Source organism: Oncorhynchus mykiss, chromosome 15 (genome assembly GCF_057628025.1).
Source record: "Oncorhynchus mykiss isolate SJ-2025 chromosome 15, ASM5762802v1, whole genome shotgun sequence".
Lineage (NCBI taxonomy): Eukaryota > Metazoa > Chordata > Actinopteri > Salmoniformes > Salmonidae > Oncorhynchus > Oncorhynchus mykiss.
The window spans coordinates 37,789,047-37,933,225 of record NC_143036.1 but is presented as its reverse complement, the minus strand read 5'-3'; positions in this window follow the sequence as shown (position 1 = coordinate 37,933,225).

The following is a 144,179-nucleotide window of genomic DNA, read 5'->3' as shown; positions in this document are numbered from 1 at the left end:
CTGCAGGAGGGACTGGTGCACTTCACAAAATAGATGACATCATGAGGTAGGAAAATGATGTGGATATATTGAAGCAACACCTCAAGACATCAGTTAAAGCTTGGTTGCAAATGAGTCTTCCAAATGGACAATGACACCAAGCATACTTTCAAAGTTGTGGCAAAATGGCTTAAGGACAACAAAGTGAAGGTATTAGAGTGGCCATCACAAAGTCGTGACCTCAATCCTATCGAAAATTTGTGGGCAGAACTGAAAAGCGTGTGCGAGCAAGGAGGCCTATAAAACTGACTCAGTTACCCCAGGTCTGTCAGGGGGAATGGGCCAAAATTCACCCAACTTATTGTGGGAAGCTTGTGGAAGGCTACCCAAAATGTTTGAAGTTAAACAATTTAAAGGCAATGCTACCAAATACTAATGGAGTGTATGTAAACTTCTGACCCACTGGGAATGTGACAAAATAAATAAAAGCTGAAACAAATCATCCTCATCCTACTATTATTCTGACATTTCACATTCTAAAAATAAAGTGGTGATCCTAACTGACCTGTGACAGGGAATTGTTACTAGGATTAAATGTCAGGAATTGTGAAAAACTGAGTTTAACTGAGTTAAATGTATTTGGCTAAGGTGTATGTAAACTTCTGACTTCAACTGTAGATCTTCTGCATAGATTATGTTAGACCTGGGCCCTGACACTAAATATCAGTAATACAAAATGAATGGTGTTCCAAAAAAGGTCCAGTTGCCAGGACCACAAATCCAAATTCCATCTAGACACCATTACTATTTTGCACACACAAAACTGTACATCCCTTGGTCTAAACACCAGCGCCACAGGCTGCTGTGAACGATCTGAGAGAGAAGACAAGAGGGGACTTCTATTCCATCAAAAGGAACATAAAATTATACATAACAATTAGGATCTGGCTAAAAGAAATTGAATCATTTATTGAACCCATTGCCCTTTATGGTTGTGAGGTCGGGGGTCTGCTCACCAACCTAGAATGTACAAAATGGGACAAACACCAAACTGAGACACTGCATGCAAAATTCTGCAAAAACTATCCTCCATTTACAATGTAAAACACCAAATAATGCAAGCAGAGCACAATTTAGGCCGATACCTACTAATGATCAAAATCCAGAAAAAAAGTTCAATATCAACCCTTTAAAGGAAGCGATTCCCAAACTTCCCATAACAAAGCCATCACATACAGAGAGATGAGCCTGGAGAAGAGTCCCCTAAAGCAAGCTGGTCCTAGGGCTCTGTTCACAAACACAAACAGACCCAACAGAGCCCCAGGACAGAAACCTAATTAGACCCAACCAAATAATGAGAAAACAAAAAGATAATTGTTTGACACATTAGAAACAAAGTTATTTTGCCCCAAACAGAGAGTACACAGTGGCAGAATACCTGACCAGTGTGACTGACCCAAACTTAAGGAAAGCTTTAACTATGTACAGACTCAGTGAGCATAGCCTTGCTATTATTGAAAGAGGCCGCCGTAGGCAGACCTGTCTCTCAAAAGAAGACAGGCTATGTGCACAGTGGCCACAAAATGAGTTTGAAACTGAGCTGCACTTCCTAAACCCCTGCCAAATGTATGACCATATCAGAGACACATTTCATTCAGATTACAGTCCCACAAAGAATTTGAAAACAAATAACATTTTGGCAAACTCCCAATCTATTGGGTGAAATACCACAGTGTGCCATCACAGCAGCAAGATGTGTGACCTGTTGCCAGTAAAAAAGGGCAACCAGTGAAGAACAAACACCATTGTAAATACATCCCATATTTATGTTTATTTATTTACAACTGTAAATATCCATAATATGATATTTGACATTTCTCAATTCCTTTGGAACTTTTGTGAGTGTAATGTTTACTGTTCATTTTTACAGTGTTTTCACTTTTATTTATTATCCATTTCACTTACTTTGGCAATGTAAACATACAGGTACATATCCAATGCCAATAAATCCCTTAGAATTGAATTGAATGACAGAAAGAGAGAGAGAGAAAGACAAGGCCTGGGTGAGAGAGAGTAATCTGGGATATGAATTGCATGGAAGGTAACTAAAATCAATAATTAGCTTAATTGTGTTAGTCTAATATGTGGGAGCCATCCAAACTCACATCAGGCAGCCATGCTGCTACACCTTACGGGCTCATTAGCCCACGTTAAATCACACATCCCCACCCACCCACCCACCCATCCATCCACCCACCCACCCACAAACATTCCACACACACACACACAAACAAAACGGTTAATTGATTTCTGAATTAATAATCAAGCTGAAATTAATCTGGAGCTTCCATCACAGTTACCTGATCACAGATGAACTAGACATGGTATATAATTCTGATACCAGGCAGTTAAATTGATTTAAGCTACAATAAATAGCAGGCTTTAACTGTCACGCCCTGACCTTAGATATCTCTGTTTTCTATATATTTTGGTTAGGTCAGGGTGTGACTAGGGTGGGTACTCTAGTGTTGTATGTCTAGGGTTTTGTATGTCTAGGGTTTTGTATGTCTAGGGTTGTTGTAGGTCTAGGGGGTTTTGTATTTCTATGTTGGCCTGATATGGTTCCCAATCAGAGACAGCTGTTTATCATTGTCTCTGATTGGGGATCATATTTAGGCAGCCCGGTTTCCCACTTTCTGGTGTGGGATCTGTTAGCACTAGTTTGTATAGCTTCACGGTTTGTTTTTGTTGGTTTATTCGGTGTTCATTCCGTTAATAAAAAGAATGTACGCATACCACGCTGCGCCTTGGTCCGATCCTTATAACGACCGTGACATTAACGAACAAAACAACACCCAAATATGGGCCTTGGTCAAAAGTTGTGCACCAGATAGGAAATAGGGTGCCGTTTGGGATACAACCACAGTTAGGGGGAACAGAACCAAGCAGACAAACAGTTGCTGCAATAACAGCCATTAGAGTTTAGATGGGTCTTGGTAAAGAGGATACTGTATGATACTGTATGCTGCTGACTCTACCAATCCACAGTGGAACATTCTAACCTCCAACCCCTCCAGGGGAGAGCAACTATCTGTCACACCCAGATAGAGCTGAAGAATGTCAGCAGGCCAGCATCAAACACCCCCCTCCACTCCTCTCCTCTCTCTTCCTCCCTTCCTCCCTTTCCTCCATCTACCCAGAATAACACGGTCCAGACTGCCTAGACGTGTCAGTAACACAGTCTATTAGGTCTCTAGTAGTGCCTGGTTGTGTTGTGTAATATACTGTGTTGTTTATTTATCTTGTATTTTTGGACTGGATAGATTCCCCAGACTCCTCCCACCTTACCCCTGAGTCTACCCCATAAAATCCCACTACACATACACTTTCGGTCAAAGGTTTTAGACACCTACTCAATCAAGGGTTTTCCTTTATTTTTACTATTTTCTGCATTGTAGAATAATAGTGAAGACATCAAAACTATGAAATAACACAAAAAAGTATGAAATAAATATGAATATATTTTATATTTGAGATTCTTTAAATTAGCCACCACTATTTGAAGAATCTGGAATATAAAATATATTCTGATTTGTTAAACACTTTTTTGGTTACTACATGATTCCATATGTGTTATTTCATTATTCTATAATGTAGAAAAGAGTCAAAAAATAGAAAAAAATGAGTAGGTGTTCTAAAACTTGACTGGTAGTGTACCTGTCTTCCTCCCGTCTCCTCCCCCCTCACCTCAACCCCTTCTCCCCCACACATCCCTCCCTATTTCCCCCCTCATCCTCCACCCATCCCTTCGTGAACTCGATTCCCAGTATCTGAAGGAGGAAGATCACAATCTTCAGAAATATCTCCAGAATCCCACGAACAAGATAAACAACTCCTGTTTTTATGATTCTCCAAAAGTATCTGCAGAACAATAACCCCCGAGAGTTGATTGACGCCCCAGTGAGTAACAATAATCATCTCCATTAAAATGCATCAGTTTAAGCTAGAGGTATCAATCCAAAGCATCCACCGATGTTGCACTATCAGAGCTAAAGCAGTGTTGTCAGACCATGAGACATCCTGAAAAATCGGTCTCCTCACAAAACAGTTCAACCTACAAACTATTCTCCTGAACACGATGGTGGTCTCTGATCTGTCCTATGACCCACACAAGTATCAGGGGACTTGTCGGAAAGTAGCCGGTACCGGTTTAAATTTTTTTATGGAAGTATAGTGCATTCAGGAAGTTTTCAGACCCCTTGACTTTTTCCCACAATTGTTACATTACAGCCTTATTCTAAAATGTATTAAATATGTTTTTTTTTCCCTCAACAATCTACACTCAATACTCTATAATTACAAAACAAAAACAGGTTTTTAGACATTTTTGCAAATGTATTAAAATGTCAAAACTGAAATATCACATTTACATGAGTATTCAGACCCTTTAAACAGTACTTTGTTGAAGCACCTTTGGCAGCGATTACAGCCTAGAGTTGTATTGGGTATGACACTACAGGCTTGGCACGTGTATTTGAGGAGTTTCTCCCATTCTTCTCTCCAGATCCTCTCAAGCTCTGTCAGGTTGAATGGGGAGCGTTGTGCACAGCTATTTTCAGGTCTCTCCAGAGATGGTCGATTGGGTTCAAGGCAAGGACATTCGGAGACTTGTCCTGAAGCCACTACTGCATTGTCTTGGCTGTGCACTTAGGGTCGTTGTTCTGTTGTAAGGTGAATCTTTGCCCCAGTCTGAGGTCTTGAGATCTCTGGAGCAGGTTTTCATCAAGAATCTCTCTGTACTTTGCTCCGTTCATCTTTCCCTTGATCCTGACTAGTCTCCCAGTCCCTGCTGCTGAAAAACATCTCCACGGCATGATGCTGCCACTATAATGCTTCACCGTAGGCAGTGGCGGATTTAGGTACAGGCGACATGGGCAGACATCCAGGGCGGCATCTTGCCGGGGGCAGGCACCAAAAAAACAGAATGGTGATATTTGCGTGATCAGTTTTCAATCGCTCATTTGACATCACGTCAATGATATCACGTCTCCGTGTGGGACTGTGGGTCAGTTAACCTTGTCTGAGTGGGCGCCCTGATTCTAGTTTGTGAGCTAGGCAGACTACTGCCTGGGAAGGTCTCCCACTCAGAAGTATGAGATGGGGAAGGGTGGTACTTTGTACAGTACTAATGCAATTAGTAAAATCAGTCACACTATGAAATTTTACCAAATAAAACACAATTCATTTATAATACTGTGAATATATAGTTTCACAGACATTGTTGCATTTTTTTCTGGTTTGTGTGAAATTGTTAAGAATAATATTAAACCAGTCTGCACACCACCAAGGTGAATTGGTTTAGTCTTGAATCTTTTTTTTATTTATATTTTTTATTTCACCTATATTTAACCAGGTAGGCTAGTTGAGAACAAGTTCTCATTTACAGCTGCGACCTGGATAAAGCAAAGCAGTGTGACACAAACAACAACACAAGGAATAAACAAGTGTACAGTCAATAACACAATATAAAAAAAGAAAGTCTATATACAGTGTGTGCAAATGGCGTGAGGAGGTAAGGCAATAAATAGGCCATAGTAGCAAGTAATTACAATTTAGCAATTTAACACTGGAGTGATAGATGTGCAGATGGTGTGCAAGTGGAAATACTGGTGTGCAAAAGCCAAAAAAAGTAAATATAAACAATATGGGGATGAGGTAGGTAGATTGGATGGGTTATTTACAGATGGGCTATATACAGCTGCAGCGATCAGTTAGCTGCTTGGATAGCTGATGTTTAAAGATAGTGAGGGAAATATAATTCTCTAGCTTCAGCGATTTTTGCAATTCGTTCCAGTCATTGGCAGCAAGGAAACTGGAAGGAATTGCGGCCGAAAGAGGTGTTGGCTTTGGGGATGACCAGTGAGATATACCTGCTGCGCGTGTTGTTATCGTGACCAGTGAGCTGAGATAAGGCTGAGGTTTACCTAGCAAAGACTTATAGATGACCTGAAACCAGTGGGTCTGGTCACGAATATGTTGCGAGGGCCAGCCGATTAGAGCATACAGGTCGCAGTTGCATACAGTTGTCCCCATATTCTATGTCAGAACCGTCCAGAGTAGTGATGCTTGATCGGGTGTGTGGGTGTGGGCAGCGAATGGTTGAATAGCATGCATTTAGTTTTACTAGCGTTTAAGAGCAGTTTGAGGCCGCGCAAGGAGTGTTGTATGGCATTGAAGCTCGTTTGGAGGTTTGTTAACACAGTCTCCAAAAAGGGGCCAGATGTTTACAGAATGGTGTCGTCTGCGTAGAGGTGGATCAGGGAATCATCAGCAGCAAGAGCGACATCGTTGACATATACAGAGAAAAGAGTAGGCCCGAGAATTGAACCCTGTGGAACCCCAATAGAGACTGCCAAAGGTCCTGACAACAGGCCCTCCAATTTGACACACTGAACTCTGTCTGAGAAGTAGTTGGTGAACCAGGTGAGGCAGTCATTTGAGGAACCAAGGCTGTTGAGTCTGCCGATAAGAATACGGTGAATTACAGAGTCGAAAGCCTTGGCCAGGTCGATGAAGATGGCTGCACAGTACTGTCTTTTATCGATGGCAGTTATGATATGATTTAATACCCTAAGCGTGGCTGAGCTCGTGACCAGCTCGGAAACCAGATTGCATAGCAGAGAAGGTATGGTGTGATTCGAAATGGTCAGTGATCTGTTTATTAACTTTGAAAGAATTTAGAAAGGCAGGGCAGGATGGATATAGGTCTATAACAGTTTGGGTCTAGATTGTCACCCCCTTTGAAGAGGGGGATGACCGCGGCAGTTTTCCAATCTTTAGGGATCTCGGACGATACGAAAGAGAGTTTGAACAGACTGGTAAAAGGGGTTGCAACAATGGCGGCGGATCATTTTAGAAAGAGAGGGTCCAGATTGTCTAGCCCAGCTGATTTGTATGGGTCCAGGTTTTGCAGCTCTTTCAGAACATCCCCAACACTCTTGGTTGACAGTGTTGGGGGATGGGTAATGCATTGGTGCCAAATCAACACAAATTTGTTTCCATTTGTCTTTGTTACTTCTTTTTGATATTTATGAGTCTTATTTTGGTATATATTTTTATATTTATACAGTTTTACATTTTATGGTTTTTATTTGTGTTGTTCCAAATGTCTGGAAAAAAAATACAGTTAGCGCAGAATTCTGCTTTTTTTGGGGGGCTTTTGGCAAATCCCAAGCGGGTTATCTTGTGCCTTTTACTGAGGAGTAGCTTCCATCATGATCGGTGGAGTGCTGCAGATCAGTGGAGTGCTGCAGAGATGGATGTCTTTCTGGAAGGTTCTCCCATCTCCACAGATGAACTCTGGAGCTCTGTCAGTGTGACCATCGAGATCTTCCCCGATTGCTCTGTTTGGCAGGGCGGCCAGCTCTAGGAAGAGTCTAGGGGGTCCAAACCTCTTGGTGGTCCAAACCTTTAAGAATGATGGAGACCACTGTGTTCTTGCGGACCTTCAATGCTGCAGAAATGTTTTGGTACCTTTTCCTAGATCTGTGCCTCGACACAATCCTGTCTCAGCGCTCTACGGCGCTCTAATTCCTTCAACCTCATGGCTTTGTTTTTGTTCTGACATGCACTGTCCGAACAATTGAATTTACCACAGGTGGGCTCTAATCAAATTGTAGAAACATATCATGGCTGATCAATGGAAACAGGATGCAGCTGAGCTCAACTTTGAGTCTAATAGCAAAGGGTCTGAATACTTATGTAAATAAGGTATTTCTGTTTTTTGTTTTTATAAATTTGCTACAATTTTGAAAAAGTTGTTTTTGCTTTGTCATTATGGGATATTGTGTGTAGATTGATGAAGGAATTAAAGAATATCAGTTTTAGAAGAAAAAAAAAGAAAAACGTTTCCTATCTCCTAGATATAGAACTAACAACTTCATAAAAATAGTTTCTTATGATTTATTTGTTTGCTCTTGTATACAGTACTAATGGACACAGGTGTTGTCTACTATCTCCACACAGTTATTGAAAATAGCCTTTGGATAACGTCCAAGTCCAAGACTAAAAATATTTCCTATCCATGCTGTCCTGCAACTTTAGGGCCCTCGTCAAAAGAAGTGCACCAAAAGAGTGCCATTTGGGACGCATCCTCTCCTTTGTATGAACGTCCATTACAAAAGAGCGGCTGTCTACTTTCTTTCTGACACCCCACTTTAGACAGGATGGAGCGGACACCTTTCTAAACCTTCCTATTAAGCCCTTCCTTTCAGGCTCTAACTGTCAGGCCTTGGAGAATGAACAGAGGGGAATTGAGATGCATAAGGAGCGAGCAAGAAAGAGAGAGAGAGAGAGACCGAGAGAAGGAGGCGGGGATTGTTAAATCAGATTAGAGATAGGGGTGTAGAATAGAGGTTACAGGGGTCTACATGGGTGTGTGTAGGAGGTGAGGAGGTCACAGGGGACTCAGGGAGAAATGAAGAGGAAAGCTCCTTCACTTCTTTGGTTTACCCTTTGCCCTTTAATGAGGACTGCTGACACTGGGGAGGAGGTGATGTGACACATTTGGCAGCATGGCAAATTGACCTGGGATTCTGATGGATGACTGACAGCTCCTCAGGGTTCTAGACTCTCCCTTCTCTCCTGTTCTAAATGGTGAGAGGGGAAGCAGATAACAAGAAAATAAAAGAAAGTGCTAAAGCAGGCCTGGAATCGGAATCGCGAGAAATTTAGTGAAAAGCCAATTAGAAGTAAGTTTCAAATGTTAAAATGTTTCTGTGTGTATGCATATCCTTATGTGTAGCATGTCATTATGTGAGGAGAGTTAATATGATAGTTGTTTTACTAAATGCAAGTGTGTGTAAAATAAAATAAGTATTTAATGTTACAGGTTATTAAATATTGTTCTGGCATCTGTTGGGTCTTAGTCCATGTTCATAACAGTGAAAGTAGATTTTCTTGTTCTAATGTAACACAGTTTCCCAACCCTGGTTCTCGAGTGCCCCCAACAGTATACATTTTCATTGTAGCCCTGAGCAAACACTCCTCATTTAACTCATTGAGAGCTTGATGATTAGTTGACAGGTTGAATCAGGTGTGCTTGTCTAGGGTTACAATAAACATGTGTACTGTTGGGGGTACTCAAGGATCAGGGTTAGGAAACACTGACATAATATCAATGTGTATCATTAGTAGTAGCTCCTGCCCTGTGTTGTGTGAATATCTTTCACTCTCTGCTGCCAAATCAAAGTGATTCCAATGAAGACCATTTGGCAAGTTGCTTTTCATTTTTAGCAAAGAGGCTGTGTTTTATCAACTGTGACATTGACACTAGGGCAAAAACAGACCTCACAACAAATCATAATCAAATCAAATGTTATTTGTCACATTCGCCGAATTCAACAGGTTCAGATCTTACAGTGAAATGCTTACTTACAAGCCCAGAGAGAGCTTAGAGCGAGTGACAGAGAGAGGCACTGCCCTGAAGCCATGCTAAGAAAACATCTGACATTGGAATGGTATTGTTAAAACGTGCAGAATTTGGTATGAAAATATGAAGGTTTTCTGTGGAAGTGGAGACTTAAAGCCCCAGAATGAGATGGTGGGTGGTGGCAGTAATGAGGTCTCGCTCTCTCTCTCTTTACCCCCCCCCCCTTCTCTCTGTCTCTCTCCCTCGCTCTATCAAGAGTTAGACAGGTCTGTCTGATACATGTGTAAATACAGACAACCTCTCCTGCCAGTCACTTCAAAGACCTTCAGAGAAATTGAGGAGATTGGTGAGAGTTTCTAGACAGAGGCTGTGAATCAGGAGATTACCCTATTATACATCACACTGACTGTGCAGTACAGACAGCAGCTTGGAGCTGGGAATGGAGAGGTTTCAGATCTGTTATACTAATAAATTGTAAGAAAGTTCCCAGCCATGACAGCAAAAACCTTCCACCTTAAAAAGTCAGCAGGTATAATGCTTTATAACTTATCACAAGCATGTATAAGCCATTTATAATTATTTATATGATGCGTTTTCCAAAAATGTGATGTCCAAACACAATAAACCTAAAGGCCATCCAACTTGAACTCACAATAATGCAATTCAAACCTCATAATTATGTCCCACCGTGGAAGAATCTGCTGGCGCTGAATTATGAATTACACAGGCTTTATCATAGGCCATTTCTCTACACTATATACATGGACAAACATTATTCCCCTCCATTCACTAACGGCTGACTAGTGGGTATTAACCGATAGATATCTGGAGAGTTGCAATCCAGGGTGGGAAGGAAAGGTGGGTTTTCATACAGTGTTTCCCTCTCTCTGGTTATTTTAAGTAAAAATAATGGCTACGGGTGATGTTTAAAAAGGCTCTTGTGGGGAGAGGGGTGAGTTATGGGAGAGGTGGGTGAGGAGGAGGAGGAGGCGGGTGAGTTACGGAGCGTGTCGGGGATCGAAGCACCCTCTCCGCTACGGCCTGGAGAGAAAGATGGATGATGGAATAGGCCTTTACAACTCCTGCTCACCGGGGAGGTAAAGGGGAGGCCTTCACTTCTACTGCCTCAACCCCAGAGAGGAGGACTGTTCCCTAGGCTGGCTAGTTGGGACTTTATAAAAAATATATAATAATACCTTATTTACATAAGTATTCAGGCCCTTTGCTATGAGACTCGAAATTAAGCTCAGCTGCATCCTGTTAGCATTGATCATCATTGAGATGTTTCTACAACTTGGAGTCCACCTGTGGTAAATTCAACTGATTGGACATGATTTGGAAAGGCACACACCTGTCTATATAAGGTTCCAGAGTTGACAGTGCATATCAACCACGTTTTTTGTCCTCGTTTCTTTGTGGCATCATCATGCTGTGGGGATGTTTTTCAGTGGCACTTCCTTTTCCTCCTCATTTTCTCCATCTCCTCTGCATAAGCTGATTACAGAAGACCATTTTCTCCCCCAGCCCTTGTCTGCCTGCCTGCCTGCTTGAACACAAGCTGAGACAGAGACGGATATAGAGGCAGAGACAGAGGCAGAGGCAGAGGCAGCGACAAGGCCCAAACTTCTTCCTCCATGAATATTAAGTGCAGGGATTTGTGTGGGGTTTTAAATTGGAAATCACAAGTTTGACTAATCAGCTTTGGAGCTTTTCATTTAGCAGGGTTGTGTGGCGGAGGGACAAATGGAGGGAGGGAGGATGGAGGAAGGAGGTTGCTGTGCGTGTGGCACAGAGCTTTTCACTAGCTCTCCCCTCATTTCCACTTGGTGCTGGAGTGCTTATTCACTGCCTACATAGGGCTTGAATAACAGGTTCCCAAAAAGACCCCAAAATAGCCACGAGGCCATTATAACAGAGAGAAGACACAAAAGCTACCGCATTCATTATGTAGCCATTCAGGGCCGTAAAGTGCATTTCTTTCTTTTTTCTTTCTCTCTCTCTCTCTGAACTTGAATCAGTGCTTTATTGAGAACCCTCGTTAAGGTTTGTTCAGGATCTTTGGCCTTGGTTTGCATGAGGGAGGGAGGGAGGGAGGGAGGGAGGGAGGGAGGGAGGGAGGGAGGGAGGGAGGGAGGGAGGGAGGGAGGGAGGGAGGGAGGGAGGGAGAAAGGGAGAGATAGATTACTGTTCATTTCTACATTGTGCAGGGACCTATGATAAATTCTTAATCTATCCATCGATACCAGACACACACAGCATGAGCTCATGGATCAGGAGACCTTTGTAGACATGCTCCCTGGTGAAATAGACTGTGACACATCAAGACCTTGATTCTTTCTCAAGCCCTGACTCATGATGCCTCTGTGGTGGTGGTGAAACAAAGCACCGTCCGGATGAACTGTGAACACAGAGATATTGAGGAGACTTATGAATATAACAATGAAGAAAGAGACATGAACCTTTGTTGTCTTACTCTTCTTCTTCCTCCTCCTCTTCCTCCACTGTCTTACTTAGCATATTCTCACATCATCCCATATATTAATTCACTGTTTGACCAAACCAAGTTAGGCCTAGTGGACAGAGAATGTGGGTGAAATGCTAATGATGTTAAAGCTAAACCAAAAGCTACAGTAATCAAGCATTGAGAGAGATAATAACATTTTGCTCTTTTTTATGTGTATAATGGAAATGTGTTTCTTACATATCCCAACTCCCACTGAGACACCCGCAGGAAGTGGGGCCATGGCCAGGGTCACCATTTTACAACACCCCTTGAGCAATTAGGGTTAAGTGCCTTGCTCAAGGGCACAGCGACAGATTTTTCACCTTGTCTCTCTCTCTCTAACCTCGAGGCTACCTGCCACCCCAGAGAGAGTGAGAGAGAGAGAGAGAGTTAGAAAGAGAGCACTCATTACTGCCACTACCCATCATATCACTCTATTTCTAAATCTGGGGCTTTAAGTCTCCTCTTCTACAGAAAGCAGTCAAATGTTCATACCCAATTTCGCACGTTTTAACAATACCATTCCAATGTGAGATATTTTCTTAGCATTACTTCAGCACCGTGCCTCTCTCTCGTTCTCTTTCTGTCTGTTGTGAGGTCTGTCTTTGCTTCACTGTCAACGTCACAGATAACAAAACACAGCCTCTCTCTGCTAAGAATAAAGTCTCTGCTTTGCCAAATGGTCTCCAATGGAAACACTTTGATTTGGCAGCAGGAAGAGAAGGCCCACACCCGACTACTGAGCAGTCAATTCAATTCAGTCGGCTTTCACAAAGCTCTCCCTCCCATCCAATTGTCTTGCATTATTAATGTATTGCTTTCTGCCTGCAGTGTGTGGGGTATGTGAAGTCCTACAACAACATTGTCACTAGCGTAAAAACCTTTTCAAAATACTGGTTTTATCACCTCACGTTCCCATCAACACTAAAAAGGAACACACACAAACGCACACACACAATACCCACACTTCCTGGAACAGGTCATAAAAGCAATGTGGGTTTTAATTGATACCCTGAGTAACACTAAAACATGGCCAATAACCCATGAAGATGAACCACGGTGGCCATAATGATGGGGCAAAGTGTGATTTTTTTTATGTTTAATCAGGATAACGTGGAAAAGTGGTTCCATGGTGTCTCTCTTTCAGGGACACTTACAGCCCATTAACAGCTTCTCTGCTCACCTGGACGCAGAGCAGTTCAGCTAACGGATAGGAGAGGGGCAGGAAGGGAGGTGCCCACACACTTCCTCAGAATAAGCTGTCACACACTAATGAGAGAGAGAGAGAATTTGCTGGAAATGGGATGGAGGGAGAGACGGAGAGACGGAGGGAAGGAATACCACAGATCTGCATGGGTTTGGTCCAATCATCTAACACCATAGGCAAACTGTCAGCACGCGTGCGCCATCGTGTGTAAATTGGTTGTGTCCCTCCACCGTAAACGTGATCACCACATGCAGGTTGAAATATCAAAACAAACTTTATTATATTAATTTGGGGACAGGTCGAAAAGCATTAAACATTTATGGCAATTTTGCAGCTAGCTTGCAGTTGCTAGCTAATGTGTCCTATTTAACTAGCTTGCTGTTTATAGTTAATTTGTCCTGGGATATAAACACTGAGTTTGTCACGGTCTTCCTCCTCTTCATCTGAAGAGGAGAGGCGAGAAGGATCAGAGGACCAAAATGCGGCGTGGTATGTGTTCATGTTGAATGTTTAATTAAAGAAAGAACTGAACACTGGATACAAAACAATAAACAAATAAAGACTGTGCTGACACAAGCAACTAACATACAGAATCACCCACCACCACAGGACCAAGCGGCGTGGTAAACAGCAGCTGCGGCAAAAGCAGCAGCAGGAGAAGGAACAGCAACATCGAGGTCAGGATTTCGGGACATGGGAGCAGAATCTGGACTACACAACTTGGGAGGAGATAGACAGGTGGGCGGTCAACCCAGGGAGAGTGCCGGAGCCCGCCTGGGATTCGATGGAGCAGTGCAAGGAAGGTTACAGGAGAATGAGGTTGGCGAAGCCAGCACGGCAGTGCGACCGGTACGAGAGGCAGCCCCAAATGTTTTTTTGGGGGGGGGGCAGACGAGGTGTGGTACTAAGCCAGGTAGCAGACCTGAGCTCACTCCTCGTGCTTATTATAAGCAGCGCATTACTGGTCAGGCACCGTGTTATGCGGTTAAGCGCACGGTGTCGCCAGTGCGTGCCCATAGCCCGGTGCGCTATAGGGCAGCCCCCCGAAAGTGCCATGCGAGTGTGGGCATCGAGCCAGGGCGTATGGTGCCTGCTCAGCGGGTCTGGTCGCCGGTACACAGTTTTGGTCCAGGGTATCCTGCGCCGGCTCTGCATGCTGTGTCTCCGGGGCGCTGGGAGGGTGCAGTGCGTCCTCTGCCTGCGCTCCGCTCGTGCCGGGCAAATGTGGGAGTGGAGCCTAAGGGAGAGGTGTGTGTAGTCAGCACTAGATCTCCCGTGCTTACCCACAGCCCGGTTCAACCTGTGCCTGCACTCTGGAGGGTCCGGGCTAGAGTAGTTGTCCAGCCTGGGGAAGTGGTGCCAAGGTTGCGCACCAGAGCTCCAGTGCTCCCCCACAGCCCGGTCCTTCAGGTGCCTCCTAAAACCAAGCCTCCTGAAGGTCCCCCCAGCCTGGTGGTTCCTGTGGCAGCCCCACGCACCAGGCTGTCTCTCTGTCTCCTCCCTGCAGGTGGTCCCGCCTGTCCGGCGCTGCTGCCGGAGTCTCCCGCCTGTCCGGCGCTGCTGCCGGAGTCTCCCGCCTGTCCGGCTCTGCTGCCGGAGTCTCCCGCCTGTCCGGCGCTGCTTCCGGAGCCTCCTGCCTGTCCGGCGCTGCTGCCGGAGCCTGCCGCCTGTCCGGCGCTGCTGCCGGAGCCTCCCGCCTGTCCGGCGCTGCTGCCGGAGTCTCCCGCCTGTCTGCCTCTCAGCCCAGAGGCGCCAGAGCCCCTGCCCCTCTGTCCCGAGCTGCCCCCCCTCTGTCCAGAGCTTCTGCCCCTCTGTCCAGAGCTTCTGCCCCTCTGTCCAGAGCTTCTGCCCCTCTGTCCAGAGCTTCTGCCCCTCTGTCCAGAGCTTCTGCCCCTCTGTCCAGTGGGGTCATTGAGAGGGGTGGCCATGGTTAGAAAGCCACGGAGGCGGACAATAAGGCGGACTAAGACAATGGTGATGTGGTGTCCGCGTCCCGCGCCAGAGCCGCCACCGCGGACAGACGCCCACCCAGACCCTCCCCTATAGGTTAAGGTTTTGCGGCCGGAGTCCGCACCTTTGGGGGGGGGGGGGGGGGGGTACTGTCACGTTCTGACCTTAATTTCCTTTGTTTTGTCATTATTTAGTATGGTCAGGGCGTGAGTTGGGTGGGCAGTCTATGTTTGTTTTTCTATGATTTGGGTATTTCTGTGTTTCGGCCTAGTATGGTTCTCAATCAGAGGCAGGTGTCATTAGTTGTCTCTGATTGAGAATCATACTTAGGTAGCCTGGGTGTCACTGTGTGTTTGTGGGTGATTGTTCCTGTCTCTGTGTTTTGCACCAGATAGGGCTGTTTTGGGTTTTCACATTTCTTGTTTTTGTTAGTTTGTTAATGTGAAGTGATTTATTAAAACATGATTCAAAATAACCAAGCTGCACTTTGGTCCGCCTCTCCGTCAATGGAAGAAATCCCTTACAGAGTTGTTATTTTACCTGAAATGCACAAGGTCCTGTACTCCGACAATTAATCCACACATAAAATGGTCAACCAAATCGTTTTTAGTCATCTCTCCTCCTTCTAGGCTTTTTCTTCTTTGGACTTTATATGGCGATTGGCATCTAACTTTCATAGCTACCATAACGACTGACCGAACTCAGTTCATCTTTCAATCACACACGTGGGTATAACCAATGAGGAGATGGCAAGTGGGTATCTGCTTCTATAAACCAATGAGGAGATGGGAGAGGCAAAACTTGCACTTGCACCATGTTCAGCATCACAAATAGAACTGACTTCTATTTTAGCACTAGGCAACGCAGACGTTCGTTGGCGCGCGTGAGCAGTGTGGGTGCAATGATTGAATGTATGTTTACATTTACACACTTATTTTGACCAGGGACTATAGGGCCATTTGGAATACATCCTAGATGTCTGCAGCAAAGCAGAAAGACAGCTTATGACATCATTCTGCCATTACAGACAGTCAATAAGGGAGGGGCTGTCATTATTCTGTCACTAGCTTAGCGCTAACATGGTTTTCACAGGCCAATCCAATGTCATTAAGGCTAGCTGCTGTTCTCTGGGTTTTATTAGTTGTATTAGCTCTCTCTGGTGAGATAGACCATTCCCCAGGTCTAGGCTCAAGTTGCCTGAAAACCACTTATCCTGTCTCTACTAAGACTCCATAGAGAGGCTGTTAATGATCTATCCAGGCCCATGAGAAGGACTGTGAAGGGGGAAGATGACCATTCTTTTCCTTTCTTGTCCCACAGACCTGTCTGCTCTGCTTAATGTACCTGACAGGACAGGAGAAGGTGTGCACAGAGGAAATGACAACCATTCACTGGCAATATAGAATATAGTCATGTATAGTAATACACATACCAGTGGAGGCTCCTCAGAGGAGGAAGGGGAGGACCATCCTCCTCAGTGAATTTCATAAACATTTAAATTGTAAAACATTTTAGATAAAACTACTAAATATATTCACGTCAGCAAATAATTGATTAAAACACATTGTTCAGAAATGAAGGTCTACAGTAGACAACACTGCAGGGTAGCACAGAGGAAAGCTAGCTTCCGTCCTCCTCTTGGTGCATTGACTTCAATACAAAACCTAGGAGGCTCTTGGTTCTCACCCCCTTCCATAGACTTACACAGTAATTATGATAACTTCCAGAGGAGGTCTTCCAACCTATCAGAGCTCTTGTAGCATGAACTGACATGTTGTCCACCCAGTCAAGGGATCAGAGAATGAATCTAGTACTAAAAACATGTGCTACAGCTAGATAGCACTGCACTGCATAAAATGTGGTGAGTAGTTGAGAGAGAGAGAGAGAGAGAGAGAGTTGAACAGTTTTCAACAAATTAATTTCTTCAAAAGAGATTGTCATTTTTTTCAGTTTCACTTGCAAACGCACCTGCCTAGTTTTGATACTCAAACACCCGGCTTATTTTCTATATTGACTAGGACACTACTTTAGCTAATATGGTGACAACGATGTAGGCTGTGTGTAGCAATTATGACTTGGTTTGTCTTGGAAATGTTTTTCACCTAGTCACATACAGTTGATTACCGTTCATTAAAGTCCACAAACAGAGGGTGTAGGTGAGAGGAGGAGAATGCATAGAGGCGATAAGGAATACAAAACGTGGCTGCTATGAAAGTGAACTGTGTATTCATTCTGCTGATTCTGTTGAAAGATGTTGCTTAAATGAAACAGGGATAAAAGTACCTGAATTTGTCAAATATAAACTTTAATTTGAAACTGTTGTACTAATGATTACATCCTAGATAAGCTAGATGCAGGCGAGGCAGTATTGAATCTGTCCATGTGTCACTGTCTGTCATCTCAAATGTTTCTCTCGACCTGTGTGCACCTTCGTTGTAAACCTTTATTCATAGGCTAGGTTGTAGCAACCTCATGACGGGTATAGGGAAAATTAGAGTATAATGTAGTAGCCTAAATATGAATGACAGTCATCCAACATGCTGTAATAGAAATGAGGTGATGCTCATGAGAAGGAAAATCTTCCCCCCTCATCATAAACAGCACTGACCGCCACTGACACACACACACACATCTTCACAAATACTCACACCCAAATACACACACATGCATGCACACACACACAAATCAGTGGACATTTTCACTCTCTCTTTCTGCAAGAAATGATCTCCGATATGTGAACAAGGCTTAAGACAAAGTGAATGTGTCACTCCTCACTCCTGTGGATTTCAAATTATTCACCCATTCAGCTCCCAGTAATTACAATAGCTCTTCAAGCGATCTGATTTGCTGTTAGCTAGGAGCTTGTTCTAGACAGGGGATTGTAATGACAATAGCAGGAATGACAAAGGAATATGGATACTGCTCTGTAAATAGAGGAACTAATGCCATTATTATGACTGAGTGCACGGCATGCACGGGCTGGCTTTTTGGCTAGGAATGTGGGTAAGGTACATTCAATTATGTTACTGTACACAATGACTGGCTTTAGATTAGAATAAACTAAACCTCATCCGGCTTACACTGCCAAAGACTTACAAATACTGTTCTACACGCAAACACTGACAGCTATAGCACCAAATACTAATTTCCAGTGTTGGGGAAGTGATAATTATGGATTGTCTGATGCCAAAAAAGAAAGGAAATGATTACCTACTTCACCCATATTTTCTTTTTGCCAATTTTGTTTTGGTGTAGTTTCAGTACTTAGCTAGACCGCTACATGGCATGAACGTAATTAACTACTGAAAACACAACCAAGATTTTAATTTAGTCCAACTTACACCAAGCTACTGTGAAATGTAGTTAAATTAAAATTTCAACTACATATAGTTCACTACTCCCCAAATGTTGTAAAAATGTTAAAAGCACAGTCGGTAGGCACATCTACTGTGGATAAGACTGGATAAAAGCCACAGCCCACAGAAAGGCCAAAAAACAATGCCTTCCCTGGCCACAATACTCCCACTAGCAAACATTCAGACTAGTGGTGCATCGGTTGCCTCATAACCCGCAGTCCCTGCGATTATATCCCCTGGTCTGGCGAGTTTCAGGTCATGAAATATTGTGTAGATGAGTGGCGGGCAGGTTGAATATAGAGAAAACAATACCTTAAAAAATACATAAATGTACAATTCTTGTGCAATCTGGCACTTAATGCTTAACCATGTCTGGTGAGTATGCAGGCCATGGAAGAACTAGGACAATTTCAGCTTCCAGGAATTGTGTACAGATCCTTGTGACATGCGGCCATGCATTATCATGCTGAAACATGAGGTGATGGCAGTGGCTGAACGGCATAATGGGTATCAGTATCTCTTAACAGAATCTCTGCATTCAAATTGCCATCGATAAAATGAAATTGTGTTTGTTGTCCATAGGTAATGTATGCCAATACCATAATCTGTGATGAGCACACTTTTCCAGTGTGCCAATGGCCAACCATTGGCACACTGGTTACGATGCCAAACTGCAGTCAGGTCGAGACCCCGATGAGGACGACGAGCACGCAGATGAACTTCCCTGAGACGGTTTTTGACGGTTTGTGCAGAAATTCTTTGAGTGTGCAAACCCACAGTTTCATCAGCTGTCTGGGTGTATGGTCTCAGACGATCCCTCAGGTGAATAAGCCGTATGTGGAGGTCCTGGGCTGGCATGGTCTGCGGGTTTGAGGCCGGATGGACATCCTGTCAAATTCTATAATACAATGTTGGAGGTGGATTATGGTAGAGAAATTAACATTACATTCTCTGGAAATAGCTCTGGTGGACATTCCTGCAGTAAGCATGCTAATTGTTCACTCAAAACATGAGCCATCTATTTGGCATTGTGTTGTGTGCCAAATCTGCACATTTTAGAGAGGCTTTTTGGTCCTCAGGACAAGGTGCACCTGTGTAATGATCATGCTGTTTAATCAGGTTCTTGGCAAAGGAGAAATTCTCACTAACAGGGATGTAAATAAATGTGCGCACAAAAGTTGAGAGAAATAAGCTTTTTGTGCATATGAAACATGGGACCAACACTTCATGTTGCGTTCATATTTTTGTTCAGTGTATTAAGTCCTGTAGAATTAAGCATTTTTTGCAGTAAATGATTCCTCCACAAAAGAAGGAGATGACACAGAAAACATTAGTGATGTCACGTTGTATAATGATTGGAGACAGGCGCAGGAATACGTAATAGAGGGTTTAATTACTCCACCCAAAAATAACACATCATGGAAAAGGCACGGGGACGAAGCCCAAAACAAACATGTATATAAAATTCACAGGGATGTAACCCAAACAAAAGAGAGAGGTTAAAACCTCTAATAATTAAATGGGACGAAACCCAAAATAACACGTGCATAATACGCGTAGCATGAAAGCCAAAATAACAAAGCACAAGACCAACGGACATGGGAACAATAGCCGACAAGGGGGAATGGGAACCAGGTGTGCATAATGAGACAAGACAGACCAGGGATGGTGGTAATGAATCAGTTCAGTGACGCCTAGAAAGCCGGTGACGTAGACCTGCGGTGAGGTTGAATGGAATGAGCAGCAGTACCAGATCCATGACAAATGATGTCATTTTGACAGTATTCTGGTGAGTAAAGGTTTGTTTAGTCTTCTAGTTTAACATATAATGACAGAAGAGAAGCTGCATGTAATCTAATGATAGACAAGTTGACTAACAAATAACCTACTAAATGTTTTCTAGAAATTACAAGCAGAAACATGTCATGCCCTGATCTGTTTCACCTGTCTTTGTGATTGTCTCCACCCACCTCCAGACTCGTTTTCCCCATTAGTCCCTGGGTATTTATTCCGGTGTTCCCTGTTTGTCTGTTGCCAGTTAAAGTCTTATCAAATCAGTGTTTTTCCGTGCGCCTGCTTCTTCTTCTCTGCTTTGCTAGTCCTCCAAGTTTTGACTCTTGCCTGCCTTGACTCTGAACCCGCCTGCCTGACCAAACTGCATGCCCTGACCTCAAGCCTGCCCGCCCCTCTGTACCTCCTGGACTCTGACCTTGTCATAATCTTATGCCTGTCCACGACCATTCATTTGCCTGCCCCTTGGATTATAATAAATATCAGAGACTCTAACCATCTGCCTCCCGTGTATGCATCTGGGTCTCGCATTGTACCCTTATAAAACATAAGGCTAAATAACATCAGGCTAAATAAATCTTTCACCCCCGTCCCGCCAAAAAATAGTCCGTCTCTGACTGTAGCCTACAGCGCATTTTCTATATTGTACTATATCAGAGCGGCGGCAATTTCCAAATTATATATCAGATATCAAAGTTGCAGTAACTCACCAGCATTACAACCAGGAATACTTCTTTCCTGAATTGGATCCTTTGTTCGTATCCCCGAGGGCAATTGAACTTATCCCAGAGGCTGCTTCAAGTTCAAGGTGGTGGAGTGGACTTCTAGTCCGACTAAGGAGGCGGGCACTTCATCCACCACTTCTGAGTATATTACTTGCTAATGTTCAGTCTCTGGACAATGAAGTGGACGAGCTCAGGGTGAGGATCTCCTTCCAAAGAGACATCAGGAACTGTAATATACTCTGTATCATGGCTCTCTCGGGATATCCTGTCCCCATCCATACAGCCAGCTGAGGTTTCAGTTCATTGCACAGACAGGAATAAAGAACTCTCTGTGAAGAAGAAAGGTGGGTTAAAAGCTTATGATTAACTACTCAAGGTATGATTGTGATAACATACAGAATCTCAAGTCCTTTTCATCTGACATAGAATACCTCAAAATCAAATGCCGACCATTTTACCTCCCGATACCACAACAGCCCTCAAGGAAATACACTAGACTTTATGCAAACTGGAAACCACATATCCTGAGGCCACATTTATTGTAGCTGGAGATTTTAACAAAGCAAATATGAGGAAAAATTACCAAAGTTCGATCAACACATTGACTGTAATACTCGTTTAGGGAAAACACTAGATCACTGCTACTCACCTTTTCGAGATGCCTAAAAGACCCTCCCCCACCCTCCCTTTGGCAAATCAGATCACGACTCCATTTTGCTCCTCCCTTCCTATAAGCAGAAATTCAAACAGGAAGTACCAATGCTAAAATTTATTCAACACTGGTCTGACCAATCGGAATCAATGGGGTACTGGTGTACTGCATTAGGATCGAATAGCCCTCAAAATATGCAACTTTTCAGGGAAGTTAGGAACAAATATTCACAGGCAGTTAGGAAAACAAAGGCTAGCTTTTTCTTAAAGGGTTAGACACTCTAGACCAAAACTGCTACAGACCTACTGTATATCTATCCTACCCTGCCTTTCTAAGGTCTTCTAAGCCAAGTTAATAAACAGATCACCGACCATTTCGAATCCCACCGTACCTTCTCCGCTATGCAATCTGGTTTCCGAGCTGGTTACGGGTGCACCTCAGACACTCTGAAGGTCCTAAACGATATCATAACCGCCATCGATAAGAGAAAATCCTGTGCAGCTGTATTCATCGACCTGGCCAAGGTTTTCGACTCTGTCAACCACCGCATTCTTATCGGCAGACTCAACTGCCTTGGTTTCTCAAATGACTGCCTCACCTGGTTCACCAACTACTTCTCAGACAGAGTTCAGTGTGTCAAATTGGAGGGCCTGTTGTCCGGACCTTGGCAGTCTCTATGGGAGTGCCACAGGGTTCAATCCTCGGCTGACTCTTTTCTCTGTATACATCAATGATGTCACTCTTGCTGCTGGTGATTGTCTGATCCACCTCTACGCAGATGACACCATTCTGTATACATCTGGCCCTTCTTTGGACACTGTGTTAAAACCTGTTATGGCAAGGAGAGGGGAACTCCACCCCCCCCCCCCCCATTCAGCTGAAAAGGTGGCTCAGGGAATTCAAAAATATTCTTTCGAAATATTTAACTTCACACATTAACAAGTCCAATACCTCAAATGAAAGATAAACATCTTGTTCATCTATCCATCATGTCCGATTTTTTACATGTTTTACAGCGAAAACACCACATATATTTATGTTAGACCACCACCAAATCAAAGGGAAAACGCAGCCATTTTTTCCAGCCAAAGATAGAGTCACAAAAGCAGGATTAGAGGTAAAATGAATCACTAACCTTTTGAAAATCTTCATTAGATGGCACTCATATGACATGTTACACAATACCTTTATGTTTTGTTCGATAATATGCATATTTATATCCACAAATCTCTGTTTACATTGACGCCATGTTCAGAACTGCCTCCAAAATATCCGGAGGAATTATAGAAAGCTACGCCAGATAACAGAAATACTCATCATAAACTTCTGACTTAGAATACATGTACAACTACAAACTGGTTAAACTGTAAATTCTCCTTCCAGACTCACATTAGGCATCTCCAATCCAAAATTAAATCTATAATTGGCTTCCTATTTCGCAACAAAGTATCCTTCACTCATGCTGCCAAACATCCCTCGTTAAACTGACTATGCTACGTATCCTTGACATGGTGATGTCATTTACAAAATAGCCTCCAAAACTCTACTCAGCAAATTGGATGCAGTCTATCACAGTGCAGTTTTGTCACCACATCAGTTTTGTCGCCAAAACACCCATATACTACACACCACTGCAACCTGTATGCTCTCGTTGGCTGGCCCTCGCTTCATATTTGTCGCCAAACCCACTGGCTCCAGGTCCTCTACAAGTCGTTGCTAGGTTAGGCCCCACCTTATCTCAGCTCACTGGTCACTATAGCAGCACCCACCCGTAGCACGCACTCCAGCAGGTATATTTCACTGGTCACCCCCAAAGCCAATTCCTCAATCGGCCGCCTTTCCTTCCAGTTCTCTGCTGCCAATGACTGGAACGAACTGCAAAAATCACTGAAGCTGGAGACTCATATCTCCCTCACTAGCTTTAAGGACATTCTGTCAGAGCAGCTCACAGTTCACTGCAACTTTACATAGCTTATCTGTAAATATCATTATACCCATACTGTTATTTATTTAGCTCATTTGCACCCCAGTATCTCTACTTGCACACTTATCTTCTGCACATCTATTTCTCAAGTGTAATTGCTATATTGTATTATTTCGCCACTATGTCCTATTTATTGCCTTACCTCCATTGTCCTACCTCTTTTGCACACATTGTATATAGACTTTTTCTATTTTATTATTGACTGTATGTTTGCTTATTCCATGTGTAACTCTTGTTGTTTTCGTCGCACTGCTTTGCTTTATCTTGGCCAAGTTGCAGTTGTAAATGAGAACTTGTTCTCAACTAGCCTACCTGGTGAAATATGCTTCAAAATTGTTTTAATCACGTGGACTGGGATATGTTCCGGGTAGCCTCTGAGAATAACATTGACGCATACACAGACGTGGTGACTGAGTTTATCAGGAAGTTTATAGGAGATGTTGTTCCAACATTGACTGTTGAAACTTACCCAAACCAGAAACCATGGATAGATGGCAGCATTTGGGCAATACCAGAAGTCTGAACCATCGCATTTAACCATGGCAAGGTGACTGGGAATATGGCCGAATACAAACAGTGTAGTTCAAATCAAATCAAATCAAATTGTATTTGTCACATGCACATGGTTAGCAGATGTTAATGCGAGTGTAGCGAAATGCTTGTGCTTCTAGTTCCGACAATGCAGTAATAACCAACAAGTAATCTAACTAACAATTCCAAAACTACTGTCTTGTACACAGTGTAAGGGGATAAAGAATATGTACATAAGGATATATGAATGAGTGATGGTACAGAGCAGCATAGGCAAGATACAGTAGATGGTATCGAGTACAGTATATACATATGAGATGAGTGTGTAAACAAAGTGGCATAGTTAAAGTGGCTAGTGATACATGTATTACATAAGGATACAGTCGATGATATAGAGTACAGTATCTACGTATGCATTTGAGATGAATAATGTAGGGTAAGTAACATTATATAAGGTAGCATTGTTTAAAGTGGCTAGTGATATATTTACATCATTTCCCATCAATTCCCATTATTAAAGTGGCTGGAGTTGAGTCAGTGTCAGTGTGTTGGCAGCAGCCACTCAATGTTAGTGGTGGCTGTTTAACATATGGCCTTGAGATAGAAGCTGTTTTTCAGTCTCTCGGTCCCAGCTTTGATGCACCTGTACTGACCTCGCCTTCTGGATGATAGCGGGGTGAACAGGCAGTGGCTCGGGTGGTTGATGTCCTTGATGATCTTTATGGCCTTCCTGTGACATCGGGGTGTGTAGGTGGACTGGAGGGCAGGTAGTTTGCCCCCGGTGATGCGTTGTGCAGACCTCAATACCCTCTGGAGAGCCTTACGGTTGAGGGCGGAGCTGTTGCCGGAGCAGTTGCCGTACCAGGCGGTGATACAGCCCGCCAGGATGCTCTCGATTGTGCATCTGTAGAAGTTTGTGAGTGCTTTTGGTGACAAGCTGAATTTCTTCAGCCTCCTGAGGTTGAAGAGGCGCTGCTGCGCCTTCTTCACAATGCTGTCTGTGTGAGTGGACCAATTCAGTTGTCTGTGATGTGTATGCCGAGGAACTTAAAACTTGCTACCCTCTCCACTACTGTTCCATCGATGTGGATAGGGGGGTGTTCCCTCTGCTGTTTCCTGAAGTCCACAATCATCTCCTTAGTTTTGTTGACGTTGAGTGTGAGGTTATTTTCCTGACACCACACTCTGAGGGCCCTCACCTCCTCCCTGTAGGCCGTCTCATCGTTGTTGGTAATCAAGCCTACCACTGTTGTGTCGTCCGCAAACTTGATGATTGAGTTGGAGGCTTGCGTGGCCACGCAGTCGTGGGTGAACAGGGAGTACAGGAGAGGGCTCAGAACGCACCCTTGTGGGGCCCCAGTGTTGAGGATCAGCGGGGAGGAGATGTTGTTGCCTACCCTCACCCCCTGGGGGCGGCCCGTCAGGAAGTCCAGTACCCAGTTGCACAGGGCGGGGTCGAGACCCAGGGTCTCGAGCTTGATGACGAGCTTGGAGGGTACTATGGTGTTGAATGCCGAGCTGTAGTCAATGAACAGCATTCTCAGCATTCTTCTTGTCCAGATGGGTTAGGGCAGTGTGCAGTGTGGTTGAGATTGCATCGTCTGTGGACCTATTTGGGTGGTAAGCAAATTGGAGTGGGTCTAGGGTGTCAGGTAGGGTGGAGGTGATATGGTCCTTGACTAGTCTCTCAAAGCACTTCATGATGACGGAAGTGAGTGCTACGGGGCGGTAGTCGTTTAGCTCAGTTACCTTAGCTTTCTTGGGAACAGGAACAATGGTGGCCCTCTTGAAGCATGACTGGTATAGGGATTGATTGAATATGTCCGTAAACACACTGGCCAGCTGGTCTGCGCATGCTCTGAGGGCGCGGCTGGGGATGCCGTCTGGTCCTGCAGCCTTGCGAGGGTTAACACGTTTAAATGTCTTACTCACCTCGGCTGCAGTGAAGGAGAGACCGCATGTTTTCGTTGCAGGCCGTGTCAGTGGCACTGTATTGTCCTCAAAGCGGGCAAAAAAGTTATTTAGTCTGCCTGGGAGCAGGACATCCTGGTCCGTGACTGGGCTGGATTTCTTCCTGTAGTCCGTGATTGACTTTAGACCCTGCCACATGCCTCTCGTGTCTGAGCCGTTGAATTGAGATTCTACTTTGTCTCTGTACTGACACTTAGCTTGTTTGATAGCCTTGCGGAGGGAATAGCTGCACTGTTTGTATTCGGTCATGTTACCAGACACCTTGCCCTGATTAAAAGCAGTGGTTCGCGCTTTCAGTCTCACGCGAATGCTGCCATCAATCCACGGTTTCTGGTTAGGGAATGTTTTAATCGTTGCTATGGGAACGACATCTTCAACGCACGTTCTAATGAACTCGCACACCGAATCAGCGTATTCGTCAATGTTGTTGTCTGACGCAATACGAAACATGTCCCAGTCCACGTGATGGAAGCAGTCTTGGAGTGTGGAGTCAGCTTGGTCGGACCAGCGTTGGACAGACCTTAGCGTGGGAGCCTCTTGTTTTAGTTTCTGTCTGTAGGCAGGGATCAACAAAATGTAGTCGTGGTCAGCTTTTCCGAAAGCGGGGCGGGGCAGGGCCTTATATGTGTCGCGGAAGTTAGAGTAACAATGATCCAAGGTCTTTCCACCCCTGGTTGCGCAATCGATATGCTGATAACATTTAGGGAGTCTTGTTTTCAGATTAGCCTTGTTAAAATCCCCAGCTACAATGAATGCAGCCTCCGGATAAATGGTTTCCAGTTTGCAAAGAGTCAAATAAAGTTCATTCAGAGCCATCGATGTGTCTGCTTGGGGGGGGATATATACGGCTGTGATTATAATCGAAGAGAATTCTCTTGGTAGATAATGCGGTCGACATTTGATTGTGAGGAATTCTAAATCAGGTGAACAGAAAGATTTGAGTTCCTGTATGTTTCTTTCATCACACCATGTCACGTTAGCCATAAGGCATACGCCCCCGCCCCTCTTCTTACCAGAAAGATGTTTGTTTCTGGCTGCGCGATGCGTGGAGAAACCCGTTGGCTGCACCGCCTCGGATAGCGTCTCTCCAGTGAGCCACATTTCCGTGAAGCAAAGAACGTTACAGTCTCTGATGTCCCTCTGGAATGCTACCCTTGCACGGATTTCATCAACCTTGTTGTCAAGAGACTGGACATTGGCAAGAAGAATGCTAGGGAGTGGTACACGGTGTGCCCGTCTCCGGAGTCTGACCAGAAGACCGCCTCGTTTCCCTCTTTTTCGGAGTCGTTTTTTTGGGTCGTTGCATGGGATCCGCTCCGTTGTCCTGTTTGTAAGGCAGAACACAGGATCCGCGTCGCGAAAAACATATTCTTGGTCGTACTGATGGTGAGTTGACGCTGATCTTATATTCAGTAGTTCTTCTCGGCTGTATGTAATGAAACCTAAGATGACCTAGGGTACTAATGTAAGAAATAACACGTAAAAAAACAAAAAACTGCTTAGTTTCCTAGGAACGCGAAGCGAGGCGGCCATCTCTGTCGGCGCCGGAAGTCACTCCGTAACGCAATCAAACAACCAAACCGTTGTTTGTACAGAGTCAAATCATGGATTACAAATGGAAAATCAGCCATGTCACGGACACTGACGTCTTGCTCCCAGACACCTTCTTTGCCCGCTTTGAGGAAAACCCAGTGCCACCGACGCAGCCTGCTCCCAAGGACTGCAGACTCTCGTTCTCCATGGCCGATGTGAGTTAGACATTTAAGCATGTTAACCCTCGCAATGCTGCCTGCCCAGAAAACATCCCTAGCTGCTTCCTCAGAGCATGTGCAGATCAGCCAGCTGGAGTGTTTGCGGACATATTCAATCTCTCCCTATCCCAGTCTCTTGTCCTCAATTGCTTCAAGATGTCCACCATTGTTCCTGTACCCAAGAAAGCAAAGCTAACTGAACTAAATGACTATCACCCAGTAGCACTCACTTCTGTCATCATGAAGTGCTTTGAGAGGCTAGTGAATAATTATTTCAACTCCACCGTACCTGACACCCTAGACCCACTTTAAAACCTGTTGATCCTACTTGAGACGCAGACGTGCAAATGCGCTACGCTAAATGCTAAATGTACTCGTTAACCTCTTACTCCCACCCGACACGCAGACGTCCCATCTAGCCACCTGGAAATGCAAATGCGCTACGCTTAAAACTCAAACGTTCATTAAAACACACATGCAGGGTATTGAATTAAAGCTACACTCGTTGTGAATCTAGCCAACAAGTTAGATTTTTAAAACGCTTTTCGGCGAAAGCATGAGAAGCTATTATCTGATGGCATGCAACACCCCGAAATACCTGAAGGCGACGTAAACAAAAGAATTAGCGTAGCCGGCGCTACACAAATAGCAGAAATAAAATATAAAACATTCATTACCTTTGACGAGCTTCTTTGTTGGCACTCCTATATGCCCCATAAACATCACTATTGGGTCTTTTTTTTCGATTAAATCGGTCCATATATACCCAAAATATCCATCTATGGAAACTGTGTGATTCAGAAAAAAACACTGTTTCAAAACGCAGCGTCATTTTTTTAAATTAAAAAAGTTGACGATAAACTTTCACAAAACACTTCAAAATACTTTTGTAATCCAACTTTAGGTATTAGTAAACGTTAATAATCTATCAAATTGATCACGGGTCGATGTGTATTCAATAGCTCCACGTCTTCAAATCATGTTCGGGAAATCTCTCTTCCAAAACTTCCTGTCGGAGACCGGACGGAATGGAATCTCTCTCCTTTGTTTGACCAAGAAATAACTCCCAGGAAATTGACAAGACTGGCGACATGGTGTGGAAGTTGTAGGAATTGCAATCTCAGCCCCATTTAATTTGGTGTCCCTTAATCATATGCATATACTATATTCCTGGCATGAGTAGCAGGACGCTGAAATGTTGTGTGATTTTTAACAGAATGTTCGAAAAAGTAGGGTCCATTATGTTACTTTTAGATTTGAGTATTGTTGTGAATTGTTAGATACTACTGCACTGTTAGAGCTAGGAACACACGCATTTCGCTACACGCGCAATATCATACGCTAAGTATGTGACAAATAATATTTGATTTGATTTGATTAGCGAGTTAGGGTCGGGTGCGGGCCTCAGATGTTCACTTTATCACATAGTCGGGCGGTTGCGTAAGGGTTATAAGCTATTGTGGGCGTGTGCGGTACAAAAAACAGGACACTAGATATTACAGCAGGATTGTACTAGTTAGTCTCTTTTGCTACTACAGAGTGTGTTGGTATTTGTGTGGGATTAGACTTGTTGTTTTTGGGGTTGGAGGGGAGCTATCAGAAAAGAGAGAGAGAGAGAGAGAGTCATCTGAGGGAGTCATCTGATCTATGACGTGTTGTGTGATGTGCCCTCTGTTACCCTCCCCGCCTCCTCGATCACCTGCTTTTCAATCGCGTTTATCATCCAGTATATTTCTGGCCGCTCTGTGTAGGAGTAGACAATATCTAAAATGAAACTGTGGATGCTACGTTTGCAGTTGAACCCATGATTAGGTTATGAAATTGGCTTATCCATCATGTGAGAAGTGTCTTTGATAATATACTGGTCCCAGGAATATAGTTAGCAATCACAAAATTGGAAGGAATCTCCTCTCCGCAGTGACCCAGAAACCATAAACTGAAAATATTAAATCAAATCAGTTTACCCAGAAAGAGGTTTCCTGGATGACAATCTAGTTAGTGTGTATAGTATGTGATATGTGTGTGTGGTAGTGTCAATGAACTAATCTAGCATTGAAAACAGAGCGACACACTGCATTGATGTCTGCAGAGACAAATTATAAAGTCAAACATTCTGAATTCAAAACAAAAACAAAACAAAACATTGGTGACCCTTTACTTGAAGGGAGACTACATAAGAACTTTCATAAGGCATACATTTCTTTTCACCATCTCCTCATTACCAGCACACAATACTCCAGAAGTGCTGCATGGGATTAACTCTCTATTTTCTGCAGCTGATTGCTGAGAATGAACTGCCCTCGGGGTGCACAAATCTCAACTAGGCCCTACCTCGCCAACCCCACCCCCTTGATCTTCCAGGGGGCATCGTTCATTTGCTCCTAAATGAGAACATTCCTTTCATGTTACTGTTGAAAATTCAATAGGTGTAGCCTAGCCTATTTCCGAGGCATATGGCATCTATTTGAAGTACACTGATAAAAAAGGCCTACATACAGTACTATGTATTATAATCGGCCTGATACATTTAACAGCAAAACACACTGGTTGTGCCCCAAATGGCACCCTATTCTCTTTATAATGCACAACTTTGGTCCAGAGGCGCATAGTGCACTATACAGCATAGAGGGAATAGGGTGGGAAACCGGTAAACGTTGAAGTCTTGTTCCTTTCGGGCTGTTTGCTTTCTTAAATTAATGTAATGGTACAAACAGAAGGATAAATTGCCTTTCAGCTCTCCATTTTATCATACATATCTCACAGGGCCTCCACTTCTCTCCAAAGCAAGGGGAAGAAATGACACAGACATGGAAGATAATTAATTCACTTGCTTTGCCTCAAATATATAAGTTGCTATCTGTGCACAAGCCAGGCGACAAGGCTGATGTACATTTGCAGCATTAGAGGCCGTGGTGCTATCACCGGAGCTCAGATAGAGTAGGGGGGGAGAAAAGGGCATGTGTATGCACGTCACGTATGTTTATGTCTGTGTGTCCGTGTGCATGATGTGTTTGTGGGTTCATGGATTTTCTGTATGTAGCAAATGTGCGTGTACAGTACCTCTGCCTATTTCTACCACTATTAATGTGAGCGTTGACGCTGCTGAGGGGAGAACTGCTCATAATAATGTCTGGAATTGAGTGAATGGAATTGTATCGGATGTGTTCGATACCATTCCATTTATTCCATTCCAGCCATTACTATGAGCCCGTTCTCCCCAATTAAGGTGCCATCGGCCGCCTGTGGTGTGCGTGTATCTGAAATGGAGTGAAAAACACCTTTCTACATTATGTTACTGTCAGACTATAATGGCTCAGAGCAAAACTGGGGGAGATTGCTTCTTTTATTCATCCATTTATAATGACAGTCTCTGCCAACAACATTGACTTACTGTACGTCGAACTGGAGCACAACCTCTCTGTCCCTCCTATTTTATACATTGCATTGTTACACATTGCATGCTTTACTGTGAAGAATGAAGCTCCCAACGTTTTGTGTGACACTAGTTACCCAGTCTCTTAGGGACACACACGCAGGAGTAATGACAAACATTACCAGATGTCAGAGACAAACAAAAAACTAACAAAACCCCTCCGCAGAAAGTAAATGCAAAAAGCCCCTCCACTTTACAACTTGTATTACTTGGCAGATGTCGAAAGGAAGAGAGAGAAAGTGTCTGTCCCAAATGACACTCTATTCCCTACACAGTGCACTACTTTGACTAGAGCCCTATAAGCCTTTGTCAAAAGTATTACATTCTATATGTGCCATTTGGAACGGAGACAAAATTAACTGGATGTTATACAAACTGAAAGCATCTTGGAACAATAGGATGCATTTAACCTCTACAGGATCGATTTCACGCGATTAGCATGAGGTTGTAAGTAACAAGACAATTTTCCAGGACATAGACATCTGACATTGGCAGAAAGCTTACATTTGTGTTAATCTAACTGCACTGTCCAATTTACAGTAGCTATTACAGTGAAATAATACCATCCTATTGTTTGAGGAGAGTGCACAGTTATGAACTTGAAAAGTTATGTCATGTGTGCTCCCTCTCTGTCCTCTGGGTCATCAGGCTACTCGTCTGTCACCATCGTTATGCGCATCAGCGCATTATGACAGTCAACTGGACTCCATCTCCTCCTTGATTACCTGCCCTATATATGTCACTCCCTTTGGTTCCTTCTCCAGGCGTCATTGTTTTCTGTTTCCGTTTTCATGTCTGTGCGTTGTTCGTGTTTCTTGTTTTGTATTATGTTGTGTTTATTGATTAAATCACTCACTCCCTGAACTTGCTTCCCGACTCTCAGCGCACATCGTTACAAGTTATTAATAAACCAATTAGGCACATTTTGGCAGTCTCGATACAAACATTTTAACAGAAATACAATGTTTCATTGGCTCAGTCTAAAACTTTGCACGTACACTGCTTCTATCTAGTGGACAAAATCGAAATATCTAAATTGCAACTGGGCAGGAATAATACAATATAATGATTAACAAAAAACAAGGAAGATAGTCATATATGTAAGACATTTAGGAAGCATTGAAAGGGGGCCAGCAAACTGTGGCAATATATCCTCCAAACACTGGCTTCAAGAGTATTATCACTTTTATACAACGGGTTACCAACATATTCAAATAATAATTGATATATTTTCATAGAATTTAAAAAAAATAAATTTATTCATACTATTTCATCCTTCCACAAGATAGGGTCCCGACACAAACCTAGGGTTGCTACCCAAGCCTGCTGGTCGTTGTTCTATCGGTTTGGTTGCCAGAGACGCAACCCCGTCGTTCAGTCTTCTTTTTCTGTATCTATGGACGCGACCCAGTCGTTCCTTCTAAATGTTCCATTGCTGGCTGGAAACGTTCTCATCCCTTGTTTGCTAGCTAGCCAACTACGGCTCATGTACAGTCAAGTCAAACAGTACAGCCCGAATAACAACAGTAGCTGCATTTGCATTTTTTTAAGAGGTTTTCTAGTGACATTTGTTTGGACACATCCATAACAATTAGCTAATGTGGCACAGAATGTGGCATAGAAAATGTGCTCTCTTGTCGGGACACTGTTGTTCAGAGGAACTAGCCAACAACACATCTAACACAATCACTTCAAACTCAAGCTGGAACTGCAAACTAGCTGCACTATGTTTCATTTTACCTTTCTTCAATTTACATTTCTTTGTATATATCCTTAAAAATGATGCCAGCTGATTCTTGAATTCGACTGGCTGAGAAACGTTGCCTGCCTGTCTGTCTCGTTCCAACTCTCGACACGCTCGCTACTATGGGACAGCTGAAGATCGAATTTGAATATTGAAACAATGTTGCAAATGTCAAGACAGACAGACAAGGTTTATGCAAATCTCTGCAGTTGAAAACTAAATGTCAGTCTAAAAGAAATGTGAGATAATGTCTGCTTTTTATAGTGGATATCAAGTTTATAAATTGCCTGGCTGGGCTGATGAGACAGTGGATTGCACAGTCAGATGGAACAGAGTAAATAGGCATTTTACGTCATAGATTTAGCCGGTGGTAACTTGTGGAATCGACACCTGCTGGAAAGCGCTTTTAATCAATCCACATTCAGGATTAGAACCACCCGTTGTATAATTGTATAGTGGACAATAATAACGATGATGATGATTAAGATGATAAGGACTGGATGAGGAGGAGGAAGAGGAAGGAGCCCTGCATTAGAATCCTTGGCTCCACACATCATGGGGGCCTGACATTAAGGAGGATGACAAAGGAAGAGTCCATGTGGACTGATGAAGAAGAGGGTGAGGAAGTGGAAGAGAGCCCTGGTGTCTGGTGTGAGACAAGCATTAGCTGCCAGCCTGTAGCTCTGCACAGCAGGGGGCCTGACATTAATGAGAATGATGACGAAGATGACGAAGAAGGAGCCCAAGTGTCTCTGGTGTCAGACTTGCATTAGCAGCTCTGCACCACAGGGGGCGTGACATTAACACTGCCGGACAAATGTGAAAGAGCCCTGTCTGAGGTGTGACGAGTGTCTCTCACAGGAGATTAACATTTTAGAGTCCCCGCTTCCGTCCCGCCCGCCTCACAACCCCAACGCTCCAGAATCCCACTGGAAAAACAAAAACGTTTCTCCAATGGATAAAAAGCTTTGACCTTTTATCAGCTGCAGGAAATGCATTAGCCGCCTCATAATCCAATTTATAGCACCATGCAAAGGATGGGTCTGCATGGCAGATTGAGAGGGAAAGGAGCAGAGAAAAACACCTTGGTGAAGTAAGTGTTTCTGCCTCTGCAAGTGATGCTCTGTGGCCTCTCTCTCTCTCTCTCTCTCTCTCTCTCGCTGTGCTTTCTCTGTGCATGTCTCGCTGAAGCTGCAGACGTCTTCAAAAGCTTTCTACCACGAAAGCCCACCACATATCACTTTACACTAGCCCTGTCTCTCTCTTCCTCTCCTCCTCTCTTCATTTCTCACCCCGTCTTTAAAGGGCTTAGAAACTGTGGCTCGTAATAGGAGCCACAGTCAATCAAATCAGTGCGTTGAAAACTTTAGTCTGACAGCATTGTCAAAAAACCTGTCATTTACCCAGGCCCACTAACATGCGTATATTATAAGCCTCATGTCTGACTCAGCCTTGCTTTACTGTTAAACTGACCTTCCAATCCGGGCACAATTAAGACCATAGTCCTTTTAAAGATAAGGGATAGAGTTTACACACACACATACACACAAATACTGTCTTTAAACATTTGGAACCATATAATTTCCTGATCTCAGGCCATCTAAAACAAATAGTAGAGTACTTATGGGTCTTGGACGGGAGGCCTGAAACGCTGCGTTGTGGTTCACACTGACAAACTCTTGTTGTGTGTCTGCCAAGCTACCCTGTCCAACGCTCCCCAAACTACAGAGTAATTGGTATTATTTTGAGAGTGAGAGTGGGGAGACATCTGGTGATTATCATATGACCTCTGCTGCAGTGTGGATATACAACAGAACAGTGTTACTATGAGTAAGGAGAATATAACTAGTTCAGTATTAGGGGTGCAACAGTATGTCATTGCGCTCTCTATCCAGCATGCTAAATGATTATCAAATGAAAATACTTAATATGGCACTGACCAGATATGCAGAGAAATATGACCTAATTTCACTCTCTCCAGGTTTAGAGAGTCTCTTTCCAAGACTTTACCAGAAATGTATGTGTTTGCTTCGTAGACCATGCATTATCAAGGCATCCAGTTCAGACGAAAAAGAGCAAACAGCTGGATAAATATCCTCTGCATGCATCTGTGTTTGAGTGTGTGCTTTCATGTGCACATGCATGCATGTCTATCAGAACATCCGGTGATAATTCACTATATATACAAAAGTAAGTGGACACCCCTTCAAATTAGTGGCTATTTCAGCTACACCCGTCGCTGACAGGTGTATAAAATCGAGCACACAGTCATGCAATCTCTATAGACAGACAATGTGAGGACAATGGCCTGTACTGAAGAGCTCAGTGACTTTCAAAGTGGCGTTGTCAAGTATGCCACCTTTCCATCAAGAGAATACATCAAATGTCTACCCTGCTAGGGCTGCCCGGGTCAACTGTAAGTGCTGTTATTGTGAAGTGGAAACGTCTAGGAGCAACAACGGCTCAGCCGCGAAGTGGTAGGACACACAACCTTACAGAACGCGACGTCGAGTGCTGATGCGCGTGGCACGTAAAAATCATCTGTCCTTGGTTGAAACACTCACTACCGAGTTCCAAACTGCGTGTTCAATGTCAAGCGTCGGCTGGAGTGTTGTAAAGCTCTCCACCATTGGACTCTGGAGCAGTGCAAACTCGTTCTCTGGAGTGATGAATCAGGCTTCACCATCTGGCAGTCTGAGGGACGAATCTGTTTATCAAGGTTCGGGCTAGGCCACTTAATTCCAGTGAAAGGAAATCTTAACGCTGCATCATACATTGACATTCTAGATGATTCTGTGCTTCCAAATTTGTGGAACAGTTTGGGGAAAGGCCCTTTCCTGTTTCAGCATGACAATGCCCCCGTGCACAAAGCGAGGTCCATGCAGAAATGGTTTGTCCAGATCAGTGTGGAAGAACTTGACTGGCCTGCACAGAGCCATGACCTCAACCCCATCGAACACCTTTGGGATGAATTGGAACGCCGACTGCAAGCCAGGCCTATTCGCCCAACATCAGTGCCTGACCTCACTAATGCTTTTGTGACTGAATGGAAACAAGTCCCCGCAGCAATGTTCCAACATCTAGTGGAAAGCATTCCCAGAACAATGGAGGCTGTTATAACAGGGACCAACTCCAATATTAATGCCAATGATTTTTTTTATGAGATGTTCGACTAGCAGGTGTCCACATACTTTTGTAGTGTAGTGTATCTATTTTTTGTTGAATATCAAAGCTTTTTATTTATTCATGCCCTCAACGTTAAATCTGCAACACGGTGTCTCTTTGATCTAAGCGTAACACTTTATATTAAGGTCCCTTAATAAACCACATTTTTCATCCAGTATGTCTCTGCATGGTATCCATGTCTCTGCACAAATGGTATCCATGAGTTCATCTGACTCAAGTAGGTAAAGGGCTTCATTACTTATACCTAAGTAGATGATTAACGTAGACTGTAGCACTATTTATACTTTATAAACGTTCGTAAATGACTTGTTACTCCCCAAAAGCTGGCCACTTTAGTAAATAGTAAATGATGCTAAGATGTCTAAAGATAGGGAGGCGGGGAATACGTATGATAGGCACTGTATATATTATATATGATTCTGACAAGACATGACTTCACACCAATGTCCCTAGTTGAGGTCCTTGGTTGCGGTCGAAGCTAACTTAGCTGTCCTGTTGTAACTTTACTGGTAGCTGGCGTGTACATAGCTACTGTAGCCACTGTAACATGTTGTGGCTAGCAATGTTACAGGGATAGCTACACGTATCTAAACTTGCCAGGATGGGACAGGCTAGATGATGCTAAAGCTACCCATTGGAATGGGCTGCATTGGCATAAACTAGCCTAGCATGCTGACGAAAAGGCAGTTTAATGAAAAATGAGCAGTGTTTCAATCTTCTCGATTTCACAGCTGGGTAATGGGATAGTTAGGAGTACAGCAACACCAACTATACCTGAATTGAGGGAGTGAAAACATATTGGCATAGGACCGTTCCATCTTGAACTTTTGGCTAACTAAGCACAGTAACATAATAAAACTTAAAATATGATATTCTGTTTTTTTAAATACATTTTCTTCATATCATAATGTTTCTTAAGACCTGACTAAATGAAAAAAATATATATTAATTTGACTGTTAAAATGTACACGTGCACGTGTATTCGTCGAGGACCGGCTATTCTAGTGTTGAATGGAAATATTCCACATACAGTATGCTTTTGGTTTAAGTGCAAGTTGTAATTCATCAGGCCTTTGTTAATTAATGGCTGCAGTTATGAAGCTTGTGAAATATTTAACTGAAATTCAATCAAGTATTTATATATACCATTGGCAGATGATGTTTAACATATGCTACAGCAATTGTGTCATTTAGGTCATGTACACAGTCATACAGTACGTGGTATAGAAAAGTACAATCTTAGGTTAGTACATGGGGAGCTTTATCTCTGCAGATGATGTGTCTATCTGCTCAAAATCAATGGTGGTATCCGTAACTTGTTATTATGTCTCCAGAAAAAAATAGATTCAAATAAAGGTCCTAGTTATCAAATTACTATAGGCAGAATTAGGTGGTTTAGCTAAGGTCAAAACTACCCCAAGGGAAAATGACCACAACAGAAGTGTGCAACTGTGTCCAAACTAAAGTTAAATGCCTAGTCGCCCTTGTTATTCATTCTGAAATGTGACTGACAGCACAGAAGCAGTTCCTCTCCCTGGACAAACTGTATCCACTTCCTGACATGTGACCTTCAAACAGGATCAGTTCAGTCTCCCTGGTATGTCTTCAAAGGCGTCAATATTACCTTGGTTAAATTCTGCGAGGCAAAACTCAGCAGAGGGGAATGTTTTTCTAACCTGTATTGGAAATTGCAACTCAAAACTTATTTCAAACTATTTTTCCCACTTTGTATTAAAATATAACAGTGAAATCCATTTTGAATTTGTATTTGTGTCTATGAAAGTTCCATTGACTTTAATTTGGAAATGGAAATGACTGTTTATGTTTGTTTTGGCAAGGAAAATAATGGCCATATTCAATCTGAATGGATTTCAAGCTGCATTGCTGGAGTCTATTAAAACCTGATCCTTTGAGCTGAGTAAAAATGAAAAAATATTATTAATCTGGCAGGCACCCAGACAAATATTACAGACATTTCACTGAGGATGGCAAAGACAAGCTATGCAAAAAACAAAAACTCCACGTTTAAAACTTTTTAGGGCTAGGCATCGACAACTTCCAGTAATATTGGAGGGCTCTCAATTCAAATAAATAATCATAAAAATTATGGTTATTAAACATTAGGTACATACAAGTGTCTTATATCGGTTAAAAGCTTAAAGTTTTGTTCATCTAACTGCACTGTCTGATTTACAATAGGCTTTACAGCAAAAGTGTGCCATGCAATTGTTTGAGCACGGCACTACACATCAAAATATTTTTCAACCAGCACAAGCTTCATAAAATCACAAATAGTGATTAAATATTGACTTACTTTTTGAAAATCTTCCTCTGATTTGCAATCCAAAGGGTCCCAGCTACAACATACATGGTCGTTTTGTTAGATAAAATCCTTCTTTATATACCAAAACATTAGTTTAGATGGCGCCATCGATTTGAGTAATTCACTCGTTCAACATGCAGCGAAAGGAATCCAAATGCTACCTCTAAACATGTTAAAATAAGTCAAAATATATTACACTATAATATTTCATACGGAAAGAAGTATGTTCAGTAGAAAAGCAAACTAAGCAGGTGCGTGCGCACAGACTGATTTCCAACTCTGACTCCCAGTAACAAAACATAAAAATCTTCCTCATTTGGGAAGAAACAAAGACTTTTGACATCTGTGGAAGCTATAGGTATTGCAATCTGGGAGCTGGAATTGCATATGACCCATAGCTTTCCATTGTAAGAGCATGGGCTCTCCAAAATATTTTTTTTTTTCCAGTTGGTTTACTTTGGATTTTCTCCTACCATGTCAATTGTGTTATAGTCTCATACAATATTTTAACATTTCTACAAACCTCAAAGTGTTTTCTATCCAATGGTACCAATTATATGCATATCCTGGCTTCTGGGCCTGAGTAACAGGCAGTTTACTTTGGGTATGTCAGTCCTATGGGAAGTGGTGGAAAATAGACCCTAGCCTGAAGAAGTGGTATTTATTTTGACTTAATTATTTAGCAATAATTCCAACTCAGACACCCAGTCTCCATAAATAATGTATGTTTCAGATTGATTCTCATCATAATAAAATAAGTCTATATGCAGGTGGTTTTCCTTATTAAACATAACCCTGTGAAACAAGAGGCCCCAAATAAGAGGTCAACTTAATAAGAAAGTCTCAGTCTTAACTCCAGAGAAATCTACCGTCTTGCTAGCAAATACCTGTGCTAATGTATTCATGCTCTTATCCAAGACACACACACACACACACACACACACAGTACTTCCAAGCAGCGAAGTTAAGATTTGGAAAAAGTCTGAGTAATAACAAGCAGCCATTTAGCTAATGTACTGGAGAAAATTATTTTCAGAATCGTATATGAGCGCGAGAGAGAGAGAGAGCGAGAGAGAGAGAGAGAGGTAATCATGCATCTGCTCACACTTACTTCGCTCACGTGGAAAGAATTTTACAAACTCTTGTTTTGTCTGACTGAGAATTTGCAATAAGCTAAAACATTTCTATAAATAGATCTAATTGTCTGTAGGGAGAAGGGATTGGGATAATCACCAGGAGAAACTCAAGCAGTCTGGAAATTACACATCATCACAGGAAGATGAGACAATATTCAGCAATGGCAGTTTGATCCAAAAATGTCATATTGTATTGTCAAAGCCAACGCCTTTCAGTGAATACCATCATCAAGAAACAAGAAACAAGTATCAGTGACCATGTCTTAACAATTTATTGAGACAAAAAAACAATAACTATGAGGTTCATACATGAACTGATGAGTCCAAATGTGAGATTTTTGGTTCTAACTGCCGTGTCTGTGTGAGACACAGAGTAGGTGAACGTATGATCTCTGCATGCGTGCTTCCCACCATGAAGCATGGAGGAGGAGGTGTGATGACACTGTCTGTGATTTATTTAGAATTCAAGGCACACTTAACCAGCATTCTGCAGCGATATGCCATCCCATCTGGTATGCTCTTAGTGGGACTATAACTTGTTTTTCAACAGGACAATGACCCAAAACATCTCTAGGCAGTGTAAGGGCTATTTGACCAAGAAGGAGAGTGATGGAGTGCTGCATCAGATGACATGGCCTCCACAATCACGCAACCTTACCTAATTGAGATGGTTTGGGATGAGTTGGACCACAGAGTAAAGGAAAAGCAGCCAACAAGTGCTCAGCATATGTGGGAACTCCTTCAACTGTTGGAAAAGCATTCCAGGTGAGCTTGTTGAGAGAATTCTAAGAGCTGTCATCAAGGAAAATGGTGGCTACTTTGAAGAATCAAAAATTGATTCGATTTGTTTAACCCTTTTTTGGTAACAACATGATTCCATATGTGTTATTTCATAGTTTTGAAGTCTTCACTATTATTGAACAATGTAAAAATAGTACAAATAAAGTTAAACCCTTGAATGAGTAGGTGTGTCCAAACTTATGACTGGTACTGTATATAAACCACTCCCCTCTGAAAACACGCCTTCTCCGATGATGGTTACGTGGCAGTACTTATTTAAATTAGGTAAGAGAATATCATGCTACCCACCCTATCGCTTTATTAATCCCGCCTCCTGAATCCAAGTGTTTGACATGGGGGACGGGACCAGTACGTTTATGATCAAACTTCACCAATGTAGAAGCAACAGTAATTTTTCATACTTTTGTCATCAAATTTTCATCTGGTTTCATCCAAATATCATCCAATTTCATGAAAAACATGATTTTGAAAACCTTAAATGAACCGCTATTCGTTTGGGGTGGAGATTTTTTTTTAAGTGTGGCGAAGGTGTCTCTACAGATACGCCATATTCTGATCTTGACTTATCTTCCCTCATAATTTCACAACCTTTACCTGCAATGAAATGATGAACAAGGTCAAGCAACCTGACGGTTTCAAGGGGAACAACATCTACATTTTAGAACTTTTGTTCCCTTGCTTTGCCATGAAGTACTTAATGACAAATTTGTGACAAATATTTTTCTTCCTTCCTTTTCTTGTTTTGGGAAACTAAAGCAATTCCCATCATAAGCTCATGAGGAACTGGAACAATTAGGAACTGAAACCGTATTTTTGCCAAACAAAAACATCTGAACATTGGGTGTTTTAACAGATCATCGGCAATGTATTAGTAATACTATTCTGTGTCCCAAATAGCACCCTATTTCCTATATAGTGCAAAACAACAAAAATCAACAGTCCAACATGTGTTTTTTGTTAGTTTATTTGCCTTTTTTGAAATGATTTTTAAACTTATTTTGTACACAATGTTACCGATCCGTCTCTTATGACTGCAAATAACTCCTGGACATTAGGACTGCGATTACTCACCACGGACTGACAGAATCCTTTTTTTCCTTTAACGAGTCTGACGAGCCCAATGCGAACTATATACTGCTTTCTCGGGAACAGGCCCATTGTAGAATAAAATCGATGACCAACGCGCATGAATAAACTACCTAAGGGGATATTCAAAACTGTAATATCTAATTCTTCACAGAGTCGTGGTTGAACGATGAAACTATCGACATACAGCTGGCTGGTGGTACGCTATACAGGCAGGATAGAACAGCAGCATCTGGTAAGACAAGGGACTATGTGTTTTTGTAAATAACAGCTGGTGCATGATATCTAAGGAAGTCTTGAGCTATTGCTCGCCTGAGGTAGAGTATCTGATAAGCTGTAGACCACACCATCTACCTAGAGAGTTTCCATCTGTATTTTTTGTAGCTGTTTTACATACCACCACAGTCAGAGGCTGGCACTAAGGCAGCATTGAATGAGCTGTATTCCGCCATAAGCAAACAAGAAAACGCTCACCCAGAAGTGGTGCTCCGAGTTGTCGGGGACTTTAATGCAGGGAAACTTAAATCCGTTTTACTAAATTTCTATCAGCATGTTAAATGTGTACCCAGAGGGGAAAAAATACTCAGGACCACCTTTACTCCACACACAGCGACGCATAAAAATCTCTCCCTCGCCCTCTATTTGGAAAATCTGACCATAATTCTATCCTCCTGATTCTTGCTTACAATCAAACATGTAATCGGGAACCATCAGTGACTAGATCAATAAAAAAGTGGTCAGATGAAGCAGATGCTAAGCTACTGCACTGTTTTGCTAGCACAGACTGGAATATGTTCCAGGATTCCTCCGATGGCATTAAGGAGTACGGCACATCAGTCACTGGCCTCATCAATAAGTGCATCGATGACATTGTCCCCAAAGTGGCCGTACGCATGCACATACATACCCCTACCAGGAGCCATGGATTACAGGCAACATCTGCACTAAACTAAAGTCTAGAGCAGCCACTTTCAAGGAGCGGGACTCTAACCTAGAAGCTTATAAGAAATCCAGCTATGCCCTCCAACGAACCATCAAACCATCAATATACAGTGCCTTGCGAAAGTATTCGGCCCCCTTGAACTTTGCGACCTTTTGCCACATTTCAGGCTTCAAACATAAAGATATAAAACTGTATTTTTTTGTGAAGAATCAACAACAAGTGGGACACAATCACGAAGTGGAACGACATTTATTGGATATTTCAAACTTTTTTAACAAATCAAAAACTGAAAAATTGGTCATGCAAAATTATTCAGCCCCCTTAAGTTAATATTTTGTAGCGCCACCTTTTGCTGCGATTACAGCTGTAAGTCGCTTGGGGTATTTCTCTATCAGTTTTGCACATCGAGAGATTGACATTTTTTCCCATTCCTGTCAGGGCCCGGTTATGAACCCGGGTCTCCGGAGTGAGAAACAGTCACTTAACCTACTGAGCCACGAATAGTCGGCAGAACCCAGAAGATGAGGCAGACACAGCAGTACTTGAGACGGTGTATTTAATGAAGTAAAAAGAGAAGTCCTTCAGGAAAACATGTAACTCCACAACCTCAAAAGGAATTCCACAAGAACAAAGGTAATCCTCCAAGACAAAAAAGGTAAATCCACAAGGTGGTAGGAATAGCATAAAAAGCCTCAAAAGATACTCAAAAATAAATAAACAAGAACAAAAACAGAATTCCACAAGAGAGTCCACCGGGATCAACAAGAGTTCACAGAATACTAGGGCTGGGTGCTAACATACAAACACAGAGCAAAGAACTAAGGAAAACTAAGGGTTTAAATACAATCAGGGGAAACGAGGCACAGGTGCAAATAATAATGGGGATCAAGGGAAAACAAAAGGTCAAAAAGCACAATGGGGGCATCTAGTGACCAAAAACCGGAACAACCCTGGCCAAATCCTGACAGAATCCCCCCCCTAGGAACGGCTCCTGACGTTCCTACCAGCTCTCTCGGGGTGGAGGGCCCTGAACCGACGAATGAGGTCAGGGTCCAGTATGTCTTTGGCAGGAACCCAGGAGCGCTCCTCGGGACCGTAGCCTTCCCAGTCCACCAGATACTGCCAGGACCGCTGCACCTGGCGGGAATCCAGTATCCGATGGACGGTATAAGCCGGCTGGCCTCCAATGACACGAGGCGGAGGGGGAGGTCTGTCTGCCGGGACAAGGGGAGAAAAAACAACAGGTTTTAATAAGGAAATGTGAAACGTGGGATTAATCTTAAGGGATCTGGGTAAGTGTAGGCGATAAGAAACTGGGTTAACTCTCCTGGCAACCTTAAAGGGACCGATGTATTTTTGGGACAGCTTGTGAGACTCCACCCGTAGTGGTAAGTCTCTTGTGGAGAGCCAGACTCTCTGGCCGGGGCGCAGGGTAGGCCCGGGACGGCGACGTCTGTTGGCTTGTTGTTGGTACCTCTGTGAGGAACGCATAAGATTAAGACGGGTCTTCCTCCACATAAGCCGACAGCGTCTGACGAACTTCAAGGCTGAAGGCACTCTGACTTCTGCCTCCTGGTCCGGGAACAATGGAGGGGCATAGCCAAACTGACACTCGTGCGGGGACATACCAGTGGAGGAGGAGCGCAAGGTGTTGTGCGCGTATTCGGCCCAAACAATGAAGGACGACCATGTGGACGGGTTGTTACGAGTCATACATCGGGGGGTGGTTTCCAGCTCTTGATTCATCCTCTCTGTTTGACCATTGGACTCCGGATGGTACCCTGAAGATAGACTGGCAGAAGCCCCCATGAGTTGGCAGAAGGCCTTCCAAAACCTTGAGGCGAACTGGGGACCTCTGTCAGAAACCATATCTTGAGGAATGCCGAAGACTCGGAACACATGATTAATTACCAACTCAGCAGTTTCCTTGGCAGAAGGTAACTTAGTCAGAGGGACGAACCTGGCCGCCTTAGAAAACCTGTCGATTATGACTAGGATAGTAGTATTGCCATGGGATGGAGGAAGGCCAGTAATAAAGTCCAACGAGATATGGGACCAGGGTCTGTGGGGAACAGGTAAAGGGTGAAGGAGTCCTTGAGGGCGGAGGTGAGAAGATTTGCCCTGGCAGCACACAGGGCAGGCATTGACGAAAGTGGCAACGTCTTCTCTTATGGTAGGCCACCAGAACTTACGCTGGATGAACTCCAAGGTGCGACCTACGCCCGGATGACAGGTGAGGCGAGAGGAGTGCCCACACAGAAGGACCTGAGTCCTCACTGCCTTGGGGACAAACAACCGATTGGCAGGGCCTCTCGGGTCCGGTTCGATAGCTTGAGCTCGTCTCACGGTATCCTCGACTTGCCACGAGATCGGAGCCACGATCTTAGCAGCAGGAAGGACAGGCATGTCCGTGTCATCTCGAATGGCAGGAGCGTAGACTCGGGACAGGGCATCCGGTTTGAGATTCTTCGACCCGGGCCGATAGGTGAGGATAAACTGGAATCGATTGAAGAAAAGAGACCATCTAGCTTGTCTAGAGTTCAACCGCTTCGCCTGCTGGATATACTCCAGATTTTTGTGGTCCGTGAGCACTTGAAACGGGTGAGAAGCCCCCTCGAGCCAGTGTCTCCATTCCTTCAATGCCATCTTAACCGCTAGGAGTTCACGATCCCCCACATCGTAGTTCCTCTCAGCCGGGGTAAGCCGGTGTGAGAAGAAAGCGCACGGATGAAGCTTCTTGTCTTCACCACTCTGAGACAGGACAGCTCCAACACCAACCTCTGAGGCGTCTACCTCCACCACAAACGGTTCATCCGTAGTCGGTAGTATCAGGATGGGAGCAGAGAGGACGCGCTGCTTGAGTCCTTGGAAGGCCGTCTCAGCTTCTCTTCCCCACAAAAACCTTGCATTGCCACCCTTGGTTAAAGCTGAGAGAGGGGCTGCCACCAAGCTGAAGTTCTTGATGAACTTGCAGTAAAAGTTTGTGAAGCCCAGGAAACGCTGAACTTCCTTAACAGATTTGGGGGTGGGCCAATTCGCTACCGCCCCTACCTTCCTGGGGTCCATTTGGACTCGACCGGGTTCCACTACAAATCCCAGGAATTGTACTCGGGATGGATGGAATTCACATTTTTCCGGCTTAACGTACAGATGGCTGTCTAGGAGGCGTTTGAGTACTTGTCTGACATGCTTTGTGTGTTCTTGAAGAGAGCTCGAAAAGATGAGGATGTCATCCAAGTAAACGAACACAAATATGTTAAGCATATCCCTAAGCACATCGTTTATGAGCGCTTGGAACACCGCTGGGGCGTTGGTCAGGCCGAAGGGCATCACCAAGTATTCATAGTGACCAGTAGGCGTGTTGAAAGCGGTCTTCCACTCGTCACCAGGTCTGATCCGCACAAGATGGTATGCGTTCCGCAGGTCAAGCTTAGTGAAAACAACTGCTTCCTGGAGCAGCTCGAAGGCTGTGGCCATAAGGGGTAGCGGGTAACGGTTACGAACGGTTATGGCATTGAGTCCCCGGTAGTCGATGCAAGGACGTAAGCCACCGTCTTTCTTGGCCACAAAGAAAAACCCTGCTCCCGCCGGGGAGGTGGATGGACGCATGAGGCCTGCTTCCAGAGCGTCCTTGATGTAGGTATCCATAGCAGCTCGTTCGGGTGGAGATAGGGAAAAGATCCGACCCCTGGGGGGGCAAGTGCCCGGAAACAGTTCGATGGGGCAATCATAAGGTCTATGGGGTGGTAGCATGGTGGCCCTCTGTTTGCTAAATACCAGTTTGAGGTCATGGTAACACTCGGGAACTCGGGTCAGGTCGATGGATTCTAAAGACTCGGGAGTAGAACTCGGGGAATTCGAGAAAATACAAGTAGCTTGGCACGTAGGACCCCACTGCTTGATAGTGCCCACAGACCAGTCGATGTGAGGGTTATGGCTGTGAAGCCAGGGGTATCCAAGGACGAGAGGGAACTCGGAACAGGAGATCAAATGAAAGTTCATCAATTCCTGGTGTTGTGAAACTGAAAGTCGCAAGGAGGTAGTGACATGAGTGACAAGTCCAGATCCCAAAGGGCTTCCATCCAATGTAGTAACCCTCATGGGGTCACTTAGAGGTTCAGAGGGAACGCCATTCTCCTTCGCCCAGACACCATCCATGAAGTTACCTGCGGCTCCAGAGTCTACCAAGGCTTGAAGGTGAAGCTTGTGGTTGTCCCAGGAAAGGGTGACTGGAATGAGCAGACGGGAGTTGGACGGATGGGAGGAGGTTATGTTTCCCGTTACAGTTCCCCCCGGTCTGTACGGGACAGAGCGTTTCCCTGGAGCCCGGGACACGTGGAACAGAAATGGCCCGGTTTGCCACAATATAGACAGCGTCGCTCCCTCATCCGGCGGTCTCTCTCAGCCTGGGAGATACGTCCAAACTGCAAGGGTTCCGGTGGAGCCAGCGAGGATAAAGGTGGGGACTCGGAGCTGGGACTGATAGGGGCTAGAGGTCTACGGTTGAGTTCTCTCTCTCTCAGACGCTGGTCAATGCGTGAGGCCAACTTGATCAGGGACTCGAGATTGTCCGGTGGTTCTCGAGTGGCCAGTTCATCTTGGATAGTGTCGGAAAGGCCTTTCAGAAAGCACACCGTGAGCGCCTCGTTGTTCCAGCCACTCGCTGCTGCTACCGTGCGAAACTGGATGGCATAGTCCGTCACGCTGCGCCGACCTTGGTGTAGAGTCAGGAGCTGTTTGGTTGAGTCAGGACCACTGCTTGGGCCTTGAAACACTCGTTTGAATTCCTCAGCAAAGGCAGAGTAGCTGGCACAGCAGGAATTATGGGCATCCCACACAGCAGTAGCCCAGGCCAGGGCTTTTTCCGACAGCAGGGTGATGATATATGCGATCTTAGACCGGTCGGTGGGGAACGACGAGGGTTGCAGCTCGAAGGAGAGAGAACATTGGGTGAGAAACCCTTTACAAGCACTTGGATCACCTGAGAACCGTTGGGGAGGTGGAAGACGAGGTTCAGCCAGGGGATTAACTGCCATGGGTACGTGAATCTGAGGTACTGGGACGGGAACTGTTGCCGGGGTAAGTCGATCAGATATCTGCTTTATGGAAGTCAGCATCTCCGACAGAAGATGAGAATGTCTAGCCATTAAGGCCTCTTGCTGAACCAGGGCGGCTTCGTGGCGTTGGACAGTCTCCTGGTGGTGGGACAGCATGGCAACAAGGTCCTGGGAACTGGCTGCCTCTGGGTTCATTTTTGGCTCTGTGTTTCTGTCAGGGCCCGGTTACGAACCCGGGTCTCCGGAGTGAGAAACAGTCACTTAACCTACTGAGCCACGAATAGTCGGCAGAACCCAGAAGATGAGGCAGACACAGCAGTACTTGAGACGGTGTATTTAATGAAGTAAAAAGAGAAGTCCTTCAGGAAAACATGTAACTCCACAACCTCAAAAGGAATTCCACAAGAACAAAGGTAATCCTCCAAGACAAAAAAGGTAAATCCACAAGGTGGTAGGAATAGCATAAAAAGCCTCAAAAGATACTCAAAAATAAATAAACAAGAACAAAAACAGAATTCCACAAGAGAGTCCACCGGGATCAACAAGAGTTCACAGAATACTAGGGCTGGGTGCTAACATACAAACACAGAGCAAAGAACTGAGGAAAACTGAGGGTTTAAATACAATCAGGGGAAACGAGGCACAGGTGCAAATAATAATGGGGATCAAGGGAAAACAAAAGGTCAAAAAGCACAATGGGGGCATCTAGTGACCAAAAACCGGAACAACCCTGGCCAAATCCTGACAATTCCTCCTTGCAAAACAGCTCAAGCTCAGTGAGGTTGGATGGAGAGCATTTGTGAACAGCAGTTTTCAGTTCTTACCACAGATTCTCGATTGGATTCAGGTCTGGACTTTGACTTGGCCATTCTAACACCTGGATATGTTTATTTTTGAACCATTCCATTGTAGATTTTGCTTTATGTTTTGGATCATTGTCTTGTTGGAAGACAAATCTCCGTCCCAGTCTCAGGTCTTTTGCAGACTCCAGAATGGTCCTGTATTTGGCTCCATCCATCTTCCCATCAATTTTAACCATCTTCCCTGTCCCTGCTGAAGAAAAGCAGGCCCAAACCATGATGCTGCCACCACCATGTTTGACAATGGAGATGGTGTGTTCAGGGTGATGAGCTGTGTTGCTTTTACGCCAAACATAACGTTTTGCATTGTTGCCAAAAAGTTCCATTTTGGTTTCATCTGACCAGAGCACCTTCTTCCACATGTTTGGTGTGTCTCCCAGGTGGCTTGTGGCAAACTTTAAACAACACTTTCTATGGATATCTTTAAGAAATGGCTTTCTTCTTGCCACTCTTCCATAAAGGCCAGATTTGTGCAATATACGACTGATTGTTGTCCTATGGACAGAGTCTCCCACCTCAGCTGTAGATCTCTGCAGTTCATCCAGAGTGATCATGGGCCTCTTGGCTGCATCTCTGATCAGTCTTCTCCTTGTATGAGCTGAAAGTTTAGAGGGATGGCCAGGTCTTGGTAGATGTGTGGTCTGATACTCTTTCCATTTCAATATTATCGCTTGCACAGTGCTCCTTGGGATGTTTAAAGCTTGGGAAATCTTTTTGTATCCAAATCCGGCTTTAAACTTCTTCACAACAGTATCTCGGACCTGCCTGGTGTGTTTTTGTTCTTCATTATGCTCTCTGCGCTTTTAACGGACCTCTGAGACTATCACAGTGCAGGTGCATTTATACGGAGACTTGATTACACACAGGTGGATTGTATTTATCATCAGTCATTTAGGTCAACATTGGATCATTCAGAGATCCTCACTGAACTTCTGGAGAGAGTTTGCTGCACTGAAAGTAAAGGGGCTGAATAATTTTGCACGCCCAATTTTTCAGTTTTTGATTTGTTAAAAAAGTTTGAAATATCCAATAAATGTCGTTCCACTTCATGATTGTGTCCCACTTGTTGTTGATTCTTCACAAAAAAATACAGTTTTATATCTTTATGTTTGAAGCCTGAAATGTGGCAAAAGGTCGCAAAGTTCAAGGGGGCCGAATACTTTCGCAAGGCACTGTAGGTCTAAGATCGAATCGTACTACACCGGCTCTGACGCTCGTTGGATGTGACAGGGCTTGCAAACCATTACAGACTACAAAGGGAAGACCAGCCGAGAGCTGCCCAGTGACACGAGCCTACCAGACGAGGTAAACTACTTCATAATCACTTTGAGGCAAATAATACTGGAACATGCATGAGAGCACCAGCTATTCCCGAAGACTGTGCGATCACACTCTGCAGCCGATGTGAAGAAGACCTTTTAAACAGGTCAACATTCACAAGGCCGCAGGGCCAGATGGATTACCAGGACATGTACTGCGAGCATGCTCTGACAAATTGGCAGGTGTCTTCACTGACATGTTTAACCTCTCCCTTTCTGAGTCTGTAATACCAACATGTTTCAAGCAGACCACCATAGTGCCTGTGCCCAAGAACACTAATGTAACCTGCCTAAATGTCTACCGACCCGTAGCACTCACATCTGTAGCCATGAAGTGCTATGAAAGGCTGATCATGGCTCACATCAGCACCATTATCCCAGAAACCCTAGACCCACTCAATTTGCATACCGCCCAAACAGATCCACAGAATGCAATCTCTATTGCACTCCACACTGCCCTTTTCCACCTAGACAAAAGTAACACCTACGTGAGAATGCTATTCATTGACTACAGCTCAGAGTTCCACACCATAGTGCCCTCAAAGCTCATCAATAAGCTAAGGACCCTGGGATTAAACACCTCCCTCTGCAACTGGATCCTGAACTTCCTCACGGGCCGCCTCCAGGTGGTAAGAGTAGGTAACAACACATCCGCCATACTGACCCTCAACACAGGGTCCCTTCAAGGGTGCGTGCTCAGTCCCCTCCTTCACTCACTGTTCACTCATGACTGCACGGCCAGGCACGACTCCAACACCATCATTAAGTTTGCCAATGACACAACAGTGGTAGGCCTGATCACCGACAATGACGAGACAGCCTATAGGCTGGCAGAAGATCCTGACTGGTTGCATCACTGCCTGGAACGACCTCCGACCGCAAGGGTAGTGCGAACAGCCCAGTACATCACTACCAGGCGGTGTCAGAGGAAGACCCTAAAAATTGTCAAAGACTCCAGCCTCCTAGTCATAGACTGCTCTCTCTGCTACAGCACGGCAAGTGGTACCTGTGTGCCGAGTCTAGCTCCAAGACGCTTCTAAACAGCTTCTACCCCCACGCCATAAGACTCCTGAACACCGAATCAAACAGCTACCCAGACGATTTGCATTGCCCCCCCCCCCTCTCTTTTACACCGCTGCTACTCTCTGTTGTCATCTATGCATAGTCACTTTAATAACTCTGCCTACATGTACATATTACCTCAACTAACCGGTGCCCCCGCACATTGACGCTGTACCGGTACCCACCTGTATTTCGTCTCGCTATTGTTATTTTACTAATACTCTAATAACTTGTTACTTTTATTTATTTTTGTCGTCCATATTTTTTTTACTGCATTGTTGGTTAGGGGCTCGTAAGTAAGCTTTTCACCTGTTGTATTCAGCACATGTTACTAATACAATTTGTTTTGATTTGATTTGAAAACTACTAAGCCCCCAAAAAGATGCAAGCAAAGCAAAATCATCAGAATAGCTCTTCAGAATACCAATGCCTTCCTCACAGTAATACGAATAGCAAAACACTGTAATAATACCAAGCTAGACTTGTCGTCACATCATATTCCTGTTGACTACTGGGTTTATAGATGACTTTCTCCCTCTGGCCATGGAAACTTTACTGACAATGATGTGGCGTGTGTCTATATGTGTGTGTACTGTATGTGTGTGTGTATTAGGGTGTGTGTTGCCAGTGATGCGGCGTGCCTCTAGACAATGTGTGTGGAAGAAGGGCAAGATAAGACATGATCCGGGATAATAAAAGAGAGTGTCGTCCTGATATTACATTTTCACACCCTGAGAACAGAATTATTGATGGTTTTGCCCCCGCTGTAGAATCTACAACCTGCCTGGGTTTCGCAGTGCCTTTGCTAATACTGTCGTATTCATTTTCAGCATGGTATGTGTGACATGCGTGACAAATAAAAAGAAACAGATAAAAGACATCTTTTATGAATTAGGTTTAAATGAACACCGGTAGGTAGCGAGGCAATGGTTGTGTGTCTGGATATGTGCTGTGTGAATGGAGGATGATGGTGTTGAAGCTGATGTTGTTGTTGATAGTGTTGTTGGTTTTGGGTGGTGGTGGTGCTGTAGGGTATTGAGGTGAGGTGTTGTTGCTGCTGTTGATTTTGCTGCTGGTTTTAGTTGGTGGTTGTTTCGGCTGTTGGTGATTGGTGGTGGTGCCCCGTACCTGTCAGCCAATTGAGGGGCATCCATTGCGGGTCTTGTTGACTTGGGCGTAGAGGGCCTCAAGGTTCGGCTGGCCTGGACCACTGTCCTGGGGGTGCTGGGGCCCCTGAGGCCTTTGTTGGGGGCCCTGACAGCTGTGAATGGATTACCCATCCAGGATGCCTGCGTAGGGGTGTTCCTTGTCCTCGTGTTGGTCAATTTCTTCAACAGATGATCGGGTCTATTTAATTATCAAATATATATATTGGTAGTAGAAAGGAAACAGACTCTTTATTTAAGTATTAAGACTCTCCTTTAGTAATTCAATTTTAGGCAGAAGTTGGTACAGAGTACAGTATATGATAGCTCTCCCCAGGTTCTGAAAGGTGTCTAAGACATCCTGCAACTTATATAGCCTCCCCATTGACATTTCACAACAGATAAGTCTAAGCATCTTCTGCCAGGTGACGGTTTCCATCAGGCCTGCGGTGGCCGTATTCTTAGAACCTCCGGCAGTCACAGTGGGACCCAGACAGGAGGAGTATGAGCGTAGGCGGTTTCCGCCTTCTGATAGTGTCTGCAGGGCATATCACTCAAAACAGGTTTTAACACACACACAGGGGTCTCCTGGGAGGAGACCTTACAGTTTAACATAAGACAATTTATGAGGCCTTAGTTTGACCCCTTCACTCGTTGGAGCTGAAGGTGCGGTTGAGGTTGGATCTCAGCGTACTCCCTCTCTCCCTCACCACCGATGCCTGATGTTCACGGAACTCGCTCGTCTCCGCCTGGATCCTGGAGACAGGACGGAGTGTGGAAGGGGGAGTGTGGGAGGGAGATGGAGAAACAGAGGAAAAGGTCAACAGTCCTATTATTCAATATTTCATACTATTATTTAGGGAATAAAACTCATGAAAGCCATCATGAGGATAACGGAAAAGGGGGATTGGTTTTCAAATAGTATATTTGAGGGGTTGGTATTGGCGGTGGAAGCAGGGAAAGGTTAGGAAGCTTCAAGCTGAAGCTTCTAGGGTTGTGTCCTAAATGATACCCCATTCCTTATATGGTGCACAACTTTTGACCAGTGACCTACAGTATGGGGCCTGTTCAAAAGTAATACACCATCTTATTGGGGCACTACAGTATACTAAAATGAACTAATAGTATTTGGAATATGCTCATCTTTTATTTGGCCATTCCTTATATCTCTATCCTGTTTTTCTTTGACGCAGAAATATAGAAGATAAGTCCAATGGCGGACACCATGCAGAGATATCCAGATGTGTGGCCAGTGGAATGCTGGGATTAACAATAATCATAGTATTCTAATTTGTAGAGCGCATTTCCCACATTTTCCCAAATGTAAACGTATTCCCAATATAGTCTAGGGTGTCGATAATATTTTAATTATGTAAATAATCCTCTAAGAAAACTAATGGTCCATACTTCATGTCTCTATCATAATCGGTTAAAAACTAATTTGAGTATGTTTGTTGAGCTTTCAACACTGAAACGTTCTTACTGATGGTTGATTGCTTAATTTTTGCAAATCTTATAACATTTTTGTTTGAAAGAATCTGCATTGTCTCTTCCTACAGAAAATCTCTGACAATTTGGTGACAAGGATGGGGTGCTAACACTGCTTGCTGATTGCTCCCGGGGAGACTGGTGTTAACTGTGCGCAGGGGCTGCGTTAGATGTGGCAGGGAGCCCCACACTCTGACTAAGAGGAGCAGAAAAGGGACCCGCCTCGGACCTGGCAGGGAGCGTCAGTGACTGGACACGTCATTCCGAACAGACAAAATAGGGTGAGACTGATTTTATTTTAATAAAACATCATAGAAAATCCTGTTCTGGGAACAAGCTGTGCACATTTGGTATTTTTTTGGAGCAAAAGACACACCTAGTTAGAAAATGTATTGTAGCAGAATTATTTCTGAATAGGGGGAGTCCCAGAATCTTTAATTACGAAATATTATAGTAAAACAGAGATATTTTTAATTAATTAAGTACTTTAATTAAAGAAGTATGAATTTGTCAATGTACTGGTAAAACAGTTGGTTACAATTGGGAAACCGGCTTTTTGTTTGCGCGTTTAGTACACAATCCAAACTCACAAAGTGCAGGCAAGTCCAAGCGAAAAGTTATATTACAGTTCGTAGTTCTTTCGGATGTTTTTATCATAAATCTTCAATAATGTTTCAACCGGAGAATTCCTTTGTCTGTAGAATTGCAATGGAACGCAAGCTACCTCTCACGTGAACGCGCATGACCAGCTCATGGCACTCTGCCAGAGCCCTGACTCATTCAGCTCCCACTCCCCCCTCCTTCACAGTAGAAGCATTAAACAAGGTTCTAAAGACTGTTGACATCTAGTGGAAGCCGTAAGAATTGCAATATGACCCTATAGACACTGTATATTCGATAGGCAATGAGTTGAAAAACTACAAACCTCAGATTTTCCACTTCCTGGATGGATTTTTTCTCAGGTTTCTGCCTGCCAAATGAGTTATGTTATACTCACAGACATCATTCAAACAGTTTTAGAAACTTCAGAGTGTTTTCTATCCAAATCAACCAATTATATGCATATTTAAGCTTTTATGGCTGAGTAGCAGGCAGTTTACTCTGGGCACCTTTTTATCCAAGCTACTCAATACTGCCCCCCAGTCCCAAAGAAGTTAAACAGGTCAACATTCACAAGGCTGCGGGGCCAGACGGATTACCAGGACGTGTGCTCCGGGCATGTGCTGACCAACTGGCAGGTGTCTTCACTGACATTTTCAACATGTCCCTGATTGAGTCTGTAATACCAACATGTTTCAATCAGACCACCATAGTCCCTGTGCCTAAGAACACGAAGGCAACCTGCCTAAATGACTACAGACCTGTAGCACTTATGTCCGTAGCCATGAAGTGCTTTGAAAGGCTGGTCATGGCTCACATCAACACCATTATCCCAGAAACCATAGACCCCCTCCAATTTGCATACCGCCCAAACAGATCCACAAATGACGCAATCTCTATTCCACTCCACACTGCCCTTTCCCACCTGGACACCTACGTGAGAATGCTATTCATTGACTACAGCTCAGCGTTCACCACCACAGTACCCTCAAAGCTCATCAATAAGCTAAGGATCCTGGGACTAAACACCTCCCTCTGCAACTGGATCCTGGACTTCCTTTCAGGCCGCCCCCAGGTGGTGAGGGTAGGTAGACTGTTCTCTCTACTCAACCGTGCCCTTAATTGATTTAGACATAATAATATTTGAAGATAAATACACAACGCAGAGGACTAAAGGTCAAGAGGGAATAAACAATCCATGGAAATAGCTGTTTTTCTGTGATGGGGAACTGAAGATGAATGGCCCGGGACACAGGATGAATTTCAGTCCGGGACTCATAGCTACATGTGGCAAGTTCTCATTGGTCCGAATTGTCTACACATTGAGCCTTGGTATTTGGCCATTGGCCCAATTTTACTGCAAGGAATTCGAATTGGTCAACCACAGGATAGGCTTGGGTGTAAACTACATCCTGTTTCTTTGTTCAGTGGAGAAAACATTGAGGACAGGGAATAATAAACATCTACCATCTACTTTCCAGCATAACAACTCTGATTTGTCAATAACATCAACTGCTAACAGGCTTATCCAAAATAGTTTATTTGGGGAATCAGGTTGATTGTGGAGCTCTGCACACTGTGAACATTATAGTAATTTAGACTAAGAATGTATAGAGTGCATTTGGGGTGGCAGGTAGCCTAGTGGGTTGAGCGTTGGACTACTAACCAAAAGGTTGCAAGATCAAATCCCCTTGCTGACTAGGTAAAAAGCTGTCATTCTACCCCTGAACAAGGCAGTGTTCCTAGGCTGTCATGGAAAATAAGAATTTGTTCTTAACTGACTTGTCTAGTTAAATAAATACATTGAGATACCAATCTGTCATTGCCACAAGTAATGAGAGTAGTTCATGCTGGAAATATAAGATGAATATACTGTTTGTTAATGTGCATTCTGTCTGTGTGCAAAGTTGATGTTCTTGAACTTCAGTGATGGTCTTCAATGCTCTGTCATTCAAAATTTGGGTTTGATAGTAGGGGTTTTGTTTTACCATGTTATCAGAATTCTAATGTTAAAGTGCATCAATACAAATGACTTTCTGGATGATACAGTACAATTGTCTTGAGCATGTTTTAGTATGTTTGAAACTTTGTAAGTGGACTAGCAGTAGTAACTAATATGTTATGAGTTAGATAGAATGATTCATTGTGCAAAGTATATTTGTAGCCAGAGGCTAAGTACATACAGAATGTTTGCATAAGAGTGTGCCAAATGATAGGTGGCCATTGCTGTACATTCAGACCCCAGGGTGAGGTTAACTTTACTATTGTAGTGGAACATCTGAAAAAGCTTGGCAGTGATCTCGCAAAACAACACTAACCAGACAACCATTGGAATCCATTTGGATGGGTTCAGTCATTTTTTGGTGTTATGGGAGCTACAACATGTAATTGGTTGATTTATGGCTTAGTTATCTTTTTTTACAGTAATGCTTATTATAACTTGGGTTAGGAAATGTTGCAGAAAAACCGTTGAGACTATTCTTGCCATGCCATTGCTGACCCCTGAAGGCGACGCCCCAGAACCCTATTTACCTGATTTATTTCCTATGTCTGATTACATGCCTGACGAAGACGATAATAATCTATAACACCAAGGTAAAAACATTGAGTTAATGGTGGAGCATTTCCATAGGCCATGCCCACTGCGAGGAGAATTCTGAATGATGCTCCCAAGGTAGAGCTAAGGGCTCTCCTGTAATGGTGGCCATGTGTCAATATGGACAGTATCAACGAACCGATTGCCTTGTGTGTGGTGATAAAGTATGTACTGATGTTTAAATTCAAATGCATTGTCTTTGTGTGATTGATTCATTGTCTTTAGCTAAGATCTGTTTACTATCATGCGTTTACTATCTGCAGGAAGTCAGCTGTGTGCAACCTTGTAGGAAGAAGCACATTATAGTGTGCATCAACCTTGGGCTATCTTAATCTGCACAGACAAACCAATCGCCTTTTACACTATGTTCCGCCCCTGTTTCCACATCTGCTAAACTGCCCAGTAGACAAAAGAGGTTGTACTTTTTCTATAAAAGTAGAGACCTGACTATGCTTGTTAAGCTTTCAACTCTGAACCATTCTTGGTGATGTTTGATTGCTTAATTTTTTGCAAATCTTTTAAAATTGTTGTTTGAAAGAATCTGCATTCTCCCTTCCTACAGAATTTATCTGGCAGTATACGCTGTTCATATTAATGCGAAGTTCCTGTTCTTTTTTGAAGACTTATCACAAAAACAAGTGTATCTCTGTGAAATGTCAACAAAGCACTGTGGGAATAGGGAACCATTTGGGAGAACAGATGTAGAGTGGCCATCCAGCCCATGGTTGGCTGGGGATCTTCCCGAGAAGAGAATATAGATCACTCTCCAGACTCATACTAACCAGAGAGAATAAAGGCCCTCTTTGATCTCTCATCTCTCCTCCAACTCCTCTTCCCCTCGACTCTTATCCTCTTCACCTGCCTCCCCTGCCCCCACACAAGCTCCCTGGGACCTCTTCACTCATTCCTTCCACACAACAGGGCCTTTCCTTCCTCATATGGTGAGCCAGGCTGCTATGAATGCCTGTCTCTATTTCCAGAGAAAACAAGGCACAGGCGTACGCATGGGAGAGAGGGGAGAAAGGAGATCTGGAGCTGTGGGAATGGGGGACTGGGAGAGGGGTAACAGGGGAGCGGTAGTGAGGACAGAGGGATGAACCCCTGCTGGGTGACCCTGGTTAGTGGCTCCAGATGGTGTGCCCTGCAAGAGGGGTAATGTACATACTTTCTGTAAGAATAAGTACACAGAAACGTGCGTCTCTGTGCACGTAAGCACATGCACACATAAGCATGCACACACACATGCACATTGGAACAAGCATGTAAGAACATAAATGCTTGCGAACACACACACACCTCCCTTCATCCCCACCAACACACACCATAATTCATCACACTACTCTCCCAGGCAGCTCTATGTGAGGGTCACCTCACCTTCCATTCTTTGGGATATTCTCCATTTCCCCCATTACCTTAGGTTATATCTAACCTCTGACACCCAGCGTCTGTCCTTCACAGATGATTGACAGTGCTGCCGTAGTAGCAAGACTGTAAACCCCCAGCGTTCTCTCATGGGTCTGCATATTCTATATTCTAAAAACAGTATAATCACATTCCAAACAATGACCATGTACAGTATCTATGCCTCAATAACCCAATTCCAACATACCATAAGATTTGCTCATACATTTGTAGCCATACAGACTGCACTGAAGGAATAGGGATTCATATCATACTTTTAAATTGCTCAGACAATACAAATTCACATCAGGGACAAGGCTGAGGAGTTTATAATTGACATGTGAACACAACACCATCAAAATCTGAGAAAATGGGATTGATCAGAAGGATCAGATTTTGATGGTGTTGTGTTCACATGGTGTTCACATGTCAATTATAAATCAAATTAAATTTATTTATAGCCCTTTGTACATCAGCTGATATCTCAAAGTGCTGTACAGAAACCCAGCCTAAAACCCCAAACAGCAAGCAATGCAGGTGTAGAAGCACGGTGGCTAGGAAAAACTCCCTAGAAAGGCCAAAACCTAGGAAGAAACCTAGAGAGGAACCAGGCTATGTGGGGTGGCCAGTCCTCTTCTGGCTGTGCCGGGTGGAGATTATAACAGAACATGGCCAAGATGTTCAAATGTTCATAAATGACCAGCATGGTCGAATAATAATAAGGCAGAACAGTTGAAACTGGAGCAGCAGCACGGTCAGGAGGACTGGGGACAGCAAGGAGTCATCATGTCAGGTATTCCTGGGGCATGGTCTTAGGGCTCAGGTCCTCCGAGAGAGAGAAAGAAAGAGAGAATTAGAGAGAGCATATGTGGGATGGCCAGTCCTCTTCTGGCTGTGCCGGGTAGAGATTATAACAGAACATGGCCAAGATGTTCAAATGTTCATAAATGACCAGCATGGTCGAATAATAATAAGGCAGAACAGTTGAAACTGGAGCAGCAGCACGGCCAGGTGGACTGGGGACAGCAAGGAGTCATCATGTCAGGTAGTCCTGGGGCATGGTCCTAGGGCTCAGGTCCTCCGAGAGAGAGAAAGAAAGACAGAAGGAGAAAATTAGAGAACGCACACTTAGATTCACACAGGACACCGAATAGGACAGGAGAAGTACTCCAGATATAACAAACTGACCCTAGCCCCCCGACACATAAACTACTGCAGCATAAATACTGGAGGCTGAGACAGGAGGGGTCAGTAGACACTGTGGCCCCATCCGAGGACACCCCCGGACAGGGCCAAACAGGAAGGACATAACCCCACCCACTTTGCTAAAGCACAGCCCCCACACCACTAGAGGGATATCTTCAACCACCAACTTACCATCCTGAGACAAGGCTGAGTATAGCCCACAAAGACCTCCGCCACGGCACAACCCACGGGGGGGGCCAACCCAGACAGGATGACCACATCAGTGAATCAACCCACTCAGGTGACGCACCCCCTCCAGGGATGGCATGAGAGAGCCCCAGTAAGCCAGTGACTCAGCCCCTGTAATAGGGTTAGAGGCAGAGAATCCCAGTGGAAAGAGGGGAACCGGCCAGGCAGAGACAGCAAGGGCGGTTCGTTGCTCCAGAGCCTTTCCGTTCACCTTCTCACTCCTGGGCCAGACTACACTCAATCATATGACCCACTGAAGAGATGAGTCTTCATTAGAGACTTGAAGGTTGAGACCGAGTTTGCGTCTCTGACATGGGTAGGCAGACCGTTCCATAAAAATGGAGCTCTATAGGAGAAAGCCCTGCCTCCAGCTGTTTGCTTAGAAATTCTAGGGACAATTAGGAGGCCTGCGTCTTGTGACCGTAGCGTACGTGTAGGTATGTATGGCAGGACCAAACTCCTCAGCCTTGTCCCTGATGTTAATTTGTATTGTCTGAGCAATTGAAAAGTATGATATGAATCCCATTCCTTCAGTGCAGTCTGTATTGTGTCCAAAATAGCACCCTATTCCCTATGGGCCCTGTCTAACTTAGTGAACTGCATATGGAATAGGGTGCCATTTGGGACAACGCTTCTGAGAGTGATGTAGATTAGTTCCTGCCACAGCATTCACCTCTCATCTCCGCACCTGCCCAAACTGATGTCATATCACTGCCAGTAAGACCAGAAAATCATGTTATGACAGGTTTCTACCGAAGCCCAGTGGGAATTCAAGGCCTTGGGCGCTTCATGGACTCAAATTCATAAAAAGACAATATCAGTGTTCAAATTGGATAATGGCGGAGCAGCTAGACTGATGACACTGACTGCATGGCACACACAGACAGACAGAACAGATAGAAGCCACCAGAGCCTAAAAGCAAACTAATATGAGCCTTTCAGCATGAGCTAATAAGTAGACTCTAGTGAACAGACAGTGATAACATGACATCAGATCCAGTTTGCATCCCAAATTGCACCTTATTCCCTATGAAGTGCACTACTTTTGAGAAGGGCCCATAGGGAAATATGATGCCTTTTGGGTCGCATCCCCAGTCTGTGGCTGGGAGGGTGGGATAGTGTTTACAGGTCAGGGCACTGCAGTCTGATTATGAGGTAGTAACATGCCAGATACAAACTGTTGCATGCAGAAAGAGACAGCGAGATAGAGGGATACAGATACAGAGATGAAGAGAGAGAGGAACATCAACATCTGATCAGACGGCTTAGTATAGCACCTCTAGCTGTGGGCCAACCAATGGCGCCCAGATTGACCACATTGCCAATATAACACAGGGAATAAATGTGATGTACTGAGCCACGCATGCCAATCAATTCTTGCTTGCTCGGTTGTTGTAACTGCCAGCCCCCTACCTTACCATCGCCCACCCCTAACTCTATTACACAATTAATGACCCAGCATGGTGTTAACATGGGAGAGCACTGCCCACACTAAACACTTCATTACTGCACCATCCTTAATTTACTAGGCAGTGACTCTCCTCTCTATTCTCTATCTACTGTGGACTCTTTCATTTTATTTTTCTCTCTGCTACCACATTTGGTTCCTTATAAGTTGTGGGAATGTACGTTTTTGTTTTTCCATTGGTGCTGTGAATCGAAATCCATACATTTCCTGACCGGTAAAACTGAATATTTTAGGTTAGAGGGAGGTTTGTAGAATGTTTTACTATGGTTCCCTGAAAGTTTTCCTGGGAGGTTTTAATAACGTTCTGAGAAATTCTATGTTATTTGAAAATAATTAAATACAATGTTGAGACCGTGCTTCAATAAGACTTTTAATAACTCTGCTAGATTAGTAAGGTTTAACTGTTTTGAACTCAAAGCACAGACATCACGTCGCATTCTTTTAAATCACTCGGGCTCCCAAATGGCACAGCAGTCTAAGGCACTACACCTCAGCGCTAAAGGTATCAGACCCTGGTGTGATTACAGGCTGTATCACAACCGGCAGTGATTGGGAGTACCATAGCGCGGCACACAATTGGCCCAGCGTCATCCAGGTTAGGGTTTGGCCGGGGTAGGCCGTCATTGTAAATAAGAATTTGTTCTTAATTGACTTGCCTGGTAAAATAAATTCCGATATTTTTCAGAGCTGATCTGATTGGACAAAATACCTATTAGTGAAGAAAATATCGGAATTGAGCTGCCTGTATAAACGCAGCCATGGAAATTAATTTGCTTAGGCATTAATCATGCAAACACATGCATTTTTTATTGTAGCACGGTGTCAGTGATATTCAAACCTATGATCTTTTATTCTCTATCCATGGAATTAGTCCACTGCGCCATCAGGATGGAGCAAGCATGCCATGTTTTTTTCTTAACAAAGCTGTTAAGTTTCGTCTATTTAAACAGACCTCAATTCCAAGGAAACAAGCACTCATTAAGATCAGGTGTGTCCAATTAGTGGGCGCGGCCAACACACTTAACACGATAGAAGACCGAGAGAGTTTTGTTGAGGCCGAGAACGGAATGTGCCTTCAGAAAGTATTCACATCCCTTGACTTTTTCCACATTTTGTTTTGTTACAGCCTGCATTTAAAACTGGTTCAATTTAGATTTTGTGTCACTGATCTACACTCAAAAACCCATAATGTCAAAGTGGAATTAAGTTTTTAGAAACGTAATTAAAAATGAAAAGCTGAAAAATCTTGAGTCAATAAGTATTTTTGGGGTAGGCCGTCATAGTAAATAAAAATTTGTTCTTAACGGACTTGCCTTGTTAAATAAAGGTTATATAAAAACATTTTTTTAAACTATGCTGCACTATTCCCAGAAAGTTGTATGCAAAATAACCATAGGACAACCATGCGCTCACCAAGCTCTAAAAAACATATGGTTCTCAGAATGTTATGTGCTAGCTGGGTTCTCTCTCCCCTCTCCTTTACAGGACACAAAGTGAAATAAAACAAAACAAACTTGCACAAAATTATGTTTTTCTGACTTCTTTCAAACAATGCAAGGACGGTCTAGACACTGTAATGCACGGGTTTTTATGGGAAGTCAGGAGTTCATTATTGAGGTTGACTGATCATCCCTTAAACAAATTCCACACATGTGTGCAAGGTTTATTTTCTCGTTCCTGTAGGTGGCTTACTTCTCAATTTGCTAGCTTTGCTGCTTTGTTTTGTCTTTAGCATCACACAACCAGAACAAACACAACACATCACAATCAAAACAACCAGCTTCATCCTAACAGTAAACACATTCAGAAGTACATCAACTTGAGAGAAGAATCAGCCATGTTTGTTTCATATTCAAAGAGAAAGTTCGTACTGATTTGGAGTTGCAGAGTGGAGCGTTGCACTACTGACAAGTCGGCTTTCCTGAGGTCCTTCGTCTGTGCCCTGAATAATCTGAGTGTTTATCAAACAACACTGTTTAATTCTGGACAGATGAAGCCAAAGCACTCCTCTCCATATGTCTGCCAATGTATAATTAACACAGGGAAGAGAGAAGGAGGGATAGGGGGAGAGAAGGATGGGAGGGGGAGAAGTAGGCTGCTTTGTTCAAATGCACTTCCAGAGTTTCACTTTGAGAGAGTACCTGTTCAATATGCAATGTATGGAAGAGGCGGATGAAACAGAATGCATTGCTTTCTTTAGTAACTCTTGTAGACATCTTAAAAATACTTATTCTGCCTCTATTCAAACAAATGGATTGACAAAAAAAGCACAAAAGTACAATCTTATATGCAAAGGACTGTGCTGTCATTAAGACTCCAATACACAAGCATAATTTTACAAGGCAAATAATTGGGTACATTTCAATTATGTAATAATCACATGAAGCTTACTGCAGAGTATCAATGATCAAATTGATTGAGTTCAAATATTTACAGATATAATCAGGATTGCAATAAGTTGATCTCTCTTAGAACCCGCTATGCTAATGACAACAGAAAGTGAAACGTTACAAAAGTGGAACGATGACAAAGCTAACGACAGTTGAAGTTGGGAGTTTACATACACCTCAGCCCAATACATTTAAACTCAGTTTTTCACAATTCCTGATTTTGAATCCAAGTAAAAATTCCCTGTTTTAGGTCAGTTAGGATCACCACTTTATTTTAAGGATATGAAATGTCAGAATAACAGTAGAGAGAATGATTTATTTCAGCTTTTATTTCTTTCATTACATTCCCAGTGGGTCATAAGTTTACATACACTCAATTAGTATTTGGTAGCATTGCTTTTAAATGGTTTAACTTGGGTCAAACGTTGCGGGTAGCCTTCCACAAGCTTCCCACAATAAGTTGTGTGAATTTTGGCTCATTCCTCCTGACAGAGCTGGTGTAACTGAATCACGTTTGTAGGCTTCCTTGCTCGCACACACTTTTTCAGTTCTGCCCACACATTTTCTATAGGATTGAGGTCAGGGCTTTGTGATGGCCACTCCAATACCTTGACTTTGTTGTCCTTAAGTCATTTTGCCACAACTTTGGAAGTATGCTTGTGGTCATCTTCCATTTGGAAGACCCATTTACGTCCAAGCCTTAACTTTCTGACTGATGTCTTGCGATGTTGCTTCAATATATCCACGTAATTGTCCTACCTCATGATGCCATCTATTTTGTGAAGCGCAACAGTCCCTCCTGCAACAAAGCACCCCCACAACATGATGCTGCCACCCCTGTGCTTCAAGGTTGGGATGGTGTTCTTCAGCTTGCAAGCGTCCCCCTTTTTCCTCCAAACATAACGATGGTCATTAGGGCTAATTAGTTCTATTTTTGTTTCATCAGACCAGAGGACATTTCTCCAAAAGTACGATCTTTGTCCCCATGTGCAGTTGCAAACCGTAGTCTGGCTTTTATTATGGCGTTTTTGGAGCAGTGGCTTCTTCCTTGTTGAGTAGACTTTCAGGTTATGTCGATATAGGACTTGTTTTTCTGTGGATATAACTACTTCTGTACTTGTTTCCTCCAGCATCTTCACAAGGTCCTTTGCTGTTTTCTTACCAAAGTAACTTCATCTCTAAGAGACAGAACGCGTCTCCTTCCTGAGTGGTATAACAGCTGCGTGGTCCCATGCTGTTTATACTCGCGTACTATTGTTTGTACAGATGAATGTGGTACTTTCAGGCGTTTGTAAATTGCTCTCAATGATGAATCAGACTTCTGGTGGTCTACAATTTTTTTCTGAGGTCTTGGCTGATTTGTTTTGATTTTCCCATGATGTCAAGCACGGAGCCACTAAGTTTAAAGGTAGGCCTTGAAATACATCAACAGGTACACCTCAAATTGACTCAAATGATGTCAATTAGCCTTTCAGAAGCTTCTAAAGCCAAGACATCATTTTCTGGAATTTTCAAAGCTGTTTAAAGGCACAGTCAACTTTGTGTATATACACTTCTGACCCACTGGAATTGTGATACAGTGAATTATAAGTGAAATAATCTCTCTGCAAACAAATGTTGGACAAATTATTTGTGTCCTGCACAAAGTAGATGTCTTCACCGACTTGCCAAATCTATAGTTTGTTAAACCGAAATTTGTGGAGTGTTTGAAAAACAAGTTTAAATTACTACAACCTAAGTGTATGTAAACTTCCGACTTCAACTGTATTTATTTGGTAACACAATTTTGGTTACAAAGGAAGGTGAAAAGATCCTCTAAGATAATGGCTAACTCACATTAACTTAGTGCAGAAACAAGTTATAAAGTACCTACTGTGTAATTGCCAATATTGTAGTTAATACGACAATAACACAAGTTTAATTTCTTGTCTCTAATTGAGGAAACTCACACTTTATATACTCCCAACCAACAATTCAGCACCTATTTTAAAAGAGAGACATTTATGGCTTATTGCTCTTGTGGCTTAGTTACTCGAAACCAATTTGTATCCAAAATAGGGAAATTGACTGCCTAAGTTGCTCTTGTTGCTCCTAGTTCCTTGAAACCAACCACCCAACCAACCACACTTCTGTGATGTCAAAGTCTGCTGGCAAGCAACACAAGCAGTATAGCTTGTCTTTGTTTGGCTGGCATGAGCAGGAAACCAAACAGGCAGACAGGGTGGACAGCCAAACAGGCACTACAAGGTGTGTGTGTGTGTGCTTTGTCTGTGCACGTACTTGCGTGGCTATGGATAGCCTCTCCAGCTAGGACATAATGAAGCTCTTGATATGGAATGGGAAAGTCTGCTAAACATAAATATAGGCGGCAGGCAGGCAGTTGCATACAATTTGTAGGATTAGAGCAAAACAAATGGTGCTGATGAAGACTCATCAACTTCAGAATGGTTCATCACAGCTCTGCTGCTATGGGTTGTTGTGCCCTGGTAGAGGATAGTTCAGTGTCAGTGTTTCTACTGTCACATAAAAAATACTAATATACATACTATAGAATTCTGTAGTAAACTGTAGTATACTGTAGAATACTATACAACATAGTGTAAATCAAATCAAATTAAACGTTTTTTGTCACATACACATGTTTAGCAGAAATTATTGTGGGTGTAGTGAAATGCTTGTTTTTCTAGCTCCAGTAGTGCAGTAATATCTAACAATTCACAACAATGTACAAAATACACACAACCTAAAAGCAAAATAATGGAATTAAGGAATATATAAATATCAGGATGAGCAATATCATAGTGGCATAGACTAAATTACAGTAGAATATAATACAGTATATACTGCACATATAAGATGAGTAAAGGAAAAATATGTAAACATTATTAAAGTGACTAGTGTTCCATTATTAAGGTGGCCAGTGATTCGGAGTCCATGTTTATGGGGCAGCAGCCTCTAAAGTGCAGGGTTACATAACCGGGTGGAAGCCGCCTAGTGATGGCTATTTAACAGTCTGATGGCCTTGAAATATAAGCTGTTTTACAGTCTCTTGGTCCCAGCTTTGATGCACCTGTACTGACCTCACCTTCCAGATGCGGGGTGAACAGGCAGTGGCTCGGATGGTTGTTGTCCTTGATTATCTTTTTGGCCTTTCTGTGACACCGGGTGCTCTAGGTGTCCTGAAGGGTAGGTAGTTTGCCCCCGGCGATACATTGGAAAGACCGCACCTCCCTCTGGAGAGACCTGCGGTTGCAGTGGTGCAGTTTCCGTACCAGGCGGTGATACAGCCCGACAGGATGCGCTCAATTGTGCCTCTGTTAAAGTTTGTCAGGGTTTTAGGTGCCAAGTCGAATTTTTTTCAGCCTCCTGAGGTTGAAGAGGCTCTGTTGTGCCTTCTCCACCACACGATTTCAAATCGTTAGTGATGTGTACGCAGAGGAACTTGAAGCTTTCCACCTCTTCCACTGCTGTCCCATAGATGTGGATAGGGCTGTGCTCTCTCTTCTGTTTCCTGAAGTCCATGATCAGCTCCTTGGTTTTGTTGACATTGAGTGAGAGTTTGTTTCCCTGGCACCACACTCCCAGGGCCCTCACTTGCTCTCTTTAGGCTGTCTCATAATTGTTGGTAATCAGGCCTACTACTGTTGAGTCGTCTGCAATGATGATTGAGTTGGAGCGTGCGTGGCCATGCAGTCATGGGTGAACAGGAAGTACAGGAGGGGGCCGAGCATGCACGCTTGTGGGGCCCCAATTTTGAGGATCAGTGAAGTGTTGTTTCCTACCTTCACCACCTGGGAGTGGCCCGTCAGTCCAGGCCAAAGTTGCACAGGGCGGGTTTCTGCCTATAGGAAGGAGGAGCATAATGGAGTCATATCAGATTTGCCCAAGGGAGGGTGGGGGAGGGCCTTGTATGCATCCCGGAAGTTGGAGTAGCAGTGGTCGAGTGGTTTAGCAGCATGAGTACTGCCGTCAATGTGTTGATAGAACTTCGTTAGCGTTTTCCTCGAATTTGCTTTGTTAAAATCCCAAGCTATAATTACTGCAGGCTCAGGATATGTGCATTCCAGTTTGCTTAACTTCTTCGATATAGGGGGCGCTCTTTTAATTTTTGGATAAAAAAACGTTCCCGTTTTAAACAAGATATTTTGTCACGAAAAGATGCTCGACTATGCATAGAATTGACAGCTTTGGATTGAAAACACTCTGACATTTCCAAAACTGCAAAGATATTATCTGCGAGTGCCACAGAACTGATGCTACAGGCGAAACCAAGATGAAATTTCAAACAGGAAATGCCCCAGATTTTGAAGGCGCTGTGTTCCAATGTCTCCTTATATGGCTGTGAATGCGCAAGGAATGAGCCTACACTTTCTGTCGTTTCCCCAAGGTGTCTGCAGCATTGTGACGTATTTGTAGGCATATCATTGGAAGACTGACCATAAGAGACTACATTTACCAGGTGCTCGCTTGGTGTCCTCCGTTGCAATTATTGTGTAATCTCCAGCTGCGTGCATTTTTCCATTTGCTTCAGAGGAGAAACCCAACTGCCACGAATGACTTATCATCGAATAGATATGTGAAAAACACCTTGAGGATTGATTCTAAACAACGTTTGCCATGTTTCTGTCGATATTATGGAGTTAATTTGGAAAAAAGTTTGGCGTTGTAATGACTGAATTTTCGTTTTTTTTTCTTGGCCAAACAAAACGGAACGATTTCTCCTGCACAAATAATCTTTTTGGACAAACTGAACATTTTCTATCTAACTGAGAGTCTCCTCATTGAAAACATCCGAAGTTCTTCAAAGGTAAATTATTTTATTTTAATGCTTTTCTTGTTTTTGTGAAAATGTTGCCTGCTGAACGCTAGGCTTAATGCTATGCTAGCTATCAATACTCTTACACAAATGCTTGTGTAGCTGTGGTTGAAAAGCATATTTTGAAAATCTGAGATGACAGTGTTGTTAACAAAAGGCTAAGCTTGTGAGCCACTATATTTATTTCATTTCATTTGCGATTTTCATGAATAGTTAACTTTGCGTTATGCTAATGAGCTTGAAGCTACGATTATGCTCCCTGATACGGGATTGCTCGACGCAAGAAGTTAAAGTCCAGTGAAGTTCTTTGAGTGCTGTCGTGGTATCGGCTTGAAGGGGGATATACAAGGCTGTGACTATAACCAAAGACAATTTCCTTGGGAGGTAATACAGTCGACATTCTAGGTCGGGTGAACAAAAAGACTTGAGTTTCTGTATGTTATCACAATCACACCACGAGGGGTTAATCATGAACCCCTGCCTTTCTTTTTCCCGGAGAATACTTTGTTCCTGTCTGCTCAATAATTTCCGAGAGAGCCATGTTTCCGGGAAACAGAGTATGTTACAATCCCTGATGTCCCTCTGGAAGGAGACTCTTGCCCTGAGCTTGTTTACTTTATTGTCCAGAGACTGAACATTAGTGATTTACTTGGAAGCGGTGGATGGTGTAAGCGGCTCTTGAGTCAGACTAGAATTCCACTCCGAATACCTCTTCTCCGCTGGCGGTGTTTTGGATCAGCCTCTGGAATTAGTTCAATTGCCCTGGGGGGTATGAACAAAGAATCCAATTTGGGAAAGTCATATTCCCGGTCGTAATGCTGGTGCGTTACCATCGCTCTGACATCCAAAAGTTCTTTCCGGCTGTATGTAATAACACAAAACAATTCCTGGGCTAATAATGTAACAAATAACACACAAAAAAACAAAATACTGCAAAGTTGCTTAGGAGCTAGAAACTTTAAATTGACATTCAGCTTACAAAGGCATAATAATAAATAATAATGCATCATAATCTAAGTAACCTAATTTATGTCCCTCTAAGCCACCTGAATGTCTCTATCAATCCTATAGGTATTGTATGCAGTAATCATGTGTCTATGAACAAGAGTTACTGTTATGAAGGTGGTAAGTTTGGACACCTACAGCACCATCACAGGATGGCCAAAAAGATCATCACGGACAACAACCACCTGAGCCACTGCCTGTTCACCCCGCTACCGTCCAGAAGGCAAGGTCAGTACATGTGCATCAAAGCTGGGACAGAGAGACTGAAAAACAGCTTCCATTTCATCAGACTGTTTTAAACAGCGATCACTAACATAGCGAGGTTGCTGCATACATACAGACTTGAAATCATTGGCCACTTTAATAAATGGATCACTAGTCACTTTAATAATGCAACTTTAATAAAGTTTACATATCTTGCATTACTCATCTATACCATGTATTGCATTCTTGCCTATGCCTCTCTCATTGCTCATCCATATCTTATATGTATATGATCTTATTCCATTCCTTTACTTAGATTTGTTTGTATTAGGTAGTTGTTGTGGAATTGTTAGCTTACGTGTTAGATTTTACTGCATAGTCGGAACTAGAAGCACAAGCATTTTGCTTCACTCACATTAACATCTGCTAACCATGTGTATGTGACTAATAACATTTGATTTGATTTCTTAACAACAATATCAACAAGGCAGGTCCTACATGCCCTAGTTGTGTCGCACCTGTACTACTGCCCAGTTGCGTGGTCAGGAGCCATTGTGTTTCCGCTGAAGCATTTTCATTTTGAACTTTTGGACTTCCTCGTAAACATTTGTGATGGAGAGAGTTGTTTACTCAAGCTTTTTTACGAGTTGGTCAAAAACACACCCCGCGTTGTGGAAAAAGCACAGACAAATCTCAGCAGCTCCCGTATTTTCTTCATACTCAAAAATACTCCTCAGTGCCACAGGACAGGTCTCCCTGTCAGAGATGTGTGTATAGGTGGCAGAGAAGTCAGGCGCAGGACAGTCAAACGGAGTGTAAAAGGGAGTCTTTTAATAAATGTCCAAGTAACATGCTCCATAACACTAATAAGAAAAATGAACATAAACAAATATGGGTACGAAGACACGTCGCGCACCTATACAAAAAAACACTACACTGATAATAAACAATCTCTGACAAAGACATGAGGGGAAACAGAGGGTTAAATACACAACAGGTAATGCATGGGATTGAAAACAGATGCGTGGGAAGACAAGACAAAACCAATGGAAAATGAAAAATGGATCAATGATGGCTTGAAGACCGGTGACGTCGAATGCCAAGTACCGCCCGAACAAGGAGAGGCAACGACTTCGGCAGAAGTCGTGACACTCCCCAAGGGACCTGAAGTATGAAGTAAGAGAAGGCCAGCTTTGCAGGAGACGATCGACAGCTGGATGAACAGAGAGCCATTGTGTGCAAACATGTCGCAGAATTTCACGCCACTCAATGTCAACAAAGGCATAGAATGCACTCTGAGAAGTGGCTGTAGATATTTAAAACAATTGTTTCAATATCCACTGGCAGCTGATCGCAGTTGTGCTTGCAGGCATTATGAGCTATGTGAGTTGGGCAATTAGCTTTCAGAATGCGATTGTTGGCACTGCTCAATAACTGGTAAACGTAGTGGTCTTTTCCAAAATTGACATTGACATTATTTGCTGCATAGGCTGTGATGTGTCTAATATTCAGTTCATACTTTTCCAGACAGTTCATCAGAGCTTGATGTATGCCATTTGCAGTTGTATCACTGTCTTCATAAATGTCAAGGAACTTGCACTGTAATACATCAGACACAGGGAAAAATTTCCACCACACATTTCCCTTGTTATAGGCATCACTGGCAACTGAGAAATAAACGGGCTCACCTTTGGCCAGGGACAGATCATCCAAAATATCCCGCACAGTCTTTGGTCCTAAAATGTTCATTGTAATCATCTCCGCTTTCGTTCTTCCCAAGTGCATCATCTTCACAACACTTGAGTCATGAAACAAAGCACGGTTGAGCTTAACAACCATACCCAAACAGTTCGAACTACTAATTTTGAAAATTACTCTCTCCAGAAATAAGTCTCTCACTGTTGCCGCCTGCTACCGACCCCCCTCAGCTCCCAGCTGTGCCCTGGAGACCATTTGTGAATTGATCGCCCCCCATCTAGCTTCAGTTTGTTCTGTTAGGTGACCTAAACTGGGATATGCTTAACACCTCGGCAGCCCTACAATCTAAGCTAGATGCACTCAATGTCACACAAATCATCAAGGAACCCACCAGGTACAACCTTAAATCTGTAAACAAGGGCACCCTCATAGACGTCATCCTGACCAACTGGCCCTCCAAATACACCTCCACTGTCTTCAACCAGGATCTCAGCGATCACTGCCTCATTGCCTGTATCCGCTACGGAGCCGCAGTCAAACGACCACCCCTCATCACTGTCAAACGCTCCCTAAAACACTTCTGTGAGCAGGCCTTTCTAATCAACCTGGCCCGGGTATCCTGGAAGGACATTGACCTCATCCCGTCAGTTGAGGATGCCTGGTCATTCTTTAAAAGTAACTTCCTCATCATTTTAGATAAGCATGCTCCGTTCAAAAAATGCAGAACTAAGAACAGATACAGCCCTTGGTTCACTCCAGACCTGATTGCCCTCGACCAGCACAAAAATATCCTGTGGCGGACTGCAATAGCATCGAATAGTCCCCGCGATATGCAACTGTTCAGGGAAGTCAGGAACCAATACACGCAGTCAGTCAGGAAAGCTAAGGCCAGCTTCTTCAGGCAGAAGTTTGCATCCTGTAGCTCCAACTCCAAAACGATCTGGGACACTGTGAAGTCCATGAAGAACAATAGCACCTCCTCCCAGCTGCCCACTGCACTGAGGCAAGGTAACACGGTCACCACCGATAAATCCATGTTTATCGAAAACTTCAACAAGCATTTCTCAACAGCTGGCCATGCCTTCCGCCTGGCTACTCCAACCTCAGCCAACAGCTCCGCCCCCCTGCAGCTACTCGCCCAACCTCTCCAGGTTCTCCTTTACCCAAATCCAGATAGCAGATGTTCTGAAAGAGCTGCAAAACCTGGACCCGTACAAATCAGCTGGGCTTGACAATCTGGACCCTCTATTTCTGAAACTATCCGTCGCCACTGTCGCAACCCCTATTACCAGCCTGTTCAACCTCTCTTTCATATCGTCTGAGATCCCCAAGGATTGGAAAGCTGCCGCAGTCATCCCCCTCTTCAAAGGGGGAGACACCCTGGAACCAAACTGTTACAGACCTATATCCATCCTGCCCTGCCTATCTAAGGTCTTCGAAAGCCAAGTCAACAAACAGGTCACTGACCATCTCGAATCCCACCGTACCTTCTCCGCTGTGCAATCTGGTTTCCGAGCCGGTCACGGGTGCACCTCAGCCACGCTCAAGGTACTAAACAATATCATAACCGCCATCGATAAAAGACAGTACTGTGCAGCCGTCTTCATCGACCTTGCCAAGGCTTTCGACTCTGTCAATCACCATATTCTTATCGGCAGACTCAGTAGCCTCGGTTTTTCGGATGACTGCCTTGCCTGGTTCACCAATTACTTTGCAGACAGAGTTCAGTGTGTCAAATCGGAGGGCATGCTGTCCGGTCCTCTGGCAGTCTCTATGGGGGTGCCACAGGGTTCAATCCTCGGGCCGACTCTTTTCTCTGTATATATCAATGATGTTGCTCTTGCTGCGGGCAATTCCCTGATCCACCTCTACGCAGACGACACCATTCTATATACTTCCGGCCCGTCCTTGGACACTGTGCTATCTAACCTCCAAACGAGCTTCAATGCCATACAACACTCCTTCCGTGGTCTCCAACTGCTCTTAAACGCTAGTAAAACCTAATGCATGCTTTTCAACCGTTCGCTGCCTGCACCCGCACGCCTGACCAGCATCACCACCCTGGATGGTTCCGACCTTGAATATGTGGACATCTATAAGTACCTAGGTGTCTGGCTAGACTGTAAACTCTCCTTCCAGACTCATATCAAACATCTCCGAATCGAAAATCAAATCAAGAATCGGCTTTCTATTCCGCAACAAAGCCTCCTTCACTCACGCCGCCAAACTTACCCTAGTAAAACTGACTATCCTACCGATCCTCGACTTCGGCGACGTCATCTACAAAATTGCTTCCAACACTCTACTCAGCAAACTGGATGCAGTTTATCACAGTGCCATCCGCTTTGTCCCTAAAGCACCTTATACCACCCACCACCGCAACTTGTATGCGCTATTCGGCTGGCCCTCGCTACATATTCGTCGCCAGACCCACTGGCTCCAGGTCATCTACAAGTCCATGCTAGGTAAAGCTCCGCCTTATCTCAGTTTACTGGTCACGATGGCAACACCCATCCGTAGCACGCGCTCCAGCAGGTGTATCTCACTGATCATCCCTAAAGCCAACACCTCTTCGGCCGCCTTTCGTTCCAGTTCTCTGCTGCCTGTGACTGGAACGAATTGCAAAAATCACTGAAGTTGGAGACTTTTATCTCCCTCACCAACTTCAGAAATCTGCTATCTGAGCAGTTAACCGATCGCTGCAGTTGTACATAGTCTATCGGTAAATAGCCCACCCATTTTTACCTACCTCATCCCCATACTGTTTTTATTTATTTACTTTTCTGCTCTTTTGCACACCAATATCTCTACCTGTACATGACCATCTGATCATTTATCACTCCAGTGTTATTAATCTGCAAAATTGTAATTATTCGCCTACCTCCTCATGCCTTTTGCACACAATGTATATAGACTCCACTTTTTTTTCTCTACTGTGTTATTGACTTGTTAATTGTTTACTTACTCCATGTGTAACTTTGTGTTGTCTGTTCACACTGCTATGCTTTATCTTGGCCAGGTCGCAGTTGCAAATGAGAACTTGTTCTCAACTAGCCTACCTGGTTAAATAAAGGTGAAATAAAATAAAATACATTTTTTTTTAAAACAAGACAGTCTGTGCTGTTGTAGCTGAGCTGATAACCATATGGTACACATACGAGGCTTCACTTGACGCAATTTTGTCATTTTCCACAGTAGACGTCACAAAGAATGCACCGATATTGCTAGCACCCTTAGCTAGTGTGGCCTTCTTGTGCATTTCAGTGGATGCATGCCGAGTTAGGTCATTCTCCCCTCCATGGCCAATTGAGAATTCCTGACGGCATAAAGTACAGAAAGCTTTCTTCGAGTCACCACTGACGGGCTTAACCCACGTCTTTTTTGCTTCCCATTGTTTGTTGTAGCTGCAGTCTTTTCTTTTTTGCAGGTTTATCCATTTCCTTGATATGCCAAACCGACCGAACAACAAACAGAACATACACACTATACACGTACACCTGGATTGTGTGTTGTAGTTGCCTGGGGCATACACCTAATGTATTGTGAAATCTGTTGTAAAATGTATTTTAATGTTTAACAATTGTATTATAATGTATACTACTGTCTTAATTTGTACAGGACCCCTGGAAGTTCTGCTGCCTTGAAGTACATTCATGTCCCCAAAAACACTACAATACATTTTACAGTTTAACCTCTAGTGACACCCCATCCCGTGAACGGGACCGTTAAAATCACAAGTGAAATATATTGGAGCACAGCTTAGCATTTTGTTAATCACCCTGTCATCTCAGATTTTCAAAATATGCTTTACAGCCAAAGCTAGACAAGCATTTGTGTAAGTTCATCGATAGCCTAGCATAGCATTATGCCTTGCTAGCAGCAAGCAACCTTGTCACGAAAATCAGAAAATAAATCAAATTAAATAATTTACCTTTGATGAATTTTGGATGTTTTCACTCACAAGACTCCCAGGTAGATAGCCAAAGTTCATTTTTTCCCAAAATATTATTTTTGTAGGCGAAATAGCTCCGTTTGTTCTTCACGTTTGGCTGAGAAATCGACCGGATATTGCGGTCACGACAACGCCGAAAAATATTCCAAATTAGCTCCATAATATCGACAGAAACATGGCAAACGTTGTTTAGAATCAATCCTCAAGGTGTTTTTCAAATATCTATTCGATAATATATCCACCAGGACAATTGGTTTCTCAGTAGATGCGATTGGAATAATGGCTACCTCTGTACTTTTCGTGAGATTTTCTCCAGGAGCATCATGTGACCACTTGCGCAATGTAGCCCCCTACGGGTATTCTTCAACATAAATGTGTAAAACTACGTCACAATGCTGTGGACACATTGGGGAATACGTAGAAAGCTTAAGCTGGTTCATAGCACATTCACAGCTCAATGGGGACTCATTGGCACGCAGCGCTTTCAAAATATGGGGCACTTCCGGATTGGATTTTTCTCAGGCTTTTGCCTGCAACATCAGTTCTGTTATACTCACAGACAATATCTTTAGTGTTTTCTATCCAAAGCTGTCAATTCTAGCATCTTGTCCTGACAAAATATCCCATTTAAAACAGGAACGTTTTTTTCTTCCAAAAATGAAAATACTGCCCCTAGAGTCGCAACAGGATAAAACAGTCTGCCAAAACACTACAGTAAATACTATAGTAAACCGTAATATAGTCCGCAAAACACTACAGTAATTACTATGGTAAATTCTACTCTTAATTTACTACAGTATTTATAATATAGTAAACTGCAAATACTTGTCTTTGGCTATGCCGGAATACGTGATATGACATGCTATTCTATAAAATAATTTCTCCGTAATTAATATTACCTGATTGAGCTAATCATGGAAATGTAATTAACTAGAGAGTCGGGGCACCACAAAATAATATTTATAGAGCTGTTATCTTCCGAATAAACTCTTAAAGACCTAGTAATATTTTACATCAATAACAGTCAATATTAATCATCATCTTAATTCAGTCTCATCTGAAAGTTATTGGTTATCTGCACGAACCCTGGCTAACAAGTTGAATCAGCAATGCAAAATTGGGTTTAATTATTTATTTACTAAATACCTAACTAATCACACAGAATTACACATACACATAATTAAATCATAACTTGATTACAAATTACGTCATAAAGGAAAACGTCCCTAGCGGGCGGAACAGATATGACAGCTTGTTACACAAAATAAAAGGGCCTGGGTTTGAGTGAAAGAGCGGGAAGACTGGGGAACAAAGGGCGAAGCTGTGCTATCGTAAATACAGTATCTTATGCATTCTAAATTACCGCCCATTTGGAAAGGGAAAATGCAATAAATATTTACTCTGAGCTGCGCTTCGGTAGGTTGGTGGTAGATGGAAGGTCGTGTTGTCCAACCGAGTCCTTTTTCCTTTTTAGAATGTCTCTGGTTGTCAATTGGATATGTTGTAGCAAAGTCGTTGTGTGATAGACAGGATACTCTGTCTGTTCCTTCCTAACCCTCGTTTGCAGCGGCTGTTGCTAACTCAATGGCTAGGAGGTATCACTTCTGTAGTGAATAAGTTTTCAATCGCATCCAAAGCTCACGCTGATGTTGGCTTTGTTCTGTAGTTATTATCTGAACCATTCTGACATCGGACTGTCGTCCCCACACCCTCGAAACAGGAGGTTATATTTTCGTCACGGCTTTATATAGGAAGGGAGAGGAGGGCGTGTTTTAAAAGTTTTATAGCCCATGTCCCTTCACAGGGGCGGGCCTCTGATTGAGCAGAGCCCTACCTTATTAAAACCCAAATCTCATACTTTAGAAGCTAAAATCACATTACATCACAAATAATTTAATATTCAAACATTTAAATTGAACAACAATTCCATGTGAATCCGATAACTTTGATGTGGAGACTTTCCACTGTAGAGTTTATGTCATCTTATCATTGATGAGAATGTCTCAGATGACAACCGAACTGACATCATATTCATTAAGTACCACCACATATGTTACATTTTTCGGATTACCAGAATATAGTTAATTTCCCCCCACATTCTGACGTTCCCAGAATCTCTATGTTAACCAAGGGTTTTGCAAATGTAACATCAGTAGGCTAGAGAGAGGAAAAAGGGGGGAAGAGGTATTTATGACTGTCATAATTCTACCCCCAGGCCAACGTCATGACATACTACAGAATTCAGTCTGTAAAAACACTACAGTGAATACTACAATAAAGTCCACAAAAACACTTCAGTGAATACTATAGTATTCCTACCATAGTGTATACATAGTATTTTTTTTATGTTGGCTGTGTCTCACTCTCATCTCAGGGGCGGTCTATCAGATACAAACTCAACAACGAGGACTAAATAAGACTAAAATCATTGGAGGCTATTTAGCACGATAAACTTGGTTTCATAATGTTATCATGGTCAGATTCCTAAATATGTAACGCATGCCAGATGTCTTATAGTATTTATTGCCAGGCCAGACCAGGGGTAAAGAGGTTAGTTTATTTTAATAATCCGCCATAACCTTTCCTCCGTATTTTCTTTTGAATCACTAAAAGCTCCTGTCAAAATGTTTGACTGACTTAATGCTTGTCAGTGTCAGCTGAGCAGTGTGTGTCAGTGTGTGTGTGTGTTATGAGTCAACCCGCGCCTCACTGGTCTGAATGTTTGCTAGTGGGAGTATTGTGGCCAGCCTTTCTGTGGGCTGTAACTAGGCCTTTATCCAGTCTTAACCACAGTAGATGTGCCTACCTACTCTGTGCTTTTAACATCCTTTAACAAAATGGGGAGTAGTGAACTACATGTTAGTAGTTCAACTCGTAATTTAACTACATTTTGCAGTAGCTTGGTGGTAGTTGAACTAAATTCAAATCTCAGTTGTGTTTTCAGTAGTTAATTACTTTCTTGCAGTGTAGCTACAGTAAATACTGGAACTACAAGGTACTTTTTTTGCAAAAATAAAATATGGGTAAACTAGGCAATAATTTTGTTCATTTTTCTGCATCAGACCTTCCTAATTCTCAATTGAAACATATATTTTGTGTTTAATAATCGGATAAATAACACATTCTGCTAACATCTGATTCCAGAGTAATCCGTAGCAATAGATTCCCCAACACTGGAGATTGTCACGCCCTGATCTATTTCACCTGTCCTTGTCTTCACGCCCCTCCAGGTGTCGCCCATCTTCCCCACTTATCCCCTGGGTTTTTATACCTGTGTTTTCTGTCTGTCTGGGCAGTTTGTCTAGTTTGTCAAGTCAACTAGCGGTTTGTCTTAGCTCCTGCTTTTCCCCAGTCTCTCTTTTCCTCGCTCTCCTGGTTTTGACCATTGCCTGTCCTGACTCTGAGCCCGCCTGCCTGACGACTCTGCCTGAGCCTGCCTGCCATCCTTTGCCCCTACTCTGCATTACCGACCTCTGCCTGACCTGACCCTGCCTGCTGTCCTGTGCCTTTGCCACTATTCTGGATTATCGACGCCTGCCTGCCTTGACCTGTCATTTGCCTGCCTCTGTTGCTGTAATAAACATTGTTACTTCAACACAGTCTGCATTTGGGTCTTACCTGAAACGGGATAGAGATAGGCCTACAGTATTCCTGTTAGTGAAATTTCAGAAAGTCTTATTTGGTGCTATAGCTGTCAGTTTGACTACCATTGTGTGTGTGTGTGTGTTTGTGTGTGTGTGTGTGTGTGTGTGTCAGCTGAGCAGTGTGTTTCGCAGGGTGCCATCTTGACATTTCTGACACTCCTACTGCTTGGCTTACTACATACTGAGAATACCAAACATTAGGAACACCTACCTAATATTGAGTTGTACCCCCCCAATAAGGGATCCTAGTTTTCATCTGGTTAGTCTATGTCATGGAAAGATCAGATGTCCTTAATGTTTTGTAAATTCAGTTATAGAAACATAGTCCCTGTGTCCCCTCACCCTTTATCTCCAGTATCATTAACATTGTCTGAAGTAGCTCAGTCTCAATGTGCCCTACATAATAATTCAGTGCATTTGCCTTGAGCAAGACCCACTCTCAGTCTCAGTGCACCACCCCTATCAAATCTACACCTCTGAGTGGCGTAACATAACCCAAAATACAGAGGTAATTGTCCCCCCCCACCCCCACCCCCATGAACTGCCATGCTTTGAATATCAGGCTGGGCCTTCTCCCTCCCCGAGAGTTAATTCAAAATTCCAGCCTGGTTGAGTGATGGTAAGAAGGGAAAAGGATGGTGGCCCTATTGTACCTGTTGTGCTCCAATGCTCCGGTGCTCTGACACTAAGGCTTAGACATGCAGAACTGAGAGGACACAGACTAGATGAGAGAATGAGAATTGTATGCATGAAAAGCTCCAGACAAATAGCGACTAAAAGTGAAGGGTGTAAGGAAAGGAGGGGAAGAGTGAAGGCATGTACTGTAGCTTAGGCCGAGTTTGTCTCTGTGGGTTTTTATACCGACTTTGCATGGCATACGTTTGGGAGAGCCTCAAAGAGGAGACACCTTGGCCATGGAAGGATCTTGCTGTAGGTCTCTGGCGTGTGCTGGCAATGTGTTGGGCCTGCAGCCAGAGGGACTGCTAGGGCTCACAAAGCAGAAGACAAGACATTCCCTGCATGTCACAGTCTGAAGACTTGCTTCAGCTGTTCCATTGAACAGGAGCACCATTGTGTGTGTGTGTGTGTGTGTGTGTGTGTGTGTGTGTGTGTGTGTGTGTGTGTGTGTGTGTGTGTGTCCTAGCTATCCACCACTCCCTTTCTTTTTTTTCTTCTCTCTCTCCACTGAGAGCAATATCAACCCCATTTATTTTCAAATACGCTTCATTACCAACAGTAGTTTGATGACTGAGTTAATTTGGCTTGCAGAGAACAATAGAGGCAGCAAGCGCCTTGTTTCATTCACACAGCCATTGATATTGTCTCCTTCAGTCAAGTGAATTAAATAGAGCTTGTCTGCAAGGAAGGAATGAGGCGTAGAGAACAAAAATAAATATGTATGTTCATTCATGCAAACAGGTAACTACCACACAGGAAGCCCGCCTGGTGTTCAACCTTCCCAAGTTCTCCCATGTCACCCCGCTCCTCCGCACACTCCACTGGTTTCAGTCGAAGCTCGAATCCACTACAAAACCATGGTACTTGCCTATGGAGCAGCAAGAGGAAATGCCACTTTCCACTAGATGTTGGAACATTGCTTTGGGGACTTGGTTCCATTCAGCCACAAGAGCATTAGTGAGGTTGGGCACTGATGTTGGACGATTAGGCCTGGCAATTTGACAAACTGACTTGTTGGAAAGGTGTTATCCTCTGACGGTGCCACGTTGAAAGTCACTGAGCTCTTCAGTAAGGCCAATCTACTGCCAATGTTTGTCTATGGAGATTGCATGCTCCTCAACCCCTCCCCCCCCCCAAAAAAAGTATTAATTAATTGCCTTTCACACTTGACTTTTTTCCCCCTTACTTGCGCTGACTTTGCTGATAGCTACTTTTATTTAGTAAATATGTACTTACGATGGCTGTGAAATGTGCTTGTCCCTCTTAGCTATTTTAAGATGAAGTTACTCTGGATAAGAGTGTCTGCTAAAATATAGATATTTTAAAAAATAATTACCAACGTAAAGCAATAGGACACTGGGTAACCATGAGCCTGAACAATGCATGTTGGCATAGATTCTATAAGTGTGTGGAACTCTATTGAAGAGATGCAACATCATTCTTCCACGAGAAATTCCAATATTTGGTGTTTTGTTGGTGGTGGTGGAAAACTCTCTTAACGGCACCATTCCAGAATCTCCCATAAGTGTTCAATTGGGTTGAGATCTGGTGAAGGCTATGGCATATGGTTTGCATAGTTTTCATGCTCATCAAACCATTCAGTGACCACTCGTACCCTGTGGATGGGGCATTGTCATCCTATGGGGGCAAAGCCATGATAGCCAAAATAATGGCTAAAATAAGTCAGGAATCACACCTGAGTGGAAGCACCTGCTTTCAATATACTTTGTATCCTTCATTTCCATTATTTTGTCAGTTACCTGTACATGCAGGTGTTGTTCCTGAATTAATTAATGAATTATCATGTTTAGGGTAATGTATAAAAATGCCCAGTTGCCCATTATTTTGGCTACCAAAGGGTGTGTGTGTGTGTGTGTGTGTGTGTGTGTGTCCGTCACTAGATCTCAATCCAACTGAACACTTACGGGAGATTCTGGAGCTGCACCTGAGACTGTGTTTTTAAACACCATCAACAAAACACCAAATTATGGAATGTATTGTGGAAGAATGGTGTTGCATCCCTCCAGTAGAGTTCCAGACACTTGTAGAATCTACGCATTGGCACATTGAAACTGTTCTGGCGGCTCTTGGTGCCCCAAGGCCTTATTAAGACATGGTATGCTGTTACTTCCTTTACTTTAGCAGTTACCAAAGTAAAGGAAATTATACCCTGTCAACTTTATTGCCCCATATGGCTCTGGTCAAAAGTAGTGGACAATATAGGAAATAGGGAAATTAACGGCAAATTTTGGAACGATGAACAACCTTTTCATGACAAAAAGAAAAGAGAAATGCCCTATAACATTGATTTGACAATTCTAAAGACCAGCCATTCAATCAGTCAAAGCAGAAGGAGCGCACCGGACCCATTAACAGGTCCATTCAACGGCAGAAAGCAAAAACAATCTGTAAATGAACAATTTAATGTACTGTTATAAAAGGGCCTGGACATTTACAAATTGACATCTGAATCCTTTCCCAGAACTTTTCTTTCTGCACTCCCCCATCTAGTTAAAGTTTTTTTCGATTGCTAAACGGCAGTCACATGTGCAAAACTCTAACTACAGTCTGCACAGCAGCAGTTCATGTGGACCAAACTCTAGTTCGTTTTTCATTGCTTGAACACAGTTTTCAAAACTCTACACACTTATCCCATGACTTTAACCACAACCTGCACAACACTGTGGATTTACAGCACTTTGTTCAAATGCTAACACACTGCTGTCAAAACTGTGAACCACACATTCAAAACGGAATAGATTTCAGCCTTGTGCCTTTCAAACACTGCTGATTGCAATTTCAGCTGAAAGGCTAAGCAGGTGTCTTGTTTTAGACTTGTTAGTGAACACACACACATATTACAGTATATATAAGTAGAGCTCAGAAAGACTCATTTTGGAAATGGAACAAGGAAGATGGGTTCGTGGAGGGAGAAGGGTGGCAGGGAGAGGGCAGATGCGTGGAGGAAGACAAAGAAGACAAAGAGCTGTTATTTCAGATAAAATAAGGGCTACACTTATAGACCATGTCGTGAACCATGGTCTCTCATTGAGAGAGGCAGGGTTGAGGGTGCAACCCAATCTGCAAAGATCCACAGTGGCATCTGTAATGCGAATTTTCCATCATGCAAACAGGTGAGAGTTACATCCTTACAGTAAATGAAAACATTACAGGAATCTATTTTGTATTGCAATTATAGAATATTTACACAGATATATATTACAGTAAGTTTGACTGTAAAATAGGACCCAAAGGCTGCCCCCAACAGGGGGAAGAGGAAAAATATTTTCAGATGTGCAGGAAAATGCTATTGTTGACATGGTTGTTGTCAACAATGCAATAAAACTGCGGGAGATTCAAGATAGAGTGCTGGCTGATAATGATATATTTGAAAATGTTAATTCTGTCAGCACAACAACTATTGCTCGAGTCCTAAAGAAACACCAAGTTACAATGAAACAGTTATACACTGTACCGTTCGAGAGGAACAGTGAACGGGTAAAAGAGCAAAGATACCAATATGTCCAGGTAAGACGTCTGAGGTTACGTACACAACTATACAAAATATTTACAGTAAAAAAAAAAACTAGCATTTCTACAGTAAAACTGTGCACTTACTGTTTATCAGAGAGTAATGGAGGTGGAAGCACTGGAAAGACCACATTCATTTGTATTTATCGATGAAGCTGGATTTAACCTTGCCAAAACACGGCGCAGAGGAAGGAATGTTATAGGTCAAAGGGCCACTGTGGAGGTTCCAGGCCAAAGGGGGGGAAATATCACCATGTGTGCTGCAATGGCCAATGATGGTTTGCTTCTCAACACACCACTCATTGGCCCATACAACACAGAAAGTTTTATAGCTTTCCTAGAACAGCTCTATGCTCAGCTAGTGCCAGCAGAACAGGGGGAGCCAGTAAGAAACCCCCAAGTTTTTGTCATAGTTTGCGATAACGTTGCTTTTCACCACTCTGCAGCTGTCACAGATTGGTTTGCAGCACATCACAGATTTATGGTTTTGTACCTGCCTGCATATTCACCCTTCCTCAACCCAATAGAGGAGTTTTTCTCTGCCTGGAGGTGGAAAGTGTTTGGTCACCACCCACATGACCAAATGTCTCTTTTGGAAGCCATGCGTGCCGGATGTGAGGACACGAGTCCAGAGGACTGCCAGGGATGGATAAGGCACTCCAGAAGGTTCATGTGAAAGAATGTCACTCTTTTCTTTGAAGAAAATATTACTTTGTATGAAGTCACTGAAATTGTTAAAACTGTAAAGATGAAAAGTTTGTATTTTCTGTATTGGTGTTTGATGCTAGTGTTTTTACTCTCAGTGTGTTCTGAGTGACAGTGTGTGTTATCTCAGTGAGGGTTGTGCATAGTGTTTGGCTGCACTGAGCGTGTTTTGAGCCATGTGTTAAGAGTTGTGTTGCTTGGAATGAGTTTTGCAGGTGATGTGAACTGTTTAGCTCAGGTGACTGTTGGTAGTGCAGACTGTAGTTAGAGTTTTGCACATGTGACTCCAGTTGTGCCCACTGTCGTTTAGCAATCGAAAAAAACTGTAACAGCATGCAGCAGCGCTGTGTGTTCTCTTCACAGACTTAATTGCGAGGCTTTTACCAAGCCGAGCGTACCCACACACACACACACACACACACGCACACTCACCTCTCTTGCTCCAGTTTCATCCGTAGCATCTCCGCCTCCAATTCCTGTGTGTCCTCAATCTTAGATTTACTCGACCCCTTATGCTCCATCTTGTCTGCATTGCGTTGCTTCCCAAACGTGGAGACACAACAAGGGGGGAAGTGTTTAAATAAGGCCCAGGCTTGTATTTCTAGGCTCTGATTTGGCTGTGATTTGGGTTTTATCATACTTTCTTTCGCTGAGAGGTAGGTGGACATATTCTGGAGAAAATGTAAACTGGCAGAAAGTGTCATTCTTTGGGATTTTGTGCAGCTAAGTAAAATGTGCCTTTAAACAGCTTGGAAAATTCCAGAAAATGATGTCATTGCTTTAGAAGCTTCTGAGTCAATTGGAGGTGTACCGGTGGATGTAACTGTTTGGCTCAGTGCATCTTCGCTTGAAATAATTGCAAAATCAATAGAAATCAGCCAAGACCAAAAATGGTAGACATCCACAGTCTGGTTCATCATTGGGAGCAATTTCAAAATGCCTGAAGGTATCAGTTCATCTTTACAAACAATAGTAGGCAAGTATAAACACCGTGGGACCACGCAGCCGTTATACCGCTCAGGAAGGAGGCGCGTTTTCTCTCCTAGAGATGAACGTACTTTGGTGCCAAATCCGCAAATCAATCCCAGAACAACAGCATAGGACCTTGTGAAGATAATAGAGCAAACAGGTACAAAGCATCTATATCCACAGTAAAACGAGTCCTATATCGACATACCTGAAAGGCCGTTCAGCAAGGAAGAAGCCATTGCTCCAAAACTACCATTTTAAAAGCCAGACTACGGTTTGCAACTGCACATGGGGACAAAGATAGTACTTTATGGAGAAATGTCCTCTGGTCTGATGAAACAAAAATAGAACTGTTTGGCCATAATGACCATCTTTATGTTTGGAGGAAAAAGGGGGAGGCTTGCAAGCAGAAGAACACCATCCCAACCGTGAAGCATGGGGGTGGCAGCATCATTTTGTGGGGGTGCTTTGCTGCAGGAGGGACTGGTGCACTTCACAAAATAGATGGCTTCATGAGGTAGGAAAATGATGGGGATATATTGAAGCAACATCGTAAGACATCAGTCAGGAAGTTAAGGCTTGGTCGCAAATGGGTTTTCCAAATGGACAATGACCCCAAGCATACTTCCAAAGTTGTGGCAAAATGGCTTACGGACAACAAAGTCAAGGTAGTGGAGTGGCCATCACAAAGCTATAGATAATTTGTTGGCAGAACTGAAAAAGTGTAACAAGGAGGTCTACAAACCTGACTCAGTTACACCAGCTCTGTCAGGAGGAATGGGCCAAAATTCACCCAACTTATTGTGGGAAGCTTGTGGAAGGCTACCCAAAATGTTTGACACAGTTAAAATATTAAAAGGCAATGCTACCAAATACTAATTGAGTGTATGTAAACTTCTGACCCACTGGAAATGTGAAAGCTGAAATAAAAGCTGAAATAAATCATTCTCTCTTCTATTATTCTGACATTTCACATTCTTAAAATAAAGTGGTGATCCTAACTGACCTAAGACAGGGAATTTGTACTCTAATTAAATGTTAGTAATTGTGAAAAACTGAGTTTAAATGTATTTGGCTAAGGTGTATGTAAACTTCAACTGTAGCTGCATTACATCTAAATGACTGGATACTCTGCCTGCCTGCAGGTTGTGAGAAAATTATGGGGAATAGAGGGTAGGGGAGATCTGAAGAGAATGGAGGCGATGGCCACCATCATGACCTAAGCCACTCTATTACATGTACATGATCAGACTGATAGAGTTTTCCCATGTCTGAGGCATGAAGGATTTTCAGGATGGATGCTGATGTTGTAATGTGTTACAGTAGTATTTGATGATCCATGGTGTTATCTCTTGTGTTTCCTAACATGCTGATTAAATCTGCCGCGTTGCATGCATGAGCAATGCAAAATAAATGCTATGTATTTCAACTTTAACCTTTATTTAACAACCATTTCATCAATAAATAATATTGTGTGTGTCAACGGGAGACTGCGTAGGCACTAAAATATAACTTGGTTCTGTTTTAGACACTTGCTGCTATGCAAGTCCCGCCTCTCCCATCTACTCATTGGTTTTTACAGCACCCCACCCCATTTGGGTGATTGAAAGATGAATGAGGTCAACACTCCAGTCTAATTGTTGGCGGTATTGCACCTTGAAGTTTGTTGCGTTGTGTCATATAAAATCCACAGAAGAAAGAAGAAGAAGAAACGAAGGAGAGATTAATCAAAGCAAAGCAAACAAACAAAAAACGAACTAGGTTTCACCTTTTGTCTGTGTCTGAGTTAAGAACACACAATTTTACATGACTCAAAATGAGTCTACACAGATCCAGCAAAAAAAAGGATCATATGCAACCCAATGTTTATCTCCCAGGACAAATTAGCTAGCAACAGAAAGCTAAATGCCCATGAATATGTCATGTGTGTTTCAACCTGCCCCTAAATTAATATAGTTAGTGGGGATAGACAAAAGCAACATGCACACGATGGCACACATGGACACATGCACAAAGCCAGTTTGGTCAGCATGTAAGGGTTTGGGTCTGACTTGAATTGACGATACTTCTTATCCATGTAGTGCGAGCACTCCCTATTGACACTGACCAGAAAAGCCTCTTCTGTTAAATACTGCCTGTCATTTTTTCCTGATGTTTCTTTCCATAATGGTGCCAGCTGAGAGGGAATTCAGAGCAGCAGGAGAAAGGAGGAGGGAAATAGGAAGTAGTCAGGAAGTAAAATCAGGAAGTGCATCAGGTGGTCAGTTTGAAAGCTACTTATAGAAATTTGAGGACATGTCTCTAATATTATAGTATAAAGCTGGTTTAGGGTTGCGTGGCAAGTCTGCCGTGTGTCTGTGTGTGTGTGTGTGTGTGTGTGTGTGTGTGTGTGTGTGTGTGTGTGTGTGTGTGTGTGTGTGTGTGTGTGTGTGTGTGTGTGTGTGTGTGTGTGTGTGTGTGTGGTGAGTTCAACATCAGGGAGTTAGTGATGGAAGGCAATAGTATATTGTGTATATATCTACATGTGTCTCAACGTATGAGGGAATTCAATAACTTGAATCACAAAATAGGATTGGATTTTCATTGACTGTTTACCTTTCAACATAATGACTCAATTCACGCATTGTAGTCATGACTATGAAAATCTACATTGATTGCAGAAAAAGATCCTATTCCATTTTCAGACTGAAGTTGAAATTGTATTAGGTATCAGGTACGATAGACAGACCTCTTGGTCCAAGTTATGCTGTACTTACTTTTAGTCCATTCACTTTGTTTACTTTCTTCTTGCCAAGCAGTGTATTTGACAGTTTATAAACAAAAATGAAAAATTACACCAGACAGAGTTGACTTAGGGCTGCTAAATGAAATATATGAATGAAACTGGAAACCCATTTCCCCCCTGTTGTTTATTGTTCTCCTTTACATTTACAACAGGCCCACTCTACAAATGGAAAGACTTCCTTTGGCTTGTTGCAGCGCTTAGCTGCTGGGAATGTAATCCTTTGAACGGAGTGTGGATCTAAGCTTAGTCCCAAATGGCACCTGAAAGGAAATTGTATAATATATGTACATTGTAGGAACACCTGTAATTACAAAAGTACAATGATTCATGTTTTGCTTTAGCTTGAGATTAAGAATCAGTGGTAGACACTTTGTAAGTGCATGAAGAGGTCAACTGTACAAAAGTCATATGCCTGTTTGTTGAAACACTACTTTCATTTCCTGCTGATGCTTTATTTCAGTCTTAATTCTGCTAGCACATGATAATAATAGGAGGAAGTATGATTGGGAAGCTTATGTGGTATTAAAGTTACCATGAATGCAAATTAATGTAAGTGTATACTCCGGGTTGCATTCCGGCTTGCAATCCTTATTAAACAAACTAACCTCTGATCAAAGATGTTTCCTGTGGTCTCTTGTATGAACTCAGGGCAGAAATCCCTTACACACCCTATTCCCTACATTGTCCAATGCTTTTGATGGGCCCGAGTCAAAATTAGGGCACTAAATAGGAAAAAGGGTGCCATGTCGAATGCAAACCCTAGTCTAGTGGAGATATTCTTTATACCTGAGGTTGCATAGGAGCTACTACTGTCATGTTTTGTCCCAGAGATAGCTTGCATTACCTGATTAATTAATCAACACATGGCTCGAGTAAAGGCATACAACTCTGCAGAGGGAATACTTAAGACTAAGGAGTGCTATCTACCTACAGAGCCTCCCTTGCTCCCTCTCTCTCCGCACTTCAAGGACTTTGACTCACACCCTGAGAAATATTAGCCTTTCTTCTCTTTTCTCTCCTTCACTTCTTTTTAACTTTTTAAAGTAATATAGATGAACCAGGAGACTGGAGGAGTAAAAAGTAGCTAAAACAGGCTGATAAACCTTAAATCATTTTCAAGTAATATTAAGAAATGTGACCCAAGAGGAATCAAACTTTCTCAACTGTTTGGGGCAAATCAACATCAAGAAAGGATTTGTCACAGAGAAAGATAAGAGTGAATCGTATTGAGGATTAAACTCAAATCAAACCGCAGGGCATGAGAGGGAAAGAGCTAATATGAAACGCTATTTCTCATAGCCGGTGATGGGGGGAGAGAGAGAGAGCACAGACAGACATCAAAGCAGGGGCGGAGGGAACTGCCATATTACTAGAGCTATTAGAAGGCTATCGCCATGGTCACTGTTTAAGGGACAAATACAGCCTTACTCAGCCCATTGGTGTAACAGCCTTGACGTTAGCCATGGGGGAAAGATCGAAACATTAGCAAAACAAACCGGAGTGGACAGCCTTGTCGCTAGGACACCATTTTTTAAGTCAATATTTTTGACGAGCAAATAGAAATCCCTGATACATAACGTTTCTTCATAAATAAACAATTTAAGATCATATTGATGTTTAGCATCCTTCAGGAGCATAAGTATCTGAAAAGGAGGAATCCAATAAGTAAATACTATTCCAACAGCCTAGAGTATGATAATCATTAGACAGTTAGAAACATGATGAGTCATCTCGTCAGCAGGCTTTCAGTAGAAGACACACACACAAATACGCACATGCAAATACACACACGCACACGCACACACACACACACACACACACACACACACACACACAGACACACACACACAGACACACACACACACACAGAGACACACACACACACACACACACACACACACACACACACACACACACACACACACACACACACAGGTTTGGCACTGTGGCACAGAGAGAGACACACAAGGTTGGCACAGGTCAGGGGGAGTAGTGGTGTTGAGAGCTGTAGAGCTGATGAGACTGAAAATGCCCTCTGATAATGGCGGATAAATTGAGCAATTCTGTGTGAGCACAGACCTGGGCAGAAAATAGTTGTAGTTAGTAGTTTATTTGAAATTACCAACTTTTCAAATAATTGAGATAGTTGAATATAGTTTATATAGAGTTTCAATGAAAAGTCAACTATTTTCTTTGATAGTCCAAATACAGGTCTCAGAAAAACAAGTAATATTTGAAAGCATTTTGAATACCTCTCAGAAAAACAAATAATATTTGAAGGTATTTGCATATATGCAAATAGTTATTTGAAAACAAAAAATATATATGTCTATTTGATGCCTGCCAAAGAGTTAGTAGTCTAAATATATGATCTTATGCACATGGTTTTGAGGGCTCTTAGATATTAATCTTAATATAGTCCATGGTTATACCATAACATTAGAGTAGACCACTTTGGCAGCTTTAAAATGACTAACAAATATATTTTCATAATGAGTAAGACATAAGGTAACACTTGACATTAAGTTCTTATACATGTGTAGTGACTTTGTGATTTTTACAATAGCAGCATTGTTGTTACATAGGACTTAACATACTGCTTTATAATTGCATGATAATGGAGTTATTACGTAAGTGGAATAAGGAACAGTCACTATTCCTCTTGCGTACAGTAGTTACAAAAACTCGCCTCTCATTACTATGCAATTAAAATGCAATTACTAAAGTAATATGTAACAACATGCAAATAAAATGCTGCTCCAAAAGTAATATATTGTATTACACAGGCACAAGAACAGTTTAATGTTAAGTGTTACTGAGAATGCTAACAGTAACAAAATATGGCTATTAAGTGTCAAAAGGAAACTAAATGTTCCCAAAGGAAAAATCTAGTTAGTTTGTATTCTATTCACTTTAATGTTTGAAACAAGAACACCGATCCTCATGTTTGAAGTTGTTTTTGCTAAGCATCCTAATTAATGTTTGCAATGTTTAAATTGGTTAAAAAAATATATTTATATATATATTTACCTAGGCAAGCCAGTTAACTTCTTGACGCTACCCATCCCTGTAGCAGGATATTTTTTGTCTGCAAACGCTGAATAGCATAGCGCAACAGTCAAATAATATTACTAGAAAATATTAATATACATGAAATCACAAGTGCAATATTTTGAAACACAGCTTAGCCTTTTGTTAATCATCCTGTCATCTCAGATTTTGAAATGATGCTTTACAGCGAAAGCAATCCAAGCGTTTGTGTAAGTTTATCGATAGCCGAGCATAGCATTATGTACATTTAGCATCAGGAAGCTTGGTCACGAAAATCAGAAAAGCAATCAAATTAACTGTTTACCTTTGTTTTTAAAATATGTATTCGATAATATATCAACCAAGTGTGTAGCTTTTTCCAAAACAGCGGGAGGAACAATGGCCGCTTCACTCAATTGCGCACCATCTCACTCTGAGAATTATGGATATTAAATATCTATGTACATACAGGTCTTATATCGGTTAAAAGCTTATATTCTAGTTAATTCAACTGCATTGTCCGATTTACAATTGGCATTACAGCGGAAGCATGCCATGCGATTGTTTGAGGACGGCGCCCCACATCAAAATATTTTTCAACCAGCACAGGCTTCGTAAAATCACAAATAGTGATTAAATATTCACTTACTTTAAAAAAATCTTCCTCTGATTTGCAATCCCAAGTGTCCCAGCTACAACATGCATGGTCGTTTTGTTGGATAAAATCCTTCTTTATATCCCAAAAAGTAAGTTTAGACGGCGCCATCGATTTGAGTAATCCACTCGTTCAAAATGCAGAGAATGGAATCCAAAATGCTACCGCTAAACTTTGTTAAAACAAGTCAAAATATGTTTCCATTTAATCCTCAGGTACCCTAAAATGTAATTAAACTATAATAGTTAAGAAGTATTATCAATAAAAAAATAAAATTAGCAAGTGCGCATCCTCTTGGTCACGAGCACACAGACTGATTTCCAACTCTCACTCCCAGTACCAAAACTCAAAATTCTTCCTTGTTTGGGAAGAAACAATCCTGAAACCTTGAACAAAGACTGTTGGCATCTATTGTAAGCCATAGGAATACCTTTCCATTGAAAGAGCATGGGCTTTCAATAAAAAAAATGTTGGTGCACAATTAGGCATATTTGGGCAGTTTTGATACAACATTCTGGACAGAAATGCAATGGTTCATTGGATCAGTCTGAAACTTTGCACATACACTGCTGCCGTCTAGTGGCTAAATACAAATGGGCTGGAATAATACATTATGGCCTTTCTCTTGCATTCCAAAGATGTTGCAAAAAAATACAAGAAAACGGTTGTTTTTTTCTTTTTATTATCTTTTACGAGATCTAATGTGTTATATTCTCCTACATTCATTTCACATTTCCAAAAACCCTCAAAGTGTTTCCTTTCAAATGGTACCAAGAAATGCATATCATTGATTCAGGCCCTGAGCAACATGCAGTTAGATTTGGGTATGTCATTTTAGGCAATAATGGAACAAAGGGTCCGATCCTTAATAAACCAAGGCCCGATGGGGTGTGGTATATAGCTAATATACCACAGCTAAGGGCTGTTATACACGACACAATGCAGAGTGCCTGGATATAGCCCTTAGCAGTGGTATATTGGCCATATACCACAAACCCCTGAGGTGCCTTATTGCTATTATAAATTGGCTAGCTAGAAATTGGCAAGGATCGAACCACCCAGTTTATAATTAAGCAATAAGGTACGAGGGGGTGTGGTATATGGCCAATATACCACGGCTAAGGGCTGTTCTTATGCACCACACAACGCGGAGTGTCTGGATACAGCACTTAGCTGTGGTATATTGGCCATATACCACAAACCCCTGAGGTGCCTTATTGCTATTATAATTTGGCTTGCCAGAACAATAAGAATAAATGTTTTGTCATACCCGTGGTATATGGTCTGATATAGCACGGCTTTCAACCAGTCATCATTCAGGTCTCAAACCACCCAGTTTATAATGTTCAATACCCCCTGTGTCACAACAATTGTTGTATACTCGCCAATCATTCCTATAGTGTGTGGCTATTCTTGTCACAAAAGACAAACATTCACCATCAAACAAAATGTAATTGGTCATTATTGCTTCTTCATACATGTTAGAATACACAGATAAATTATGATGAATACGTTCCAATCAAACTCAACACCTTATGGCGAGGTTTCATGACCTTCTTATTCCAATGTTTTCATAAGATATTATACCTTAAGCATAGCTCCTCACTGAGCAACTGAATTATGTCTTAACTATCAGCACGTCACATTAAAGAAATGTAAACTCTTGTTAATGCGGAAATCATTGTTGCTTGCAGGGCCTGTGGTGTGATGTTACCAGGAGCTACCTGAGAGGTGTTAAAACATATCTTGGCAATGTACACTGCCTAGAATGTGTCCCAAATTGGACCATATCCCCTATTAATTGCAATACTTTGGGCACTGATAAAAAAAGTAGTGCACTATAAAGGGAATAGGGTGCCATTTGGAATATACACCTGGTGTTCTCCTGGTGTTCTGCTTCCTCTGTGGCCTGCCGATTAACTGTCTATCCCCCTGGATCTCATTATCACAGCTAATGTCAGTCAGCGTTTTTTTGTTGTTGCCTTTTTCCATGTCTAACCTCACCTATCCATGTCTAACCCCACACACTATCATACACTAATATATATTTAAGATCGCACAGCCTACACAAGAAAGTAGAGTTGATTTGTATAGCTTGACGACTGAAGAGCACATGGACAACCTTACTCTTACAGCAATTAAGCTAAAATAGAACTGATAGTAGAGAGAGAAAGAACAAAAGAAAGAGATGGGAATTGAATGAGTGGGTTTATGCAGATAGGGGTGCCATGCAGCATGTCCCCCATGCAACACAGAGGCATGACATGCATGTATTCATGACATTAGGCCCTGACTCACACGCTCTCGACTCGGTGGAGGATTTCATCATTGGCAGGGTTCCATGGCCCACTCCGGGAAAATATTTATCATCAGAAGTCTCTACATTCATTTGGTCTCACTGTTGAGCACAAAAGCCAGCCAATTACAGGGGTGTCACTGGCCCTAGACAGGACTACAGTATGGGGACCCCTAACTGTATCCCTCAAGCAGAAAAACACAATTCAAAAGGAATATAAAATGTGGGCCATTTGAGATGATAACATTCAAATGGTAGCCGAGGAGCAGATGAAATGGTTGCAATTTTCTTTGCTCCTGTACTGTCTCCACTGCTTTCCATAAACGTTATATTTTATGGAAATGACTGGAACTGTAGATGCACTCTCCTGGACGTCACGCTACAGAGGCATCGCTCTTTCACTCTCTTTCTGTCAAGCCATATGCCTATCCTGTCTCTCTTCTGCTCAGTCAGTCTACCAGTGCAGTGCTCAGTCAGTGCAGTGCAGTGAGGTTGTCTAAGGCACTGCATCTCAGTACGAGAGGCGTCACTACAGACCCTGGTTCAATCCCGGGCTGCATCACATCTGGCCGTGATCGGGAGTCCCATAGTGCGTCGCACAATTGGCCCAGCTTCATCCGGGTTAGGGGAGGGTTTGTCCATCATTGTTAAATAAGAATTTGTTCTTTAACTGACTTGCCCAGTTAAATAAACAACACTAAAGCCCTTTCCTCCCTCTCTACTCTCCAGGTAAGACCTATAGAGAGACGAACAATATACTGTATATCTGGTTGAGTCTGAGTCCCCCTTCGAAGCTCAGCGTAGGAAAAAAAAATGAAATTGTGGAACCCAGAGAAGAGCTGGGGATTGAGGAGAGTGATCAGCCATGAAGGGGCATGGGGGACTGTGAAAGGGTGGTACAGCCAACGGCTCCAATAGACCACATGTCTTGGTGTGCGCCCGAAATGGGCCCCATGGGCTCTGGTAGAGCTGTGACGATTATGTAATTTTGGGTTGCGATTAATTGTCTTGCAAATGACCACAGTTATTGTCATGGTTGTCATTTTTGCTGATCAATGATTTGAGCCTGTAGTGTATCATAATACATCTTTTTTTAATTAGCTGCAAACCAGTTGTAGCTCAATCTTGGGTGCAATGATCACGTTCCCGCACTGACTGACTGTGTGGAGGCTCATTGATTTAACTTCATGCTAGCCTACATGACACACTAGTAAAGCAATAAAATATACAGCTGTCGGCTATATTAGCCACGACTTACCGTTCTTTGTGCAGCTTCTAATGTCGTTGGAAATTAGAAATTGGAAACTGGAAGTTGAAAATTGTTGCGCCTCCGTTTGTAATTTTCTTCCCACATGTTTTGCAAGTTGCAATCCGTTCTTTGCTGATACAGCATTGTCTTTATATCCGAAAATAATTGTTTGGGGTATCATCTTTCCAAGGGCTCCATCTGAATTCACCCGCTGACGTTCCTCTGCACTGCCACGCACAACTTTTTCTCAGCTGGCACAATTTGATTGGCTGCTGTCCGATTCAAACTGTAATCCATTAAATGAAGAGTTGATGAGCTGCACACTTTTTTAATAGCATCATTTTTAATATTTGGGCTTATCAAGTCAGGTCGAGTCATAAGGCTCAAGTCCAAGTCAAGTCACGAGTCATTGGTGTTAATCAGTAGGTTGCTAAAATATTACTTTAAGAACAAATTCTAATTTACAATGACGGCCTACCAAATGGGAAAAGTCCTCCTGCGGGGACGGGGGCTGAGATTAAAACAAAAATGTAGGACAAAACACACATGACAAAAGAGACACCACAACTCTACATAAAGAAAGACCTAAGACAACAACATGGCACGGCAGCAACACAGCAGCAACACATGCCTACCTCCCCGCCCGCCTGCCTGCCTGCCTCCTTCCCTCTCCTCCCTGTCTGCCTCCCTCTCTCTTTGCCTGTCTCCCTCCCTGTCTGTCTCCCTGTCTGCCTACCTCACTGTCTGCCTGCAGGGCAGAGAACATCAAGGTATGCTCATCTCACTATCGTCCATCCTGGATGGATATGGAGACAAAAGCATGGCAGGAAAGTCTCAATAAAACAATGGACAAATGATGCTCAAATGGAAGATTCAGGACTTGTTCAGGCCTAATCCTTGAGGTAAAACTTTACTTGGCAACCAGAGTCATAACACATTATGACACATTCATAGCCATGTCACAATGTCATAACAGCTCAAATAATGTGTCATAACCTGTCATAATATGGTCATAACACTGGCATGACACATATGTAGACCTGTTGTGACAAATATTGCATTATTTTATGGCTGGTTATGATACCTACACACCTTTCAACGATAAAAAAAAAATATGAGCAGTATGGACAGGCATGGAGAAAAGGCTTGATTTCCTAAAGTTCTAAGTGGTCAAAACCATTTGTTTTTGAGACGTGTGTCACCAAAGCTGTGTTGTATTCATTAATTATGTCCCAGTTTATCAGAGGTGTGGACTCGAGTCACATGACTTGGACTCGAGTCAGACTCGAGTCACAAATATGGTGACTTGGACACGACTTTGACTTTTTGGGCTAGGCGTCCCGCTAGCGGGACTTTGTTAAAACAAGTCAAGCTTGACTTTGTTAAAACAAGTCAAAATACGTTTCTATACAATCCTCAGATACCCTAAAATGTAATTAAACTATAATATTTAATACGGAATGAAGTATGTTCGATAGGAAAATTATATTAGCAAGTGTGTGTCCTCTTCATCGCGCACACATACACAAATGTCCAAGTCTGAGTCCCTGTATCAAAATTCATTATTCTTCCTCATTTTGGAAGAAACAAGCCTGAAACCTTGAACAAAGACTACTGAGACCCTGTGTAAGCCATAGGAATTGCATATTGGGAGCTAGATTACATGATTTCACTATACGTTCCATTGGAAGAGCATGAGCTCTCAAAAAAACAACAACATCTGGTTGGTTTTTCTTTGGATTTTCTCCTACTATATCTATTGTGTTATAGTCTCCTACATTATTTTAACATTTCTATTTCTCTTTCGAATGGTACCAATTATATGCATATCCTGGCTTCAGGGCTTGTGCATCAGGCAGTTTACTTTGGGAACATCAGTCAGAAGGAAATTGAGAAAAAAGGACCCTAGCCAAACTGACTTGCCTAGTTAAATAAATGTTGAGGGGCACAGCATTGCAGACACCCAGTGTGCCAGTGATCCTAATGATCAAAACAGCCCATTAAGGAGGCAGTGGTATAGTAGCATACTGAATGTAGGTCATATCCTAAACCGCCTCGCTCCCCAGAAAGAAAGAGAACTCTATATCTCAGCATGTCATTTGTCTCTCCATATCTGTTGCTCTGTCTCTCTCTCTCTCATTTTTTCTTTCTCTCCCTGTCTTAGTACTTCTATCCATTTCTGTCTCTGTCTCTTTCCCTCTCTCTCTCTCTACATGTCATCGTCTCTCCATCTCTGTCTCTCTATCCATTTAATTCAAAGGGGCTTTATTGGCTTAGGAAACATATGTTTACATTGCCAAAGCAAGTGAAATAAACAAACAAATATAACACCAACAAAAAACTATTAGTAAACATTGTACTCACAAAGGTTTAAAAAATATAGACCTTTCAAGTGTATTTGAAAGCTATGTACAGTGTTTTAGCAATGTGCAAATAGTTGCAGTACTAATAGTAGGGGAAGATAGATAAGCAGATAAATATTGGTAGTATTTACAATGTTGTCTGTGTTCCCTTTTTCTCTAGGCCATGGGTCACAAATCTTGCTGATGTGATTGCACATTGCAGTATTTTCGCCTAACAGATATGGAAGGCTCTCTTTCTCTTTCTGTGTGTCAAGACTGAGGCTCGCTCTCCTGTCAGAAAGTCAAAAGGCCAGTCGACCTGAAAGTAGAAGAATGTGACCAATCCGACCACCATCAGGACAATAAAGTGTGAACAATAACAACGTTATTCTGCAGAAATTACCGGTTAGGATTACAGAATATCGGCAACACCGCACCACTTTTTCTGTGTGAATATGTGTGAAATACCTGTCTTTCAAAACCACAATCATTCACTCCATCTCATACACCACCTCTCTCAGAGCACATGTATATGTTAATATAATGGATTTATCATGGATTATAATGGATTAGACTGTTTTTTTTACATTATAATGAGAGGGTTGAATCACCGGTGTCAGAGAAGCTGATTTAGAAAGTTCCTCTCATGTGTAGAGTACACACATTTTATTGTATGTATTTAACCTTCATTAAACTACATTAGTTAAGAACACATTCTTATTTACAATGACAGCCTACTTGTAAACACATGCACATGAACACACACTCACACACACACACACACACACACACTCCCACAGTCCTCCCCCCATCGTTGTGATTTATGTACAACATTAAAGACAATCATATTGAGATGTTCCGTGTCATTTGTAATGCGGCCGGGCCTCTGTGTGAAATATGGCACATTGAGAGTTGAGTACTAATTCCTCTCTCAGTCATACTCTCTCAGTCATACGGACCTAACACACACCACACACACCTCACTATGTTAAGGCGTCTGCATCTAAGGTTCGGTTTGCTCCTAGCAGAACTCAGCTAGGTAGAGTGAATGTCTGTGCCTAGCATACTCCCTTTGATAGACATTCACTGAAAAACGAGAAAAAAGTGGAAATAGTACTGTTTGCCCATCTTGAGATGCTGTAGCCAGTATACAGTTCCTTGCAATAGTCTGGATTTATCTAAGATAACTCAAGAAATCTGTTATTCATTTTGATGTTCTTACCGAGAAGATCTTAGTTGTGCAATTTTACATCTAACTAAGATGTTGAAAAAAAGATGTGAAAATGAGTCGTCTCTCAACAAACACTTCATTGAAGAATCCCTACTGTTGAACAATCAATGATGTAGGGGGGTAGACTTTGACTATCAAAGTTCAGTTTGACTTCATAAAAAAATATGTGTGCACGAACAGCCGAAGACCAAAATGAACAAAAACGTCCCAAAATGTTGTCTTAATATATGCACAAACTGTTTCCGATGGGAAGCATGCGAGAGAAGAACAGAACACACTTCTTAAGACACACACAGACACACATCTGGAGGTAAACAGATGGACTGCTGCTTCGCTCACTAAGTGCTCCAGTGGTGATTAACGGCACTACAAACACAACTCTGCCATGTCACCGAGGCACCATGTCCAGCCCCTAGGGTATGTCTGAGTTAGGCCTATAAAACTACAGAACCCTAAAGTAGATGGCAAGACCGACAGAACTAACAAAAGAGATTCTAGTAGACTTGAACCAGACAAGACTTTGGTCAGTCCTGTTATGTCTTTGCATATTTACATGCTGTCCAAGTATTTGAAAAAGAAGAGAATAGAGTTCGAGAGAGGAGTTGCAGGTCTTCTTGATCACTGTCAAGACACATTCAGGACTAGAATATGAATTGTATGTGAACCACCAGGAGTGAGGACACCTGGCTAATTGATCTGTTATATACAGTGCATTTGGAAAGTATTCAGACTCCTTGACTTTTTTCACATGTTGTTATGTTACAGCCTTATTCTATAATTGATACATTTCTTATGTTTTCCTCATCATATATATTCACAATACCACATAATGACTAAGCAAAAACAGGTTTTTAGTTATTTTTTGCATAGTTATAAGACTTGAAATTGAGCTCAGGTACATCCTGTTTCTATTGATCATCCTAAAGAGGTTTCTATAACTTGATTGGAGTCCACCCGAGGTAAATTCATCTGATTGAACATGATTTAGAGAGGCACACACCTGTCTATATAAGGTCCCACAGTTGACATTGCATGTCAGAGTAAAAACCAAGCCATGAGGTCGAGGGAATTGTCCGTAGAGCTCCGAGACAGGATTGTGTCGAGGCACAGATCTGAGAAAGGGTACCACCAAGACTCTTCCTGGAGCTAAACTGACCAATCAGGGGACAAGGGCCTTGGTCAGGGAGGTGACCAAGAACTCCATGGTCACTCTGACAGAGCTCGAGAGCTCTTCTGTGGAGGTGGGAGAACCTTCCAGAAGGACAACAATCTCTGCAGCACTACACCAATCAGCCCTTTATGGTAGAGTGGCCAGATGGAAGCCACTCCTCAGTAAAAGGCACATGATAGCCCACTTAGAGTTTGCCAAAAGGCAGGTAAAGGACTCAAAGACGATGAAAAACTAAATTCTAGATTGAACTAGATTGAAACCAAGATTGAACTCTTTGGCCTGCATGACAAGCGTCACGTCTGGAGGAAACCAGGCACCATTCCTACGGTGAAGCATTGTGGTGGCAGCATCATGCTGTGGGGAGGCTTTTCAGTGGCAGGGACTGGGAGACTAGTCAGGACAGAGTGAAAGATGAACAGAGAAAAGTACAGAGCGATCCGACTGAGATGAAGGTTCACCTTCCAACAGGACAACGACCCTAAGCACAAAGCCAATTCAACGGAGGAATGGCTTCGGGACAAGTCTTTGAAGGTCCTTGAGTTGCCAAGTCAGAGCCTGGTGTCATGAGTAGATGTAATAGGTGGCAGGGAAGTCAGGCGCAGGAGAGTCAAATGGAGTGTAAAATGGAGTCTTTTAATAAAGTCCACGGAGTATGCTCCATAACACTAAATGTACATAAACATGGGTACAAGGACCCGACGCACACCTATACAACAATCACACTACACTGACAATAAAACAATCTCTGACAAAGACATGATGGGAAACAGAGGGTTAAATACACAACAGGTAATGAATGGGATTGAAAACAGGTGTATGGGAAGACAAGACAAAACCAATGGAAAATGAAAAAAAGATCAATGATGGCTAGAAGACCGGTGACGTCGAACGCCGAGCACCGCCCGAACAAGGAGAGGCAACGACTTCGGCAGCAGTCGTGACAGTACCCCCCCCCCTGACGCGCGGCTCCAGCTGCGCGTCGACACCGGCGTCGGGGACGACCCGGAAGGCGAGGTGCAGGGCGATCCGGATGGAGACGGTGGAATTCTGATAACATGGAAGGATCTAACACGTCCTCCACCGGAACCCAGCATCTCTCCTCCGGCCCGTACCCCTCCCAGTCCACGAGGTACTGAAGGCCCCTCGCCCGACGTCTCGAATCCAAAATGGATCGAATAGAGTACGCCGGAACCCCCTCGATGTCTAGAGGAGGCGGAGGAACATTACGCACTTCAGCCTCCTGGAGCGGGCCAGCCACCATCGGCCTGAGGAGAGACACATGGAACGAGGGGTTAATACGGTAATGAGTGGGTAGTTGTAACCTATAACATACCTCGTTCACTCTCCTCAGGACTTTAAACGGCCCCACAAACCGCGGACCCAGCTTCCGGCAGAGAAGGCGAAGGGGCAGGTTTCGGGTCGAGAGCCAGACCCTGTCCCCTGGTGCGAACACTGGGGCCTCACTGCGGCGACGGTCTGCGCCAATTTTCTGGCGCCTTATGGCACGCTGAAGGTGGACGTGGGCTGCCTCCCAGGTCTCCTCAGCGTGCCGAAACCAATTGTCCACCGCAGGGGCCTCGGTCTGGCTCTGATGCCAAGGAGCCAGAACCGGCTGATACCCTAATACACATTGAAAGGGAGTAAGGTTAGTGGAGGAGTGACGTAGCGAGTTCTGAGCCATCTCTGCCCAGGGCACGAACTTCGCCCACTCCCCCGGCCGATCCTGGCAATAAGACCGCAGAAACCTACCCACATCCTGGTTAACTCTCTCCACCTGCCCATTACTCTCGGGGTGAAAACCTGAGGTAAGACTAACCGAGATCCCCAGACGCTCCATGAACGCCTTCCAGACCCTTGATGTGAACTGGGGACCCCGATCAGACACTATATCCTCAGGCACCCCATAGTGCCGGAAAACGTGTGTAAACAGGGCCTCTGCAGTTTGTAAGGGAGACCGGGCAAAGGGAGGAGACGACAGGACTTAGAAAACCGATCCACAACGACCAGGATCGTGGTGTAACCCTGTGAAGGTGGAAGATCGGTCAAAAAATCCACCGACAGGTGTGACCACGGCCGTTGAGGAACGGGTAGAGTTTGTAGCTTACCTCTGGGCAGGTGTCTAGGAGCCTTGCACTGGGCGCACACCGAGCAGGAAGAAACATAAATCCTCACGTCCTTAGCTAAAGTGGGCCACCAGTATCTCCCGTCAAGACAGCGCATCGTCCGACCTATCCCAGGATGACCAGAGGAGGGTGACGTGTGAGCCCAATATATCAATCGGTCGCGTACAGCAGACGGAACGTACAGACGACCAGCTGGACACTCAGGGGGAGAAGGCTCTGCACGTGACGCCCGCTCAATGTCCGCGTCCAGCTCCCACACTACTGGCGCCACCAAACACGAAGCTGGGAGTATGGGAGTGGGATCCATGGACCGCTCCTCTGTGTCATATAGCCGAGACAATGCGTCTGCCTTAACGTTCTGGGAGCCTGGTCTGTAAGAAAGAGTAAACACAAAACGAGTGAAAAACATGGCCCACCTTGCCTGGCGAGGATTCAATCTCTTTGCCTGCCGGATATACTCCAGATTGCGGTGGTCAGTCCAGATGAGAAAAGGGTGTTTAGCCCCCTCAAGCCAATGCCTCCACACCTTCAAAGCTTCTACGACAGCTAACAGCTCCCGGTTCCCCACATCATAGATTCGCTCCGCCGGGCTGAGCTTCTTAGAAAAGAAAGCACAGGGGCGAAGTTTCAGTGGCGTACCCGAACGCTGAGAGAGCACTGCTCCTATCCCAGCTTCGGATGCGTCCACCTCCACTATGAATGGCAAAGAGGGATCCGGATGAGCCAGCACAGGCGCAGAAGTAAACAGAGTCTTCAGGTGCTCAAAAGCCCTGTTCGCCTCAGCCGACCACTGTAAGCGCACCGGGCCCCCCCTTAGCAGTGAGGTAATGGGAGCTGCCACCTGACCAAAACCCCGGATAAACCTCCGGTAGTAATTGGAAAACCCCAAAAAACGCTGCAACTCCTTTACCGTGGTTGGAGTCGGCCAATTACGCACGGCTGTAATGCGGTCGCTCTCCATCTCCACTCCTGAAGTGGAAATCCGATGCCCTAGGAAGGAGATGGATTGTTGGAAAAACAAGCATTTCTCAGACTTGACATATAGATCATGCTCCAACAGGCGACCAAGCACCCTGCGCACCAGGGACACATGCTCGGCGCGTGTAGCAGAGTATATCAGAATATCATCGATATACACCACTACACCCTGCCCGTGCAGGTCCCTGAAGATCTCATCTACAAATGATTGGAAAACTGATGGAGCATTCATCAACCCATATGGCATGACCAGGTACTCATAATGACCTGAGGTGGTGCTAAATGCCGTCTTCCACTCATCACCCTTCTTAATACGCACCAGATTGTACGCACTCCTGAGATCCAATTTTGTGAAAAAACGTGCCCCGTGCATTAACTCAATAATCGTATTGATCAGAGGTAGCGGGTAACTATATTTCACTGTGATTTTATTAAGACCTCGATAATCAACGCACGGGCGTAAACCGCCATCCTTTTTTTTCACAAAAAAGAAACTCGAAGAGACGGGTGAAATGGATGGCTGAATGAACCCCTGATGCAGGGATTCAGAAATATATGTCTCCATAGCCTCCGTCTCCGCTTGCGACAGGGGATAAACATGACTCTTGGGATATGCAGCGTCTACCAGGAGATCTATCGCACAATCCCCCCATCGATGGGGTGGTAATTGAGTCGCCTTCTTTTTACAGAAGGCGAGAGCCAAATCGGCATATTCGGGGGGAATGCGCACGGTGGAGACCTGGTCTGGACTTTCCACCGTAGTAGCACCAACGGAAACCCCTAAACACCTACCTGAGCATTCTCGCGACCACCCTGTGAGAGCCCTCTGTGGCCAAGAAACAGTGGGGTTATGACAAACTAACCAGGGTAGGCCTAGCACCACAGAATACGCAGGAGAATCAATAAGGAAAAGACTAATCTTCTCCTTGTGACCCTCCTGCGTTATCATACACAAAGGTGCGGTTACCTCCCTGATAAACCCTGACCCTAATGGTCGACTATCTAAGGCATGAATAGGGAAAGGCATATCCACAGGAACAATAGGGATCCCTAAACTATGAGCTAGACTTTTATTAATGAAATTTCCAGCCGCACCCGAATCAACTAGCGCCTTATACTGGGAATGCAGTGAAAAGTCAGGAAAAGAGACAGAGACAAACATTAGTGCAGCAGAGGGCTCTGGATGAGAATGGTGCCTACTCACCTGGGGTGACGCCAGAATGCCCTGCCTGCCCTCTCTATTCCCAGAGGAACCAACCCGGCACCGACCAGCAGTGTGCTCTCTGCGACCTTGAATGGTGCTCGAGCGGGAACCCCCTCCGGTCTCCCTGCGCACCATCCCTCCCAATTCCATAGGTTCGGGAGAGAGGGTGCGGGAGGATGGAACAACCAGACCCCGATCTAGACGTCCACGAGTAGCCAGCATGTTGTCCAGCCTGATGGACATATCCACCAGCTGGTCGAAGGTGAGGGTGGTGTCTCTACAGGCCAGCTCCCGACGGACGTCCTCGCGTAGACTACAACGGTAATGGTCGATCAGGGCCCTGTCGCTCCATCCAGCGCCGGCAGCCAAGGTCCTAAACTCCAAGGCAAAATCCTGTGCACTCCTCGTCTCCTGCCTCAGATGATAGAGAAGCTCACCCGCTGCTTTGCCTTCAGGTGGGTGATCGAATACTATCCGGAATTGGCGGGTGAACTCCTCAAAATGGTCCAGCGCCGCATCCTCCCTGCTACACACAGCGCTGGCCCATTCCAGGGCTTTCCCGGTGAGGCATGATACGAGGGCGTAACTCTTCTCACGGTCAGATGGTACTGGGGAGGCCGTGGCTAGATACAAGTTCAGTTTAAGGAGGAAACCCTGGCAGCCGGCAGCATCTCCGTTGTATCCCGTAGGTAGGGATAAATGGATCCTCGATTCCGGAGAGGAAAAATCGTTCACGGGAGATTCCGGTTGTGGTGGCGCTGGAGAAACTCCCTGTCTCTCCCAGCGATCCATTTTCATGGCAATGTGATCCATGACGGAGCTGATAACGTCAATCTCCCTAGCTTGTTCCTGAACGCGTTCCTCCAGCTCCATGGGCATAGTGTCCTCTCCTGCTGACTTCATATATTTGGTCAGAGATTCTGTCATGAGTAGATGTAATAGGTGGCAGGGAAGTCAGGCGCAGGAGAGTCAAATGGAGTGTAAAATGGAGTCTTTTAATAAAGTCCACGGAGTATGCTCCATAACACTAAATGTACATAAACATGGGTACAAGGACCCGACGCACACCTATACAACAATCACACTACACTGACAATAAAACAATCTCTGACAAAGACATGATGGGAAACAGAGGGTTAAATACACAACAGGTAATGAATGGGATTGAAAACAGGTGTATGGGAAGACAAGACAAAACCAATGGAAAATGAAAAAGGATCAATGATGGCTAGAAGACCGGTGACGTCGAACGCCGAGCACCGCCCGAACAAGGAGAGGCAACGACTTCGGCAGCAGTCGTGACACCTGGACTTGAACCTGATCAAACATCTCTGGAGAGACCTTAAAATATATCTGCAGCGATGCTCCCCATCCGACCTGACAGAGCTTGAGAGGATCTGCAGAGAAGACTCGAGGCTGCAAAGTCGCTGCCAAAGGTGCTTCAACAAAATACTGAGTAAATGGTCTGAATAATTATGTAAATGTATTATTTCAGTGTTTTATTTTGAGTACATATGCAAAAATAACAAAAAAACAGTTTTTTAAATCCATTTTAGAATAAGGCTGTAACAAAATGTGGAAAAGTCCAGGGGTCTGAATACTTTCCGAATGCACTGTACATCCTCACAGAATTAAGAGGGAGACTGGAGAGTTATTTCTGTCACTGCCAGAGAGGTGTGAGATGAGAGAGCATTAGAGGTGGATTGAGAGAGACAAAGAGGCAACTAGAGGGAGACGGAAAATAACATGATGTAAAAGTATTTATTAAAACTAAGGACAATAGCAAAGGCAGAGAACATCATCCCCATACTTTCCTACTCTCCTGTATTTTCTACCTTTGGAGTAGTAGCAGTGGTAGTGTAGTAGTAGTGTGTGGTGGTGCTTCCAGTGTCCTTTTGCAGGGGATCAGAACCCAGATAGAGCTGACAGGGCTGGGGAGAGATCTACAGGGATCAGTTGGTGAGAGAGATCAGCTCCTGGAGGGATCAGTGATGGGGAGGGATCTAGTGCTGGAAGGAATCAGCCACCGTGCCAGGCCATGTAGTGTTCACTCTCTAAACTCTCAGATATCACTCTCCCTACCCAGAGAAAAATACTTTTCTGCCAGTATCTCTCCTCTCTTTCAGATCTACAGCTGACAAGGATCAGCTTTTAAAAAGAACATCTCAGCCCTAACTCTCGCTCAACTCAGAGATGCGGAACAAAAAACAGCACTGTCACGCCCTGGTCATAGAGAGGCTTTTATTCTCGATTTTGGTTACGCCAAGGTGTGCCTAGGGTAGGCATTCTATTTTCTTTATTTCTATGTTTTGGCCGGGCATGGTTCTCAATCAGGGGCAGCTGTCTATTGTTGTCTCTGATTGGGAATCATACTTAGGCAGCCTTTTTCCCCACCTCTGTTTTGTGGGTAGTTGTTTTCTGTATAGTTTATGCACCTTACAGAACTGTTTCGGTTTTCCCTCTTGTTTATTCTGTTCGTGTTTTGTGATCAATTAAAATCATGAACACTTACCACGCTGCGCTTTGGTCCGATCCTCATTACGAAGAGAGCCGTGACAGAACTACCCATCACCAAAGGACCAAGCAGCGTGGCCAGGAGGAGCAGGGATCCTGGGCCTGGGAGAAGAGGAAGTGGAGGACCTCATGGACATGGGAGGAGGTTATGGCAGGAGACAAGACCCTGCATGGAAACAAGCGGAAACAGCAAGGGAGGAACAGCGGCGATACCAGGAGTCACGGCAACAAGGCAAGCACGAGAGGCAGCTCCAAAAACATATTGGAGGAGGCACACGGGGAGGGTGGCAGAGCCATCTCCTCGTGCTTACCGTAGGGAGCATGGTACTGGTCAAGCACTGTGTTATGTGGTGGAGTGCACGGTGTCTCCAGTGCGCGTTCACAGCCCGGTGGGCTACATTCCAGCTCCCCACATTGGACGGGCTAGAGTGGGCATCCAGCCAGGACGGATGTTGCCGGCTCAGCGTGCCTGGCCTCCAGTGAGTCTCTTCGGCCCAGGATATCCTGCAACGGCTCTGCACACTGTGTCTCCGGTGCGTCTGCACAGTGTCCTGTGCCAGCGCCCCGCATTTTCCGGGTGAAAGTAACCATCCAGCCAGGACGGGTTGTGCCGGCGCCTCCACGGCCCAGTGTATCCGGTGCCTGCTCCAAGAACCAAGCCTCCAGTATGTCTCCCCAGCCTGGTGAGTTCTGTGCCTGCTCCCAGAACCAGGCCTCCTGTATTTCTCTCCAGCCTGGTAAGCCCTGTGGCAGCTCCATGCACCAGGCTGCCTATACCTCTCCTCACTCCGGTGAGGATCCATGTCACGAAGCCTCCAGCATTGATCCGCGGTCTGGAGCCTCCAGCGACAGTCCCTGGTCCGGAGCCTGCAGCCTGGGTCCCCGGTCCGGGGCTTGCAAGAGGGTCCCCAGAGGCGCCACCAAAGTGGAAGGATCCAGAGGTGAAGCGGGGTCTACGTCCCGTACCGGAGCCGCCACCGAAGTAGATGCCCACCCGGACCCTCCGCTATAGAGTCAGGTTTTGCCGGCGAAGTCTGCACCTTTGGAGGGGGGGGGGGGGGGGGGGGGGGGGGGGGGGGTGTACTGTCACTCCCTGGCCATAGAGAGACTTTTATTCTCTATTTTGGTTAGGCCAGGGTGCGACTAGGGGGGGCATTCAAGTTTCTTTATTTCTATGTTTTGGCCGGGTATGGTTCTCAATTAGGGTCTATCGTTGTCTCTGATTGGGAATCATACTTAGGCAGCCTTTTTTCCCACCTGTGTTTTGTGGGTAGTTGTTTTCTGTATAGTCTATGCACCTTACAGAACTGTTTCGGTTTTCCCTCTTGTTTATTTTGTTTGAGTGTTTTATGATCAAATAAAATCATTAACACTTACCACGCTGCGCTTTGGTCCAATCCTCATTACGACAAGAGCCGTGACAAGCACAGGTTATATTCCATTCTCTTTCTCCTCTCAATTCAGTTCAATTTCAATTTAAGGGCTTTATTGGCATGGGAAACATATGTTAACATTACCAAAGCAAGTGTAGTAGATAATAAACAAAACTGAAATAAACAATAATATTAACAGTAAACATTACACTCACAGAAGATCCAAAAGAAAAAAGATATTTCAAATGTCCTATTATGTCTATACAGTGTTGTAACGATGTGCAGACAGTTAAAGTACAATAGGGAAAATAAATAAACATTAATAAGGGTTGTAGTTACAATGGTGTTTGTTCTTCACTGGTTGCCCTTTTCCTGTGGCAACATGTCACAAATATTGCTGCTTTGATGGCACACTGTGGTATTTCACCCAGTAGACATGGGACTTTATCAAAATTGGGTTAGTTTTCGAATTCTTTGTGGATCATTGTAATCAGAGGGAAATATGTGTCTATAATATGGTCATCAATCAATCAATTTATAAAGCCCTTTTTACATCAGCTGATGTCACAAAGTGCTGTATAGAAACCCAGCCTAAAACCCCAAACAGCAAGCAATGCAGGTGTAGAAGCACGGTGGCTAGGAAAAACTCCCTAGAAAGGCAGAACCTAGGAAGAAACCTAGAGAGGAACCAGGCTATGAGGGGTGGCCAGTCCTCTTCTGGCTGTGCCGGGTGGAGATTATACCAGAACATGGCCACGATGTTCAAATGTTCATAGATGACCAGCAGGGTCAAATAATATTAATCACAGTGGTTGTAGAGGGTGCAACAGGTCAGCACCTCAGGAGTAAATGTCAGTTGGCATTTCAAAGCCAATCATTCAGAGTACCTCTACCGCTCCTGCTGTCTCTAGAGAGTTAAAAAAAAACAGCTGTTCTGGTACAAGGTAGCACGTCCGGTGAACAGGTCAGGGTTCCATAGGCAATACAATTGAAACTGGAGCACGACCAGGTGGACTGGGGACAGCAAGGAGTCATCATGACTCAACCCACTCAAGTGGCGTACGCCTCCTAGGGACGGCATTGAAGAGCGCCTGTAAGCCAGTGACCCCGTCCCTGTAATAGGGTTTGAGGCAGAGAATCCAAGTGGAAAGAGGGGAACCGGCCAGGCAGAGACAGCAAGGGCGGTTCGTTGCTCCAGTGCCTTTCCGTTCACCTTCACACTACTGGGCCAGACTACACTCAATCTTAGGACCTACTAAAGAGATGAGTCTTCAATAAAGACTTAAAGGTTGAGAAAGAATCTGTCTCTATCACATTTGCTGTTTGTTTTGAAATTCTAGGGACAGTAAGGAGGCCTGCGTCTTGTGACCTTAGCATATGTGTAGGTATGTATGGCAGGACCACATTGGAAAGATAGGTAGGAGCAAGCCCATGTAATGCTTTGTAGGTTAGCAGTAAAACCTTGAAATCAGCCCTAGCCTTCACAGGAAGCCAGTGTAGAGAGGCTAGCACTGGAGTAATATGATTCCATTTTTTTGGTTCTAGTCTAGATTCTAGCAGTTATGTTTAGCACTAACTGAAGTTTATTTAGTGCTTTATCCGGGTAGCCGGAAAGTAGACCATTGCAGTAGTCTGACCTAGAAGTGACAAAAGCATGGATACATTTTCTGCATCATTTTTGGACAGAAAGTTTCTGATTTTTGCAATGTTACGTAGATGGAAAAAAGCTGTCCTTGAAACCGTCTTGATATGTTCGTCAAAAGAGAGATCAGGGTCCAGAGTAACGCCGAGGTCCTTCACAATTTTATTTTTGACAACTATACAGACTCGGTCATACATTTGGCAGGAGGTTAGGAAGTGCAGCTCAGTTTCCTCCTCATTTTGCAGGCAGTGTGCACATAGCCTGTCTTCTCTGGAGAGCCAGGTCTGCCTAAGGTGGCCTTTCTCAATAACAAGGCTATCCCCACTGTCTGTCACCAAGGCACCATGTCCACAGTCACAGTTTCCTTAAGTTTGGGTCAGTCACAGTGGTCAGTCACAGTCACTGTGTACTCTCTGTTTAGGGCTGATCTGGCTCTCAGTTTTTTGTAAATTCCTCCAATGTGTCAAGTAATAAACTTTTTGGTTTCTCATGATTTGGCTGGGTTTAATTGTGTTTCTGTCCTGGGGCTCTGTGGGGTCCGTTTGTGTTTGTGAACACAGCCCCGGGACCAGCTTGCTTAGGGGACTCTTCTCCAGGTACATTGCTCTCTCTCCCCCTATCATGCGCCAGAGAAGGCCCAATTAAGCATTGCTCATGACAAACTCCCAAGTGAAAAATCCACAGTGAGCCATGAAAGGAGGTATATATTTCTCTGACACAGTCACAAACACTCACCATTAGGAAAAACATATCAGAGAGAGAGAGAAAGATGGAGGGAAGAGAAAATACTAAAATAAAAAAAACCTTTCACCTACCACACAGAACACATGTCTAGAACTGAGGGATCAGAAGTATGGGTCCCGAGTTTTAATTGGTTGGCTTTGAAAAGGAATTCAGAAGGATAATTCAACATTATTTGATATTACCTTTTGCAATTCAAAATCAATTTTCCCCTTCCCCTCGTCACATTTTTTCCCCCTCTTTAAGTAGTGAGGCATGCACGGAATGAGCAGTAGCACATCAGTGTACAGGGCTGCACGCGCACACACACACACACACACACACACACACACACACACACACACACACACACACACACACACACACACACACATCAGCGAACAAGGTGTGTGGACGCGCACACACACTTAACTTCAGTGGATAGGATACTCACTGGATATGAAAGGTCAATTTTTGTTTTCTTACATTCTATGTCCTGTGCATGGGTTAGCAGACTATTAATGAGCATTACTATATGAACTATTTACATATCACAAGAGGGGAGAAAAAGAAGGAAAGAAATCCAAGATGCATTTCTAAAATACATTACTGCAGAGCACAAAAAGCTCTGCATTTAAAACCCAACCAATTTACGTCTACAGCACATTGTACAGTACACTCTAAAGAGAACAAAACAAGAGGGGAGAATTAAATATTATTTTTCATTTTAAAATTCAATATTTTTCCATTGGTGCTTTTTCATGAAACAAAATGAGATCACGATGTTCTCAGATCTTCCTATAAGTCCTTTGTGTTTTTCTCATTAATTCAATGTCTGTCCCTTTGAGAGTTAACACACATTAATAGTATTTCGCTTCGATTGATCAAAGGAATTAGGCCTAGTACACAAATAACAACAAAGTAGTAAACAAAGTTTGGAAACAGAAATCAAGAGAAGAATATAAAGAAAAGTTAGCGGACGAGGAGAACAATTACAAGAGTGAAGTGTGTCTAATGGTGACTACAAGCTCGTCTTGCGTGGCCTCAACTTATCGTCATCAAATAAATTTGCTGTGGGAAGAGACTAATGACTAATTCACAATATAGGGCCAAACCAACCCAAACTCTATTTGCTCTGGTATTTCCACATAGTCCTTTCCAGGACGGTTCTAGCTACTATGGTGGAAGCATAGCTCAGTGCAATATAGCTACCCAAAAGGGTTATTCAGCTGTCCCCATAGGATAACCCTTTTTGGTTCCAGGTAGAAGCCCTTTTGGGTTCCATGTAGAATCCTCTGTGGAAAGGGTTCTACAAAGATCCCAAAAGGCTTATACTGGGAACGAAAAAGGGTCATCCAAAGAACCCTTTTAGGTTCTTTTTTTTTCTAAGAGTGTAGACTTGACTTGGTCCTAGTGTGAATCAGCCATTTAGTAAATACTTTTATACATTTTACATATGGGTGGTGGCCCCAGTGGAACTCGAACCCATGACCCTTGGCATTGTAGGTGCCATGCTCCACCGACTGAGCCACATAGGGTTCCCAGGGACTGTTCCATTTGAGGGCAAGGAGGTCAGTGGAGGAAGCTGCGACATTTAATCAGATCCTTAATAACACATGAATTTATCCGTGTTTTGGCGGCCTCTCTGAGACGCAGCTGAGTGAAAGAAAAAGGATCCCATTTCACTCCAGCAAGATTTCAGAATAAATGAGTTCCGTGCTCACCCCTTTCCTCATTCCACAAACATAGACACACACGCATTCACAAACGTGGCACAGAAACACACAAGCACTTACGCACACACTCACACGGACACACAGACGCACACAAATACCATACACACACTCCCTGCAGACCTGGGCTACAACACAGCCCCCCGGGTGATCATTCCAAACCCAATTATGCCATTGCCCTCTGATGGAAATACAGTGGTGCCAGATCACATTTGCATCGAGTGGTCAAGAGGAGGCTACGCGAGCGTGGCATGTCCCCCCTTGTCTCTACCCCTCTTTGTGTCTGATATTGCGGTTACCGTCACCGACCTCTCTCTTCCCCCTCTCCTCTCTCCTTAATCCAATCCCAGATGCTTTCTAAAAGCATGTGCCAAAATAGACAATAAGACCCTTCTCATGAAACGAAACCACACACGCTCGCGGACGCATGAACAGGCAAGTGTGCGCGCACACACACACACACACACACACACACACACACACACACACACACACAAAAACTTACAAAGACAAATCTGCACTTGTAAATGTAGACAGACAAAACTCCCAGAATATGTTTTTGTTTTATTGTGTTTTGTTTCTTTTTGACAGTGGTTAATCTGGTAATCTGCTGTGGTGGTGAATCGTGTTCTTTGTCCTGCCCCATGTCTCTGCTCTGTGATTGGCAGGGGGACAATAAAATGTCACACACAGACAACATAATTGGTCCATTTTCAAGGTTTTCAAGGTTTAACTTCACCCCAAAATGACCCCCTTTAAAGCTCAAGGGAGGTATTCTCAAATATGTTTTTAACAGGGTGAAAAAGGGACAGTGGTGTAAAGTACTTAAGTAAAAATACTTGAAAGTACTACTTAGGTAGTTTTTGGGGGTATCTGTACTTTACAATTAATACTTTTACTTTTACTTCACTACATTACTGAAGAAAATTCTGTACTTTTTACACCATACATTTTCCTTGACACTCAAAAGTACTAGTTACATTTTGAATGCTTACCAGGTCAGGAAAATCGTCTAATTCACACACTTATCAAGAGAACATCCCTGGTCATCCCTACTGCCTCTGATCTGACGGACTCACTAAACACATGCTTCGTTTGTAAATTATGTCTGAGTTGGACCGTGCCCTTGGCTATCCGTAAAAAAAAAACTAGAAAATGTGGCCATCTGCTTTGCTTAATATAAGGAATTTGAAATAATTTATACTTGTACTTTTACTTTTGATACTTTGGTACATTTGAGAAATTACGTTTACTTTTGATACTTAAGTATATTTAAAACCAAATAATTTTAGACTTTTATTCAAGTAGTATTTTTCTGGGGTGACTTTCACTTTTACTTGAGTCATTTTCTATGAAGGTATCTTTACTTTTACTCAAGTATCACAATTGGGTACTATTTTCCACCGCTGAAAAGGGACCACCTCTAAGCACAATACCCAATGCCAGATTAGATTTCTCTTAGTGTGAGATTCTTCTTGTCCTAGTAAGGGAGGAGTTCTTAGGGCTTTTGGGACTGTTACATTAGGAAACCCAATGAAAATATTTGTATTCCCAGTTGTTACACTGTTATACTCACCATAAGACTTCCAGTACAGCATGTCATATATATGAGCAGCTATCAGATCATAACAATATACTGTAGTCAACAACCATTAGAGATATTCTGTTGGTGTGCATAGTTGTTGTTTTTTTCCTTCGATGACCTGAGTTTAATCCTCAAGAATCAATACTCACTTTAAATCATATCAAATCTTGTGTGGTAATCAGATCATACCAATATGTTGTACTCAACAGCCATTAGGAATGTTGGTACTTTACCAGAGTTTTATTTTTTTCTCCAACATTGATGCTAACTGAACTGGGGTGGATGGATACCTTGGCCAGTCTTTTATGTGACATTATGAGGCAGAGGACAAGTAGCACAATTCGTTCTCTGAGAAAGGACTCTGCAGCTTATGGGGACGCTTAATTGCTATTGCTGGGTAAATTGTGTGTGTGTGTGTGTGTGTGTGTGTGTGTGTGTGTGTGTGTAAACGTTTGTGTGTTTGTGTGTGTTTGTGTGTGCATGCGTACCATATGTGTGCCCTTGTGTTTAAAGCTGGGCTAATGTGTGCATTGTTAGCATGCTAATGATCAAACCAGCTTACCCACCGTCAGAAGTGACAGCGCCCACACAACCATAAGGGATAATATAGAATGCATACATAACACACATAAAACATACCATAACATCACGCTACATCATGCCAAGGGATGATAACCATCTTGTTAATCTCTAGCTGCCAATAACTTCATCCTATTATCTGCCTTTTTAGAACAGAATCCTACATCTAAACACACCTCCACCATTCACCATCCACCTTTCCCCAACTCCACCCCCCCATCCCACATGTGCATCCATATCATCTAAAAAATAATAATACAGATTGAAGAATGAAAAGCATCCCTCCATTCTCCAGCCTCCTCCTCCTCCTCCTCTTCCCTCTGAGCCCCACTCAGTGTTTCTGGCTGCACACACACACACACACACACACACACACGCTGTGGCTGCAGGGTGCAGAGAGAGGGAGCTCCCAGGAGAAGGCTCTAGCTGTCACTATGACTACCCTTGTTGTGGTGATGTGAAGACTGCGTCAGGCGTGCCACTCATCAGATTGGGATTCGAAGGGAGTGTGTGTGTGTGTGTGTGTATGGTACGCTCCGCCAGAGCCCATTAACACAACTCCCACTAACCAACTGTCCACAGAGATCCTCCCTCCTTCCCTCGGCTCATCCCTCTATTCTGTGACGCCCCAGTTCACTCCATGAACACGCTCTCTCCATTCCTGTCTGTCTGTCTTTCTGTCTTTCTTCCTCTCGCTCTCCATTTGGGCAGCCACCACCGACCCATCCCCCGCCTGCTTCTTTTACCACAATGCATTGCTTCAGCGCCCATGAAAGGAGTGGGTCTAGAGCACACAAGCCTGATGCACCCCCCGCCCCCCAACCCCCATACACACATACCCATGCTCACAGGCCCGAATTCACATACAACACAGTGCACACTCCGCGCCACACACACAAACATCAAGATGGGAGATGGACGATGTGCATTTGGAGAGGTCAGCCAGTCACAGGGAAGAACCTTTCTAACACTACGTTGATGAAAGACATCACATAGAATTGCAAAAGTTTTGCTCTCCACTTTCTGGAGGACTGAGTTTTGAAATCAGTGGAATGCCCTGTGGAAATAGAGTATGATAGCTAAGGGAGAAAATTCTGGCGTTTGATTACACTTATGCAGTAGTAGTTGAAAAGAGAACAAACAGAAGGCTGTTGTATAAAACACCTGTCTCCGGATGAGATCTTAAAACTAAGGGCAACCATGGCATCCGTGACAGAGAGGGAGAATTGTTCATCCATGAGAGTCTAGCTAACTACATTTTCAGATATTATACGTTTCTAATTCTGTTAGAAAGTTAATGTTAACTTTCATTGCAAGTTAACATTAACTGGCTGGTTCCCTAGCTAATGTTACGTGTATGATCTGTGTAGTGATATTATTCGTATCTCAGTCCCATTTAAATGGCTAGTTAATGCTTAATGTTAGCTAGCTAGCTAGCATTCAACCTGGTTGGTTTGCTACCTGCAGATTCATGCAAGGTAGTAACGTTATGAGTTGGGATTATGGTTAATTGTTTAGCTATCTAGCTAGCTACATGTCGAAACAAAAGACTCCACTATGCAAGTAGCCATGTCACTGTACTGTTTACAACTTCTGTATCCGGTGCAAGTGACAAATAAACATAGATTTTATTTGATATAGTATGTGTTTACCAGAGATGGTAATGTGAAGAACAACATGACCTGCACCAAAGTCAGATTAGAATATAGCGTTAGGCCAACGAGACAGTGTCCAAATTCGAAAATTCTCCTGTATAATACTATGCTTTTGTTTTGTCACACACAACCGTAAAGCTATTTTCTGTAATTGGCATTCCATTGACTTGTAAATAATGATCATGTTGTGAGTTTATTTTCCTGTAATAATTCATACAAATGAGCTAAAGTGAAGACGTTGTCAGCTACATGATATGATCATTATTTGAACTGGCTAGCCAGCTAACGTAACCTTAGTTAGCTAGCTAACAAGCTAGAAATGAACCAAAACATTTCAAAAGTTGCTTTTATTTGGCTGGTTTGCTGGATTGACATGTACAAAATTATTTCTTAAACGGGTGTGTTTATTGGTGTTAAAATACACCAGTTATGCTATTTTGGACCACCAGGCTGGTGATGTCATGCAGCTTGTAGTTTTTGTGCAGATACTTTTTCATAACGACAATGACAAGTTTGACGACAATAGAATGTTCATGTTGTCACTACGACAACTGTCAATAGACGTAGTATAAACCATCCTTTAGTTTTGAAACCTTTGGTTGTTTAGTACATGGCCTCACATGTGAATCCTTAAAGAGGTGGCTGGTGCTAATGCTTATGAACGATGTTGAATGGGAGTAGACAAAGCGGAGCTCTCCAGGAGCTGTACCAAAACATTCAAGGGCCATTTGTAGTGTATGATATGCCATTTTATAGCTCTACTTGTATCCAATGTAAAAAAAAAAACACAATTTCAAATTTTGATACATAAGACCGAATCGAGCCTATAGGTCACAAATTGTACCCTATCCCCTAAATACTCTCATAGGTCTCATTAGTGCACTATATAGGGTACCATTTGGGACACATTCAGTCATGCTTTCTAGAAATAAAGGAAATGAGACACTCCATGGTTATTAGAATAATTATTGTATTTGTATGGAATCATGTCCACTGGATAACAGCAGTCAAGCACCCAAGCTAACTGGCTAACATTGGCTAGCTGCTTCCAGACACAAATGAGAGAACAGGTCACTGACCATTTTGCTCACCCTAGCAGAGCTGGTTCGGCTTTTTTTTATGTTGTCCAGAGCTTTGGTGACTGCAACTGTGCTGCTGGCAACAATTTAATTATGCTTTTTTGCCAACATTTACTGACACCGGCCATATTCAACAGGTGTTGAGCATTCGTAAATTCATCAATTATTCTACACTCTGGCACACAGACGAGAGTGCTCTGAAATCGGAGTAGATAGCCAGAGCGAATTTACCAGCTACGTTTATCGACAGTTGTTTTAGTGACATCATAAACGTTCTATTAAAATAATTACTTGCGTAGTGGAGTATTTTGTTTCGATATGTAGCTAGCTAGCTAAACAGTTAACCATAAACCCAACTAATAGTGTTGCTGCATGAATCTGCAGGTAGCTAACCAACCAGGTTCAATGTTAGCTAGCTGGCTAACATTTGGCTATAACTAGCGATGCAAATGGATCTGAGATAGCCAGCCAACTTTCGGACAAAATTAGAAACGTGTAAGATCTGAAAATGTGGTTAGCTAGACTCTCTTACTTGTATACATGGATGGACACTTCTCCCTCTCTGTCACAGATGCCATTGTTGACCTTAGTTAGAAGACGCAATACAGAGAGAGTTGCTTTATTCAACAGTCTTCAGTGTGTTCTCTTTTCGACTATGTGCAATCAAATGCCAGAATTTTATCCATCTCCTCAGCTGTCATACTCTGATTCCACAACTGATTCCAAAGTTGAGAGCAACACTTATGCAGTTCTGCTACATGATATCTTTAAAAAAAAGTTGCGTTGGAAAGGATTACCTACGCATACTGACCAGCTCATATTATAGACAGAAGCATGCTACATGGCAGACCAATCCGATCTCATCTCTCGGCATGTCTAGCTCATTGTCTTTTTCCATGGCTGAACCAACTAGGCTCATAATTTCACAGTTGTATTCATATTTACAGATATTATTATCTGTTATATGTTATTTTAAAGCACACGAAAGTTCACATGTTCCAGAAGGCATTTCTGCCCCAAAACGCATTTTGATTAAAAAAAAAAGTTTATGTTCAAATGGCGCTCCTGTGTAGTAGTCATGCGCGACATACAGTACGCCTAGTTTCCTGAAAAGAGTCACATATGTGTTGCAGAGGATCATTTTACATTCAAGAAGCAACCCCCCGCTCCCCTAGCCCTGGTTTTAACGCACTACCAATCTGGCTGTCTATTAAGCGTGTGCACTGCATGTTCATCAGGGTCCACGTCTTTAGCTTTGACTGCAAATGAGCTCAAATTGAAGTGTATTGCAGACTATTTTAAATATTCTCAGTGGGAGGAAATAGGCATGTGTGAGAGTGTGTGTGTGTGTGCAAGGGTCATGTATGTAAGTGTGTGTGTGTGTGTGTGTGTGTGTGTGTGTGTGTGTGTGTGTGTGTGTGTGTGTGTGTGTGTGTGTGTGTGTGTGTGTGTGTGTGTGTGTTGGAGCGTACTGTTCCATGCAAATTAACACCAGAGGATAAAGGCTAAATCCAATCAAGTTGCATGTGTGATACCAATGGTGAAGTCCATTGTCAATGCCATTGGTAGATGGTGATTCTAAGCTATTTTGTGTGCAACAGGAATATTGCTCATGGTGTGCTTGTGCACTTGATGGACATTCTCTTTCTCTCTGTATATGAAACTCCTCCATTTTGAGTGTCAGACTGTGATTTTTTTTTTACCTTTTTATTTCTCATTCTCTCTTTCTCCAATTTTCTCTCTCAGCTCTCTCTTTCTTTGTATATCTATATCTATGTGCTCCTATCTATTTCTTTCTCAGATTTCTTCCTCTCTCTATCACTTCATATGTCACGCCCTGACCTTAGAGCGATTTATGTCTCTATTTTGGGTTTGGTCAGGGTGTGATTTGGGTGGGCATTCTATGTTCTATTTTCTAGGTTTTTGTATTTATTTGTTTTGGCCGGGTATGGTTCTCAATCAGGGACAGCTGTCTATCATTGTCCCTGATTGGGAACCATACTTAGTTAGCCCTTTTCCCTCCTTTCTGTGTGGGAAGTTGTCTTTGTTTGTGGCACTATAGTGCATAATCTTCATGGTCGTTTTGTATTGTTTATTGTTTTGTTGGCGACATTCAAATAAAAAGAAAATGTACGCGCACCACGCTGCACTTTGGTCTACTTCCAACGACACCCGTGACATCATATCTGACTTTCGTCCTTTTTATAGCTTGGCATTGCATTGTCATTCTAGTTTTCAGGCTCCTTGATATGAACAGTTTAGCTTAATATCTTTATTTTGCCTTACAACTGTCTCACCTTAACTCACTACAGAAAACTTACTTTCTCTACTTCTCTTAGCCTGCTTTGAAGTGAGGGCAAGGAGGGTGTCAACCACCGTCACACGCTGTTATAGAGGCTATGTCCTAAACACCCTATTCCTTATATGGTGCACTACTTTCAACCTGGGCCTGTAGGGATCTGGTCAAAAGTAGTGCACTATAACAGGAATAGGATGCCATTTGAGATGCACAGACACACTTATCCAGAACAAGCAATTAGGATTAAAGGGATACTTCAGGATTTTGCCAATTAACTTGTGCATACCATTTTTATGAATCTGTGTCCAGTATGAAGGAAGTTAGAGCTAACTAGCATTAGCGTTAAAGCCAATTAACAATTGCAATAACGCTAGTTAGCAACTTCATTCAAACTGCACGCAGACACACAAAAATTATATCCAGGATTTCATCTGACTCTGGGGAAATAGCCAAATAGCTTGAATTCCAAAATCCCAAAGTATTAATGGCACATCAATATATTTTTCACATTTCTGAGTAGGCTCAGAAATTCGAACCAGCAATCTTTCGATTACTGGCCTACCACTCTTAACTGCTAGGCTACCTGTGGCCCAGGAGCTGTCACTTTATTTGCATACATAAGACAGAGGGTTATGGAGTTAGATGCAGGGTGCAGGGGAGTGTTAGGGAAGGCTCCTGCCAACTCCTAAGTGGCGGTGGCACTCAGAGATAATGAAGAAAGATGATGTGCCTGGGAAGGGCATGGCAAGGTCCAAGCCCAGGGATATAGTCTGCATCTTTCTAGGACAGCTAAAGAAAGAGAATAGGAACAACCTTTGCCAGGGGTGCTGTTTGCATCGTGACACAGGAAGAGTCTAAAGCCACTGACTCACACTTCAACTTTCATTTAGTAATTAAACTAATTTCAAAGTAGAAGATAAAAAGGGTTGTGTGTAAGGATTAACATGTGAGGCTATGTGCTAAATAGAGTGAGTAAGGTAGCGTAGTAAACAACCAAAGATTAAGACTAAAAGTATTGGAAAAAAGTACTTGTAAAAATACACTTTATCTAGTTCTTGGCCTATATCCTAATCTGACTTTGGTGCAGGTCATGTTGTTCTTCACATAACCGTCTCTGGTAAACACAGTATATTTGTAACATGCACAGGATACAGAAGGTGTAAACGGTACAGTGAAATTGTTACTTGTATAGCGGAGTCTTTTGTTTAGACCCATAATCCCAAACCATACTACCATGCACGAATCTGCATGAATATGCAGGTAGCTAAAGCTAAGCAACTAGGTCCAATGTTATCTAGCTAGCTAACATTTGGCTATAACTAGAAATACAAATTGCTTTCTAAGATACTAATATTATTACTACACAACTCATACACATAATGTTAGCTAGCGAGCCAGCCAGCTAACGTTAGATAGCTAGCTAACAGTACTCTTTAACCAGTTATTCATTAGGGGGCGCTCTTTTAATTTTTGGACAAAAAAACGTTCCCGTTTTAAACAATATATTTTGTCACGAAAAGATGCTCGACTATGCATATAATTGACAGCTTTGGAAAGAAAACAGTTTCCAAAACTGCAAAGATATTGTCTGTGAGTGCCACAGAACTAATGCTACAGGCGAAACCAAGATGAAATTTCATACAGGAAGTACCCCAGATTTTGAATGCGCTGTGTTCCAATGTCTCCTTATATGGCTGTGAATGCGCCAGGAATGAGCCTACACGTTCTGTCGTTTCCCCAAGGTGTCTGCAGCATTGTGACGTATGTGTAGGCATATCATTGGAAGATTGACCATAAGAGACTACATTTACCAGGTGCCCGCATGGTGTCCTCCGTCGAAATTATTGCGTAATCTCCAGCTGCGTGCATTTTCCCATTTGGTTCAGAGGAAAAAACCAAACTGCCAGGAATGATTTATCATCGAATAGATATGTGAAAAGTTAAAAGAGTTAATTTGGAAAAAAGTTTGGCGTTGTAATGACTGAATTTTCGTTTTTTTTTCTTAGCCAAACAAAACGGAGCAATTTCTCCTACACAAATAATATTTTTGGAAAAACTGAACATTTGCTATCTAACTGAGAGTCTCCTCATTGAAAACATCCGAAGTTCTTCAAAGGTAAATGATTTTATTTGAATGCTTTTCTTGTTTTTGTGAAAATGTTGCCTGCTGAATGCTAGGCTTAATGCTATGCTAGCTATCAATACTCTTACACAAATGCTTGTGTAGCTATGGTTGAAAAGCATATTTTGAAAATCTGAGATGACAGTGTTGTTAACAAAAGGCTAAGCTTGTGAGCCAATATATTTATTTCATTTCATTTGCGATTTTAATGAATAGTTAACGTTGCGTTATGCTAATGAGCTTGAGGCTATGATTACGCTCCCGGATACGGGATTGCTCGAAGCTAGAGGTTAACTTGCAATGAAAATGACTTACTGACAAAATTAGAAACGTATAATATCTGAAAATTTAGCTAGTCTCGTACCCGTATACATGGATGCCATGGTTGCCCTTAGCTTGAAGATGTAATCCGGAGATAGATGTTTTATACAACAGTCTTCTGTGTTCTCTTTTCAACTCCTACCATATTTGCAATCATACTCTGCTTGCACCGGAATTCCAATGATTTCAAAACTCGGTCAATTTCTTCTGTGACAACAACAATGTTGATCACCGTGTCTTCCCCATCACTGCCATCCGAAGACTCTACAATGTCTGGTTTGATTAAAATATTTTTAACCTAAATAAGGGATTTCCCTTATAACAAGTTTGTTATTAAAGCACATAAAAGTTCACATGTTCAGGAGAGCATTTCTGCCAAAAACAAAAAAACGCATTTTGATAAAAAATAAACATTTAAGTTGAAATGCCTCTCCTGTGAAGTAGTGACGTGCGACATAGGCCTATCTTGATGGAACGCGTTACATATGTGTGCGTGCATATGTCTGTGTGGGTGTGGCATGAGTGAGTGCATTTGTGCTAATGTGTAGAGAATCCGTGCAGCTGGTCTGTCCAGTGCTGTGTTCAGCAGTCTGATGACTTGTAGATAGAAACTGTCTCTGAGGTTGTTGGTATCAGACCTCATTCTCCGATACCATCTGCCCGACGGTAAGGAAGAGAACAGCTCGTAGCTGGGGTGTGTGGGGTCCTTCATAATGCTGCGTGCCATCCTCATCCTCACATAATGAGTAGATGTCCTAGATGGGTGGGAGCACGGTCCCGTCTTCACCACCTGCTGGAGGGCCTTGCGATTGTGGAAGGACCAATTATCTTACCAGGCCATGATGCAACCGGTCAGGATGCTCTCAGTAATATTTGGAAAGGCCCCGGGGCGTCATTCCAGATTTCTTAAGCCGCCTTAGGAAATACAGACGATGTTGCGCCCCCTTGCCAAGAGTGGTGGTGGTGTTGGTAACAATGAAAATGTATCCACTCACTACTGTAGGATGCTCTGGTTAAGAGCGTCTGCTAAATTACTAAAATGTAATGTAACATGCTGGTCCATGACAAGTCCTCGGTGATGTGGACACTGAGGAACTCAAAACTTGTGACCCTCTACTGCAGTCCTGTTGATGTGGATCAGGGCATGTTTCCTCCTCTGCTTCTTCAAGTCTCCCATCTTTTGACTCCAGAGTGGCGCAGTGGTCTAAGACACTGCATCTCAGTGCAAGAGACATCACCACAGTCCCTGGATTGATTCAAGGCTGTATCACATCCGGCCGTGATTGGGAGTCCCATAGGGCGGTGCACAATTGGCTCAGCGTCATCCGGGTTTGTCCGGGATAGGCCGTCATTGTAAATAAGAATTTGTTCTTAACTCAATAGCCTAGTGAAATTAAAGGTTAAATATATATATATATATTTTTCAACAATCAACTCCTTTGTTTTGCTGACTTTGAAGGAGAGATTGTTGTAATGACATCACAATGACAGTTCACTTACCTCCTCCCTATAAGCTGACTCATCGTCTTAGGTTATCAGGCCTACAACCTTGGTGTCATCAGAAAACTTGATGATGGAGTTGGTGTGTGCGTGTACTTGTTTTCCTGCCATATCAGAACCCAAATGTCCTGAAAAGGTAGAACTTTTTGAAAAGTGTGGACATATTTCATGTCCTGAATTTGTTCAAATGCTCTTTTAAGCTTAATTGGTTAGGGTTAAGGTTAGGGGCAATATGATTTTTAATGCTAAAACTGTTACGGTGCGTGAATGAGGACCCAAAAGCGAATCAACTTAAACAGAGCTTCTTTAATTACCACACACAGGTAGGCTCAGATGGACCGGCAGATTCCGACAGGACAGGACAAGGTTACAGCAAACATGACGACAGTCTGGTTCAGGCATGAATGACACAAACAAACAAGAATCCGACAAGGACAGGAGCAGAAACAGAGACAGATATAGGGACCTAATCAGAGGGAAAAAGGGAACAGGTGGGGAACGGGGTGACGAGGTAGTTAGGAGGAGACAGGGCACAGCTGGGGAAAAGAGGGGGAGAAAAGGTAACATAACAACGACCAGCAGAGGGAGACAGGGTGAAGGGAAAGGACAGAGACAAGACAACATGACAGTACATGACAGTACCCCCCCACTCACCGAGCGCCTCCTGGCGCACTCGAGGAGGAAACCTGGCGGCAACGGAGGAAATCATCAATCAGCGCACGGTCCAGCACGTCCCGAGAGGGAACCCAACTCCTCTCCTCAGGACCGTACCCCTCCCAGTCAACTAGGTACTGATGACCACGGCCCCGAGGACGCATGTCCAAGATTTTACGGACCCTGTAGATAGGTGCGCCCTCGACAAGGATGGGGGGGGGGGGGGGAAGACGAGCGGGGGCGCGAAGAGCGGGCTTAACACAGGAGACATGGAAGACCGGGTGGACGCGACGAAGATATCGCGGAAGAAGAAGTCGCACTGCGACAGGATTAATGACCTGAGAGATACGGAATGGACCAATGAACCGCGGGGTCAACTTGCGAGAAGCCGTCTTAAGGGGAAGGTTCTGAGTGGAGAGCCAAACTCTCTGACCGCGACAATATCTAGGGCTCTTCGTTCTACGCTTATTAGCAGCTCTCACAGTCTGCGCCCTATAACGGCAAAGTGCAGACCTGACCCTCTTCCAGGTGCGCTCGCAACGTTGGACAAAAGCCTGAGCGGAGGGGACGCTGGACTCGGCGAACTGAGATGAGAACAACGGAGGCTGGTACCCGAGGCTACTCTGAAAAGGAGATAGCCCGGTCGCAGACGAAGGAAGCGAGTTGTGGGCGTATTCTGCCCAGGGGAGCTGTTCTGACCAAGACGCAGGGTTGCGAAAAGAAAGACTGCGTAAGATGCGACCAATAGTCTGATTGGCCCGTTCTGCTTGACCGTTAGACTGGGGGTGAAAGCCGGAAGAGAGACTGACGGAAGCCCCAATCAAACGGCAAAACTCCCTCCAAAATTGAGACGTGAATTGCGGACCTCTGTCCGAAACGACGTCTGACGGAAGGCCATGAATTCTGAAAACATTCTCGATGATGATTTGTGCCGTCTCTTTAGCAGAAGGAAGCTTAGCAAGGGGAATGAAATGAGCCGCCTTAGAGAACCTATCGACAACCGTAAGAATAACAGTCTTCCCCGCTGACGAAGGCAGTCCGGTGACAAAATCTAAGGCGATGTGAGACCACGGTCGAGAGGGAATAGGAAGCGGCCTGAGACGGCCGGCAGGAGGAGAGCTACCGGACTTAGTCTGCGCGCAGACCGAACAAGCAGCCACGAAACGACGCGTGTCATGCTCCCTGGTGGGCCACCAGAAACGCTGGCGAATGGAAGCAAGCGTACCCCGAACGCCAGGGTGGCCGGCTAACTTGGCAGAGTGAGCCCACTGAAGAACGGCCAGACGAGTAGGAACGGGAACGAAAAGAAGGTTCCTAGGACAAGCGCGCGGCGACGGAGTTTGAGTGAGTGCTTGCTTTACCTGCCTCTCAATTCCCCAGACAGTCAACCCGACAACACGCCCCTCAGGGAGAATCCCCTCGGGGTCAGTGGAGGCTACTGAAGAACTGAAGAGACGAGACAAAGCATCAGGCTTGGTGTTCTTAGAGCCCGGACGATAAGAAATCACGAACTCGAAACGAGCGAAAAACAGCGCCCAACGCGCCTGACGCGCATTAAGTCGTTTGGCAGAACGGATGTACTCAAGGTTCCTATGGTCAGTCCAAACGACAAAAGGAACGGTCGCCCCCTCCAACCACTGTCGCCATTCGCCTAGGGCTAACCGGATGGCGAGCAGTTCGCGGTTACCCACATCATAGTTACGTTCCGACGGCGACAGGCGATGAGAAAAATACGCGCATGGGTGGACCTTGTCGTCAGAGAGGGAGCGCTGAGAAAGGATGGCTCCCACTCCCACCTCTGACGCGTCAACCTCGACAACGAACTGTCTAGAGACGTCAGGTGTAACAAGGATAGGAGCGGATGTAAAACGATTCTTGAGGAGATCAAAAGCTCCCTGGGCGGAAACGGACCACTTAAAGCACGTCTTGACAGAAGTAAGGGCTGTGAGAGGAGCTGCCACCTGACCGAAATTACGGATGAAACGACGATAGAAGTTCGCGAAGCCGAGAAAGCGCTGCAGCTCGACGCGTGACTTAGGGACGGGCCAATCAATGACAGCTTGGACCTTAGCGGGATCCATCTTAATGCCTTCAGCGGAAATAACAGAACCGAGAAATGTGACGGAGGAGGCATGAAAAGTGCACTTCTCAGCCTTCACGAAAAGACAATTCTCTAAAAGGCGCTGGAGGACACGTCGAACGTGCTGAACATGAATCTGGAGTGACGGTGAAAAAATCAGGATATCGTCAAGGTAAACGAAAACAAAGATGTTCAGCATGTCTCTCAGGACATCATTGACTAATGCCTGAAAGACAGCTGGAGCGTTAGCGAGGCCGAAAGGAAGAACCCGGTATTCAAAGTGCCCTAACGGAGTGTTAAACGCCGTCTTCCACTCGTCCCCCTCCCTGATGCGCACGAGATGGTAAGCGTTACGAAGGTCCAACTTAGTGAAAAACCTGGCTCCCTGCAGGATCTCGAAGGCTGAAGACATAAGAGGAAGCGGATAACGATTCTTCACTGTTATGTCATTCAGCCCTCGATAATCTATGCAGGGGCGCAGAGACCCGTCCTTCTTCTTGACAAAAAAAAACCCCGCTCCGGCGGGAGAGGAGGAGGGGACTATGGTACCGGCGTCAAGAGCTACAGACAAATAATCTTCGAGAGCCTTACGTTCGGGAGCCGACAGAGAGTATAGTCTACCCCGGGGGGGGGTGGTTCCCGGAAGGAGATCAATACTACAATCATACGACCGGTGTGGAGGAAGAGAGGTGGCCCTGGACCGACTGAACACCGTGCGCAGATCGTGATATTCCTCCGGCACCCCTGTCAAATCACCAGGCTCCTCCTGTGAAGAAGAGACAGAGGAAACAGGAGGGATAGCAGACATTAAACATTTCACATGACAAGAGACGTTCCAGGAGAGGATAGAATTACTAGACCAATTAATGGAAGGATTATGACAAACTAGCCAGGGATGGCCCAAAACAACAGGTGTAAAAGGTGAACGAAAAATTAAAAAAGAAATGGTTTCACTATGATTACCAGAAACAGTGAGGGTTAAAGGTAGCGTCTCACGCTGAATCCTGGGGAGAGGACTACCATCCAGGGCGAACAAGGCCGTGGGCTCCTTTAACTGTCTGAGAGGAATGTCATGTTCCCGAGCCCAGGTCTCGTCCATAAAACAGCCCTCCGCCCCAGAGTCTATTAAGGCACTGCAGGAAGCTGACGAACCGGTCCAGCGTAGATGGACCGACAAGGTAGTGCAGGATCTTGAAGGAGAGACAGGAGTAGTAGCGCTCACCAGTAGCCCTCCGCTTAGTGACGAGCTCTGGCCTTTTACTGGACATGAAGTGGCAAAATGACCAGCGGAACCGCAATAGAGACAGAGGCGGTTGGTGATTCTCCGTTCCCTCTCCTTAGTCGAGATGCGGATACCTCCCAGCTGCATGGGCTCAGCACCCGAGCCGGCAGAGGAAGATGGTAGTGATGCGGAGAGGGAGGCGACGGAGAGCGCGAGCTCCTTTCCACGAGCTCGGTGACGAAGATCAACCCGTCGCTCAATGCGAATAGCGAGTTCAATCAAGGAATCCACGCTGGAAGGAACCTCCCGGGAGAGAATCTCATCCTTTACCTCTGCGCGGAAACCCTCCAGAAGACGAGCGAGCAAGGCCGGCTCGTTCCAGCCACTGGAGACAGCAAGAGTGCGAAACTCAATAGAGTAGTCTGTTATGGATCGATTGCCTTGACATAGGGAAGACAGGGCCCTGGAAGCCTCCTCCCCAAAAACAGATCGATCAAAAACCCGTATCATCTCCTCCTTAAAGTCTTGATACTGGTTAATACACTCAGCCCTTGCCTCCCAGATTGCCGTGCCCCACTCACGAGCCCGTCCAATAAGGAGAGATATGACGTAGGCGACACGAGCAGTGCTCCTGGAGTAAGTGTTGGGCTGGAGAGAAAACACAATATCACACTGGGTGAGGAACGAGCGGCATTCAGTGGGCTCCCCAGAGTAACACGGCGGGTTATTGATTCTGGGCTCCGGAGATTCGAAAGCCCTGGAAGTGGCCGGTGGATCGAGGCGGAGATGGTGAACCTGTTCTGTGAGGTTGGAGACTTGGGTGGCCAGGGTCTCAACGGCATGTCGAGCAGCAGACAATTCCTGCTTGTGTCTGCCTAGCATCGCTCCCTGGATCTCGACGGCTGAGTGGAGAGGATCCGAAGTCGCTGGGTCCATTCTTGGTCGGATTCTTCTGTTACGGTGCGTGAATGAGGACCCAAAAGCGAATCAACTTAAACAGAGCTTCTTTAATTACCACACACAGGTATGCTCAGATGGACCGGCAGATTCCGACAGGACAGGACAAGGTTACAGCAAACATGACGACAGTCTGGTTCAGGCATGAATGACACAAACAAACAAGAATCCGACAAGGACAGGAGCAGAAACAGAGACAGATATAGGGACCTAATCAGAGGGAAAAAGGGAACAGGTGGGGAACGGGGTGACGAGGTAGTTAGGAGGAGACAGGGCACAGCTGGGGAAAAGAGGGGGAGAAAAGGTAACATAACAACGACCAGCAGAGGGAGACAGGGTGAAGGGAAAGGACAGAGACAAGACAACATGACAGTACATGACAAAAACAAATTTACTCCCCAAAAAGTTAAAGAAAATAATGGAAATATAACTGTGTGTGTGTGTGTCTGGCATGTGTGTGTTATCGTGGTCATGCTTGCATGGGAAATTACTTAAAAAACGTTTCCCCCTGCAGGATGTAGAGAAGGCACCAAAGCACAAATGATGACAGATAAGCGACCTTTCCAAATTCCTGAATCAGGCCGTCAAAACATATTTTATTGTTCAGTAAGGAGCTGTGCGTTGTGATATGCTTGATAATGCCATTAAGATAATCCATAGGAAAACAACTTATTGCACGATAACAGACTTGTGTGTGTGTGTGCGTGTGCGTGCGCGTTTATGCTGCATCAAGATAATTAATTGTGGTTTCTGTTTGATTAGCCTCACGGCAGCGGTGGTAGCTGCGCGCCAAATATTCTAACTTGGACCCCCTGCATGATGTCTGAACCCCCCATCCCCATGTTGATCTGACTTTGAGGGAGAGGTTATGACACCACAATGGCAGTTCACTCATTGTTGTTGGTTATCAGACCTATAACCGTGGTGTCATCAGCAAATTTGATGATGGAGTTGGTATGTGTGTGCGTGTGCTTGTTTTCCGACCTTATCAGAACCCCAAATGTCCTAACAATTCACCCGAATGTCCTGAAAAGGTACGAAAACAAGAACTTTTTGGAAAAGTCAGGACTATTTTCATGTCCTGAATTTATTCATATATTATTTTAAGTTTAAATGTTTAGGGTTAAGGTTAGGATTAAGGTTAGCATTTTGGGGGTTAGGGTTAGAGTTTAAGCATTAGGGTTGTGTTTAGGGTTAGGGAAAATAGGATTTTTGTATGTAATAGAGATTTCATGGAAATAAAGCTGTGTGTGTGTCTGGCATGTGTGTTTTACCGTGCTCATGCTTGCATGTGCAATTATAAAAAACTTTTCTCCCTGCAGGATTTAACGGCACCAAAGCGCAAATGATGACAGATAAGTGACCTTTCCGAATTCCAGAATCATGACCTCAAAACATATTTTATTGTTCATTGTGGATATTTGTGCCTTGATATGCTGGATAATGTCATTAAAATAATCCACAGGAAAACAATTTATTGCACGATAACAGACGTGTGTGTGTGCGTGTCACGCTCTCTAATTTATGGTGGATTCAAATGAGTATCAAATCAAAATAATGAATTGTGGTTTCTGTTTGATTAGCTTCATGGTAGCTGCTTGCCTAAAATCATAACTTGGACCCCGCTCCATGATGTCTGAACCCCCTGAGGGTGTAAGGTACACCCTTGGTAGGATACAATCTTACATCCCCACGGTGATCTCTAACCATTTCACACCATTAGCCTGACACGCTGTAGGCCACCAAACAGGACTGCACAGCAACAGATGACTCACCATGCAATACCCCTGGGAATCTGAAATACATGCAAAGTCATTCTAATTAAATCAAGTTCATAATCTTCTCAAGCTTTTTGTCCTCTGTTCAAATAAGACCATATCACATATTCATATTAGTACTCAGGCTGGGTACAATGCATTGTCCACTGGATTAACAAATAGAGTTTGTGTTTAGGTGGATATGATACTGCACATAATGAATAAAACATCCTCTCCTTATTAAAAATAATTTGCTTGAAATGTGCCAGAGGCCTGGCGGCCTTGCCGGTTTAAGGTGAGGGTCACCAACATTAATACCAATAGCAGTCAGAAAACACACTTTGTGTTCTGATTCCAGAATGCTCCAGAGTGCTCCAGTCATGCTCCGGAATGCTTACTGAATAAATTAACAGAAGAAGAGTTTTTGATGGGGTCTAGAGGGTAAAGAGTAGATGATGGTGCGTTGAGCTTGTCCTTACCTGAACACATCTCCCAGGCCCTTCAGCAGCAACCCTTTCTTGGCTTTGTTTTCCCCTTTGTCTTTTCCTCCTTTTCTCCCTCTCAGGTTTCCTCTTGTCCCTCACGCTTTTCTCCCTTTTTTTAATCTTCTTTGGTGGCGGTGCCGTTGCTATTCGCGTGCCTCTTCATAGCTACTGCTTTGCCGGGTGGCAGGGACCTGTGGTGGAAAATACTTTAGTAGTTTTAGGGTATCTGTACTTTACTATTGACATTTTTGACAACATTTACTTTTACTCCACTACATTCCGAATGAAAATATGTACTTTTTACTCCTTTCAATTTCCCTGACACCCAGAAGTACTCGTTATATTTTGAATGCTTAGCAGGACAGGAAAATTGCCTATTTCATGCACTTATCAAGAGAACATCCCTGGTCAACCCTACTGCCTCTGATCTGGCGGACGCACTAAACACAAATGAGTGTTGAACTGTGACCCTGGCTATATGGAAATTGCTTAATGTAAGACATTTTTTATTATTTAAACTTTTACTTTTAATACTTAAGTACATTTAAAAACAAATACTTTTAGACTTTCACTTTTGCTTGAGTCATTTTATTTTATTCAATTATGAAAATTGGGTACTTTTTCCACAACTGCCAATTTTTCAGTTTTGGATTTGTTAAAAAAGTTTGAAATATCCAATAAATGTCGTTCCACTTCATGATTGTGTCCCACTTGTTGTTGATTCTTCACAAAAAAATACAGTTTTATATCTTTATGTTTGAAGCCTGAAATGTGGCAAAAGGTCGCAAAGTTCAAGGGGGGCGAATACTTTCGCAAGGCACTGTATATGCCTTGGAAAAGTATTCATCCCCCTTGGAATTTTTCCTATTTTGTTGCATTACAACCTGTGATTTAAATTTATTTTTATTTGGATTTCATGTAATGGAAATACACTAAATAGTCAAAATTGGTGAAGTGAAATGAAACAAATAACATGTTTAAAAAAATGTTTGAAAAGAAAAATGAAATGGGAAAGTGGTGCATGCATATGTATTCACCCCCTTTGCTATGAAGCCCCTAAATAAGATCTGGTGCAACCAATTACCTTCAGAAGTGACATAATAAATTAAATAAAGTCCACATGTGTGCAATCTATGTGTCACATGATCTCAGTATATGTACATCTGTTCTGAAAGGCCACAAGAGTCTGCAAGACCACTAAGCAAGGGGTACCACAAAGCAAGCGGCACCACAACAATCTATATGTACATCTGTTCTGAAAGGCCACAAGAGTCTGCAAGACCACTAAGCAAGGGGTACCACAAAGCAAGCGGCACCATGAAGACCAAGGAGCTCTCCAAACAGGTCAGGGACAAAGTTGTGAAGAAGTAAAGATCAGGATTGGGTTATAAGAAAATATCAGAAAATTTGAACATCCCATGGAGCACCATTAAATCCATTATTTTAAAAAAATGAAGGAATATGGCACCACAACAAACCTGCCAAGAGAGGGCCACCCACCAAAACTCACAAGGAAGGGGTTGCAAAGCTCCTCTGTGGAGATTGGAGTATCTGTCCATAGGACCACTTTAAGCCGTACAGTCCACAGAGCTGGGCTTTATGGAAGAGTAGCTAGAAAATTGCTTAAATAAAAAAATAAGCAAACACATTTGGTGTTCGTCAAAAGGCATGTGGGAGACTCCCCAAACACATGGAAGAAGGTACTCTGGTCAGATGAGACAAAAATCTAGCTTTTTGGCCATCAAGGAAAACGCTATGTCTGTCGCAAACCCAACACCTCGCATCACCCCGAGTCACCATCCCCACATTGAGGCATGGTGGTGGCAGCATCATGTTGTGGGGATGTTTTTCATCTGCAGGGACTGGGAAACTGGTTAGAATTGAAGGAATGATGGATGGCGCTAAATACAGGGAAATTCTTGAGGGAAACCTGTAACAGTCTTCCTAAGATTTGAGACTGGGACGGAGGTTCACCTTCCATTAGGACAATGACCCTAAGAACTGCTAAAGCAACACTCGAGTGGTTTAAGGGGAAACATTTAAATGTCTTGGAATGGCCTAGTCAAAGCCCAGACCTCAATCCGATTGAGAATCTGTGGTATGATTTAAAGATTGATGTACACCAGCGGAACCCATCCAACTTACAGGAGCTGGTGCAGTTTTGCTTTGAAGAATGGGCAAAACTCCTTGTGGCTAGATGTGCCAAGCTTATAGAGACATTCCCCAAGAGACTTGCAGCTGTAATTGCTGCAAAAAGTATCCGTTTTTAGTGTTACTTCATGTTTGTTTCACAATATAAAATATTTTTCATCTTCAAAGTGGTAGGCATGTTGTGTAAATCAAATTATACAAACCCCCCAAACATCTATTTTAATTCCAGGTTGAAAGGCAGCAAAATAGAAAAAATGCCAAGTGGGTGAATACTTTCGCAAGCCACTGTAGAGTCCCAGCCAGGCTGCGACCTCCCTTCTGTGTCCTCCTCCACTGAGAAATGGAAAGGGGGAGAGGGACGAAGATAGAAACTTATTAGTCTGGCCCTAATATATCAAGTGATAATTATACATGCATAATATAAAAAACAAAAACAACAAACATCTGACTGTCTAGAATTCCCATCATCGAAGAAGACATCCATAAATTAACATTTAAATTTAATTTTCTACACTCAAGGTTTCCACTACACTGTGGCATATCTTTAATTAATCTGTCACTAATTGTACATTTAAATAATATCTGAGAAGGCTTGGGATATTAATTGCAAATAGCTTGGGTTCGCCTCCAATAATTTGCATGCCTACAGTGGTGGATCTGTCACAATGAGGCGTGAGGTAGATATCCCTAGGATTAGGCCTTATTAAAAGAAAGAAAAGTTCTTATCGGGAAAAGAAAAAGGTGGAGTCCATTTGTAGCATAGCTAGAAGCGATGAGACTGAGTGTGCAGCAGTGAAAGAGGGAAATGTTCTGGGGAGCGTCCTAAATGGCACCTTATTCCCCATGTTGTGCACTATGTTTGACCAGGGCCCATAGTGTTCGGGTCAAAAGTTGTGCACTATATAGGGAATAGGGTGCCATTTGATATGCAGACTTGGTTCAAATACAAAGGATGGTGTGCCCGGATTTGTTTTCTCCTCTTCCATCGAGTTATCAGCAGTTCCTTTCTGCATCCATCTCAAAGGAAATTACTGACATGGTGTATGACAAGAATAGCAAGCTGAATCTAGTAGCTTAAGCCGTATTCAATAATGCAATGTTTTTCCCCAGTTTGGATATGATAAGACTAACAGGATCTGGACCGATATCGCTTCTATCACTCATTTTGCAGCATGCTTATCATCTCGTTAAGTGCAAAGGCGGCGTATTTTAGAACTGAGCTGTATCTTGTCAATTTAAATGGCTGGGATTAGCAACAGTGCTAATTTCAGAGGTTCTTAATGATGCTGTCTCTGATAACATACTAAAGATTGTAATCCTACTGGCCCTCCTGGGGGGACGGTATGCTGGTTGTGTGCATGTGTGAGTGCATGCCTGTGTACGTACGTGTGTGTGTCAATGCAGGTGTGTGTGTGTTAGGCAAGTTCTTGGTTTGTTATGATCAAGCAGCCCTGTTTACATAGGACAGAGAAAGAGATAAATCAGGTTTAAAGTCGAGTGAACACTTCATTTTACAAGATTCATTCATTAGCCACACAAAAACCGACAGGAAAGAATCGAGGCAAAACAGCAACAACAAAAATCTATGGTGTTTCAATTAAAAATCCTCTGACAATAAGAGTTTAGGTACTTCCCAAGCTCAGATTGCAAAATAATTGAATAGGGGCAGTTAAACTTAGGAACGCCCGCTCGCTGCACACCTCAAATATTTTGACACCAAAATCAAACTGTACCATTAAATCTCTCCATTTCAACAGTGAAAAGGGACATTAATCTCTCTGTGTGTATAAGTGAGTTCTGACTGATATGCAAAATTGCTAAACTCATTTCAACAGATTATAAAAAATAGGGGGATTTTAACTCAGAATCCTGGTTTAGAAACATTAAACACAGTGCGATAGCTCGTAAGGATATCTTGTAGGGACACATTTTCCCAAGTCGATACCGCCTTCTCATTTTATGTCAAGTATTGGTTGTAGAGAAAACTAACGGCTTATCTGTCAAATTTGACTATTAACCCCTGTGATGAGTTCTGGGGTGTCTGGTTCCTTTTATCTAAATTGAAAAACTGAATTATTTTTAAATCGTGGCATAGTCAGAGAATGCATTATACCTCGGCAGTTGCAAGGAAGGAGGAAATCATGGAGTTTTTCCCATTTTTCTTCTTGGGCAAGATAAGATGTCATTTACTGGTTTGCGGACAGAGCTTATGAGAACAAAGCGATTCAGGCAAATAATTCCCCTCTTTTTCAAATTTCCCCGGGTTGCATTAATGGAATCCTTTAATGGAGAATAAAACATGTATCTTGTGATTACTATAGTGGTGTGGCAGAGTTATTACCTGCCCTGAAAAGTAACACGTCCGTGCCTCTACCTCCAGTTTCACGAAACACCTGCTACTGCTGTGGTCAGTCAAAGATAAGTGGGACTGGGTAATAGTAAGGAGATTGTAAGGTATTTCTGGTCTCATTTCTAAAATCAAATCAAATTGTATTGATCCATACACATATGGATGTAATTGTAATTGTGACGAAAAGCTTGTGTTCCTAGCTCCATCAGTGCAGTAATATCTAACAATACACAACAATACACACAAAATTAAAACGTAAAATAATGGAATTAACAAATGTATAAATATTAGGACGAGCAATCATGTATATGATGGAATGTATAGACATTATGGACAGTATATGGATAGAATATCTGAAGAATATGTAGAATAGAAGAGTATACTGTATGCACAGCAATAGTTAAATATAATAGGGCCTTGACTACAATACAGTATATGCATATGAAGTGGGTAAAACTGTATGTAAACATTATTAAAGTGAGCAGTGTTCCATTATTAAAGTGAGCAATGTTCCATTATTAAAGTGAGCAGTGTTCCATTATTAAAGTGACCAGTTTCGATGTTTATGTACATAGGCAACAGCCTTTAAGGTGCAGGGTTGAGTAACCAAGTGGTAGCCAGCTAGTGACAGTAACTAAAGTTCAGGGCAGGGTACTGTGCGGGGGCCGGCTAGTGGTGACTATTAACAGTCTGAGATAGAAGCTGTATTTCAGTCTCTCAGTCCCAGCTTTGATGCCCGTGTACTGATCTTGCCTTCTGGATGGTAATGGGGTGAACATGCTGTGCCTCAGGTGGCTGAGGTCCTTGATGATCTTTCTTGGCCTTCCTGTGACACGGGGTGCAATAAATGTCCTGGAGGGCAGGCAGTGTGCCTCCGTTGATGCGTTGGGCAGACCGGACCACCCTCTGGAGAGCCCTGCGGTTGTGGATGGTGCAGTTGCCGTACCAGGTGGTGATACAGCCCGACAGAATGTTCTCAATGGTGTATCTGTAAAATGTTGTGAGGGTCTTTTCTTCAGCCTCCTGAGGTTGAAGTGGTACTGATGTGCCTTCTTCACCACAATGACTGTGTGGATCTGAACCCTGCCCTGTGCAACTGGGTCCTGGACTTCCTGACGGGCATTTCAGATTGTCAGTGATGTGTTACCCGAGGAACTTGAAGCTTTTAACATTCTCCACAGCAGCCCAATCAATGTGCCTGGCACCACTCTTCCAGGGCCCTCATCTCCTAGGCTGTCTAGTCGTTGTTGGGAGTCGAGCCTATCCCTTTTGTGTCGTCTGCAAACGTCATGATTGGGTTGGAGACGTACGTGGCCACACAGTCATCGCTGAACATAGAGTGCAGAAGGGGGCGAGCACACACCCTATTGGGGTACCTGTGTTGATGATCAGTGTAGTGCACAAGGGGGTGAGCACACACCTGTTTTGAGGATCAGCATAGTGCAGGTGTTATTCCCTACCTTCACCACCTGGGGTAGCCCGTCAGGAAGTCCAGGACCCAGTTGCACGGGGCAGGGTTCAGACCCCCGGCCCCGAGCTTACTGATGAGCTTGGCGGGTACCAGGGTGTTAAAGGCTGAGCTGTAGTCAATAAACAGAATTCTTACATAGTTATTCCTCTTTTCCAGATGGGATAGGGCAGTGTGCAGTTCGATGGCAATTTAATCATCCGTGGATCTATTGGGGCGGTATGCAAATATCAGTGGGTCTAGGGTGTCAGGTCATTTGGAGGTGATATGATCCTTAACTAGCCTCTCAAAACACTTTATGATGACAGAAGCGAGTGCTATGGGGCAATAGTAATTTAGTTCAGTTAACTTCGCTTTCTTGGGTAAAGGAACAATGGTGGACATTGCAAGTGGGGACAGCAGACTGGTATAGGGAGGGATAAAATATGTTCATAAACACTCCAGCCAGCTGGTCTGCATATGCTCTGAGGACACAGCTAGGGATGCTGTCTGGGCTAGCAGCCTTCGAGGGTGAGCATGTTTAAAAGTCTAACTCACATTGGCCACAGAGAACAACATATTCTCAGAGTCAAACCGGAACATATCGCAGTCTGTGTGATCAAAACAATCTTAAAGCATGGATTCCTTACGGGTACTTCCTATTTGAGTTTCTGCATATAGGAAGGGAGGAGCAGAATGGAGGCATGACCTGATTTGCCGAAAGGAGGCCAGGGGAGGGCCTTGTAGCCATCCCGGAAGGGAGAGTAGCAGTGGTCGAGAGTTTTTGATGCACGAGTAGGACAGGCAATTTGTTGGTAAAACTTCGGTAGCGTTTTCCTCAGATTTGCTTTATTAAAGTCTCCAGCTACAATAAATGCGGCCTCAGGATATGCGGTTTCGAGTTTGAACAAAGTCCAGTGTGGTTCCTTGGGAGATGCCATGGTATCGGCTTGAGGGGGAGATATACACGGCTGTGACGATGACAGAAGAGAATTCTCTCGGGAGGAATGTAGTCGCCATTTTATTGTGAGGTATTCTATGTTGATTGAACAGATAGACGTGAGTTCCTGTATGTTACCACAATCACCCCTGAGTAGTTAATCATGAAACATACACCTCAGCCTTTATTTTTCCCACTGAGTCCTTTATTCCTGTCTGCGTGATGTACTGACAACACAGCTGACTGTATGCATGGGGACAGTATATCTGGAGGGAGCCATGATTCCGTGAAAAAGAGTATGTTACAGTCTCTTATGTCTCTCTGAAAGGAGATCCACGCCCTGAGCTCATCTACTTTTTTGTCCAGTGACTGAACATTAATGAGTAATATTCTAAGGGAGAGGTGGATGGTATGGACGCCTCCTGAGCCAGACTAAAAGTCCACACCGAATACCTCTTCTCCGGCGGCGGCGTCTTGGAGCAGCATCTGGGATAAGTGGAATATCCTAATTATAGAAAGTCGTATTTCTGTAATAATGCAAAAGACTTCGTCATGACTGTCCTGTGAGGAGCCCAGTGGATCAACTTGGCAATGGATGACAGTAACCAGACCAGACTCAGAAGAGGGGAGAAGAAAGCTGATGATGGGTTGACAGTTCACAACCTTGTTAATAAATTAAAGGAAAGGAGATCTAGGTTCTCCCTCTCCAAAATCCACAAAGGAATCTGCTTTGTCTCCAGAGACTTTCCCTGCTGAAACTTTAACAATTTCGAAATTGAATACTGGAACAATATTTCTAGCATAAGAATGTGGAGAATGGTCAGAGGTGATCTAAACAATAACAATGTCATATGGGATGTCATTTTGTGATGTCATTAAAAGTGTCATAAAGGAAAAACTGTAACTTGAAAAGTATATACACTACATGTAAGAAGTCTCCATCCTTAACGCTGTTTATGAAATATTATGAAAGTATTTTGTTAAGATAGTAATGTGATTTTAGGAGCCATAAGATAATATGTCTCCTATAAACTTTGCAATGCAAGAAGCCAGGCCCCGAGTGAGGTCAGAGAGCGTGTCAGCCTAACGGAGCGGTCCCTTTTGACCAGAGTGCATAAAATGATTGGTAAGAAGAACACCATCCCAACCGTGAAGCATGGAGGTGGCAGCATCTGCTTTACTGCAGGGGGACTGGTGCACTTCACAAAATAGATGGCTTCATGAGGAGGGGAATTATGTGGATATATTGAAACATCTCAAGACATCAGTCAGGAAGTTAAAGCTTGGTCGCAAATGGGTCTACCACATGGACATTGACCCCAAGCATACTTCCAAAGTTGTGGCAAAATGGCTTAAATCTTCTTGTGGGCCGGTGGCAGTTTTCGGTATTTCAGATGATTGACGTGCCCAAAGTAAACTGCCTGTTACTCAGGCCCAGAAGCTAGGATATGCATATAATGGTAGTATTGGATAGACAACACTCTGAAGTTTCCAAACTGTTCAAATAATGCCTCTGAGTATTATAGAAATGATATAGCAGGCAAAAACCCGAGGAGAATCCATCCAGGATTTTTTATTTTGAGCTCACCACTCATTATAATGGCTGTCTATGGGAATTCCAGTAGATGTCAACAGTCTTTAGAAAGAGTTTCAGGCTTGTTTTTTTTTAATGAGCTAGAATTTGTAGTATTTTTAAGTGGCTCCCATTTTGGCTATAGTTTTGTGGCGTGCGTCGGTGACCACTTGCGCAATGTAGCCGCTTACGCACTTCGTTCTTTATCTCCGGTAATGAACATACTATTCTCCGTCTTAAAACCTTTTGTGACTAGGGGGCCGTATTTTCATTTTTGGAAAAATAACGTTCCGTAGTAAACAGGATATTTTGTCAGGACAAGATGCTAGAATATGCATATAATTGACAGCTTAGGATAGAAAACACTCTAAAGTTTCCAAAACTGTAAAAATATTGTCTGTGAGTATAACAGAACTGATGTTGCAGGCGAAAGCCTGAGAAAAATCCAATCCGGAAGTGCCTCATGTTTTGAAAGCGCTGTTCCAATGCGTCCCTATTGAGCAGTGAATGGGCTATCAACCAGATTACTCTTTCTCCGTATTCCCGAAGGTGTCTACAGCATTGTGACGTAGTTTTACGCATTTATGTTGAAGAATACCCGTAAGCGGCTACATTGCGCAAGTGGTCACCTGATGGCTCCCAGAGTGACTCTCGCGTAAAATACAGAGGTAGCCATTATTCCAATCGGTCCAACTGAAAAACTAATTGTCCCGGCGGATATATTATCAAATAGATATTTGAAAAACACCTTGAGGATTGATTATAAACAACGTTTGCCATGTTTCTGTCGATATTATGGAGCTAATTTGGAATATTTTCCGGCGTTTTCGTGACTGCAATTTCCGGGCGATTTCTCAGCCAAACGTGAAGAACAAACCGAGCTATTTCGCCTACAAAGATAATCTTTTTGGAAAAAAGGAACATTTGCTATCTAACTGGGAATCTCGTGAGTGAAAACATCCGAACCTCATCAAAGGTAAACAATTTAATTAGATTGCTTTTCTGATTTCCGTGACCAAGTTACCTGCTGCTAGCTGGACAAAATGCTATGCTAGGCTATCGATATACTTACACAAATGCTTGTCTAGCTTTGGCTGTAAAGCATATTTTGAAAATCTGAGATGACAGGGTGATTAATTTACAAAGGGCTAAGCTGTTTCTCAATATATTTCATTTGTGATTTTCATGAATAGGAATATTTTCTAGGAATATTTATGTCCATTGCGTTATGCTAATTAGTGTCAGTCGATGATTATGCTCCCGCATGCGGGATGGGTAGTCACTAGAGGTTACATTTGATCATTTATTTACATAATAGGGTACCTGAGGATTGATTAGAAATGTTGTTTGACTTGTTTGGACAACGTTTATTGGTAATCTTGGGGATTCATTTGTATGCATTTTGAACGAGGGAAACCGATGGATTACTGAATCAAGCTCGCCAACTACACTGACTTTCTTTGGGACAAAAAACAAGGACTTTATCGAACAAAAGGACCATTGTTATGTAGCTGGGACCCTTGGGATTGCAAAAAGAGGAAGATCTTCAAAGGTAAGTGATTTATTTTATCGCTATTTCTGACTTTCTGCTTGGTTGAACATTTTTTGTAATGCTTTTGTACGTGGGGCACTGTCCTCAGATAATCGCATGGTATGCTTTCGCTGTAAAGCCTTTTTAAAATCTGACAAATAGGCTGGATTAACAAGACGTTAAGCGTTTAAACGACACAAGACACTTGTATTTCATGAATGTTTAATATTTCGATTTTGTATTTTGAATTTGGTGCCCTCCGATTTCACCAGATGTGAGTGGCCATCACAAAGCCCTGACCTCAATCCTATAGAAAATTTGTGGGAAAAACTGAAAAAGCACGTGCGAGCAAGGAGGCCTACACACCTGACTCAGTTACACTAGCTCTGTCAGGAGGAATGGGCCAAAAGTCACCCAATTTATTGTGGGAAGCTTGTGGATGGATATTATATCGCTATTTCTGACTTTCGTGGCGCACCTGCCTAGTTGAAATATGTTTTTCATGCTTTTTTATGCGGGCGATGTCCTCAGATAATCACATGGTGTGCTTTCGCCGTAAATCCTTTTTTAAATCTGACACAGCGGCTGGATTAACAAGAAGTTAAGCTTTATTTTGATGTATTACACTTGTGATTCTTATGAAAGTTAAATATTTATAATTCTGTAGTTTGAATTTTGTGCTCTGCAATTTCACCGGATGTTGTCCAGGTGGGACGTTATCGTCCCACCTGCCCATTAGAAGTTAAAGGCAGTGCTATCAAATACAAATTGAGTGTATGTAAACTTCTGACCCACTGGGAATGTGATGAATGAAATAAAAGCTGAAATAAATAATTCTCTCTACTATTATTCTAACATTTCACATTCTTAAAATAAAGTGGTGATCCTAACTGACCTAAAACAGGGAATTTTTACTAGGATTAAATGTCAGGAATTGTGAAACTGGCGTATGTAAACTTCCGACTTCAACTGTATGTATGTATGTATGTATGTACATTTACCCCCAAAACATGATTGGATATCATGCAGACAATTACATTGATGGAAGCAACAATATATCCGCAATATGGTCCACCACATAAATAAATAAAATCATTAAAAAAGTTAGGGGCTTTTGCATATAGAAGTAGGTTACGACTGTTCAGAATGATGATATGATTAGAGGGTATGATTAATACCTTGACTCTTTATAGATTTATAAACTTAAGTGAGGGGTAAATCCATATTCAGGTTACTGACCAAATGATGGAAACATTTGAGTAAATTAGGCATATAAAGTCTATTGAAAGCAGGTGCTTCCACATAGGAATGGTTCCTGGGTTAATTTAGCAATTAACATCCCATTATACTTAGGGTCATTTTAAACAATGTTGGGCAGGTCATTGTTTTGGACATTATTTTGGCTAACATAGGATGAAAATGCCCCATCAAAGTGGGCACTGAATGGTTTGATGAGGATGAAAAATATCTAAACCACATGCCATGGCTGTCTCAGTCACCAGATCTCAACCCAATTGAAAAATTATGGGCGATTCTGGAGCGGCTCCTAAGACAGCGTTCCCTTTATTTTTGTAGATCTACATAATGTTATTCTATGGGTGGATCCTTCTTCTATATTCTAATAATTCTAATTATCTCTAATTGTCCCGTGTGAACTATTGGAACTATTAACACTGAACATAAACTACAGAAACAAAATAGTTTGGGATTTATAAACTACTGAAATTAGTATTGCTTTATAAAACCAAGAGAGGAGCCTACTGCTTCTCCTGTTGAAGACCCCGATGAAGGAGAAGTCTGAATACAGGTGTCCTAAATGGCACCCTATTCCTTACGGGCCCAGGTCAAAAGTAGTGCACTATATAGGGAATAAGGTATTAATTCAGCCCCAGAAAATTCGGGCTGAAACTATATATTTGCTGATCTCTTATTGCTATAAATCATTTATGTTTTCCTAGTTTCCTAAGACAGAAATAAAATTACATTTTTGTAATATACTCCACTTTGTGTATAATTCACTGTAAGCGAAGAGGGATGATCTAAAGTCATTGGGAATGTATTTGGAATAATTACGCCGTTGGATATCCAATGGAGTGTGTGGAACAGGATGAGGGCATCTATCCATCTTTGTAGGAGCAAGACAAAGAGAAAAAGGAGTAAACCCTTGTTCTCATTTTAGCCCTGTTTTGATAACGTTTTTCAGACTGTGTAATGCGCATGAGATGTGTGCGTGTAAAGTGGCTACACTTTCAAACACAGCGAGTTTCTAAATCTCTATGTACTGTACTGAAGTGTGTACAGTGCTGTAGGTAGGAGTGAGCAGACACGGTTTACAGAGCAGAAAAGCCATTAGATGAACATAACATCACTGATCTAGAGCAGAACACGGAAAAGGTAGACTGCAAGCACACGGCAAATTATCTTCCTTAGATGGTCATGGTGTGGGAGTATGAGTGAGGATCGGGAGGAAAAACATAAGTCTTGTAGACTAAACACGAACAGCTGAACCCTCCATGGAATGGCCTCTCATGTCTAATCCGTTCATTTTTTTTTAAGGATGTTTAAAGCCCTTCACAATGAGGCTTTTAAAGGACATAAAGGATACAAACTTCAAACGAGAAGATGAAGGGTGTGACTAGATGGTAGATAATAATAGAATATGAGGGCAGGGTCCCACACCAAGCTATACCAACATACCACGCACGCACGCACGCACGCACGCACGCACGCACACACACACACACACACACACACACACACCCACACAAAATACCCTGGAAAATAAAGAATGAAAAAGACGGGAGTGTAATATTACATCACAGTCTACAGAATTGAATCAGGTATGGCACAATACGCGTGTCCCGTTCAATTCATGACATTGAAATATGCAACATAATGGACACCAATCATGCGAAGTAAATGCAATTAACATGCAAATTACAAATAAACCACCATTGCAGAAGACGGGCAGTCTGTTATAAGCAATTCTAAAAGGGGATTGAATGTTTGGCAAACTATTAAAACCTTTTGTTTGCTGTTATTGTCAGGTATAACCACCACTTACAAGACATATGTTGACATTAGCACTAGGCTTTAATGATAAATATGCTCTCACCACACCTGATTTCCAGATAGATAGCAGACTGAGTGTTGGAAAGCAACCTCTTGTATTTACCTCTGGAGTAAAGCTTCAGACAGCTGTAATTATTTTCCAATGGCTTCTGTGTGTTTGTCTAGGGTATGGAAGTGGAGTGAGACTGAGGGTATTGGTATTTAATTTTGTCAGGTGGCGTCAGTCAGGTCCCCATAGCTCTGACCTCACCAGATAGCCATGCTAAACAAGCAGACATTTAGATTTTCTGTCCCCATCCATTCACTTATTCTTCATTGTAAAACCTTCCACAAGTCAGGATGTTTAGATCTCCTTCGTTCTAACCAATCGTGTTACGCAGAACCTTTTGAACAAGGAAAGTGTTAATAGATTGATAAAGTTGATAAACTGTTGATTGAATTACTCCGGCATGGGTTTTGACCACTGTTCACTGGATGCTGAGTACTCTCTGAGGACTTTGCATATGGGAATGAGGCCTACAGACCAGCATTGTCTGTTTAGACCCCTGAAGTCCAGAACACACATAACATGTGCTTCAATGTTCCATATGGCTTTGCTTCGTGTAAACACCAGGCCTCATTCACTCTCAATCTCCCTATTTTCCACCATTCCCCCCTCTCTCTCTCTCTCTCTCTCTCTCTCTCTCTCTCTCTCTCTCTCTCTCTCTCTCTCTCTCTCTCTCTCTCTCTCTCTCCACCTCTTTTCAACCCCCACCTCTCTCTCCCTCTTTTCCATTATCCCCCTCTCTCTCCCTCTTTTCCACCATCCCTCTCTCTCTCTCTCTCTCTCCCTCCCTCCCTCATTTCCAACATCCCTCTCTCTCCCCCTCCCTCTTTTCCACCATCCCCCCCCTCTCTCTCTATCCTATGGATGCATGCAGCTAGTCTCATTTCTGCCTTCTACCCCCCACGTTCACCCTCAGTCATCAACACCCCTGACTGGTTTAGTGGGCTCTAAATGGAGTGTGGCCTATTGTTGCTTAGCTCACACACCGGATCTGTGGATGGACAGACAAGAAACCAAACAGATTAGGGCTAAGAAAATAAATCCCCATCACCGAAAGAAAACCTTTTTCAAATCTATTACCTTCTCCCTCTTTTTGAATGAATGGAATGAATATGCCCCTATGAAAAGCATGTTTGTAAGTGAGAAAGGACAAGAGTGGTGGGTTGTGAAGTAATTACAGGTGATTTGAGTGGGGAGATTGGGATGAGAGGAAGTCTAACGGAC